This window comes from Oncorhynchus mykiss, chromosome 11 (assembly GCF_013265735.2).
Source record: "Oncorhynchus mykiss isolate Arlee chromosome 11, USDA_OmykA_1.1, whole genome shotgun sequence".
NCBI classification, from domain to species: Eukaryota; Metazoa; Chordata; class Actinopteri; order Salmoniformes; family Salmonidae; genus Oncorhynchus; species Oncorhynchus mykiss.
Window position 1 is genome coordinate 9,003,005 of NC_048575.1, and position 111,397 is coordinate 9,114,401.

Genomic DNA, 111,397 nt, shown 5'->3' on the forward strand with positions numbered 1-111,397 from the left:
ATCTACCAAGACCTGGCCGTCCCTCTGAACTTTCAGGTCATACAAGGAGAAGAATGATCAGAGATGCAGCCAAGAGGCCCATGATCACTCTGGATGAACTGCAGAGATCTACAGCTGAGGTGGGAGACTCTGTCCATAGGACAACAATCAGTCGTATATTGCACAAATCTGGCCTTTATGGAAGAGTGGCTAGAAGAAAGCCATTTCTTAAAGATATCCATAAAAAGTGTAGTTTAAAGTTTGCCACAAGCCACCTGGGAGACACAAACATGTGGAAGAAGGTGCTCTGGTCAGATGAAACCAAAATTGAACTTTTTGGCAACAATGCAAAACGTTATGTTTGGCGTAAAAGCAACACCCTGAACACACCATCCCCACTGTCAAACATGGTGGTGGCAGCATCATGGTTTGGGCCTGCGGACTAAGCACACACCCTTGAAGGACCCCCGTGTTGAGTATCAGAGAGGCAGATGTGTTGTTTCCTACCCTTACCACCTGGGGTGTGGCCATCAAGAAGTCCAGGATCCAGTTGCAGAGGGACCAATAACACCAAAAGATGTCATGGAAATTGAATGTAAAGGTTTTTATTGCAGTGCAATTAATCAACAACCTTAAATTCAGCCTCAATTGATTCTGTTGTTTAACACTCAACATAAAAGCTGACGCGATAACTTCTAAATAGATATAAACTGAAAATAGATAATATTGTTATTCTGGCAACTGCACAACAGATGAAGATGAACAGTGACTAGTAGATGTTAACACCATTGTGCACCATTATGGTCTTAAACTGCCTTCAGTGAGCTAGTTGAACTCAGCAGTTCCTCTATACTGGAACCAATTAAACAGATGCTCTGTGAACTCAACACTCAAAATAAATGGTCTAAAATAAAGAGTAGCCTACATCATCGTATCAACAATCTAGTAACAGTTAAACACTTTTCATTCCAGAAAATTCTACAAATATGCAGATAATCAAAGAGCACACAATTATAAATGTAACAAAAGTACCAATAGAAACTAATACACAATGACAATAGTGTACATAAAAACACTTAAAACCCATTGGAAAAATAATTAACAAGCACTTATTTTATTCACTTGTGCATAAAGCCCATCTAGGTTGTTAAGAGGTGGTTCCTGAGCCCCTCTCCCAGTCACATTGACTTCAGCGTACTCACTCTCCTGTCCCTGGACCCTGTCCTGGGCTGCAGCTGGGGTCTCTTTGGTCTGTAGTTTGGAGAAGTCTATGTCACCGTATTGGATCTCTTCAGGCTGGTCTTCTGCAGGTTCCTCTGCTTCCTCTCCGGCTGTGGCCTGGTTAGTACACACTGTCCCAACCGGGGAGTTCTGTGGAGAGAACACAGAGAGAGGAACAGGTGTAAAGCTCTAAGCTCAGTAATGTGTAAAACTCTAAGGTCAGCAGGTTACACAACACATACTGAGGGGATGTCAATGAAAATGTAAACACATAAAGACAGTAAACACTGTCAAAGTCCATGTTATTCCATGTTCTTACAGGATGTGGCATTGCTTTCGATGTGGTCATCTCCCCCTAAACTTGCTCTGAAATTATGTTAACCTCATGGCTTTAAATAGTTTCAGCATTAATTCATTACTTCCTTAGATTCACTTTGTAGATGGTTTTTAAAGTTGAGCCTTATTCCCACCTGTCCCTGTGGACTGTCTGTCCTTTCAAGTCCATCGTGGAGCCTCGAGTTTCTCCTCCTGGAAGACATTTAGAAAGGTATTCTGAATGCACTGAGAGGGTTTCCATATGCAAAAACACAAACACAGCAGAAATAAAATTGCTTTGCGTTGATGCCAGGAATGGTTCTTACCATACAAAAAGACTGATCAGGCTGATAAGCAAAATGGTCCCCAGAGTTCCTGCTGCAACCCCAGAAACCAGAAACCAGAAACCAACCCCTGAGGTTTTTGACTCTTCTTGCCCTGAAAATACAGCACATATTATGGTCAATTCTCACAAAAAGATCTCTAAAGTACACTACATGACCAAAAGTATGTGGACACCTGCTCGTCGAACATCTCATTCCAAAATCATGGGCATTAATATGGAATATAGAATGTCATTGTATGCTGTAGCGTTAAGAATTCCCTTCACTGGAACTAAGAGGCCCAGCCCAAACCATGAAAAACAGCCCCAGACCATTATTCCTTATTCACCAAACTTTACAGTTGGCACTATGCTTTGGGGCAGGTAGTGTTCACCTGGAATCTGTCAAAACCCAGATTCGTCCGCCGGACTGCCAGATGTTGAATTGTATTTTCAACACGCCAGAAAACGGATTTCCACTTTTCCAGAGTCCAATGGCAGTGAGCTTTACACCACTGCAGCTGATTCTTGGCACTGCACATAGTGATCTTTGGCTTGTGTGCGGCTGTTCTGCCATGGAAACACGTTTCATGAAGCCCTCATCAAACAGTTCTGGTGCTGCCATTGCTTCCAAAGGCAGTTTAGAACTCGGTAGTGAATGCTGCCATCCTACTGCCAATGTTTGTCTACGGAGATTGCATAGCTGTGTGCTCGATTTTAAACACCTGTCAGCAACATGTGAGGCTTTAATAACTGAATCCACGCATTTGAAGGGGTGTCCACATACTTTTGAATATATATTGTATATCTAACCTACGATTGTGCCCTACGTGCCCATTTTACCTTTTATAGCCAGCTGCACTTCATTCGACTTCCCACAGCCGTGACTATTTCTTGCTTCACAGTAGTACAGTCCTCCATCACCAGTCACATTGAGGAAGTAACTCTGTCCAGATGCAACCTGAGTTGTTTTACCCCCACTGATCTGGAACCAGGTGAAGTTTGTCACAGGAGGGTTGGCTGTACTGCTGCAGGTCAGATTAACACAGCTGCCCACTAATACTGGATCAGCTGAACTGATGGAGGCCGAGGTGTCCTTAGGAGAGACTGAGGGAGAGGGGTTCATTTAGAATGTATCTGCATATGGTATATTGAATAGTCTCATCAAACCAACTCTATTACAATCATCAGTGAAACATGATAGAATGATCTATTCTTCAGGAACCGGTTACTAAATCTTACATGAAACGTTAAGCATCATGTTATGTTCAGCTCTCTTGTTGCTTGTCCCTACTGGGTAGACTGCAGTACAAGTGATGTTCTTCTCATGATGAAGGTATGACGGAGTGAAGGTCACTGTGGAGAGAACTGATTTGGTTTGGTCTGGATTCTCCTGCAGTTGGTTCTCAGTTGTGAACTGTGTTGGGAGAGTCCATGTCAGCTCAGGGGGGTGTTCGGGACAGGGAGCGACAGCTGAGCAGTTCAAACTGACAGGGGTCCCTTCCTTCACCTCACCTGAGACAGTAATGATGGGACTGGAAGGAAAATCTGTAACACATTGTAGATAAATATATTTTACTATAATAGTTAAACTGTCCACTTGTTCTTATCTTATCATTGATGCAAGGAATCTAAACTGGGAAAAATAGTTGCTAAACAATTAAATTGTCTCTTACCACTGACAACTATTTTAACAGACTTTTCAGTGTCTGTTAAACGGAATGGTTGACTGGTGGTTACATTGAAGAAGACTGTGGTGCAGTTCTTCTGGGACATGTTTCCAGTTATCTTCCCTTGATATCTGTTGACCGTCTTACTAGTGTTAAATATCACACTGTCCGGACGCTCACCAAAGTATGGGTTTCCTTTAATCCACACTCCAGAGGTTAGTATTGTGCTGTTAAATGTTTTCTGTGGGTCATCAATATCAAATGAACATGGGATTTGCACACAGGAGCCCGTCAGTACATCCAGTCCATCTGGCATTGTGGCGAACAAATCTCGTTTGCCAAAACAAGCCAAAACACCTGCAACATAAAGGACAACATCAGGGAGGTTCTGATGTATTTCAGTTCAGTCCAATGATATGTATTAACCCTAGATGACTGACAGGGGCCTCTGTTTGGAGGCAACTGCACAACCATCTTGTTACTCCTCCTTCAGTGTAAAACAGATGTTGGAAGCTATAGAAATGCATTTATTAATGTCTATATTCGTTTTAGACAAGTATATTCTATTACAGACACCTTAATGCCAACTTTTAAATTATATTTTGTGACCTGCAACACTTCCTTCAGTAGAGTGACCCTACCGTTTCTCCAGCCAATGATTGCATCTTGAAACTCACTAAATTGGTATTATCCAATAGCTGCTTCATCTTTGAGTCAGAGTTTTTCCTTTTTCCTATTTTCCTTTGCCCCCAACTATGAGAAAATGTGGAACAATTTGAGGAACCACTTACAAAACAGAGACACTCCCTACTTTCTAAAATCCTAATGGAAGAGATACATAGATGATGTCTTTGTGCTCTGGTAAGGAAGTCAGCAGGAACTAAATTAATTCCAAACTCTGCTAAGCGAGAGCTCTGAATATCTCAAATTCACCATGCAGACTTGAGAGAAAAATAAACTACCTGGACGTATGGATCATCAAAGAGAATGATGCATTACATACAGATTTGTACACAAAGCCAACAGACCTCAAAACCCTGCTACGTGCGGATATTATGCATCCCCTTCCCCTCAGGAATGGTCTACCATAAAGCCAGTTATGCAGGGTTAAACTAATCTGTGGCCAACAGTCAGACTTTGACAGCAATGCTAAGAAAATGACAAATAATTTCAAAATCAGAGGCTACATGTAAAGAAAATCCCTGATGCAACGATGAAAATATCTCAAAAACCACGAGAAGAATTGCTAAAAAGTAAACCAAAGAAGAAAAACAAATCTTTTGCACTAAGTACACCAAGTGTTCAGAGAAAATTAAAGCAATCCTGAAGAAGCACTGGCATATTCTGCAATTAGACACAACAATTGCACACCTCGTCAAGGACCAACCCACTGGTGGTCTATAAGTGTGGTCGCAATATTGAGGATAGCTTAGTGAGATCTGACCTGCCCCCTGAGCCCACTCAGACACACAATCCAAATTGGAAATACCAATGTGGCTCAGGCTCACAGTGCAATAGCACTACAAAAACATCCTTCTTCAGACACCCACATACAGGTGGAAACATCCCTGTTAGGGGTATCATCTCTTGCAAGGAAAAGGGAGTAATCTGTCTCATCACATGTTCATGTGGGGAAGCCTACGTAGGACAACCGAAAAGACAATTAAAACAATGCATAGCTGACCACTGTAACGTGTGTCGTCGTCTGATGAGGAGGAATCGGACCAAAGAGCAGCGTGGTAAGAGTTCATGACCTTTATTTACCTGAACACTGAAACAGTCCTGTCAGGTGCAGAAAACACTAAACAGAAAACAACTACCCACAAAACATAGGTGGGAAAAAGCTACCTAAGTATGGTTCCCAATCAGAGACAACGATAGTCAGCTGTCCCTGATTGAGAACCATACCCGGCCAAAACAAAGAAATACAAAACATAGAGAAAGGAACATAGAATGCCCACCCAAATCACACCCTGACAAAACCAAAATAGAGACATAAAAAGGTCTCTAAGGTCAGTGTGTGACAACCACCGCAGCTCAATCAGGTGTAATAACACTGACTATCCAGTAGCAGCTCACTTTGTTGAAGCTAACCATCCCATCTCCTCACTCAAAAACACACGCATATACACACACATTGAGCATGTTGGCCTACCAAGGAGAGGAGGTATTTAAAACATTGACCCCTACTGTCTTAATATTGACTTTGATCTCAGGACCTTCTTATGAACAATTAGTTTGATGAAGAAGTCTTTTAAATGAATGTATTCTTCCTACAGTTTATCAGCGTACAACCAATATGTTCCCCCTGTTGATGATGCTTATTGTGCATTATTGATGAACCAAAAGATTACATGTAACAACATTTTATGAAATTGGAAACAATTAAATACATTTGAAATTATATTAAACAATAATGTATGTTGAGGCTAATCTTATGCTAATTGTAATGATAACAATAGGCTAATATTTTCAATATGATGTAAACTATTGTCTTTTAACAGTTTCACTCAATTCACTCTAATTAACCTCATAATTATGACACACCCCTCACTATTGTTATTGGTTGCACTAATTACACTGTTTGTCTACATAACCTGGTTCAAGCATTCATGACTTTACCCTGAAGAAGGAACAGTGATACCGGAACATTGGTGTTTTACCCAATAAATTACTGGGAGTTTATATATATATATAGAGAGTGTGCAACTCTCTTTGTTTTTATAGCTTACAGTGTATTCACCGTTAGTCAGCACCTCTACACTAAGTCATTTTCTCTGGGTGTGCTCCAGATAATGCTTTTTATATCACCTGAACCTGAATAAACGTGAAGATATTAACGTATTTTCTTAAAAGAGTACTAACTTTACCTTCCCCTTCTACAACAAAATACTTAAATACATGTAATATAGTCATTGAAACATTTGATTTAAATACTGTAGAATTCCATTAATTATTATGGAGGACTGCTTCTTCTGTGGAGTACCATATATAGAGACCGGTGGTTTCATAGTCTCTCATTGGCCGTTACATAGCATCAGCGATCCAGGGTTTATACACATCATTGGTACAGTTTCTCCCAATAACATTAATATGAATTTATTTCTATGTACAGGTGATTTTTCAATTGGTTGGTGTGTTGTCAAGGAGTGAGGTGACGTGTGGTTGTGAGCAGATGACCACTATTTTGAGCCCGGTATGGTGACAGGGACAGTGGTGGAAGGTATACTGTTAACCAAACACTGACGTCGGTTTCACATGAACATACAATGACATGAAAAGGTACTCCCCCCTTTTGGTTCTCTATTTTTGCTCTTTTTTTAACACTGAATGTTATCAGATCTTCATCCAAAACCTAATATTAGATAAAGGGAACTTGAGTTTACAAATAACAAAAAAAATAGTTATAGTTATTTAATTGATTTCATTAACAAAGTTATGCAACACCCTGTGTGAAAAAGTAATTCCCACCTTATACTCAATAACTGGTTATGTCACCATTCCAAAACACACAATCAGGAATACATCAAAATGTATTTAATGTACCAAATTTAAAGTTTTGGAATGGCCTAGTCAAAGTCCAGACCTAATCCCAAATGAGACATTGTGACATTTCATGCTTGAAAACCCACAAATGTCGCTAAGTTAAATCAGTTCTGCAGTGGAGAGTGGGACACAATTCCTCCACAGCAACATGAGAGACTGATCAACAACTACAGGAAGCATTTGGTTGGAGTCATTTCAGCTGAAGGAGGCACAACCAGTTATTGAGTGTAAGGGGGCAATTACTTTTTTTAAACAGGGACATTGGGTGTTGCATAACGTTGTTTAAGAAATGAATGAAATAAGTATGTAAATGTTGTGTTATTTGTTCACTCAGTTTCCGTTTATCTAATATCAGCTTTTGATTGAATATCTGATAACATTCAGTATCAAAAATATGCAAAATACATTTTCACAGGACTGTTTGAATCCAGAATATTAAAATACACTAATCAGGAAGGAACTGTACACTTTTCTACACAATTAAAAAGCCAGTATATAACACATCCCATAAAATATCATTACTTGTGGTTATTCCTTTATCTCTGATTCATAACTAATTGTTGTTGAGTGGAAGACTCACCTGATATAAAGAGGCCAATGAGAAAAAACATGTTCTCAGGACAAGCCATGTGAGAACTCACGCACTACTGATCACCTGAAACAGGTCAAACATTCACTTCCTGGTAGAGTAGGTCACGTGACACATACTGTATCACATTGAAACTTTAGTCCATAGTCACATAGGTTCTTCAGTTGTGAAGCTAATACATGAACTAACAGCCGCACATTGAACATTTTGAATCTCATTACTAAAATATAAAGATAAGATGTGAAGTTGTTGACACTTGCCTTACAACAGTAAACAGAAATTCATGTGGCACATCTCACATCTCAGCAGTATTTGTATAATAGGATGTTGAATAGTCTATGTGCTGGGTGTCAACATCAGTTGTGAAAACATGGTATGCTAATTTAAGCATTTAGAACATTGTAATTTTCTATTGAACATTCTACTCCAGAACAATTAGTTTCAGTTACTTGAAACATTGCAGAGTTGACCTGATCCATGTTTCACCAGTTTCAAATGAAATGGACCCCAGCTGCCCACTGACTGATTCTACACACAAAGTGTGTGTTAGCCACTGACTCAACAGCATTATATGGCCTATACATTTCATTACTGCCAGAAATGAAACACTTATACACAAGATATTTTTCATTGTGGGATAATAATATTCATTGCAGGTAATGTATGTGTGGTGGGTAAATAACCCTTTTAGGGGAAGGGGACCCCTTTACAGCATTTCGTTACAGGCCCCCAAGTAGTCAAGTCCGCCCTTGATACTACAACGGAAACGTTCTGCAATATAACCTTCTCCCTCTCCTCTATCTCACAGGCTTGATTTTTTTTAAATGTAGGTAAATCAGAAACCAAAATCCATCCAACCTGCTTAGTTAAATTCAGGAAAGGATTCCCGGTTCTGACATTATCTTTCAAACTTGGAAAACAGACTTTGCCAGAAACAGAGTAACTGTAATTGTAGCTGATGGATTATCACACACTTCCACATTTCTCCTGCACCAACTTCCTCTTTCATTACATCACTTCTATCTGCCAAGAAGAGCATGGTGGGCTGGGAGCCACAGGAGGGAGCCATCAACCTTCAGGGCAAGGTGTACCTCCCCGACGGTCATGTCTAGATGGGATACAGCTTTTGTCAAATTGAGGTTCTTAAGTTGATTTTATGTTTTAGTTTAGCTAACCCTAACCCTTTTTCTTACCTTAATCTAATTATCCTAACCTGCTACGTTAATTCTCCCAACCTGCTGCAAAAGTTCTCCTACATTTGCTAGGAAAAGTTCATTTTGACAAAAAGCTGTATCCCTTCTACACAAAAACCTCTAGGACCTGCCCAAGGCCTTCTGGGAGAAGGAGACCCAGGAGCTGAGGACGTACTTTACCCAGCAGGTGGGTTTTTATTACAGTGCAATTAATGAACAACCTCAAATGCAGCCTCATTTGTGTCTCTTGAACAACACTCAAAATAAAAACAACATAATAACTCCCAACAATACACACATGAACATAGACATGTAATGGGGATATTTAAGATGAATAAAGTTCAGATTCAGTTTAGAGTGATTCATATAATGTTCAGCATATTCATATATTTGACCTTTCTGTTACATGATTTCCAGTGTGCTGTTTGTAACACTTGGGTTGATGGTCACTAGACTCAATGCTGTATGTTGTGCATTAAACTCATAACTGATTCTAGTGATTGATGCCAGACTGGAGGAAGGATATACTGATTATTGTTGTATTCTGTTAAACACTGATTCTGTAGTAGCTAACAAAGCCACTGCCTTTTGTTTTGACTTCCTACAAGCCTCTCAGGCTGGTGTCTACAGAACATGTGTTGGTCTGGTTAGGAAATAAAGGGACTGTCTCCAAGAGGCTGGTGTTTACAGAACATGTGCTGGTCTGGTTAGGAAATAAAGGGACTGTTTCCAAGAGGCTGGTGTTTACAGAACATGTGCTGGTCTGGTTAGGAAATAAAGGGACTGTCTCCAAGAGGCTGGTGTTTACAGGACATTTGTTGGTCTGATTGGGAAATAAAGGGACTGTCTCCAACAGGCTGGTGTTTACAGAACATTTGTTGGTCTGGTTAGGAAATAAAGGGACTGTCTCCAAGAGGCTGGTGTATACAGAACATTTGTTGGTTTGATTGGGAAATAAAGGGACTGTCTCCAAGAGGCCAGTAAGACATTGTCTCTGCTTCTATGATGGATGTTGTCTACCTGTTGCAATTTGTATTAAACCTGATTGATTCATGATTGACTTTATCAATGATTTCTCTTCTCTTTTGTTCACAGACGCACAAATATCATACGCCCAAGACATGCTAACCTCTCACCTCTGCAATGATGGGGAGGTTAGCAATTTGGGGGGGTGGGGGGGTATGATGTTTCTCACTCATAATTATTCACTATTCATCCAGGACTATACGTAATCATGGTAGAATCCACATGAATGTGTTTAGAAACATATTATATGCTTAATTACAATAAAAGTGACTGCAAAATGACACGATACATCTGTATAACCTTTTGAGGATCTGAGGACCCAGTCCAAATCTTTTCAGTCTCCTGAGGGGGTATAGGTGTTGTTGTGCCCTCTTCACGACTGTCTTGGTGTGTTTGGACAATGATAGTTTTTGGTGATGTGGACACCAAGGAGCTTGAAGCTCTCAACCTGCTCCACTACAGCCTCATCAATGAGAATGGGGGCGTGCTCGACCCTCCATTTCCTGTAGTCCACGATCATCTCTTCCTTTGTCTTAATCACTTTGAGTGAAAGGTTGTTATACTGGCACCACCCTGCCAGGTCTCTGACCTCCTCCCTATAGGCTGTCTCATTTTTGTTGGTGATCAGGCCCACCACTGTTGTCTCGTCTGCAAAGCTAATGATGGTGTTGGAGTCGTGCTTGGCCACACGGTTATGGGTGAACAGGAAGTACAGGAGCGGACTAAGCACACACCCTTGAAGGACCCCCATGTTGAATATCAGAGAGGCAGATGTGTTGTTTCCTACCCTTAACACCTGGGGTGTAGCCCATCAAGAAGTCCAGGATCCAGTTGCAGAGGGACCAATAACACCAAAAGATGTCATGGAAATTAAATGTAAAGGTTTTTATTGCAGTGCAATTAATAAACAACCTTAAATTCAGCCTCAATTGATTATGTTGTTTAACACTCAACATAAAAACTGAAACTATAAATTCTAAATAGATATAAACTGAAAATAGATAATATTGTTATTCTGGCAACTGCACAAAAGATGAAGATAAACAGTGACTATTAGATGTTAATACCATTCTGCCATCATGTCGACTTACTGCACCCAACTTCCTGTCTTGTATCAGACCACTGTCTCTCCAACTAACTGTGTCTTCTCTCCTCAGTCATCATTGACTTTATATGGTCTTAAACTGCCTTCAGTGAGCTAGTTGAACTCAGCAGTTCCTCTATACTGGAACCCATTAAACAGATGCTCTGTGAACTCAACACTCAAAATAAATGGGCAAAAATAAAGAGTAGCCTGCATCATCATATCAACACTATAGTAACAGTTAAACACTTTTCATCCCAGCAAATTCTACAAATATGCAGATAATCAAAGAGCACACAATTATAAATGTAACAAAAGTACCATTAGAAACTAATACACAATGACAATACTCTATATAAAAACACTTGATACCCAATTGCAAAATACTTAGCATCCACCTGTTTTATTCACTTGTGCATAAAGCCCATCTAGGTTGTTAAGAGGTGGTAACTGGGCCCCTCTCCCAGTCACGTTGACTTCAGCGTACTCACTCTCCTGTCCCTGGACCCTGTCCTGGGCTGCAGCTGGGGTCTCTTTGGTCTGTAGTTTGGAGAAGTCTATGTCACCGTATTGGATCTCTTCAGGCTGGTCTTCTGCAGGTTCCTCTGGTTCCTCTCTGGCTGTGGCCTGGTTAGTACACACTGTCCCAACCGGGGAGTTCTGTGGAGAGAACACAGAGAGAGGAACAGGTGTAAAGCTCTAAGCTCAGTAATGTGTAAAACTCTAAGGTCAGCAGGTTACAAAACACATACTGAGTGGATGTCAATGAAAATGTCAATTCAACTGACAGGTGTAAAGACAGTGAACACTGTCAAAGTCCAACAGCCATTCGGTTATCATTCCATGTCATTACAGGATGTGGCATTGCTTTCGATATGATCATCTCCCCCTAAACTTGCTCTGAAACTATGTTAACCTCATGATTTTAAATAGTTTCAGCATTAACTCAGTACTTCCTTAGATACACTTTGTTGATGGTTTTGTAAGTTGAGCCTTATTCCCACCTGTCCCTGTGGACTGTCTGTCCTTTCAAGTCCATCGTGGAGCCTCGAGTTTCTCCTCCTGGAAGACATTTACAAAGGTATTCTGAATGCACTGAGAGGGATTTCATTTGCAAAAGCACAAACACAGCAGAAATAAAGTTGTTTTGCATTGATGCCAGGAATAGTTCTTACCATACAAAAAGGCTGATCAGGCTGATAAGCAAAATGGCCCCCAGAGTTCCTGCTGCAACCCCAAACACCATTGGCTCTTTTTGCCCTAAAAATACAGCACATATTATGGTCAATTCACACAAAAAGATCTCTCAAGTACACTACATGAACAAAGGTATGTGGACACCTGCTCGTCGAACATCTCATTCCAAAATCATGGGCATTAATATGGAATATAGAATGTCATTGTATGCTGTAGCATCAATAATTCCCTTCACTGGAACTAAGGGGACCAGCCCAAACCATGAAAAACAGCCCCAGACCATTATTCCTCATCCACCAAACTTTACAGTTGGCACTATGCTTTGGTGCAGGTAGTGTTCACCTGGAATCCGTCAAAACCCAGATTCGTCCGCCGGACTGCCAGATGGTGAATCGTACATTCAACACGCCAGAGAACGGATTTCCACTTCTCCAGAGTCCAATGGCAGTGAGCTTTACATCACTGCAGCTGATTCTTGGCACTGTGCTTAGTGATCTTAGGCTTGTGTGCGGCTGTTCTGCCATGGAAACCCATTTCATGAAGCCCTCATCAAACAGTTCTGGTGCTGCCATTGCTTCCAAAGGCAGTTTGGAACTCGGTAGTGAATGTTGCCATCCTACTGCCAATGTTTGTCTACGGAGATTGCATAGCTGTGTGCTCGATTTTAAACACCTGTCAGCAATATGTGAGGCTTTAATAACTGAATCCACGCATTTGAAGGGGTGTCCACATACTTTTGAATATATATTGTATATCTAACCTACGATTGTGCCCTACGTGCCCATTTTACCTTTTATAGCCAGCTGCACTTCATTCGACTTCCCACAGCCGTGACTATTTCTTGCTTCACAGTAGTATAGTCCTCCATCACCAGTCACATTGAGGGTGTAACTCTGTCCAGATGCTACCTGTGTTGTTTCACCCCCACTGATCTGGAACCAGGTGAAGTTTGTCACAGGAGGGTTGGCTGTACTGCTGCAGGTCAGATTAACACAGCTGCCCACTAATACTGGATGAGCTGGACTGATGGAGGCTGAGGTGTCCTTAGGAGAGACTGGGGGAGAGGGGTTCATTTAGAATGTATCTGGATATGGTATATTGAATAGTCTCATCAAAACCACTATTACAATCAATCATCAGTGAAACATGATAGAATGATCTATTCTACAGGAACCGGTTACTAAATCTTACATGAAACGTTAAGCATCATGTTATGTTCAGCTCTCTTGTTGCTTGTCCCTACTGGGTAGACTGCAGTACAAGTGATGTTCTTCTCATGATGAAGGTATGATGGAGTGAAGGTCACCGTGGAGAGAACTGATTTGGTTTGGTCTGAATTCTCCTGCAGTTGGTTCTTAGATGTAAACTGTGTTGGGAGAGTCCACGTCAGCTCAGGGGGGTGTTCGGGACAGGGAGCGACAGCAGAGCAGTTCAAACTGACAGGGTTCCCGTCCTTCACCTCACCTGAGACAGTAATGATGGGACTGGAAGGCAAATCTGTAATACATTGTAGATAAATATATTTTACACTGACAGTTAAACTGTCCACTTGTTCTACTTTTATCTTTGATGCAAGGAATCTAAACTGGGAAAAATAGTTGGTAAACAGTTCAATTGTCTCTTACCACTGACATCTATATGAACAGACTTTTCAGTGTCTGTTGCAAGGAATGGTCGATTCTCAATCCTGAGGTAGTATTTATCAGAGTAACTGGTGGTTACATTGAAGAAGACTGTGGTGCAGTTCTTCTGTGACATGTTTCCAGTTATCTTCCCTTGATATCTGTTGACCGTCTCACTACTGTTAAATATCACACTGTCCGGACGCTCACCAAAGTATGGGGATTCTTTAATCCACACTCCAGAGGGTAGTATTGTGCTGTTAAATGTATCCTTATGTTGGTCAGGAATATCAAATGAACATGGGATTTGCACACAGGAGCCCGTCAGTACATCCAGTCCATCTGGCATTGTGGCATTCAAATCTCGTCGGCCAAAACAGGCCAAAACACCTGCAACATGAAGGGCAACATCAGGGAGGTTCTGATATATTTTCAGTTCAGTCCAATGATATGTATTAACCCTAGATGACTGACAGGGGCCTCTGTTTGGAGGCAACTGCACAGCCATCTTGTTACTAATCCTCCAGTGTAAAACAGATGTTGGAAGCTATAGAAATGCATTTATTAATGTCTACATTCGTTTTAGACAAGTATATTCTATTACAGACACCTTAATGCAGACTTTTAAATTATATTATGTGACCTGCAACACTTCCTTCAACAGAGAGACACTGCCCTTGTTCCAGGCAATGATCGCATCTTGCATCTCACTGAACTGGTATTATCCAATAACTACTTCATCTTTGAGTCAGACTTTTTCCTTTCATTTCGGGATGTAGCCATGGCCTCTCCCCCTATGCCCATAACTATGTGAACCTGTATGTGGAACAATTTGTGGAAGCACTCATCTACAAAACAAAGACACACTCCCTACTTTCTATATTCCTCCTATGGAAGAGATACATAGATGATGTCTTTGTGCTCTGGGAAGGAAGTCATCAGGAACTAAATGAATTCCGAACTCTGCTAAACGAGAGCTCTGAATTACTCAAATTCACTGTTCACTGTTGAGAGAAAAATAAACTACCTGGACTTATGGATCATCAAAGAGAATGATGCATTACATACAGACTTGTATACAAAGCCAACAGACCTCAATACCCTGCTACGTGGGGATAGTATGCATCCCCTTCCCCTCAGGAATGGTCTACCATATAGCCAGAAATTCAGGGTTAAACTAATCTGTGGCCAACAGTCATATTTTGACAACAAAGAAAATGACAAATAAATTCAAAATCAGAGGCTACATGGAAAAAAGTATTGATTCTGCAGTGATGAAAATATCTCCAATACCAAGAGAGCACTTGCTAAATACTAAACCAAAGAATAAAAACAACGCAACTGTCTTTTGCACTAAGTACACCAAATGTTCAGAGAAAATGAAAGCAATCCCGAAAAAGCACTGAGATATTCTACAATCAGATGAAAAAATGGTACACCTCTTCAAGGAACCCTCACTGGTGGTCTATAAGTGTGGTCGCAATATTGAGGATAGTTTAGTGAGATCTGACCTGCCCCCTGAACCCACTCAGACACTCTTGACACCCATTCCAAATGGGAACTACAAATGTGACTCATGCTCACAGTGCAATAGCACTACAAAAACATCCTTCTTCAGACACACACATACAGGTGGAAACATCCCTGTTAGGGGTATCATCTCTTGCAAGACAAATATGGGTAAGCCAACGCATTACAAACAAAAAAACAATTAAAACAATATATTGCTGTAAGAACACTGAGTATCTCGTAGCAGCTCACTTTGTTGAAGCTAACCATCCCATCTCCTCCCTCAAATACACAGGTATTGAGCATGTTGCTCTACCAAAGAGAGGAGGTAACATGGAGATCCTACTGCTGCAGAGGGAGGCCTACTGGAGTTCCTATTTAAAACATTGACCCCTAGTGGTCAGAATATTGACTTTCATCTCAGGCCCTTCTTATGAACAATTATTTTTATTAAGAAGTCTTATAAATGATTATATTCTTTCTACAGTTTCTCATGGTAAAACCAATATGTTCCCCCTGTTGATGATGCTTATTATGCATTATGGATGAACCAAAAGATTACAATTTTATAACATGTAATGAAATTGGAAACAATTAAATATAAGTGAAATTAAATGAAAGAATAATGTATGTTGATGCTAATCTGGTTTTAGCCCGGTATGGTGACAGGGACAGTGGTGGAAGCTATTCTGTTAGCCGCATACTGACCTCGGTTTCACATGAACATACAGTGAAACTAAACAGTATTTACCCCCTTTCTGGTAACATTCTGTATCAAAAATCTGTAATAACTTTTTCACAGCTGTTTGAATCCAGACTATTAAAATACACTAATCAGGGATTAACTGTACAATTTTCTACACAATTAAAAAGCTGGAATATAGCACATCCCATAAAATATAATGTCTTGTGGTTATTCCTTTATGTCTGATTCATAACTAGTTGTTGTTGTGTGTAAGACTCACCTGATATAAAGAGGACAATGAGAAAAAACATGTTCTCAGGACAAGCCATGTGAGAACTCACACACTACTGATCACCTGAAACAGTACAAACATACACTTACTGGTGGAGTAACTTAACTCACAACACATTAAACCATCCCCATATCAAATACACGATGTCCTTCAGTTGTAAAGCTAATACATGAACAAACAGCAGTACATTAGAACATATTGAATCTCATTACTCGTAATTAATCTCCTTTAATTTATTTTGAACATTAAAATGAACAGAAAATATAGTGAAGAAGTTGATACTTGCCTTAGACGGTAACGTAAACTGTCTACAGCAGAAACTGTTACACACATAGTGAGGTCTGACTAACTAAAGTGATGAAATTCATGTGGCATATCTCACATCTCAACTGTGACGTACTTCCTAATATGTGTATGAGAAATGATTTTCAAACAATTCTTCAGTATTTATTGTCCCTTTCTCGGGGTAGGACAGGTCAGCAGTATTTTGAAACGGGCCCCCAAATCACTATGTCCACCCCCGACACATTGTTAAATAGAACAAATGAAACTATCTCCTATCCTCTATCTCCCAGGCCTGAATGGGAATGTGTGTGGGATTTAAACATATAGTTCAATCATGAACCAAAATCCACTATTCATTTATTCAAGAGTTAAATTTGTTAAATTCGAGTTTGATACAAAACATATGGTTGTCACATTATGTTTCAACATGAAAAACAGACTTGGTATGAAACAGAGTGACTGTAATTGTATCTGAGTGATTCTCACACACCACTCAACTTCTCAGACACCAACTTCCTCTTTGAAGTCTATTTGCAAAGAGGAGCCTGGTGGGCAGGATGCCACAGAGACAATCTTTTCACTCCACTTTGATACGGAATTGACTGTTTTATAGCAGTTTATGAGAACTTATGTAGCAGGTTAGGATAATTATATTAGCATGTTAAGAGCCTGAGGTTAAGGTCAGGTTAAATAGTCAGGTTTAGGGAAAATGCTCTCCTAACCAGGGTTGGATGAGGGCATTTGGGACCCTGAGCTTACTTTCCTTCATTTCAACACGCTCTGCCATGGTGCAGAGAAAATTATTTTTTATATGTTTGCTGTTTTATAGCACCTCATGCTTGTGTTCACATTTTTCCATGAGGCTGATATAAAAGGTTGCAGTTTTAACGCTACAATCAGTTCTACACATTTTGCTATCATATGCTATCTGGGGCAGTTCAGTAATCTGGCCTTGCTGCTGACCTGCTTCCAAAATCGCTTCTTTTTGAAGTGCCGTGAAAAGAATGTTGCGGGAGACACAGGAGGGAGCCAGCCACCTGCAGGTCCTGGACGGCAAGGAGGACATGGGTGTCCTCTTCGGTGGTCAAGTCTAGATGGGATTAAGTTTTTGTCAAAATGATGTGAAAAGTATAATTTTTAAGCATTTTAGCTAATCCTAACCCTTTTTCGTACTTTAATTTAATTATCATAACCTGCTATGTTAATTCTCCTAACTTGCTGCAAAAATTCTCCCAAACTTGCTAGAAAACTCAATTTTGACAAAAGCTGTATCCCTTCTAGACCAAACCCTCAACCTTCCCGAAGGCCTTCTGGGAGAAGGAGACCCAGGAACTGAGGGCGTACTTTACCCAGCAGGTGGGAGCCGACCTCCCCCAACAGGTGGTCTCCCAGGCTTCAATGGGAACGTGTGTGTGATGTTTTTTTTAAACGAGTTAAATCATAATCGTTGAATAGAACAAGTGTAGACCTTAAACGCAAGAAATGTGCGATAACACGGCTATATTCATGGAGTACCGGTACAGAGTCAATGTGGGAGTACCGGTACAGAGTCAATGTGGGGGTACCGGTACAGAGTCAATGTGGGAGTACCGGTACAGAGTCAATGTGGGGGTACCGGTACAGAGTCAATGTGGGAGTACCGGTACAGAGTCAATGTGGGGGTACCGGTACAGAGTCAATGTGGGAGTACCGGTACAGAGTCAATGTGGGAGTACCGGTACAGAGTCAATGTGGGAGTACCGGTACAGAGTCAATGTGGGAGTACCGGTACAGAGTCAATGTGGGAGTACCGGTACAGAGTCAATGTGGGGGTACCGGTACAGAGTCAATGTGGGAGTACCGGTACAGAGTCAATGTGGGAGTACCGGTACAGAGTCAATGTGGGGGTACCGGTACAGAGTCAATGTGGGAGTACCGGTACAGAGTCAATGTGGGGGTACCGGTACAGAGTCAATGTGGGGGTACCGGTACAGAGTCAATGTGGGGGTACCGGTACAGAGTCAATGTGGGGGTACCGGTACAGAGTCAATGTGGGGGTACCGGTACAGAGTCAATGTGGGAGTACCGGTACAGAGTCAATGTGGGGGTACCGGTACAGAGTCAATGTGGGGGTACCAGTACAGAGTCAATGTGGGGGTACCGGTACAGAGTCAATGTGGGGGTACCGGTACAGAGTCAATGTGGGAGTACCGGTACAGAGTCAATGTGGGAGTACCGGTACAGAGTCAATGTGGGGGTACCGGTACAGAGTCAATGTGGGGGTACCGGTACAGAGTCAATGTGGGGGTACCGGTACAGAGTCAATGTGGGAGTACCGGTACAGAGTCAATGTGGGAGTACCGGTACAGAGTCAATGTGGGGGTACCGGTACAGAGTCAATGTGGGGGTACCGGTACAGAGTCAATGTGGGGGTACCGGTACAGAGTCAATGTGGGGGTACCGGTACAGAGTCAATGTGGGGGTACCGGTACAGAGTCAATGTGGGAGTACCGGTACAGAGTCAATGTGGGGGTACCGGTACAGAGTCAATGTGGGGGTACCGGTACAGAGTCAATGTGGGAGTACCGGTACAGAGTCAATGTGGGGGTACCGGTACAGAGTCAATGTGGGGGTACCGGTACAGAGTCCATGTGGGAGTACCGGTACAGAGTCAATGTGGGAGTACCGGTACAGAGTCAATGTGGGAGTACCGGTACAGAGTCAATGTGGGGGTACCGGTACAGAGTCAATGTGGGGGTACCGGTACAGAGTCAACGTGGGAGTACCGGTACAGAGTCAATGTGGGGGTACCGGTACAGAGTCAACGTGGGGGTACCGGTACAGAGTCAACGTGGGGGTACCGGTACAGAGTCAATGTGGGGGTACCGGTACAGAGTCAATGTGGGGGTACCGGTACAGAGTCAATGTGGGGGTACCGGTACAGAGTCAATGTGGGAGTACCGGTACAGAGTCAATGTGGGAGTACCGGTACAGAGTCAATGTGGGGGTACCGGTACAGAGTCAATGTGGGGGTACCGGTACAGAGTCAATGTGGGGGTACCGGTACAGAGTCAATGTGGGGGTACCGGTACAGAGTCAATGTGGGGGTACCGGTACAGAGTCAATGTGGGAGTACCGGTACAGAGTCAATGTGGGGGTACCGGTACAGAGTCAATGTGGGGGTACCGGTACAGAGTCAATGTGGGGGTACCGGTACAGAGTCAATGTGGGAGTACCGGTACAGAGTCAATGTGGGGGTACCGGTACAGAGTCCATGTGGGAGTACCGGTGCAGAGTCAATGTGGGAGTACCGGTACAGAGTCAATGTGGGAGTACCGGTACAGAGTCAATGTGGGAGTACCGGTACAGAGTCAATGTGGGAGTACCGGTACAGAGTCAATGTGGGAGTACCGGTACAGAGTCAATGTGGGAGTACCGGTACAGAGTCAATGTGGGAGTACCGGTACAGAGTCAATGTGGGGGTACCGGTACAGAGTCAATGTGGGGGTACCGGTACAGAGTCAATGTGGGAGTACCGGTACAGAGTCAATGTGGGAGTACCGGTACAGAGTCAATGTGGGGGTACCGGTACAGAGTCAATGTGGGGGTACCGGTACAGAGTCAATGTGGGAGTACCGGTACAGAGTCAATGTGGGAGTACCGGTACAGAGTCAATGTGGGAGTACCGGTACAGAGTCAATGTGGGGGTACCGGTACAGAGTCAATGTGGGGGTACCGGTACAGAGTCAATGTGGGGGTACCGGTACAGAGTCAATGTGGGAGTACCGGTACAGAGTCAATGTGGGAGGACCGGTACAGAGTCAATGTGGGAGTACCGGTACAGAGTCAATGTGGGAGTACCGGTACAGAGTCAATGTGGGAGTACCGGTACAGAGTCAATGTGGGAGTACCGGTACAGAGTCAATGTGGGGGTACCGGTACAGAGTCAATGTGGGAGTACCGGTACAGAGTCAATGTGGGAGTACCGGTACAGAGTCAATGTGGGAGTACCGGTACAGAGTCAATGTGGGGGTACCGGTACAGAGTCAATGTGGGGGTACCGGTACAGAGTCAATGTGGGAGTACCGGTACAGAGTCAATGTGGGGGTACCGGTACAGAGTCAATGTGGGAGTACCGGTACAGAGTCAATGTGGGGGTACCGGTACAGAGTCAATGTGGGAGTACCGGTACAGAGTCAATGTGGGAGTACCGGTACAGAGTCAATGTGGGAGTACCGGTACAGAGTCAATGTTGGGGTACCGGTACAGAGTCAATGTGGGGGTACCGGTACAGAGTCAATGTGGGAGTACCGGTACAGAGTCAATGTGGGGGTACCGGTACAGAGTCAATGTGGGGGTACCGGTACAGAGTCAATGTGGGAGTACCGGTACAGAGTCAATGTGGGAGTACCGGTACAGAGTCAATGTGGGAGTACCGGTACAGAGTCAATGTGGGGGTACCGGTACAGAGTCAATGTGGTGGTACCGGTACAGAGTCAATGTGGGAGTACCGGTACAGAGTCAATGTGGGAGTACCGGTACAGAGTCAATGTGGGAGTACCGGTACAGAGTCAATGTGGGAGTACCGGTACAGAGTCAATGTGGGGGTACCGGTACAGAGTCAATGTGGGGGTACCGGTACAGAGTCAATGTGGGAGTACCGGTACAGAGTCAATGTGGGAGTACCGGTACAGAGTCAATGTGGGGGTACCGGTACAGAGTCAATGTGGGGGTACCGGTACAGAGTCAATGTGGGGGTACCGGTACAGAGTCAATGTGGGGGTACCGGTACAGAGTCAATGTGGGGGTACCGGTACAGAGTCAATGTGGGAGTACCGGTACAGAGTCAATGTGGGAGTACCGGTACAGAGTCAATGTGGGAGTACCGGTACAGAGTCAATGTGGGGGTACCGGTACAGAGTCAATGTGGGAGTACCGGTACAGAGTCAATGTGGGGGTACCGGTACAGAGTCAATGTGGGAGTACCGGTACAGAGTCAATGTGGGAGTACCGGTACAGAGTCAATGTGGGAGTACCGGTACAGAGTCAATGTGGGAGTACCGGTACAGAGTCAATGTGGGGGTACCGGTACAGAGTCAATGTGGGAGTACCGGTACAGAGTCAATGTGGGAGTACCGGTACAGAGTCAATGTGGGAGTACCGGTACAGAGTCAATGTGGGGGTACCGGTACAGAGTCAATGTGGGGGTACCGGTACAGAGTCAATGTGGGAGTACCGGTACAGAGTCAATGTGGGGGTACCGGTACAGAGTCAATGTGGGAGTACCGGTACAGAGTCAATGTGGGGGTACCGGTACAGAGTCAATGTGGGAGTACCGGTACAGAGTCAATGTGGGAGTACCGGTACAGAGTCAATGTGGGAGTACCGGTACAGAGTCAATGTTGGGGTACCGGTACAGAGTCAATGTGGGGGTACCGGTACAGAGTCAATGTGGGAGTACCGGTACAGAGTCAATGTGGGGGTACCGGTACAGAGTCAATGTGGGGGTACCGGTACAGAGTCAATGTGGGAGTACCGGTACAGAGTCAATGTGGGAGTACCGGTACAGAGTCAATGTGGGAGTACCGGTACAGAGTCAATGTGGGGGTACCGGTACAGAGTCAATGTGGTGGTACCGGTACAGAGTCAATGTGGGAGTACCGGTACAGAGTCAATGTGGGAGTACCGGTACAGAGTCAATGTGGGAGTACCGGTACAGAGTCAATGTGGGAGTACCGGTACAGAGTCAATGTGGGGGTACCGGTACAGAGTCAATGTGGGGGTACCGGTACAGAGTCAATGTGGGAGTACCGGTACAGAGTCAATGTGGGAGTACCGGTACAGAGTCAATGTGGGGGTACCGGTACAGAGTCAATGTGGGGGTACCGGTACAGAGTCAATGTGGGGGTACCGGTACAGAGTCAATGTGGGGGTACCGGTACAGAGTCAATGTGGGGGTACCGGTACAGAGTCAATGTGGGAGTACCGGTACAGAGTCAATGTGGGAGTACCGGTACAGAGTCAATGTGGGAGTACCGGTACAGAGTCAATGTGGGGGTACCGGTACAGAGTCAATGTGGGAGTACCGGTACAGAGTCAATGTGGGGGTACCGGTACAGAGTCAATGTGGGAGTACCGGTACAGAGTCAATGTGGGAGTACCGGTACAGAGTCAATGTGGGAGTACCGGTACAGAGTCAATGTGGGAGTACCGGTACAGAGTCAATGTGGGGGTACAGGTTAGTAGAGGTAATTTGTACATGGAGGTAGGGGTGAAGTGACCATGCATAGATAATAAACAGTGAGAAGCAGCAGTGTACAAAACAAATGAAGGTGGGGGGTAAATGTAAATAGTCCGTTGGCCATTTGATTCATTGTTCAACAGTCTTATGGCTTGGGGGTAGAAGCTGTTAACGAGCATTTTGGTCCGATACTTGGCGCTGCGGTACCGCTTGCTGTGCGGAAGTAGAGAGAACAGTCTATGACTTGGGTGACTGGAGTCTCTGAACCTTTTTTGGGCTTTCCTCTGACACCGCCTAGTATATAGGTCCTGGATTGCAGGAAGCTTGGCCCCAGTGATGTACTGGGCTGTACTACCCTCTGTAGCGTCTTACCGAGCAGTTCCCATACCAGTCGGTGATGCAACCGGTCAAGATGCCCTCGATGTTGCAGCTGGGTTGAAATGCTCTCGATGGTGCGGAGAGCATTTCAACCCATTTTGCCATTGAGCGGAGGGAATTTCAACCCATTTTGCCATGGTGGTGCGGAGAAACATATTTACAGTTTTATAATGCTATTCGACATGTTGTCATGAAGCTGACAGAAAATGTTGTTGATTTCAAGCTAATTTTCCTGCTATTCAACATATTTTGCTATCATATGCTATCAGGGGCCGTTTTGTAGTCCAGCCCTGCTCCTAACCTGCTACCAAAATTACTTCTTATTGAAGTGGCGTGAAAAGAATGTCCCGAGTGCCATAGGAGGGAGACCGCAATCTACAGGTACTGGGAGGCAAGTTGGACATGGGCTTCCTGTCACGACTTCTTCCGAAGTCGGTTCCTCTCCTTGTTCGGGCAGTGTTCGGCGATCGACGTCACCGGTCTTCTAGGCATCGCCGATCCGTTATTCATTTTCCATTTGTTTTGTCCTGTTTTCCCACACACCTGGTTTTCATTCCCTCATTACGTGTTGTGTATTTAACTCTCTGTTCCCCCTATGTCTTTGTGTGCTATTGTTTGTTGTAAGTGCTTGTGCACATGTTGCCTGGTGCGTGTCGGGTTTTGTACCCATGTTGATTATTTCTTGATGCCGTTGGTTTTGGAGTTAAACAGCTCCGGCTGTTACCTAGTTCTGCTCTCCTGCGTCTGACTTCCCTGCCTCCAGTTACACACCCCTTACACTCCCTCTATGACGGTCAAGTCTAGATGGGATAAAGCTTTGTCAAATTGACGTCAAATTCGTTTAGCTTTTGAGCTAATCCTAACACTTTTCCGTTCCTTGATCTAATTATCATAACCTGCTACGTTAATTATCCTAACCTGCAGCCTAATTCTCCTAAACTTGCGAAAAAACTAAATTTGGACAAATCACTCTTCGACCTTCCCAAGGTCTTCTGGGAGAAGGATACCCAGGAGCTGAGGGTGTACTTTACCCAGCAGGTGGGAGCCGACCTCCCCCAACAGGTGGAGGGAGAGTTGAAAGCTCTGGAGGACAAGGTCAGGAATTGAGAGGTGAAGGGACCAGATGGTTCAGAGAGAGAAGAGAGAAAGTATTGACTATTGGACATTATACTACGCTGATGCTGCTATATGGTGGGAATGGGGATATGGGGGGACTGACAAAAAAGGGACGACAAGCTCTTTTCAGTTATGTGGAAACTGCTTTGCCTCTTTGTGGATAAAATGTATGAAAATACAATGAAACGATGTGCCTGCATGCAGATCAGGCATGGATATATCAATGGATATATGAGTAGGTATTAGGTGATAAAACAGAACCAATCTTACTGCTTTTTCCATGACATAGACTGACCAGGTGAATGCAGGTGTATTCTATGATCCCTTATTGTTGTCACTTGTTAAATCCACTTCAATCATTGTAGATGAAGGGGGGGAGACAGTTTAAAGAAGGATTTTTAAGCCTCGAAACAATTGAGACATGGAGTGTGTATGTGTGCCATTTAGAGGGTGTTTGGGCAAGACAAAAATGTATGTGCCTTTGAACGAGGTGTGGTAGTAGGTGGCAGACACACTGGTTTCAAGAACTGCAACACTGCTGTTTTTTTTCACTCGAAACAGTTTCCGGTGTGTATCAAGAATGGTCCACCACCCAAAGGAAATCCATCCAACTTGACATAACTGTAGGAAGCATTGGAGTCAACATGGGCCAGCATCCCTGTGGAACGCTTCGACACCTTGTAGAGTCCATGCCCCGATGAACTGAGGCTGTTCTGAAGCCAAAAGCGGTTTCAACTCAAAATTAGGAAGGTGTTCCTAATGTTTGGTATACTCAGTGTCTTCAGATAGTACCCCTTGACTTATTCCACATTCTGTTGTTGTACAGCTTGAATTAAAAATGGATTAAATATTAAAAATGTAAGTTAGGAAGGTGTTCCTAATGTTTGGTATCCTCAGTGTCTTCAGATAGGACCCCTTGACTTATTCCACAATGTTGCTGATCCATCCTCAGTTTTCTCCAATCACACCCGTTAAACAATGTAACTGTTTTAAAGTCACCATTGACCTTATGGTGAAACCAGTGGAGGCTGCTGAGGGGAAGACAACTCATAATAATGTCTGGAACGGAGCAAATGGAATGGAATCAAACACATGGAAAACATGTTGGATGAATTTGGTACCATTCCACCTGTTCTGCTCCAGCCATTACCACGAGTACGTTCTCCCCAATTAAGGTGCCACCAACCTCTTGTGGGTGAAATCCCTGAGTGGGTTTGTAGTGACTGGGTGTATTGATAAACCATCCAAACGGATCGAGGCTGAGGTGTCCTTAGGAGAGACTGAGGGAGAGGGGTTCATTTAGAATGTATCTGGATATGGTATATTGAATAGTCTCATCAAAACCACTCTATTACAATCATCAGTGAAAACATGATAGAATGATCTATTCTACAGGAACCGGTGACTAAATCTTACATGAAACGTTAAGCATCATGTTATGTTCAGCTCTATTGTTGCTTGTCCCTACTGGGTAGACTGCAGTACAAGTGATGTTCTTCTCATGATGAAGGTATGATGGAGTGAAGGTCACCATAGATAGAACTGATTTGGTCTGGTCTGGATTCTCCTGCATTTGGTTCTCAGGTGTGAACTGTGTTGGGAGAGTCCATGTCAGCTCAGGGGGGTGTTCAGGACAGGGAGTGAAAGCAGAGCAGTTCAAGCTGACAGGGGTCCCTTCCTTCACCTCACCTGAGACAGTAATGATGGGACTGGAAGGAAAATCTGTAATACATTGTAGATAAATATATTTTACACCGACAGGCACACCACCTACTTGGTCGTATTCTAGTCATATCATTTTAGAAAAATATATCAAAGTTAAATAGTCTGTCTCTTCTTACCATTGACAACTACAGTAAATAAACAGACTTGTTGAGGGTCTGTTGCTTTGAATGATGATTTATCAGAGTAACTGGTGGTGACATTGAAGAAGACTGTGGTGCAGTTCTTCTGGGACATGTTTCCAGTTATCTACCCTTGATATCTGTTGACCTTCTTACTGCTGTTAAATATCACTCTGTCCGGACGCCCACCAAAGACTGGTAATTCTTTAATCCACACTCCAGAGGTAAGTATTGTGCTGTTCAATTTATAGTAAGGACTATCAAATGAACATGGGATTTGCATACAGGAGCTAGTCAGTACGTCCAGTCTATCTGCCATTGTGGCAATCAAATCTCGTTGGCCAAACAGGCCAAAACACTTGGAACATGAAGGACAACATCAGGGAGGTAATATGATCTTTTCAGTACAGTCTATCTCTCCTTCTGCAGCAAAATATATTAACTAATTTCAATATACAAATCAAATCAAATGTATTTGTCACATACACATGGTTAGCAGGTTTTAATGCAAGTGTAGCGAAATGCTTGTGCTTCTAGTTCCGATAATGCAGTAATAACCAACGAGTAATCTAACCTAACAATTCCACAACTACTACCTTATACACACAAGTGTAAAGGGATAAAGAACATGTACATAAAGATATATGAATGAGTGATGGTACAGAACAGCATAGGCAAGATGCAGTAGATGGTATAGAGTACAGTACATACATATGAGATGAGTAATGTAGGGTATGTAAACAAAGTGGCATAGTTTAAAGAGGCTAGTGATACATGTATTATATAAAGATGCAGTAGATGATACAGTATATGAGATGAGTACAGTATATACATATACATATGAGATGAGTAATGTAGGGTATGTAAACATTATATTAAGTAGCATTGTTTAAAGTAGCTAGTGATATATTTTTACACCAATTTCCATTATAAGTGGCTGGAGTTGAATCAGTGTGTTGGCAGCAGCCACTCAATGTTAGTGGTGGCTGTTTAACAGTCTGATGGCCTTGAGATAGAAGCTGTTTTTCAGTCTCTCGGTCTCTGCTTTGATGCACCTTTGATGAACAGCCAGTGGCTCGGGTGGTTGTTGTCCTTGATGATCTTTATGGCCTTCCTGTGACATCGGGTGGTGTAGGTGTCCTGGAGGGCAGGTAGTTTGCCCCCGGTGATGCGTTGTGCAGACCTCACTACCCTCTGGAGAGCCTTACGGTTGTGGGCGGAGCAGTTGCCATACAGCCCGACAGGATGATCTCGATTGTGCATCTGTAAAAGTTTGTGAGTGCTTTTGGTGACAAGACAAATTTCTTCAGCCTCCTGAGGAACTTAAAACTTACTACCCTCTCCACTACTGTCCTGTCGATGTGGATAGGGGGGTGCTCCCTCTGCTGTTTCCTGAAGTCCACAATCATCTCCTTTGTTTTGTTGACGTTGAGTGTGAGGTTATTTTCCTGACACCACACTCCGAGGGCCCTCACCTCTCCCATATAAGCCGTCTCGTCGTTGTTGGTAATCAAGCCTACCACTGTAGTGTCATCCGCAAACTTGATGATTGAGTTGGAGGCGTGCATGGCCACGCAGTCATGGGTGAACAGGGAGTACAGGAGAGGGCTCAGAACGCACCCTTGTGGGGCCCCAGTGTTGAGGATCAGCGGGGTGGAGATGTTGTTACCTACCCTCGCCACCTGGGGGGCGGCCCGTCAGGAAGTCCAGTACCCAGTTGCACAGGGCGGGGTCGAGACCCAGGATGGTCGAGACCCAGCTTGATGATGAGTTTGGAGGGTACTATGGTGTTAAATTCTGAGCTGTAGTCGATGAACAGCATTCTCACATAGGTATTCCTCTTGTCCAGATGGGTTAGGGCAGTGTGCATTGTGGTTGCGATTGCGTCGTCTGTGGACCTATTTGGGCGGTAAGCAAGTTGGAGTGGGTCTAGGGTGTCAGGTAGGGTGGAGGTTATATGGTCCTTGACAAGTCTCTCAAAGCACTTCATGATGACGGAAGTGAGTGCTACGGGGCGGTAGACGTTTAGCTCAGTTACCTTAGCTTTCTTGGGAACAGGGACAATGGTGGCCCTCTTGAAGCATGTGGGAACAGCAGACTGGGATAAGGATTGATTGAATATGTCCGTAAACACACCAGCCAGCGGGTCTGCGCATGCTCTGAGGACGCGGCTGGGGATGTCATCTGGGCCTGCAGCCTTGCGAGGGTTAACACGTTTAAATGTTTTACTCACGTCGGCTGCAGTGAAGGAGAGCCTGCAGGTTTTGGTTGCGGGCACTGTCAGTGGCACTGTATTGTCCTCAAAGCGGACAAAAAAGTTATTTATTCTGTCTGGGAGCAAAACATCCTGGTCCGCGACGGGGCTGGTTTTCTTTTTGTAATCCGTGATTGACTGTAGACCCTGCCACATACCTCTTGTGTCTGAGCCGTTGAATTGCGACTCTACTTTGTCTCTATACTGAAGCTTAGCTTGTTTGATTGCCTTGCGGAGGGAATAGCTACACTGTTTGTATTCGGTCATGTTTCCGGTCATCTTTCCCTAGTTAAAAGCAGTGGTTCGCGCTTTCAGTTTCACCGAATGCTGCCATCAATCCACGGTTTCTGGTTTGGGAATGTTTTAATCGTTGCTATGGGTACGACATCGTCAATACATTTTCTTATGAACTCGCTCAACGAATCAGCGTATTCGTCAATGTTCTTGTTGGACCAATGCGGAACATACCCCAATCCACATGATCGAAGCAGTCTTGAAGCGTGGAATCAGAATGGTCGGACCAGTGTTGAACAGGCCTGAGCTTTTTGTTTTAGTTTCTGTCTGTAGGCTGGGAACAACAAAATGGAGTCGTGGTCAGCTTTTCCGAAAGGAAGGCGGGGGAGGGCCTTATATGCATCGCAGAAGTTAGAATAACAATGATCCAGGGTTTTACCAGCCCTGGTTACGCAATCAATATGCTGATACAATTTAAGGAGTCTTGTTTTCAGATTAGCCTTGTTAAAATCCCCAGCTACAATGAATGCAGCCTCAGGATATGTGGTTTCCAGTTTGCATAGAGTCAAATAAAGTTTGTTCAGGGCCATCGATGCGTCTGCTTGGAGGGGAATATATACGGCTGTGATTATAATCTAAGAGAATTCCCTTGGTAGATAATGCGGTCGACATTTGATTGTGAGGAATTCTAAGTCAAGTGAACAGAATGACTTGAGTTCCTGTATGTTGTTATGATCACACCACGTCTCGTTAATCATAAGGCTACACCCCCGCCCTTCTTACCAGAAAGATGCTTGTTTCTGTCGGTGCGATGCGTGAAGAAACCAGCTGGCTGCACCGACTCTGATAGCGTCTCTCGATTGAGCCATGTTTCCGTGAAGCAAAGAACGTTACAGTCTCTGATGTCTCTCTGGAATGCTACCCTTGCTACCCTTGCTTGGATTTCATCAATCTTGTTGTCAAGAGACTGGGAGTATGCTAGGGAGTGGTGCGCGATGTGCCCGTCTCCGGAGCCTGACCAGAAGACCGCTTTGTTTGCCTCTTTTACGACGTCGTTGTTTTGGGTCGCCAGCTGGGATCCGATCCATTGTCCTGGGTGTAAGGCAGAACACAGGATCCGCTTCGGGAAAGTCATATTCCTGGTCGTAATGATGGTGAGTTGACGTTGCTCTTATATTCAGTAGTTCCTCCCGACTGTATGTAATGAAACCTAAGATTACCTGGGGTACCAATGTAAGAAATAACACGTAAAAAAACAAAATACTGCATAGTTTCCTAGGAACGCGAAGCAAGGCGGCCATCTCTGTCGGCGCCGGAAGGGGGAGTCCTGATGTCACAACTGCATGCCCTAAACTGGATCATGCACATATCTGGAGCACAGAATGTTTGAATCCAGACTATTAAACTCTACTTATCAGGAATTATCTGTACACTTTTCTATATACTTACTGGTAGAGTAGCTGAACTCACAACACATTGCATTGAACCATCCCCATATCAAATACACTATGTCTTTCAGTTGTGAAGCTAAAACATGAACAAACAGCAGTACTTTGAACATATTGAATCTCATTACTCATAATTAATTTCTTTAATTTATTTTGAATGTTCAACATAACAGAAGATACTGTGAAGATGTTGATTCTTGCCAGGCTTGAATAGGAATGTGTGTGGGACTTAAAAATACAGTTCAATCATGAACCATTTGACTCAAGACAAAAAAGGAAAAGTTACATTTGAGTTCGATGCAAAACATATGGTTGTCACATTATGTTTCAACATGAAAAACAGACTTGGTATGAGACAGAGTAACTGTAATTGTATCTGAGTGATTCTCACACACCACTCACCTTCTCCTACACCAACTTCCTCTTTGAGGTCTATTTGCAAAGAGGTGCCTGGTGGGCTGGATGCCACAGAGACACTCTTTTCACTTCACCTTGATTATATAAAGGTTAAAAAATAAATAAAAATAGGTTTGGTAAAAGGGATATGGTTAAGAAAATGCTCTCCTATCTCGGGTTGGAAGACAGCGTTTGGTACCCTGAGTTTACAGTGGCAAGAAAAAGTATGTGAACCCTTTGGAATTACCTGCTTAAATTGGTCATACAATTTAATCTGATCTTCATCTAAGCCACAACAATAGACAAACACAGTCTGCTTAAACTAACAACACACAAACAATGATACGTTTTCACGTCTTTATTGAACACACAAGTAAACATTCACAGTGCAGGGTGGGAAAAGTTAGTGAACCTTTGGATTGTATAACTGGTTTACCCTCCTTTGGAAGCAATAACCTCAACCAAACGTTTTCTGTACTACTGAACTGTTTCAGTTAAGCAATATTCTTGTGATGTCTGGTGTGAACTGCTCTCTTGAGGTCATGCCACTGCATCGCAATCGGGTTGAGGTCAGGACTCTGACTGGGTCACTCCAGAAGGCGTATTTTCTTCTGTTGAAGCCATTCTGTTGTTGATTTACTTCTGTGTTTTGGGTTGTTGTCCTGTTGCATCACTCAACTTCTGTTGACCTTCAATTGGAGGACAGATAGCCTTACATTCTGCTGCAAAAAGTCCTGATAAACTTGGGAAATAATTTTTCCGATGATGATAGCAAGCTGTCCAGGCCCTGTGGAAGCAAAGCAGACCCCAACCATGATGCTCCCTCCACCCTACTTTACAGTTGGGATGAGGTTTTGATGTTGGTGTGTTGTGCCTTTTTTTCTCCACACTTAGTGTTGTGTGTTCCTTCCAAACAACTCAACTTTAGTTTCATCTATCCACAGAATATTTTGCCAGTAGCGCTGTGAAAGCAATATTTGTTTTTGGACAGCAGTGACTTCTTCTGTGGTGTCCTCCCATGAACACCATTTTTGTTCAGTGTTTTACATATCGTAGACTTGTTAACAGAGATGTTTGCATGTTCCAGAGATTGCTGTAAATCGTTAGCTGACACTCTAGGATTCTTCTTAACCTCATTGAGCATTCTGCGCTGTGGTCTTGCAGTCACGTTTGCAGGAAGGCCAGTCCTAGGGAGAGTAGCAACATTACTGAACTTTCTCCATTTATAGACAATTCGTCTTACCGTGGACTAATGAACATCAGGGCTTTTAGAGATACTTTTGTAACCCCTTCCAGATTTATATAAGTCAATAATTCTTAATCTTAGGTCTTCTGAGATCTATTTTGTTTGAGGTACAGTTCACATTAGGCAATGCTTCTTGTGAATAGCAAACTCAAATTTTGTGAGTGTTTTGTATAGGGCAGGGCAACTCTAAGCAGCATCACTACTCTGGACGGTTCTGACCTAGAATATGTGGACAACTACAAATACCTAGGTGTCTGATTAGACTGTATACTCTCCTTCCAGACTCACATTAAACATATCCAACCCAAAATGTAATTTAGAATCGGCTTACTACTTCGCAACAAATAATCCTTCACTCATGCTGCCTAACATACCCTTGTAAAACTGACTATCCTACTGATCCTCGACTTCGTCGACGTCCTTTACACAATAGCTTCCAACACTCAACTCAACAAATTGGATGCAGTCTATCATAGTGTCATCTGAATGTCACCAAAGCCCCATATACCACCCACCACTGAGACCTGTATGCTCTCGTTGGCTGGCCCTCGCTTTATACTCGTCGCCAAACCCACTGGCTCCAGGTCATCTACAAGTCTCTGCAAAGTAAAGCCCCGCCTTATCTCAGCTCACTGGTCACCATAGCAGCACCCACCCATAGCACGCGCTCCAGCAGGTATATTTCACTGGTCACCACCAATGCCAATTCTTACTTTGGCTGCCTCTCCTTCCTGTTCTCTGCTGCCAATGACTGAAACGAACTGCAAAAATCACTGAAGCTGGAGAGTCATATCTCCCTCACTAACTTTAAGCACCAGCTGTCAGAGCAGCTCACAGATCACTGCACCTGTACATAGCCCATCTGTAAATAGCCCATCCAATTACCTCATCCCCACACTATTATTTATTTTGCTCCTTTGCACCCCAGTATCTCTACTTGCACACTCATCTTCTGCACATCTATCACCCCAGTGTTTAATTGCTATATTGTAATTATTTCGCCACTATTGCCTATTTATTGCATTACCTCTCTTATCCTACCTCATTTGCACACACTGTATATAGACTTTTTCTATTGTATTATTGACTGTATGTTTATTCCATGTGTACCTCTGTGTTGTTTGTGTCACACTGCTTTGCTTTATTTTGGCCAGGTGGCAGTTGTAAATGAGACCTGCTCTTAACTGGCCTACCTGGTTAACTAAAGGTGAAATAAAAATAAATCAAAAAGAGCTGTGAGTCTCTTGTTAAGTCTATAAGAGCTTTGCACATCTGAAATGAACAATATTTCCACATTATTATTTTAAAAAATTCATCAAGCTCTTTCAAATTGGTTGTTGATCATTGCTTGACAGCCATTTTCAAGTCTTGTCATAGATTTTCAAGCCCATCAAAACTGTAACTTGGACAATTAGGAACATACAATATTGTCATAGTAAGCAACTCTGGTGTATATTTGGCTGTTTGTTTTAGGTTGTTGTCCTGCTGAAAGGTGAATTTGTGTCCCAGTGTCTTTTGAAAAGAAGTCTAAATCAGGTTATTCTCTAGTTTTGCCTTTGCTTAGCTCTATTCCATTTATTTTTATCCTAAAACACTTGATGACAAGCATACCCATAACATATTGCAGCCATCACCATGCTTGAAAAGATGAAGTGTGGTACTCAACGATATGTTGGACATAGAGTGAATTTCTTGTCTAAATGTTTTGCAGTTTTACATTAGTGACTAATTGCAAACAGAATGCATGTTTTGGAATATTTTTTTATTCGGTACGTTTCCATCATTTCAGTCTCTCATTTAGGTTTGTATTACGGAGAAAGTAACATGTTGTTGATCCATCCTCAGTTTTCTCCAATCACAGCCGTTAAACTATGTAACTGTTTTAAAGTCACCATTGACCTTATGGTGAAACCAGTGGAGGCTGCTGAGGGGAAGACAACTCATAATAATGTCTGGAACGGAGCAAATGGAATGGAATCAAACACATGGAAAACTTGTTGGATGTATTTGGTACCATTCCACCTGTTCTGCTCCAGCCATTACCACGAGTACGTTCTCCCCAATTAAGGTGCCACCAACCTCCTGTGGGTGAAATCCCTGTGCAGTGTTTTTCCTCTCCGGCGACTGAGTTAGGAAGGACGCCTGTATCTTTGTAGTGATTGGGTGTATTGATAAACCATCCAAAGTGTAATTAATAAACTCACTACGCTCAAAGGGGTTTTCAAGGTCAGATATCTTTTCTTTTTACCCATCTACCAACAGGTGCCCTTCTTTGTGAGGGAATGGAAAAGCTGTTTATATCTGTTTGAAAGTTGCTGCTTGACTGGGGATCTTACAGAAAATTGTATGTGTGGGGTACAGAGATGAGGTAGTCATTTAAAAATCATGTTAAACACTAGCATTGCACACAGAGTGAATCCATGCAACTCATGTGACTAGTTAAGGAAATCTTTACTCCTGAACTCATTTAGTCTTGACATGGAAAAGGTGTTGAATACATATTGACTTTCAGCTTTTCATTTTTATGTCTAAAAACATAATTCCACATTGTGTGTAGAACAGTGACACAAAATCTCAATAGAATCCATTTTAATGAGATGTTAAATGTTGGACCAATAAGACCAAAAGATTTCACGGGAATTGAATGTAAAGGTTTTAATGACAGGGCAATTAATAAACAACCTTAAATTCAGTCTCAATTGTTTCTTCGATTTAACACTCAACATAAAAACTGAAATAATTACTTCTAAATAGATATAAACTGAAAATAGATATTATTATTCTGGGAACTGCACAAAATAATAAGAGAAACAGTGACTAGTAGATGTTAACACCATTCTGCCATCATGTAGACTTACTGCACCAACTTCCTGTCTTGTATCAGACCACTGTCTCTCCAACTAACTGTGTCTTCTCTCCTCAGTCATCATTGACTTTATATGGTCTTAATCTGCCTTCAGTGAGCTAGTTGAACTCAGCAGTTCCTCTATACTGGAACCCATTAAACAGATGCTCTGTGAACTCAACACTCAAAATAAATGGTCCAAAATAAAGAGTAGCCTACATCATCATATCAACACTATAGTAACAGTTAAACACTTTTCATCCCAGCAAATTCTATAAACAGGCAGATAATTAAAGAGCACACAATTATAAATGTAACAAAAGTATCAATTTAAAACTAATACACAATGACAATATTGTACATAAAAACACTTAATAGCCATTGGAAAAATAATTAACATGCACCTCTGATTGACTTGTGCTTAAAGACCATCTAGGTTGTTAAGTGGTGGTTACTGGTTCCCTCTACCGACCGTGGCCTGGTTAGAGCACACTGTCCCAACCGGGGAGTTCTGTGGAGAGAACACAGAGAAAGGAACAGTTGTCAGGACCGACACTTCAGAAGAATAATGACTTCATAGTTACAGTTGGTTACACAACACAGTATTCATTCAATTCTTCCTGAAACACACATTCTAGATGGGTTTTAAAAGGTAATTCTACCATTCCCACCAGTCCCTGTGAACGGTCTGTCATGTCAAACCCACTGGGGAGTCTAGATGTTCTCCTCCTCCTGGAAGACAAGAATAAAGGTATTTTGACATTCATTTAGGTTTTCAAAAACAAAAGCACAATCAGCATGATAAATATGTAAAAATTGAGGCTGGGAATATCTTTTTACCATGCAGAGAATACGATCAGGCTGAAAAGGAAAATCAACCCCAAGGTTTTTCCTACAATCTCAAAAACCTTTGGGTTAACAGGCTCTTCATGCCCTGTAAATAAAACACACATTATAGCCATCTGTTCCAAAAAGAGGAAACATTTTGCACATTGTCTAATATTACAAATTATACATATACTGTAGATGTACAGATGTAAGATCTTAATTTATCCAGTATTGTTGCAGTGAAATAATCCTGCAGTAAAAGGACTTGAACGTTTCCTCTGTAATGTTGATCCATTGGTGGTGAGTCTATTAGCTGGACAAAATAAGGCTGCATGAAAAGTGCAATACTATTAATATAACCATGTTTCAGTGCAGGATTTGGTGAATATATGCAAATCACAAAGCTTATCTGTGTTTCCCACAATGCAATATACTTCTAAGCAACAATACAGTGATCAAATTAAGATCCTAAAACCGTATCATACCTAGATACATACAGCAGGTGTCACGTTCTGACCATAGTTCTTGTGTGTTTTCCTTGTTTTAGTGTTGGTCAGGACGTGAGCTGGGTGGGCATTCTATGTTGTGTCTAGTTTGTCTATTTCTATGTTTGGCCTGATATGGTTCTCAATCAGAGGCAGGTGTTAGTCATTGTCTCTGATTGGGAACCATATTTAGGTAGCCTGTTTTGTGTTGGGATTTGTGGGTGATTGTTCCTGTCTCTGTGTTTGTTGTCACAAGATAAGGCTCAGTCACTTTGGTTTTTTCTTTTCACTTGTTTTGGAAGAAAAGAGAACGAGCGCCATTCTCCTTGCGGAGATGGTGCTAAATACATCAACACGGTCGGTCCCTGGGATTGGGCTGGCTAACACGATTAGGTTTGCTTGGAAGGAAAAGGAGATGGAGCCTTTAGGACGGGAATCTTTTGGAAGGATAATATTGATGGGGATTCTAAAGCTGACGGTGAAGGACGTGTTTTGTTTCCAAGGCAACTCGTTGGAGGGAGCATACGACGTGGCACTATATACAGAGGCAAAACACAATGATATCCTGAGAAGGGCAAGAGCAGTGGGAGGTGAGAGGCCGATGTGCCACTACGAAATAACAAGCCTGGCGAAGAATAATTTTAGGGTTGTAACTGTCAACATTTACAACCCTTACGTTAAGGACGAAGAGGTGAGGGCTTTTCTGGGGAGATATATGGATAACGTCTCCTCAGCAAGGCACCTCAAAGACTCCCTTGGGTTTTGGAATGGGAGGAGAGGTTTCCAGGCCCTCCTCAGAGAGGACCCAAAGGGACATGGTGGCTACCTCCATCCTCCTGCTATGTTCTCCCTAGGGGCTGACAGGGGGACGTTGTTTTATGCACGTCAGCCCCCATTTTGCAGACGCTGTATGGCCTACGGTCACATATTCGCCTCATGCAGTACAAGAAAATGCAGATTTTGTGCATCTGAGGATCATGAGGCGAGGGATTGTGACAAGCCTAAGACGTGCCATGGGTGTGGCTCGTCAGCACACCTGTGGCGGGGGTGCCCGGCCCGTCAGCGGTCATATGCGTCTGCGGCTGGGGGGGGAGCAGGGGCGGGGGATGGGGGAAGAAGAGGAGGGGAAGGAAGCACGCCTCATGATCAGAGTACAGGTCCAGAGGGGAAGGCCACAAGGAAGGAGGAGGAGGCACGGGAGTAGGAGAACCAGGAAAAGCGGCGGAAGACGGCAACCGAGTGGAGGAGCATGAGAGAGAAGAAAGCGATGGAGGAGTGGTGGAGAAGGAGACGGTGGAAGAGCAAGTGGACTGGGGGGAATGTGCCCTGGTGGAAGAGATGAGGGGTATGGTGGAGGAGCTGGCGGGGGGGGGGATTGGTATCTCTCCACTGCCGTCATCACCAAAGAAGAGAATGAAGAGGCGGGAGCGATTGGCCGACAGTGAGAGGGAGGGGATGGCCAAGAGAGTGATGGGGGTGGGAGAAACCTCTGGGTTGCTGCTGGTTTCCACAGGCTCTCAATGTCTGTTGGGTGGGGACACACCTAACAGGACTCAGGACTGGGTACAGGAGGAGGTGGGGAGTTTTTTGTTTGGGGACTCAGCCTCCCCGAATTTTTTCCAATCCAGCTGCAGCACTGGGGAGGGGGAGGATTGTGGGGGTAGACCCAGGGTGCAGGGCACCCCGGAGCCAAACACTAATCCTGCATCCTGGGTTGGTGAGATGGAGGAAGAGGGGGGGATGTTGGGTGTACAGAAGGTGTCATCACCGGTAGATATGGAGCAGGGGAGCATCGGGTGAGTCTCCTGTTTTTGTTTATTTCTGTCTGGGTTTAGAATTTGAGTGTATTACATGTTTTTATTTTATTCTTTCATGGGGTCTGATTTAACTTTTGTTAGTTTAAATGTAAGGGGTTTAAGGGATTGTGTTAAGAGGAGGGCGGTTTTTAGTTATTTGGAGGGTGTGGGGTTTGATTTTTGTTTTTTACAGGAGGTTCACCTGAGGGATGGAGGGGATGTTAATAGGTTTAAGAGGGAGTGGGACAAGGGGGAGTTGGTTTGGGGTGTTGGGGGGGTGCACTCATCGGGGGTAGGGATTTTGTGTGGGCACAGGGAGGTTAAAGTGGAGGATTATTTTGTGGTAATGCAGGGGAGGGTTATAGGGGTGGATGTCACGATAAGGGATTGTAATTTTAGATTAGTGGTGGTGTATGGACCACAGGTGGTGGCAGACAGGAGGGAGATGGTGGACTGTCTGACGCCCCTGTGTGTCACAAATAGGAAATTAGTGATAGGGGGGGATTTTAATACAGATTTAGGAAGAGGGGGGGATAGCAGTGCAGGCGCCATTGCCAGGCTAATGGCTTGCCATGGTCTGGTAGATGGTGGTCTGCACACTACTCCGAAAATGGACGGTCCTACATGGCGCAACTCCAGGGGGGTTGAGCGGAGGCTCGACTATATTTTTGTACCCAGGTCTTTGGGTAAGTTGTCTGGGCGGCTGTTGCCTGTTTTCTCGGATCACGACGGGGTGCTCCTGCAGGTGGGGTCGCCAGTCTGCCTCTTTGGTAGGGGGTACTGGAAGCTAGATCGGGATGTGCTGGAGGAGCAGGCTTTTGTTGACGGGTTTTATGGTTTCTTTTGGAGACTTGAGGGTCTCCGGTCCATGTGCGAGGGGGTGTTAGAGTGGTGGGAATTAGTTAAGGTGAGAATTAGGGCTTTTATAATAGGGTATTGCAAGAGGAAAAAAAGGGAGGAGAGGAGGGAGGTGGATCGTATCCAAAGGTTAATTGAACTCGAGTACGAGGCAGGCAACCTCGGCGGGTCGTTTGACTGGGAGAGATCCGCAACCCTAAAGGCGCAGCTCAGGGAGTTGCAGGAGCGGAAGGCTCGAGCTTTCCTGGAGCGTGCGCATAGTGGCTTTCTAGAACACAATGAGACTTGTTCTGCTATGTTCTTTAAGTCGGTTAGGGCCAGACAGAGTAGGAAGGTAATGCATGGCGTTAGGGAAGAAAATGGTAGTATAGTTAGAGAACCAGAGGATATGGTCAGGGTGACAACTGATCATTTCCAAGGTTTATTTAAGGAAAGGGAAATAGATGTAGAGCAGGGAAATGTGTTTTTAGAACACTTGTCCAGGCGGTTGCCGGAGGACATTAGAGAAGTGATGGAGGCCCAGATCTCACTAGAAGAGGTTGAGAGCGCTCTTAGGAGGATGGGAAAAGGGAAGGTGCCTGGGATAGATGGGCTGCCGGCTGAGTTTTATCTCAAGTTTTGGGGTATACTTGGACCAGTGGTCCTCGAAGTCTTGAAGGCCATCCTTGAGACGGGGGTCCCGGGGGGATCAATGGCTGTTGGTGTGCTGTCACTTTTATATAAGAAGGGGGAAGTAACAGACCTTGGCAACTGGCGGCCGTTGACCATGCTGTGTGTAGATTACAAGCTACTTGCAAAGGTTTTAGCAGACCGGTTGCGCACAGTCCTTCCCTACGTCGTCCATGAGGATCAGACGTGCGGGGTAGAGGGCCGCTCTATTAGATGGAACCTACAGTTAATCAGGGACTCCATCGCTTGGGTTGAAGATAGAGGACTGCCTTTAATGGTAGCAGCGCTAGATCAGGCGAAAGCCTTTGATCGCGTGAATAGATCATTTTTATTCAGAGTGTTAGGTCGATTAGGATTTGGGGAGAAGTTCATAGGATGGATTCGTACATTATATGTCGGAGCGGGGTGCCGAGTTAGTGTAAATAGTCACTTGGGTGACGTTTTTGACCTCTCGTCTGGGGTCAGGCAGGGGTGCCCACTCTCGGCTCTCCTCTTCGTTCTGTACATGGAGCCTCTGGGGGCTGCCATTAGGGCAGACACAGGGGTGGAAGGCTTGTTGATCCCTGGAAGTGGTGGGCTGCGTGTTAAGATGACGCAGTACGCCGACGACACTTCCTTGCTGCTGTGCAAGGACTCGTGCCTGACAAGGTCCCTTGCCATCTTTGGGGATTTCACCCGAGCGTCGGGAGCAGTTCTGAACCATGCAAAGTCTTCCGTCAAGTTTTTCGGAAGATGGCGCGGTAGAACGGATGTGCCCGGGGGGTTATCTCTCTGTGAGGGGGCCCTGAGGATTCTCGGGGTCCATTTTGAGACCTCCGGCTCAGCGACGCTAAACTGGAACATGCGTATCGCAGTGGTACAGAGGAAGCTAGCAATGTGGAAGGCTAGGTATTTGTCTTTTATGGGCAAAGTCCTGGTTCTAAAGGTGGATGTGTTGCCGTCTCTTTTGTATTTGGCGTACATCTACCCATTGCCGGCTAGTCTGAGGAGGCCTCTAGTGAGGCTTGTGTTTCAGTTCATGTGGAGTGGCAGGTGCGAGTGGGTCGCCAGGGCACGCATGCTTTGTCCCATCGGGGAGGGAGGTAGGGGGGTACCACATTTCCCCCTCAAGCTGGACGCAATTTTTGTTTCTTTCTTGTTAACGGAGCTTGCTCATCCAGTGATACACCCGTCCGGTTACCTCCTGCGGGTGTTCTTCTCGTATCAGGCGAGAAGCGTAATGGTGTGGTCTAACACGGGTCCTCGGGCGGAACAGCTGCCGTGGCACTTTGGTCATGCGGCCAAGTGGCTGCGTGAGCACCCTGAGGTTGAAGTTGCCCGAGTAGGTTTAGATCACAGGCACCTGTACGAGGAAGTCAGAAAGGCAGGGAGTCCGGCGCCTGTAGTGGGCATCTCGGAAGTGGTCTGGGAGGGAGTGCAGGCGCGGGGTCTGGACAACAGGCTCAAGGACCTGAATTGGTTGAGCCTCCATAAGTGCTTGCCGGTACGTTCCATCATGTACCGGTATAGTTTGGTGCAATCCCCCACCTGTCCAAGATCTTCTTGTGGCAGGGAGGAGACTGTGCGCCATGTCTTTTGGGACTGTGCCTTTGCCGGAGTAGTATGGGCTAGGGCACGGGTGTTGTTAGGTTTGGTAAGGGGGGATTTTGTATTGACGTGGGCCAGGTTAGAGAGAGGTGTAGGGAGAGCGAGAGGGACCGATAGGGACAGGTTTCTGCTCTGGCTTCTCATGAGTCTCTTTAAACGGGGGCTGTGGGAAGCCAGGCAGAACATGGTGAAGACAGGGAGAGATTGGGGGGTGGAAGGGATAGTGAGGAGGGTGGAAGGAGATTTGAGGGGGAGGATGAAGAGGGAGGAGAGGAAGTGGGGGCAGCATGCTGCCCGGGAGAGGTGGAAGGGGGGTTTAGGTCTGGGTGTCATTTAGATTTGTAAGGGGATAGATTAGGGACGGGGAGATAGGGAAAGGTAGTTTGTAGGATGACGGGGAGGGAAGATGCTCCCCTGAGGTTTTGTTTGGGGTTTTTGTTTTGTTTAAATTAAAATACCACTATTTGAGTTTGTATGGAAATTATGAGTTGTAAAGAATGAATGGTATTGATGCTAATAAATTATTTTTATAAAAAAAAATAAAAAATAGGATGTTTTTGGGTTTTGCAACGTTTTGTACTGTGTTCATGTTGAGTTTCTGTCATTAAATAACCATGGACACTAATCACACTGCACTTTGGTCCTCTCCTTCCCAGGAAGAAAGCTGTTACAGCAGGTGTGTAGAAGTACCTCTTCTACATCCATGCATTTGAAGGGGTGTCCACTTACTTTTGAATATATACATTGTATATCTAACCAACGATTGTGCCCTACATTCCCATTTTACCTTTAATAGCCAGCTGAACTTCATTCGACTTCCCACAGCCGTGACTGTTTCTTCCTTCACAGTAGTATAGTCCTCCATCACTAGCAGTCACATTGAGGAAGTAACTCTGTCCAGATGCTACCTGTGTTGTTTTACCCTCACTGATCTGGAACCAGGTGAAGGTTGTCACAGGAGGGTTGGCTGTACTGCTGCAGGTCAGATTAACACAGCTGCCCACTAATACTGGATCATATGGACTGATGGAGGCTGAGGTGTCCAAGGGAGAGACTGAGGGAGAGGGGTTAATTTAGAATGTATCTGCATATGGTATATTGAATAGTCTCATCAAAACCACTCTATTACAATCATCAGTGAAAACATGATAGAATGATCTATTCTTCAGGAACCGGTTACTAAATCTTACATGAAACGTTAAGCATCATGTTATGTTCAGCTGTCTTGTTGCTTGTCCCTACTGGGTAGACTGCAGTACAAGTGATGTTCTTCTCATGATGAAGGTATGACGGAGTGAAGGTCACCGTGGAGAGAACTGATTTGGTTTGGTCTGAATTCTCTTGCATTTGGTTCTCAGTTGTGAACTGTGTTGGGAGAGTCCATGTCAGCTCAGGGGGGTGTTCGGGACAGGGAGCGACAGCAGAGCAGTTCAAACTGACAGGGGTCCCTTCCTTCACCTCACCTGAGACAGTAATGATGGGACTGGAAGGCAAATCTGTAATACATTGTAGATAAATATATTTTACACTAATAGTTAAACTGTCCACTTGTTCTACTTTTATCTTTGATGCAAGGAATCTAAACTGGGAAAAAAATGTTGGTTTTAAAGATAAATTGTCTCTTACCACTGGCAACTATATTAACAGACTTATCAGGATCTGTTGCAAGGAATGGTTGACTCTCAATCCTTAAGCAGTATTTATCAGAGTAACTGGTGGTTACATTGAAGAAGACTGTGGTGCAGTTCTTCTGGGACATGTTTCCAGTTATCTTCCCTTGATATCTGTTGACCGTCTTACTACTGTTAAATATCACTCTGTCCGGACGCCCACCTAAGTATGGGTTTCCTTTAATCCACACTCCAGAGGTTAGTATGGTGCTGTTAAATGTATACTTATGGTCAGGAATATCAAATGAACATGGGATTTGCACACAGGAGCCCGTCAGTACATCCAGTCTATCTGGCATTGTGGCGATCAAATTTCGTTGACCAAAACAGGCCAAAACACCTGCAACATAAAGGACAACATCAGGGAGGTTCTGATGTATTTTCAGTTCAGTCCAATGATGTGTACTAATCCTAGATGACTGACAGGGGCCTCTGTTTGGAGGCAACTGCACAGCCATCTTGTTACTCCTCCTTCAGTGTAAGACAGATGTTGGAAGCTATATAAATGCATTTATTAATGTCTATATTCGTTTTAGACACATATTTTCTATTACAGACATCTTAATGCAGACTTTTAAATTATATTTTTTGACCTGCAACACTTCCTTCAGTAGAGTGACCCTAGCGTTTCTCCAGACAATGATTGCATCTTGAAACTCACTAAATTGGTATTATCCAATAGCTGCTTCATCTTTGAGTCAGTTTTATATTTTTCCTATTTTCCTGTATGTGGAACAATTTGAGGAACCACTTACAAAACAGAGACACACTCCCTACTTTCTAAAATCCTCTCATGGAAGAGATACATAGATGATGTCTTTGTGCTCTGGGAAGGAAGTCAGCAGGAACTAAATTAATTCCAAACTCTGTTAAACGAGAGCTCTGAATATCTCAAATTCACCATGCAGACTGTTGAGAGAAATATAAACTACCTGGACTTATGGATCATCAAAGAGAATGATGCATTAAATACAGACTTGTACACAAAGCACAACAGACCTCAATACCCTGCTACGTGGGGATAGTATGCATCCCCTTCCCCTCAGGAATGGTCTACCATATAGCCAGTTATGCAGGGTTAAACAAATGTGGCCAATAGTCAGATTTTGACAGCAATGCTAAGAAAATGACAAATAATTTCAAAATCAGAGGCTACATGGAAAAAATTATTGATGATGCAACGATGGAAACATCTCAAAAACTACGAGAAGAATTGCTAAAAACTAAACCAAAGAAGAAAAACATTTGCACTAAGTACACCAAGTGTTCAGAGAAAATGAAAGCAATCCTGAAGAAGCACTGGTATATTCTGCAATCAGACACAACAATTGCACACCTCAAGGACCAACCCACTGGTGGTCTATAAGAATGGTCACAATATTGAGGATAGTTTAGTGAGATCTGACCTGCCCCATGAGCCCACTCAGACACTCTTGACACACAATCCAAATTGGAAATACCAATGTGACTCATGCTCACAGTGCAATAGCATTACAAAAACATCCTTCTTCAGACACCCACATACAGGTGGAAACATCCCTGTTAGGGGTATCATCTCTTGCAAGATAAAGGGAGTAATCTCTCTCATCACATGTTCATGTGGAAAAGCCTACGTAGGACAACCGAAAAGACAATTAAAACAATGCATAGCTGACCACTGTAACGTGTGTCGTCGTCTGATGAGGAGGAATCGGACCAAAGTGCAGCGTGGTAAGTGTTCATGACCTTTATTTACCTGAACACTGACACAAAAAGACCAAAGTGCAAACTGAAACAGTCCTGTCAGGTGCAGAAAACACTAAACAGAAAACAACTACCCACAAAACATAGGTGGGAAAAAGCTACCCAAGTATGGTTCCCAATCAGAGACAACGATAGTCAGCTGTCCCTGATTGAGAACCATACCCGGCCAAAACAAAGAAATACAAAACATAGAGAAAGGAACATAGAATGCCCACCCAAATCACACCCTGACAAAACCAAAATAGAGACATAAAAAGCTCTCTAAGGTCAGGGTGTGACAACCACCGCAGCTCAATCAGGTGTAATAACACTGACTATCCAGTAGCAGCTCACTTTGTTGAAGCTAACCATCCCATCCCCTCACTCAAAAACACACGCATATACACACATTGAGCATGTTGGCCTACCAAGGAGAGGAGGTATTTAAAACATTGACCCCTACTGTCTTAATATTGACTTTGATCTCAGGCTCTTCTTATGAACAATTAGTTTGATGTCGGTTTCACATGAACATACAGGGACAGTGGTGGAAGTTATACTGTTAACTGCACACTGATGTCGGTTTCACATGAACATACAGGGACAGTGGTGGAAGCTATACTGTTAACTGCACACTGATGTCAGTTTCACATGAACATACAGGGACAGTGGTGGAAGCTATACTGTTAACTGCACACTGATGTCGGTTTCACATGAACATACAGGGACAGTGGTGGAAGCTATACTGTTAACTGCACACTGATGTCGGTTTCACATGAACATACAGGGACAGTGGTGGAAGCTATACTGTTAACTGCACACTGATGTCGGTTTCACATGAACATACAGGGACATGAAGAAGTATTTCCCCCTTTATGGTTCTCTACTTTTGCTTATTTTTTTACTGTTATCAGATCATCAACCAAAACCTAATATTAGATAAAGGGAACTTGAGTTTATAAACTTTTTTTATAGTTATTTATTTTCTTTCATTAACAAAGTTATGCAACACCCAATACCCCTGTGTGAAAAAGTAATTGCTCCCGTACTCTCAATAACTGGTTGTGCCACCATTCCAAAACACACAATCTACATGAAAATGATTAAAAACCACAAATTTAAAGTTTTGGAATGGCCTACTCAATGTCCAGACCTAATCCCAATTGAGATATTGTGACAGTTCATGCTTGAAAACCCACAAATGTCACTGAGTTAAATCAGTTCTGCACGGGAGAGTGGGACAACATTCCTCCACAGCAACGTGAGAGACTGATCAACAACTACAGGAAATGTATAGTTGGTTTTCATTTCAGCTGAAGGAGGCACAACCAGTTATTTAGTATAAGGGAGCAATTACTTTTCTCACAGGGGCATTGGGTGTTGCATAACTTTGTTTAAGAAATAAATGAAATAAGTATGTAAATGTTGTGTTATTTGTTCACTCAGTTTCCATTTATCTAATATCAGCTTTTGATTGAATATCTGATAATGTTCAGTATCAAAAATATGCAATAACTTTTTTACAGCAGTTTAAATCCAGACTTATCAGGAATTAACTGTACACTTTTCTACACAATTAAAAGGCTGGAATATAGCACATCCCATAAAATATAATGACTTGTGGTTATTCCTTTATGTCTGATTCATAACTAGTTGTTGTGTGGAAGACTCACCTGACATAAAGAGGCCAATGAGAAAAAACATGTTCTCAGAACAAGCCATGTGAGAACTCACACACTACTGATCATCTGAAACAGTACAAACATACACTTACTGGTGGAGTAACTTAACTCACACAACACATTAAACCATCCCCATATCAAATACACGATGTCCTTCAGTTGTAAAGCTAATACATGAACAAACAGCAGTACATTAGAACATATTGAATCTCATTACTCAGAATTAATCTCCTTTCATTTATTTTGAACATTAAAATGAACAGAAAATATAGTGAAGAAGTCGATACTTGCCTTAGACGGTAACGTAAACTGTCTACAGCAGAAACTGTCACACACATAGTGAGGTCTGACAAACTAAAGTGATGAAATTCATGTGGCAAATCTCTCATCTCAACTGTGACGTACTTCCTAATATGTGTATGAGAAACCATTTTAAAGAATACTACTGTATTTAATGTCCCTTTCTCGGGGTAGGACAGGTCAGCAGCATTTTGAAACGGGCCCCTGAATCACTAAGTCTGCCCCCAATAAATTGCTAAAATAAACTTTTGGCAGCAAAACCATATCCCTCTCCCGTATCTCCCGTATCTCCCGTATCTCCTGTATCTCCCTCTCCCGTATCTCCCGTATCTCCCGTATCTCCCTCTCCCATATCTCCTGTATCTCCTGTATCTCCCTATCCCGTATCTCCCTCTCCCGTATCTCCCGTATCTCCTGTATCTCCCTCTCCCGTATCTCCCGTATCTCCTGTATCTCCCGTATCTCCTGTATCTCCCGTATCTCCTGTATGTCACGTATCTCCTGTATCTCCCTCTCCCGTATCTCCTGTATCTCCCTCTCCCGTATCTCCTGTATCTCCTGTGTCTCCCGTATCTCCTGTATCTCCCTCTCCTGTATCTCCTGTATCTCCTGTATCTCCCTCTCCCGTATCTCCTGTATCTCCTGTGTCTCCTGTATCTCCTGTATCTCCTGTATCTCCCATATCTCCCAGGCTTGAATGGGAATATCTGTGGGATTTTAAAAAATCTAGTAAAATTATGAACCCAAATCCACGATTAATTAATTAAAATATAAAAAAGAAAAGTTAAATTAGAGTTTGATACAAAACATATGGTTGTCACATTATGTTTCAATATGAAAAACAGACTTGGTGTGAAACAGAGTGACTGTAATTGTATCTGAGTGATTCTCACACACCTCTCAACTTCTCCGACACCAACTTCCTCTTTGAGGTCTATTTGCAAAGAGGAGCCTGGTGGGCTGGATGCCACAGAGACACTCTTTTCACTCCACTTTGAAACGGAATTTACTTTATTGTAGCAGTTTATTAGAATTTATGTAACAGGTTAGGAGAATTAACACAGCATGTTAGTAGCCTGAGGTTAAGGCCAGGTAAAATAGTCAGGTTTAGTGAAAATGCTCTCCTATCCAGGGTTGGACGACCTCATTTGGGACCCTGAGCTTACTTTTCTTCATTTTAACACGTTCTGCCATGGTGCAGAGAGAATTATTATTTATATTGTTGCTGTTTTATAGCACCACATGCTTGTGTTCACATTTTGCCATGAGGCTGATATAAAAGGTTGCCGTTTTAACGCTACAATCAGATGACCTCATTTGGGACCCTGAGCTTACTTTTCTGCTATTAAACACATTTTGCCATGGTGCAGAGAGGAACATTTGCAATTTGATAATGCTGTTCTACACATTTTGCAATGAGGCTGAGACAAAATTAGCCATTTTAAAGCTAATTCCCTGATATTCAACACATTTTGCCATGAGGTCGATAGGAAAGGTTTCAGTTTTAAAGCTAATTTCCTGTAATTCTACACGTGCTATCATATGCTATCTGGGGCCGTTCGGTAATCTGTCCCTGCTCCTAATCTGCTACCAAAATAATTTCTTATTGAAGTGTTGCGAAAAGAGTGTGCCCCATGTGCAACAGGAGAGAGCCTGCAGGGCATGGGCGGCAGGGCAGACATGGGCCCTCTCTTCGACGGTCAAGTCTAGATGAGATAAAGCTTTTGTCAAGTTGAAGTTTTAGCATTTTAGCTAATCCTAACCCTTTTCCGTACTTTCATCTAATCATCATAACCTGATACGTTAATTATCCTAACCTGCTGCATAAATTCTGCTAAACTTGCTAGAAAACTACATTTTCACAAAAGCTGTATCCCTTCGAGACAAATCCAGCTTCGACCTGCCCAAGGCCTTCTGGGAGAAGGAAACCCAGGAGCTGAGGGCGTACGTGCTTCTACACCTGCATTGCTTGCTGTTTTGGGTTTTAGGCTGGGTTTCTGTACAGCACTTTGAGATATCAGCTGATGTACGAAGGGCTATATAAATAAATTTGATTTGATTTGATTTGATTTACCCAGCAGGTGGGGGGAGAGCTGAAGGCTCTGGAGGACAAGGTCAGGAATTGAGAGGTGGAGGGACCAGATGGTTCAGAGAGAGAAGAGAGAAAGTATTGACTATTGGACATTATACTACGCTGATGCTGCTATATGGTGGGAATGGGGATATGGGGGGACTGCCAAAAAAGGGACTAACAAGCTCTTTTCAGTTATGTGGAAACTGCTTTGCCTATATGTGGATAAAATGTTTGAAATTACAATGGAATGATGCAGTTTAGGCTGACACTCAGTATCAATGGATATGTGAGTTGGTATTAGGCCATATTTTTTTTATTTAACTCGGCAAGTCAGTTATGAACAAATTCTTATTTATAATGACGGCCTAGGAACAGTGGGTTACCTGCCTTGTTCGGAGGAGGAACTATACATTTTTACCTTGACAACATTTTGAATTTGATCTAGCAACCTTTACGATTACTGGCCCAACGCTCTAACCACTAGGCAACCTGCCACCCCAATAGAGCAGAACCAATGTCTAGCGGTATCTTAACAACATCTTGTATACAAGTATACATTGCCATCAGAAGGTATTCATACTCCATTATAACAAAGTGAAAATATGTTTTTAGAGATTTTCACAGATTTATGGAAAATTAAATACAAAAATATCTGATTCATATAAGTAGTCAAACCCCTGAATCAATACATGTTAGAATCACCTTTGGCAGTGATTATAGCTTTGAGTCTTTTTGGGAAAGCCTCTCAGAGCTGACTTGTTATATCCACTTCAATCTTTGTAGATGAAGGGGAGGAGACAGGTTCAACATGGATGTTTAAGCCTTGAGACAATAGAGACATGGATTGTGTATGTGTGACATTCAGAAGGTGAATAGGCAAGACGAAAGATTTAAGTTTCTTTGAATGGGGTATGGTAGTAGGTGTCAAGGGCACCGATTTCAAGAACTTCAACACTGCTGGGTTTTTCACTTTTAACAGTTTCCGGTGTGCATCAAGAATGGTCCTCCACCCAAAAGACATCCAGCCAACTTGACACTGTGGGAAGCATTGGAGTCAACATGGGTCAGATTCCCTGAGGAATGCTTTAGACACCTTGTAAAGTCAATTCCCTGATGAATTAAGGCTGTTCTGAAGGCATTACGATGGTGAAACGTAATAATAGGAAGCTGTTCCTAATGTTTGGTGTACTCAGTGCCTTCAGAAAGTATTCATACCTCTTGACTTATTCCACATTTTGTTGTGTTAAAGACAGAATAAAAATCATCCATTTACACAAAATAACCCATAATAGTAAAGTGAAAATATGTTTTTAGAAATGTTTGCAGATTTATTGAAAATAAAATAGAGAAATATATAATTTACATAAGTATTCACAACCCTGTGTCAATGTATGTTACAGCTGTGAGTCTTTCAGGGAAACTCTCTATGAGCTTTGCACACCTGGATTGTACAATATTTCCACCTTATTCTTTTTAAAAACTCATCAAGATCTAACAAGTTGGTTGTTGATCATTGCTAGACAGTCATTTTCAAGTCTTACCATAGATTTCCAAGACGATTAAAACTGTATCTAGGCATCTTAGGAACATTCAACGTTGTCATAGTAATCATCTAGGCTGTCAGTTTGGCATTGTGTTTAAGGTTTTTGTCCTGCTGAAAGGTGAATTTGTCTCCCAGTGCCTTTTGAAAGGTAGACTGAACCACTTTTTCCTCTTGCATTTGCCTGTGCTTGGCTCTAGTACATTTATATTTATCCTAAAACACTTGATGACAAGCATACCCATAACATGGTGCAGCCACGCTTGAAAGTATAAAGAGTGGTACTCAGTGATATGTTGTGTTGGATTTGCCCCAAAAATAACACTTGTGAATTTATTAGCCATTTTTTTGTTGCAATTTCACTTTAGTACCTTATTGCAAACCAAATGCATGCTTTGGAATATTTTTATTCTGTACGTGTTTCCTTCTTTCACTCTTTCATTTATGTTAGTATTGTGGAGTAAGTACAGTGTTGTTGATCCATCCTCAATTTTATCCTATCACAGCCATTAAACTATGTAACTGTTTTTCACCATTGGCATTATGGTGAAATCCCTGAGTGTTTTTTTTCCTCTCCAGAGTTATGAAAGCCGACTGTACCTTGATAATGACTGGGTGTCTTGATAGATTTTTTTATTTTTACCCATCTACCAACAGGTGCCCTTCTTTGCGAGAAATTTCAGCTTTTCATATCTTTTAATGTAGAAAAACAGAACTCCACATTTTGGGGTATTCTGTGTAGGCCAGTGACACAACAACTGAATGTAATCTATTTAAATGAGATATGTAAAATGTTGGACCAATGACACCAAAAGATTTCATGGAAATTGAATGTAATGGGCTTTATTACAGTGCAATTAATAAACAACCTTAAATTCACCCTCAATTGTTTCTTTGATTTAACACTCAACATAAACACTGACAGAATAACTTCTAAATAGATATGAACTGAAAATAGATATGATTGTTATTCTGGTAACTGCACAAAAGACGAAGATAAACAGTGACTAGTAGACGTTAACACCATTCTGCCATCATGTAGACTTACTTCACCAACTTCCTGTCTTGTATCAGACCACTGTCTTTCTAACTAACTGTGTCTTCTGTCCTCAGTCATCATTTCCTTTATATGGTCTTAATATGCCTTCAGTGAGCTAGTTGAACTCAGCAGTTCCTCTATACTGGAACCCATTAAAAAGATGCTCTGTGAACTCAACACTCAAAATAAATGGTCTAAAATAAAGAGTAGCCTGCATCATCGGGCGGCAGGGTAGCCTAGTGGTTAGAGCGTTGGACTAGTAACCGGAAGGTTGCGAGTTCAAACCCCCGAGCTGACAAGGTACAAATCTGTCGTTCTGCCCCTGAACAGGCAGTTAACCCACTGTTCCCAGGCCGTCATTGAAAATAAGAATTTGTTCTTAACTGACTTGCCTGGTTAAATAAAGGTAAAATAAATAAATAAAAAATATCAACACTATAGTAACAGTTAAACACTTTTCATCCCATCAAATTCTAAACTATGCAGATAATTAAAGAGCACACCATTATAAGTGTAACAAAAGTACCAATAGAAACAGATACACAATGACAATACTGTACATAAAAACACTTAATACCCATTGGAAAAATAATTAACAAGCACTTATTTTATTGACTTGTGCATAAAGCCCATCTAGGTTGTTAAGTGGTGGTAACTGGGCCCTACTACCGGTCACGTTGACTTCAGCGTACTCACTCTCCTGTCCCTGGACCCTGTCCTGGGCTGCAGCTGGGGTCTCTTTGGTCTGTAGTTTGGAGAAGTCTATGTCACCGTAGTGAATCTCTTCAGGCTGGTCTTCTGCAGGTTCCTCTGGTTCCTCTCCGGCTGTGGCCTGGTTAGTACACACTGTCCCAACCGGGGAGTTCTGTGGAGAGAACACAGAGAGAGGAACAGGTGTAAAGCTCTAAGCTCAGTAATGTGTAAAACTCTAAGGTCAGCAGGTTACACAACACATACTGAGGGGATGTCAATGAAAATGTCAATTCAACTGACAGGTGTAAAGACAGTAAACACTGTCAAAGTCCAACAGCCATTCTGTTATCATTCCATGTCATTACAGGATGTGGCATTGTTTTCGATGTGGTCATCTCCCCCTAAACTTGCTCTGAAATTATGTTAACCTCATGGCTTTAAATAGTTTCAGCATTAATTCAGTACTTCCTTAGATACACTTTGTTGGTGGTTTTAAAGTTGAGCCTTATTCCCACCTGTCCCTGTGGACTGTCTGTCCTTTCAAGTCCATCGTGGAGCCTCGAGTTTCTCCTCCTGGAAGACATTTAGAAAGGTATTCTGAATGCACTGAGAGGGTTTCCATATGCAAAAGCACAAACACAGCAGAAATAAAATTGTTTTGCGTTGATGCCAGGAATAGTTCTTACCATACAAAAAGACTGATCAGGCTGATAAGCAAAATGGCCCCCAGAGTTCCTGCTGCAACCCCAGAAACCAGGAACCAGAAACCAACCCCTGAGGTTTTTGACTCTTCTTGCCCTGAAAATACAGCACATATTATGGTCAATTCTCACAAAAAGATCTCTCAAGTACACTACATGACCAAAAGTATGTGGACACCTGCTCGTCAAACATCTCATTCCAAAATCATGGGCATTAATATGGAATATAGAATGTCAATGTATGCTGTAGCGTTAAGAATTCCCTTCACTGGAACTAAGGGGCCCAGCCCAAACCATGAAAAACAGCCCCAGACCATTATTCCTCATCCACCAAACTTTACAGTTGGCACTATGCATTGGGGCAGGTAGTGTTCTCCTGGAATCCGTCAAAACCCAGATTCGTACGCCGGACTGCCAGATGGTGAATCGTATATTCAACACGCCAGAGAACGGATTTCCACTTCTCCAGAGTCCAATGGCAGTGAGCTTAACACCACTGCAGCTGATTCTTGGCACTGCACATAGTGATCTTAGGCTTGCGTGCGGCTGTTCAGCCATGGAAACCCATTTCATGAAGCCCTCAACAAACAGTTCTTGTGCTGCCGTTGCTTCCAAAGGCAGTTTGGAACTCGGTAGTGAATGTTGCCATCCTACTGCCAATGTTTGTCTACAGAGATTGCATAGCTGTGTGCTCGATTTTAAACACATGTCAGCAAAACATCTGAGGATTTAATAGCTGAATCCACGTATTTGAAGGGGTGTCCACATACTTTTGAATATATATTGTATATCTAACCTACGATTGTGCCCTACGTGCCCATTTTACCTTTTATAGCCAGCTGCACTTCATTCGACTTCCCACAGCCGTGACTATTTCTTCCTTCACAGTAGTACAGTCCTCTATCACCAGCAGTCACATTGAGGAAGTAACTCTGTCCAGATGCAACCTGTGTTGTTTTACCCCCACTGATCTGGAACCAGGTGAAATTAGTCACAGGAGGGTTGGCTGTACTGCTGCAGGTCAGATTAACACAGCTGCCCACTGATACTGAATCAGCTGGACTGATGGAGGCCAATGTGTCCTTAGGAGAGACTGGGGGAGAGGGGTTCATTTAGAATGTATCTGGATATGGTATATTGAATAGTCTCATCAAAACCACTCTCTTACAATCATCAGTGAAACATGATAGAATGATCTATTCTACAGGAACCGGTTACTAAATCTTACATGAAACGTTAAGCATCATGTTATGTTCAGCTCTCTTGTTGCTTGTCCCTACTGGGTAGACTGAGGTACAAGTGATGTTCTTCTCATGATGAAGGTATGACGGAGTGAAGGTCACCGTGGAGAGAACTGAATTGGTTCGGTCTGGATTCTCCTGCAGTTGGTTCTCAGGTGTGAACTGTGTTGGGAGAGTCCATGTCAGCTCAGGGGGGTGTTCAGGACAGGGAGCGACAGCAGAGCAGTTCAAGCTTACAGGGGTCCCTTCCTTCACCTCACCTGAGACAGTAATGATGGGACTGGAAGGCAAATCTGTAATACATTGTAGATAAATATATTTTACACTAACAGTTAAACTGTCCACTTGTTCAACTCTTATCTTTGATGCAAGGAATCTAAACTGGAAAAAAATGGTTGGTTTTAAAGATAAATTGTCTCTTACCACTGACAACTATATTAACAGACTCATCAGGATCTGTTGCAAGGTATGGTTGACTCTCAATCCTGAAGAAGTATATATCAGAGTAACTGGTGGTTACATTGAAGAAGACTGTGGTGCAGTTCTTCTGGGACATGTTTCCAGTTATCTCCCCTTGATATCTGTTGACCGTCTTACTACTGTTAAATATCACATTGTCCAGACGCCCACCAAAGTTTGAGTTTTCTTTAATCCACACTCCAGAGGTTAGTATTGTGCTGTTATATTCATTCTTTTTTTGTTCAGGAACATCAAATGAACATGGGATTTGCACACAGGAGCCCGTCAGTACATCCAGTCTATCTGGCATTGTGGTGATCAAATCTCTTCGACCAAAGCAGGCCAGAACACCTGCAACATAAAGGACAACATCAGGGAGGTAATATGATCTTTTCAGTACAGTCACTCTCTCTGCAGCAAAAAATATGAACTAATTTCAATGTACAGGTGATTCCTGATGTCACGACTCCATGCCCTAAACTGGATCATGAACATATCTGGAGCACAATGTTTGAATCCAGACTATTAAACTCTGCTTTTCTATACATTGAGACAGATGGGAATACAGCTCATAGTATGAAACATCATCCCTTGTACTTTCATAACTAGTTGTCGTTGTGTGTAAGACTCACCTGATATAAAGAGGACAATGAGAAAAAACATGTTCTCAGGACAAGCCATGTGAGAACTCACACACTACTGATCACCTGAAACAGTACAAACATACACACATTTAGTAACTCAACACACTGCCCCTCCTTACCTTCAGGCTCAAACCCAACACCCGAGCACTCCATTCTCCCACCCCTACAGGAGGGCAGCTCCCGCTCAGGCTGTCCAAGCTCTTTTCTGTCCTGGCACCCCAATGCTGGAACCAGCTTCCCCCTGAAGCTACCTGCCCATCTTGCGAAAACATCAGAAACCCTGCCCTTCAGGGCATTTTAAATAATCCCACAGCACCCCCCCCCCCCCCCCCCCCCTCCCCCCTTTCACAGCCTGACCTCAAAAGGCCATTTGTGAACTAACATCCGCACTTGACACCCCCCTCCCCCACACACACACACTAGCACTGACTTTGCTGATACCTGCTTGAGTGTACTTACTATGAATGTAATGCGGTTGTCTCACCTGACTATCATAAGATGAATGCACCAACTGTATGTCGTTCTGGATAAGAGTGTCTCTGCTAAATTACTCAAATGTATTACATTGAACCTTAATGCGTACAGTGCATTCGGAAATGATTCAGACCTCTTGACTTTTCTCCCCTCGTTGTTATGTTGTTTAAAATGGATGAAATTGTTGTCGCCCTTCAATCTACACACAATACCCCATAATAACAAAAACAATTTTTTAGAAATGATTTGTCATTATGAAGTATTGTGTGTGGATTGATAAGGAAAAATGATTTTATGCATTTTACAATAAGACTAAAGTAACAAAATGTGGAAAAAGGAAAGGGGTCTGAATACTTTCTGAATGCAGTGTATGGCTTTCAGTTGTGAAGCTATAACATGAACCAACAACAGCAGCATTTCAAATCATTACCAGTCATAACAGTTCAGTGAGTCTTAACATTAAATTGAAAAGATAGTGAAGAAGTCGACACTTGCCTTACGATCTTGAAAAGCGATCACAGAAAAGAAGATGATATCACACCCATAGTGAGTTCTGACAAACTGAAGTGTTACAATTCAAGTTGGACAATGGTATGTGATGTACTTCCTATTCCTTATAAGTGAACAAAATTATTTGCATTTTCAAAAGCAAGAAGTATAATTTTCTACTAATTATATACAGTCAAAAGTTTAGACACACCTACTCAAGGGTTCTCTCTTTTACTATTGTCTACATTGTAGAATAGTGAAAACATCAAAATGATGAAATAACACATATGGAATCATGTAGTAACCAAAAGTGTTAAACAAATCAAAATATATGTTATATTTGAGATTCTTCAAATTAGCCACCCTTTGCCTTGATGACAGCCTTGCATACTCTTGGTATTCTCTCAACCAGCTTCATGAGGTAGTCACCTGGAATGAATTTCAATTAACAGGTGTGCCTTGTTAAAAGTTAATTTGTGGAATTTCTTTCCTTCTTAATGCGTTTCAGCCAATCTGTTGTGTTGTGACAAGGTAGGGATGGTATACAGAAGATGGTCTTTCACCAAATAGGGCTAAGCCCATCATTTTATTTTCTTCCAATTTTAAATTGAACCTTTATTTAACTTGGCAAGTCAGTTAAGAACAAACTATTATTTACAATGACTGCCTACCCCGGCCAAAGCTGGGCCAATTGTGCGCCGCCATATGAGACTCCCAATCACGGCCGGACGTAAAACAGCCTGGAATCAAACCAGGGACTGTAGTGACGCCTCTTGCACTGAGATGCATTTATTATTATTTCTTGCTTCACAGAAGTACAGTCCTCCATCAACAGTCACATTGAGGGTGTAACTCTGTCCAGATGCTACCTGTATTGGTTTATTACCACAGATCCGGAACCAGATGAAGGTTGTCACAGGAGGGTTGGCTGTACTGCTGCAGGTCAGATTAACACAGCTGCCCACTAATACTGGATCAGCTGGACTGATGGAGGCCGAGGTGTCCTTAGGAGAGACTGAGGGAGAGGGGTTAATTTAGAATGTATCTGGATATGGTATATTGAATAGTCTCATCAAAACCACTCTATTACAATCATCAGTGAAAACATGATAGAATGATCTATTCTTCAGGAACCGGTTACTAAATCTTACATGAAACGTTAAGCATCATGTTATGTTCAGCTGTCTTGTTGCTTGTCCCTACTGGGTAGACTGCAGTACAAGTGATGTTCTTCTCATGATGAAGGTATGATGGAGTGAAGATCACCGTGGAGAGAACTGATTTGGTTTGGTCTGAATTCTCCTGCAGTTGGTTCTCAGGTGTGAACTGTGTTGGGAGAGTCCATGTCAGCTCAGGGGGGTGTTCGGGACAGGGAGTGACAGCAGAGCAGTTCAAACTGACAGGGGTCCCTTCCTTCACCTCACTGAGACAGTAATGATGGGACTGGAAGGCAAATCTGTAATACATTGTAGATAAATATATTTTACACTAACAGTTAAACTGTCCACACTGACAAATCTCGTTGACCAAAGCGGGCCAAAACACCTGTAATATAAAGGACAACATCAGGGATGTTCTGATGTTTTTTCAATTCAGTCCAATGATATGTATTAACCCTAGATGACTGACAGGGGCCGCTGTTTGGAAGCCACTGCACAGCCATCTTGTTACTCCTCCTCCAGTGTAAAACAGGTGTTGGAAGCTATAGAAATGCATTTATTAATGTCTATATTAGTTTTAGACTAGTATATTCTATTACAGACACCTTAATGCAGACTTTTAAATTATATTTTGTGACCTGCAACACTTCCTTCAGTAGAGAGACCCTACCGTTTCTCCAGCCAATGATTGCATCTTGTAACTCATTAAAATGGTATTATCCAATAGCTGCTTCATCTTTGAGTCAGAGTTTTTCCTTTTTCCTATTTTCCTTTGCCCCCAACTATGAGAAAATGTATGTGGAACAATTTGAGGAACCACTCACAAAACAGAGACACCCCCTACTTTCTAAAATCCCCCTATGGAAGAGATACATAGACGATGGCTTTTTGCTCTGGGAAGGAAGTCAGCAGGAACAAAATTAATTCCAAACTCTGCTAAACGAGGGCTCTGAATATCTTAAATTCACCATGCAGACTGATTAGAGAAAAATAACTACCTGGACTTATGGATCATCAACGAGAATGATGCATAACATACAGACTTGTACACAAAGTCAACAGACCTCAATACCCTGCTACGTGGGGATAGTATGCATCCCCTTCCCCTCAGGAATGGTCTACCATACAGCCAGTTATGCAGGGTTAAACAAATCTGTGGCCAACAGTCAGATTTTGACAGCAATGCTAAGAAAATGAAAAATAAATTTAAATTCTGAGGCTACATGGAAAAAATGATTGATGCTGCAACAATGAAAATATCTCAAAAACCACGAGAAGAATTGCTAAAAACTAAACCAAAGAATAAAAACAAATCTTTTGCACTAAGTACACCAAGTGTTCAGAGAAAATGAAAGCAATCCTGAAGAAGCACTGGCATATTCTGCAGTCAGACTATAGAATGATAAACCTCTTCAAGGACCAACCCACTGGTGGTCTATAAGCATGGTCACATTATTGTGGATAGCTTAGTGAGATCTGACCTGCCCCCTGAGCCCACTCAGACAGTCTTGACACACAATCCAAATTGGAAATACCAATGTGGCTCATGCTCACAGTGCAATAGCACTACAAAAACATCATTCTTCAGACACCCACATACAGGTGGAAACATCCCTGTTAGGGGTATCATCTCTTGCAAGATAAAGGGAGTAATCTGTCTCATCACATGTTCATGTGGAAAAACATACGTAGGACAACCGAAAAGACAATTAAAACAATGCATAGCTGACCACTGTAACGTGTGTCGTCGTCTGATGAGGAGGAATCGGACCAAAGAGCAGCGTGGTAAGAGTTCATGACCTTTATTTATCTGAACACTGAAACAAAAAGACCAAAGTGCAAACTGAAACAGTCCTGTCAGGTGCAGAAAACACTAAACAGAAAACAACTACCCACAAAACATAGGTGGGAAAAAGCTACCTAAGTATGGTTCCCAATCAGAGACAACGATAGTCAGCTGTCCCTAATTGAGAACCATACCCGGCCAAAACAAAGAAATACAAAACATAGAGAAAGGAACATAGAATGCCCACCCAAATCACACCCCGACAAAACCAAAATAGAGACATAAAAAGCTCTCTAAGGTCAGTGCGTGACAACCACCGCAGCTCAATCAGGTGTAATAACCCTGACTATCCAGTAGCAGCTCACTTTGTTGAAGCTAACCATCCCATCTCCTCACTCAAAAACACACGCATATACACACACATTGAGCATGTTGGCCTACCAAGGAGAGGAGGTATTTAAAACATTGACCCCTACTGTCTTAATATTGACTTTGATCTCAGGCCCTTCTTATGAACTATTAGTTTGATGAAGTCTTTTAAATGAATGTATTCTTTCTACAGTTTATCTTATTCTAATTTTAATGATAACAATAGGCTATTATATTCAATATGATCAACTATTGTCTTTTAACAGTTTCACTCAATTCACTCTAATTAACCTCATAATTATGACACACCCCTCACTATTGTTATTGGTTGCACTAATTGCACTGTTTGTCTACATAACCTGGTTCAAGTATTCATGACTTTACCCTGAAGAAGGAACAGTGATACCGGAACGTTGGTGTTTTATCCAATAAATGACTGGGAGTTTATATATATATATATAGAGTGTTCAACTCTCTTTGTTTTTATAGCTTACAGTGTATTCACCGTTAGTCAGCACCTCTACACTAAGTCATTTTCTCTGGGTGTGCTCCAGATAATGCTTTTTATATCACCTGAACATAACAAATTAAATAATAAACATGTGAAGATATTAAAGTATTTTATTTATAGAGTACTAACTTTACTGTCCCTTCTACAACAAAATACTGAAATACATGTAATATAGTCCATGAAACATTTGATTTAAATACTGTATAATTCCATTAATTATCATAGAGGACTGCTTCTTCTGGGGAGTACCATATATAGAGACCGGTGGTTTCATAGTCTCTCATTGGCCGTTATATAGCATTAGAGATCCAGGGTTTATACACATCATTGGTACAGTCTCTCCCAATAACATTAATATGAATTTATTTCAATGTACAGGTGATTTTTCAATTGGTTGGTGTGTTGTCAAGGAGTGAGGTGACGTGTGTTTGTGAGCAGATGACCACTAGTTTGAGCCCGGTATGGGGACAGGGACAGTGGTGGAAGGTATACTGTTAACCAAACACTGACGTCGGTTTCACATGAACATACAATGACATGAAAAGGTTTTCCCCCTTTCTGGTTCTCTATTTTGCTTCTTTTTTACTGTTATCAGATCTTCATCCAAAACCTAATATTAGATAAAGGGAACTTGAGTTTACAAATAACAAAAAAAACAGTTATAGTTATTTAATATATTTCATTAACAAAGTTATGCAACACCCACGCCCCTGTGTGGAAAAGTAATTCCCACCTTATACTCAATAACTGGTTATGTCACCATTCCAAAACACACAATCAGGAATACATTAAAATGTATTTAATGTACCAAATGTAAAGTTTTGGAATGGCCTAGTCAAAGTACAGAACTAATCCCAAATGAGACATTGTGACAGTTCATGCTTGAAAACCCACAAATGTCGCTTAGTTATAGCAGTTCTACATGGGAGATTGGGACAAAATTCCTCCACAGCAACATGAGAGACTGATCAACAACTACAGGAAATGTATAGTTGGTTTTCATTTCAGCTGAAGGAGGCACAACCAGTTATTGAGTATAAGGGAGCAATTACTTTTCACACAGGGGCATTGGGTGTTGCATAACTTTGTTTAAGAAATGAATGAAATAAGTATGTAAATGTTGTGTTATTTGTTCACTCAGTTTCCATTTATCTAATATCAGCTTTTGATTGAATAACTGAAAACATTCAGTATCAAAAATATGCAAAATACATTTTCACAGGACTGTTTGAATCCAGACTGTTAAAATACACTAATCAGGAAGGAACTGTATACTTTTCTACACAATTAAAAAGCCAGTATATCACATCTCCCATAAAATATCATGAATTGTGGTTATTCCTTTATGTCTGATTCATAACTAATTGTTGTTGAGTGGAAGACTCACCTGACAGAAAGAGGCCAATGAGAAAAAACATGTTCTCACAACAAGCCATGTGAGAACTCACACAACACTGATCACCTGAAACAGGTCAAACATTCACTTCCTGGTAGAGTAGGTCACATGACACATATTGTATCACATTGAAACTTTAGTCCATAGTCACATAGGTTCTTCAGTTGTGAAGCTAATACATGAACTAACAGCCGCACATTAAACATTTTGAATCTCATTACTAAAATATAAAGATAAGATGTGAAGTTGTTGACACTTGCCTTACAACAGTAAGAAGAAATTCATGTGGCACATCTCACATCTCAGCAGTGACGTACTTCCTAATAAGTGCATTTATATGACAGGATGTTGAATAGTCTATGTGCTGGGTGTCAACATCAGTTGTGAAAACATGGTATGCTAATTTAAGCATTTAGAACATTGTAATTTTCTAATGAACATTCTACTCCAGAACAATTAGTCTCAGTTACTTGAAACATTGCAGAGTTGGCCTGATCCATGTTTCACCAGCTTCAAATGAAATGGACCCCAGCTGCCCACTGACTGATTCTAAACACAAAGTGTGTGTTAGCCACTGACTCAACAGCATTATATGGCCTATACATTTCATTACTGCCAGAAATGAAACACTTATACACAATATATTTTTCATTGTGGGATAATAATATTCATTGCAGTTAATGTATGTGTGGTGGGTAAATAACCCTTTTAGGGGAAGGGGACCCCTTTACAGCATTTTGTTACAGGTCCCTAAGTAGTCAAGTTCGCCCTTGATACAACAATGGAAACGTGCTGCAATACAACCATCTGCCTCTCCTCTATCTCACAGGCTTGAATGGGAATTTGTGTGAGATTATTTTTTTTATGTAGCTAAATCATAAACCAAAATCCATCAAACTTGATAAGTTAAATTTGAGTTCAGTAAAAGATACCCGGTTCTGACATTATCTTTCAGCATGAAAAACAGACTTTGCCAGAAACAGAGTAACTGTAATTGTAGCTGATGGATTATCACACACTTCTACATTTCTCCTGCACCCACTTCCTCTTTCATTACATCACTTCTATCTGCCAGGAAGAGCATGGTGGGCTAGGAGACACAGGAGGGAGCCATCAACCTTCAGGGCAAGGTGTACCTCCCCGACGGTCATGTCTAGATGGGATACAGCTTTTGTCAAATTGAGGTTCTTAAGTTGATTTTATGTTTTAGTTTAGCTAACCCTAACCCTTTTTCTTACCTTAATCTAATTATCCTAACCTGCTACGTTAATTCTCCCAACCTGCTGCACAAGTTCTCCTACATTTGCTAGGAAAAGTTCATTTTGACAAAAAGCTGTATCCCTTCTACACAAAACCCTCTTGGACTTGCCCAAGGCCTTCTGGGAGAAGGAGTCTCAGGAGCTGAGGACGTACTTTACCCAGCAGGTGGGTTTTTATTACAGTGCAATTAATGAACAACCTCAAATGCAGCCTCATTTGTGTCTCTTGAACAACCCTAAAAATAAAACAACATAATAACTCCCAACAATACACACATGAACATAGACATGTAATGGGGATATTTAAGATGAATAAAGTTCAGATTCAGTTTAGAGTGATTCATATCATGTTCAACATATTCATATATTTGACCTTTCTGTTACATGATTTCCAGTGTGCTGTTTGTAACACTTGGGTTGATGGTCACTACACTCAATGCTGTATGTTGTGGATTAAACTCATAACTGATTATAGTGATTGATGCCAGACTGGAGGAAGGATATACTGATTATTGTTGTATTCTGTTAAACACTGATTCTGTAGTAGTTAAAAAAGCCACTGCCTTTTGTTTTGACTTTAAAAAAGCCACTGCCTTTTGTTTTGACTGTCTACAGAACATGTGTTGGTCTGATTAGGAAATAAAGGGACTGTCTCCAAGAGGCTGGTGTTTACAGAACATGTGTTGGTCTGATTAGGAAATAAAGGGACTGTCTCCAAGAGGCTGGTGTTTACAGAACATGTGTTGGTCTGATTAGGAAATAAAGGGACTGTCTCCAAGAGGCTGGTGTTTACAGAACATGTGTTGGTCTGATTAGGAAATAAAGGGACTGTCTCCAAGGCTGGTGTTTACAGAACATGTGCTGGTCTGGTTAGGAAATAAAGGGACTGTCTCCAAGAGGCTGGTGTTTACAGAACATTTGTTGGTCTGATTAGGAAATAAAGGGACTGTCTCCAAGAGGCCAGTAAGACATTGTCTCTGCTTCTATGATGGATGTTGACTACCTGTTGCAATTTGTATTAAACCTGATTGATTCATGATTGACTTTATCAATGATATCTCTTCTCTTTTGTTCACAGACGCACAAATATCATACCCCCAAGACATGCTAACCTCTCACCTCTGCAATGACGGGGAGGTTAGCAATTTGGGGGGTTGGGGGGTATAATGTTTCTCACTCATAATTATTCACTATTCATCCAGGACTATACGTAATCATGGTAGCATCCACATGAATGTGTTTAGAAACATATTATATTCTTAATTACAATAAAAGTGACTGCAAAATGACACAATACATCTGTATAACCTTTTGAGGATCTGAGGACCCAGTCCAAATCTTTTCAGTCTCCTAAGGGGGTATAGGTGTTTTTGTGCCCTCTTCACGACTGTCTTGGTGTGTTTGGACAATGATAGTTTGCTGGTGATGTGGACACCAAGGAGGTTGAAGCTCTCAACCTGCTCCACTACAGCCACATCAATGAGAATGGGGGCGTGCTCAGCCCTCCATTTCCTGTAGTCCACGATCATCTCTTCCATTGCCTTGATCACTTTGAGAAAGGTTGTTATCCTGGCACCACCCTGCCAGGTCTCTGACCTCCTCCCTATAGGCTGTCTCATTTTTGTTGGTGATCAGGCCTACCACTGTTGTCTCGTCTGCAAAGCTAATGATGGTGTTGGAGTCGTGCTTGGCCACACGGTTATGGGTGAACAGGAAGTACAGGAGCGGACTAAGCACACACCCTTGAAGGACCCCCGTGTTGAGTATCAGAGAGGCAGATGTGTTGTTTCCTACACTTAACACCTGGGGTGCGGCCCATCAAGAAGTCCAGGATCCAGTTGCAGAGGGACCAATAAGACCAAAAGATGTCATGGAAATTAAATGTAAAGGTTTTTATTGCAGGGCAATTAATCAACAACCTTAAATTCAGCCTCAATTGATTCTGTTGTTTAACACTCAACATAAAAACTGAAACTATAAATTCTAAATAGATATAAACTGAAAATAGATAAAATTGTTATTCTGGCAACTGCACAAAAGATGAAGATAAACAGTGACTAGTAGATGTTAACACCATTCTGCCATCTTGTCGACTTACTGCACCAACTTCCTGTCTTGTATCAGACCACTGTCTCTCCAACTAACTGTGTCTTCTCTCCTCAGTCATCATTTACTTTATATGGTCTTAAACAGCCTTCAGTGAGCTAGTTGAACTCAGCAGTTCCTCTATACTGGAACCCATTACACAGATGCTCTGTGAACTCAACACTCAAAATAAATGGGCAAAAATAAAGAGTAGCCTGCATCATCATATCAACACTATAGTAACAGTTAAACACTTTTCATCCCAGCAAATTCTACAAATATGCAGATAATCAAAGAGTACACAATTATAAATGTAACAAAAGTACCAATAGAAAACAGATACACAATGACAATACTGTACATAAAAACACTTACTACCCATTGGAAAAATAATTAACATGCATTTATTTTATTCACTTGTGCATAAAGCCCATCTAGGTTGTTAAGTGGTGGTAACTGGGCCCTACTCCCGGTCATATTGACTTCAGCGTACTCACTCTCCTGTCCCTGGACCCTGTCCTGGGCTGCAGCTGGGGTCTCTTTGGTCTGTAGTTTGGAGAAGTCTATGTCACCGTATTGGATCTCTTCAGGCTGGTCTTCTGCAGGTTCCTCTGGTTCCTCTCCGGCTGTGGCCTGGTTAGTACACACTGTCCCAACCGGGGAGTTCTGTGGAGAGAACACAGAGAGAGGAACAGGTGTAAAGCTCTAAGCTCAGTAATGTGTAAAACTCTAAGGTCAGCAGGTTACACAACACATACTGAGGGGATGTCAATGAAAATGTCAATTCAACTGACAGGTGTAAAGACAGTAAACACTGTCAAAGTCCAACAGCCATTCTGTTATCATTCCATGTCATTACAGGATGTGGCATTGTTTTCGATGTGGTCATCTCCCCCTAAACTTGCTCTGAAATTATGTTAACCTCATGGCTTTAAATAGTTTCAGCATTAATTCAGTACTTCCTTAGATACACTTTGTTGGTGGTTTTAAAGTTAAGCCTTATTCCCACCTGTCCCTGTGGACTGTCTGTCCTTTCAAGTCCATCGTGGAGCCTCGAGTTTCTCCTCCTGGAAGACATTTAGAAAGGTATTCTGAATGCACTGAGAGGGTTTCCATATGCAAAAGCACAAACACAGCAGAAATAAAAAAAAATGCGTTGATGCCAGGAATAGTTCTTACCATACAAAAAGACTGATCAGGCTGATAAGCAAAATGGCCCCCAGAGTTCCTGCTGCAACCCCAACACCATTGGGTTTTTTGGCTCTTTTTGCCCTAAAAATACAGCACATATTATGGTCAATTCTCACAAAAAGATCTCTCAAGTACACTACATGACCAAAAGTATGTGGACACCTGCTCGTCGAACATCTCATTCCAAAATCATGGGCATTAATATGGAATATAGAATGTCATTGTATGCTGTAGCGTTAAGAATTCCCTTCACTGGAACTAAGGGGCCCAGCCCAAACCATGAAAAACAGCCCCAGACCATTATTCCTCATCCACCAAACTTTACAGTTGGCACTATGCATTGGGGCAGGTAATGTTCTCCTGGAATCTGTCAAAACCCAGATTCGTCCGCCGGACTGCCAGATGTTGAATCGTATTTTCAACACGCCAGAGAACGGATTTCCACTTCTCCAGAGTCCAATGGCAGTGAGCTTCACACCACTGCAGCTGATTCTTGGAACTGTGCATAGTGATCTTAGGCTTGTGTGCGGCTGTTCGGCCATGGAAACCCATTTCATGAACCCCTCAAAAAACAGTTATTGTGCTGCCGTTGCTTCCAAAGGCAGTTTGGAACTCGGTAGTGAATGTTGCAGTCCTACTGCCAATGTTTGTCTACAGAGATTGCATGGCTGTGTGCTCGATTTTAAACACGTTAGCAAAACATGTGAGGATTTAATAGCTGAATCCACACATTTGAAGGGGTGTCCACATACTTTTGAATATATATTGTATATCTAACCTACGATTGTGCCCTACGTGCCCATTTTACCTTTTATAGCCAGCTGCACTTCATTCGACTTCCCACAGCCGTGACTATTTCTTGCTTCACAGTAGTACAGTTCTCCATTACCAGATGTCACATTGAGGGTGTAACTCTGTCCAGATGCTACCTGTGTTCGTTTACCCCCACTGATCTTGAACCAGGTGAAGTTTGTCACAGGAGGGTTGGCTGTACTGCTGCAGGTCAGATTAACACAGCTGCCCACTGATGCTGAATCAGCTGGACTGATGGAGGCCAAGGTGTCCTTAGGAGAGACTGGGGGAGAGGGGTTCATTTAGAATGTATCTGGATATGGTATATTGAATAGTCTCATCAAATCCACTCTATTACAATCATCAGTGAAAACATGATAGAATGATCTATTCTTCAGGAACCGGTGACTAAATCTTACATGAAACGTTAAGCATCATGGTATGTTCCGCTCTCTTGTTGCTTGCCTCTACTGGGTAGACTGCAGTACAAGTGATGTTCTTCTCATGATGAAGATATGACGGAGTGAAGGTCACCGTGGAGAGAACTGATTTGGTTTGGTCTGAATTCTCCTGCAGTTGGTTCTCAGGTGTGAACTGTGTTGGGAGAGTCCATGTCAGCTCAGGGGGGTGTTCGGGACAGGGAGCGACAGCAGAGCAGTTTAAACTGACAGGGGTCCCTTCCTTCACCTCACCTGAGACAGTAATGATGGGACTGGAAGGCAAATCTGTAATACATTGCAGATAAATATATTTTACACTAACAGTTAAACTGTCCACTTGTTCTACTCTTATCTTTGATGAAAGGAATCTAAACTGGAAAAAAAATGTTGGTTTTAAAGATAAATTGTCTCTTACCACTGACAACTATATTAACAGACTTATCAGGATCTGTTGCAAGGAATGGTCCATTCTCAATCCTGAGGTAGTATTTATCAGAGTAACTGGTGGTTACATTGAAGAAGACTGTGGTGCAGTTCTTCTGTGACATGTTTCCAGTTATCTCCCCTTGATATCTGTTGACCGTCTCACTACTGTTAAATATCACTCTGTCCGGACGCCCACCAAAGTATGGGTTTCCTTTAATCCACACTCCAGAGGGTAGTATTGTGCTGTTAAATGTTTTCTGTGGGTCATCAATATCAAATGAACATGGGATTTGCACACAGGAGCCAGTCAGTACATCCAGTCTATCTGGCATTGTGGCGATCAAATTTCGTTCACCAAAACAGGCCAAAACACCTGCAACATAAAGGACAACATCAGGGAGGTTCTGATGTATTTTCAGTTCAGTCCAATGATGTGTACTAATCCTAGATGACTGACAGGGGCCTCTGTTTGGAGGCAACTGCACAGCCATCTTGTTACTCCTCCTTCAGTGTAAAACAGATGTTGGAAGCTATAGAAATGCATGTATTAATGTCTATATTCGTTTTAGACAAGTATTTTCTATTACAGACACCTTAATGCAGACTTTTAAATTATATTTTTTGACCTGCAACACTTCCTTCAGTAGAGTGACCCTGCCGTTTCTCCAGACAATGATTGCATCTTGAAACTCACTAAATTGGTATTATCCAATAGCTGCTTCATCTTTGAGTCAGAGTTTTATCTTTTTCCTATTTTCCTTTGCCCCCAACTATGTGAACCTGTGTGTGGAACAATTTGAGGAACCACTTACAAAACAGAGACACACTCCCTACTTTCTAAAATCCTCTCATGGAAGAGATACATAGATGATGTCTTTGTGCTCTGGGAAGGAAGTCAGCAGGAACTAAATTAATTCCAAACTCTGCTAAACGAGAGCTCTGAATATCTCAAATTCACCATGCAGACTGTTGAGAGAAATATAAACTACCTGGACTTATGGATCATCAAAGAGAATGATGCATTAAATACAGACTTGTACACAAAGCACAACAGACCTCAATACCCTGATACGTGGGGATAGTATGCATCCCCTTCCCCTCAGGAATGGTCTACCATAAAGCCAGTTATGCAGGGTTAAATTAATCTGTGGCCAACATTCAGATTTTGACAGCAATGCTAAGAAAATGACAAATAATTTCAAAATCAGAGGCTACATGGAAAAAATTATTGATGCTGCAACGATGAAAATATCTCAAAAACTACGAGAAGAATTGCTAAAAAGTAAACCAAAGAAGAAAATCATTTGCACTAAGTACACCAAGTGTTCAGAGAAAATGAAAGCAATCCTGAAGAAGCACTGGTATATTCTGCAATCAGACACAACAATTGCACACCTCAAGGACCAACCCACTGGTGGTCTATAAGCGTGGTCTCAATATTGAGGATAGTTTAGTGAATCTGACCTTCCCCATGAGCCCACTCAGACACTCTTGACACCCATTCCAAATAGGAACTACAAATGTGGCTCATGCTCACAGTGCAATAGCATTACAAAAACATCCTTCTTCAGACACCCACATACAGGTGGAAACATCCCTGTTAGGGGTATCATCTCTTGCAAGATAAAGGGAGTAATCTGTCTCATCACATGTTCATGTGGAAAAGCCTACGTAGGACAACCGAAAAGACAATTAAAACAATGCATAGCTGACCACTGTAACGTGTGTCGTCGTCTGATGAGGAGGAATCGGACCAAAGTGCAGCGTGGTAAGAGTTCATGACCTTTATTTAACTGAACACTGACACAAAAAGACCAAAGTGCAAACTGAAACAGTCCTGTCAGGTGCAGAAAACACTAAACAGAAAACAACTACCCACAAAACATAGGTGGGAAAAAGCTACCTAAGTATGGTTCCCAATCAGAGACAACGATAGTCAGCTGTCCCTGATTAAGAACCATACCCGGCCAAAACAAAGAAATACAAAACATAGAGAAAGGAACATAGAATGCCCACCCAAATCACACCCTGACAAAACCAAAATAGAGACATAAAAAGCTCTCTAAGGTCAGGGTGTGACAACCACCACAGCTCAATCAGGTGTAATAACACTGACTATCCAGTAGCAGCTCACTTTGTTGAAGCTAACCATCCCATCTCCTCACTCAAAAACACACACATATACACACACATTGAGCATGTTGGCCTACCAAGGAGAGGAGGTATTTAAAACATTGACCCCTACTGTCTTAATATTGACTTTGATCTCAGGCCCTTCTTATGAACCATTAGTTTGATGTCGGTTTAACATGAACATACAGGGACAGTGGTGGAAGTTCTACTGTTAACTGCACACTGATGTCGGTTTAACATGAACATACAGGGACAGTGGTGGAAGTTATACTGTTAACTGCACACTGATGTCGGTTTAACATGAACATACAGGGACAGTGGTGGAAGCTATACTGTTAACTGCCCACTGATGTCGGTTTCACATGAACATACAGGGACAGTGGTGGAAGTTATACTGTTAACAGCCCACTGATGTCGGTTTCACATGAACATACAGGGACAGTGGTGGAAGCTATACTGTTAACTGCACACTGATGTCGGTTTAACATGAACATACAGGGACAGTGGTGGAAGTTATACTGTTAACTGCACACTGATGTCGGTTTAACATGAACATACAGGGACAGTGGTGGAAGTTATACTGTTAACTGCACACTGATGTCGGTTTAACATGAACATACAGGGACAGTGGTGGAAGATATACTGTTAACTGCACACTGATGTCGGTTTAACATGAACATACAGGGACATGAATAAGTATTTCCCCCTTTATGGTTCTCTATTTTTGCTTCAACCAATCTTCAACCAAAACCTAATATTAGATAAAGGGAACTTGAGTTTATAAACTTCTTTTATAGTTATTTATTTTCTTTCATTAACAAAGTTATGCAACACCCAATACCCCTGTGTGAAAAAGTAATTGCCCCCTTACTCTCAATAACTGGTTGTGCCACCATTCCAAAACACACAATCAAGTATACATGAAAAGGGATTAAAAGCAACTAATTTAAAGTTTTGGAAGGGCCTACTCAATGTCCAGACCTAATCCCAAATGAGACATTGTGACAGTTCATGCTTGAAAACCCACAAATGTCACTGAGTTAAATCAGTTCTGCACGGGAGAGTGGGACAACATTCCTCCACAGCAACATGAGAGACTGATCAACAACTACAGGAAATGTATAGTTGGTTTTCATTTCAGCTGAAGGAGGCACAACCAGTTATTTAGTATAAGGGAGCAATTACTTTTCACACAGGGGCATTGGGTGTTGCATAACTTTGTTTAAGAAATAAATGAAATAAGTATGTAAATGTTGTGTTATTTGTTCACTCAGTTTCCATTTATCTAATATCATCTTTTGATTGAATATCTGATAATGTTCAGTATCAAAAATATGCAAAAACTTTTTCACAGCAGTTTAAATCCAGACTATTAAATACACTAATCAGGAATTAACTGTACACTTTTCTACACAATTAAAAAGCTGGAATATAGCACATCCCATAAAATATAATGACTTGTGGTTATTCCTTTATGTCTGATTCATAACTAGTTGTTGTTGTGTGGAAGACTCACCTGACATAAAGAGGCCAATGAGAAAAAACATGTTCTCAGAACAAGCCATGTGAGAACTCACACACCACTGATCACCTGAAACAGTACAAACATACACTTACTGGTGGAGTAACTTAACTCACACAACACATTAAACCATCCCCATATCAAATACACAATGTCCTTCAGTTGTAAAGCTAATACATGAACAAACAGCAGTACATTAGAACATATTGAATCTCATTACTCAGAATTAATCTCCTTTAATTTATTTTGAACATTAAAATGAACAGAAAATATAGTGAAGAAGTCGATACTTGCCTTAGACGGTAACGTAAACTGTCTACAGCAGAAACTGTTACACACATAGTGAGGTCTGACAAACTAAAGTGATGAAATTCATGTGGCATATCTCACATCTCAACAGTGAAATACTTCCTAATATGTGTATGAGAAATCATTTTAAAGGAATACTACTGTATTTAATGTCCCTTTCTCGGGGTAGGACAGGTCAGCAGCATTTTGAAACGGGCCCCTGAATCACTAAGTCTGCCCCCAATAAATTGCTAAAATAAACTTTTGGCAGCAAAACCATATCCCTCTCCTGTATCTCCCGTATCTCCCGTATCTCCCGTATCTCCTGTATCTCCCTCTCCCGTATCTCCCGTATCTCCTGTATCTCCCTCTCCCGTATCTCCCGTATCTCCCGTATCTCCCGTATCTCCCGTATCTCCCTCTCCCATATCTCCCAGGCTTGAATGGGAATATCTGTGGGATTTTAAAAAATCTAGTAAAATTATGAACCCAAATCCACGATTAATTAATTAAAATATAAAAAAGAAAAGTTAAATTAGAGTTTGATACAAAACATATGGTTGTCACATTATGTTTCAACATGAAAAACAGACTTGGTATGACACAGAGTAACTGTAATTGTATCTGAGTGATTCTCACACACCACTCAACTTCTCCGACACCAACTTCCTCTTTGAAGTCTATTTGCAAAGAGGAGCCTGGTGGGCTGGATGCCACAGAGACACTCTTTTCACTCCACTTTGAAACGGAATGGACTTTTTTGTAGCAGTTTATTAGAATTTATGTAGCAGGTTAGGATTAACACAGCATGCTAGTAGCCTGAGGTTAAGGCCAGGTAAAATAGTCAGGTTTAGTGAAAATGCTCTCCTATCCAGGGTTGGATGACCGCATTTGGGACCCTGAGCTTACTTTTCTGCTTTTAAACACATTTTGCAATGAGGCTGAGACAAAATTTGCAGTTTTAAAGCTAATTCCTTGATATTCAACACATTTTGCCATGAGGTCGATAGGAAAGGTTTCAGTTTTAAAGCTAATTTCCTGTAATTCTACACGTGCTATCATATGCTATCTGGGGCCGTTCGGTAATCTGTCCCTGCTCCTAATCTGCTACCAAAATAATTTCTTATTGAAGTGTTGTGAAAAGAGTGTGTCCCATGTGCAACAGGAGAGAGCCAGCGACCTGCAGGGCATGGGCGGCAGGGTAGACATGGGCCCTCTCTTCGACGGTCAAGTCTAGATGAGATAAAGCTTTTGTCAAGTTGAAGTTTTAGCATTTTAGCTAATCCTAACCCTTTTCCGTACTTTCATCTAATCATCATAACCTGATACGTTAATTATCCTAACCTGCTGCATAAATTCTGCTAAACTTGCTAGAAAACTACATTTTCACAAAAGCTGTATCCCTTCGAGACAAATCCAGCTTCGACCTGCCCAAGGCCTTCTGGGAGAAGGAGACCCAGGAGCTGAGGGCGTACTTTACCCAGCAGGTGGGGGAGAGCTGAAGGCTCTGGAGGACAAGGTCAGGAATTGAGAGGTGGAGGGACCAGATGGTTCAGAGAGAGAAGAGAGAAAGTATTGACTATTGGACATTATACTACGCTGATGCTGCTATATGGTGGGAATGGGGATATGGGGGGACTGCCAAAAAAGGGACTAACAAGCTCTTTTCAGTTATGTGGAAACTGCTTTGCCTATATGTGGATAAAATGTATGAAATTACAATGGAATGATGCAGTTTAGGCTGACACTCAGTATCAATGGATATGTGAGTTGGTATTAGGCCATATTTTTTTTATTTAACTCGGCAAGTCAGTTATGAACAAATTCTTATTTATAATGACGGCCTAGGAACAGTGGGTTACCTGCCTTGTTCGGAGGAGGAACTATACATTTTTACCTTGACAACTTTTAGAATTTGATCTAGCAACCTTTACGATTACTGGCCCAACGCTCTAACCACTAGGCGACCTGCCACCCCAATAGAGCAGAACCAATGTCTAGCGGTATCTTAACAACATCTTGTATACAAGTATACATTGCCATCAGAAGGTATTCATACTCCATTATAACAAAGTGAAAATATGTTTTTAGAGATTTTCACAGATTTATGGAAAATTAAATACAAAAATATCTGATTCATATAAGTAGTCAAACCCCTCAATCAATACATGTTAGAATCACCTTTGGCAGTGATTATAGCTTTGAGTCTTTTTGGGAAAGCCTCTCAGAGCTCACTTGTTATATCCACTTCAATCTTTGTAGATGAAGGGGAGGAGACAGGTTCAACATGGATGTTTAAGCCTTGAGACAATAGAGACATGGATTGTGTATGTGTGACATTCAGAAGGTGAATAGGCAAGACGAAAGATTTAAGTGTCTTTGAATGGGGTATGGTAGTAGGTGTCAGGGGCACCGATTTCAAGAACTTCAACACTGCTGGGTTTTTCACTTTTAACAGTTTCCGGTGTGCATCAAGAATGGTCCTCCACCCAAAAGACATCCAGCCAACTTGACACTGTGGGAAGCATTGGAGTCAACATGGGTCAGATTCCCTGAGGAATGCTTTAGACACCTTGTAAAGTCAATGCCCTGATGAATTAAGGCTGTTCTGAAGGCATTACGATGGTGAAACGTAATAATAGGAAGCTGTTCCTAATGTTTGGTGTACTCAGTGCCTTCAGAAAGTATTCATACATCTTGACTTATTCCACATTTTGTTGTGTTAAAAATAAAAATCATCCATTTACACAAAATAACCCATAATAGTAAAGTGAAAATATGTTTTTAGAAATGTTTGCAGATTTATTGAAAATAAAATAGAGAAATATCTCATTTACATAAGTATTCACACCCCTGTGTCAATGTATGTTACAGCTGTGAGTCTTTCAGGGAAACTCTCTATGAGCTTTGCACACCTGGATTGTACAATATTTTCACCTTATTCTTTTTAAAAACTCATCAAGATCTAACAAGTTGGTTGTTGATCATTGCTAGACAGTCATTTTCAAGTCTTACCATAGATTTCCAAGACGATTAAAACTGTATCTAGGCATCTTAGGAACATTCAACGTTGTCATAGTAATCATCTATGCTGTCAGTTTGGCATTGTGTTTAAGGTTTTTGTCCTGCTGAAAGGTGAATTTGTCTCCCAGTGCCTTTTGAAAGGTAGACTGAACCACTTTTTCCTCTTGCATTTGCCTGTGCTTGGCTCTAGTACATTTATATTTATCCTAAAACATTTGATGACAAGCATACCCATAACATGGTGCAGCCACGCTTGAAAGTATAAAGAGTGGTACTCAGTGATATGTTGTGTTGGATTTGCCCCAAAAATAACACTTGTGAATTTCTTAGCCATTTTTTAGTTGCAATTTCACTTTAGTACCTTATTGCAAACCAAATGCATGCTTTGGAATATTTTTATTCTGTACGTGTTTCCTTCTTTCACTCTTTCATTTATGTTAGTATTGTGGAGTAAGTACAGTGTTGTTGATCCATCCTCAATTTTATCCTATCACAGCCATTAAACTATGTAACTGTTTTTCACCATTGGCATTATGGTGAAATCCCTGAGTGTTTTTTTTTCCTCTCCAGAGTTATGAAAGCCGACTGTACCTTGATAATGACTGGGTGTCTAGATAGATTTTTTTATTTTTACCCATCTACCAACAGGTGCCCTTCTTTGCGAGAAATTTCAGCTTTTCATATATTTTAATGTTGAGAAACAGAACTCCACATTTTGGGGTATTCTGTGTAGGCCAGTGACACAACAACTAAATGTAATCTATTTAAATGAGATATGTAAAATGTTGGACCAATGACACCAAAAGATTTCATGGAAATTGAATGTAATGGATTTTATTACAGTGCAATTAATAAACAACCTTAAATTCACCCTCAATTGTTTCTTTGATTTAACACTCAACATAAACACTGACAGAATAACTTCTAAATAGATATGAACTGAAAATAGATATGATTGTTATTCTGGTAACTGCACAAAAGACGAAGATAAACAGTGACTAGTAGACGTTAACACCATTCTGCCAACTTCCTGTCTTGTATCAGACCACTGTCTTTCTAACTAACTGTGTCTTCTGTCCTCAGTCATAATTTACTTTATATGGTCTTAATCTGCCTTCAGTGAGCTAGTTGAACTCAGCAGTTCCTCTATACTGTAACCCATTAAAAAGATGCTCTGTGAACTCAACACTCAAAATAAATGGTCTAAAATAAAGAGTAGCCTACATCATCATATCAACACAATAGTAACAGTTAAACACTTTTCATCCCAGCAAATTCTAAACTATGCAGATAATTAAAGAGCACACCATTATAAGTGTAACAAAAGTACCAATAGAAACAGATACACAATGACAATACTGTACAAAAAACACTTGATACCCAATTGCAAAATACTTAGCATCCACCTGTTTTATTCACTTGTGCATAAAGCCCATCTAGGTTGTTAAGAGGTGGTTCCTGAGCCCCTCTCCCGGTCACATTGACTTCAGCGTACTCACTCTCCTGTCCCTGGACCCTGTCCTGGGCTGCAGCTGGGGTCTCTTTGGTCTGTAGTTTGGAGAAGTCTATGTCACCGTAGTGAATCTCTTCAGGCTGGTCTTCTGCAGGTTCCTCTGGTTCCTCTCCGGCTGTGGCCTGGTTAGTACACACTGTCCCAACCGGGGAGTTCTGTGGAGAGAACACAGAGAGAGGAACAGGTGTAAAGCTCTAAGCTCAGTAATGTGTAAAACTCTAAGGTCAGCAGGTTACACAACACATGCTGAGTGGATGTCAATGAAAATGTCAATTCAACTGACAGGTGTAAAGACAGTAAACACTGTCAAAGTCCAACAGCCATTCTGTTATCATTCCATGTCATTACAGGATGTGGCATTGTTTTCGATGTGGTCATCTCCCCCTAAACTTGCTCTGAAATTATGTTGACCTCATGGCTTTAAATAGTTTCAGCATTAATTCAGTACTTCCTTAGATACACTTTGTTGGTGGTTTTAAAGTTGAGCCTTTTTCCCACCTGTCCCTGTGGACTGTCTGTCCTTTCAAGTCCATCGTGGAGCCTCGAGTTTCTCCTCCTGGAAGACATTTAGAAAGGTATTCTGAATGCACTGAGAGGGTTTCCATATGCAAAAGCACAAACACAGCAGAAATAAAATTGTTTTGCGTTGATGCCAGGAATAGTTCTTACCATACAAAAAGGCTGATCAGGCTGATAAGCAAAATGGCCCCCAGAGTTCCTGCTGCAACCCCAAACACCATTGGCTTTTTTGGCACTTTTTGCCCTAAAAATACAGCACATATTATGGTCAATTCTCACAAAAAGATCTCTCAAGTACACTACATGACCAAAAGTATGTGGACACCTGCTCGTCGAACATCTCATTCCAAAATCATGGCCATTAATATGGAATATAGAATGACATTGTATGCTGTAGCGTTAAGAATTCCCTTCACTGGAACTAAGGGGTCTAGTCCAAACCACAAAAAACAGCCACAGAACATTATTCCTCATCCACCAAACTTTACACTTGGCACAATGCATTGGGGCAGGTAATGTTCTCCTGGAATCCGACAAAACCCAGATTCGTCCGCCGGACTGCCAGATGGTGAATCGTATATTCAACATGCCAGAGAACGGATTTCCACTTCTCCAGAGTCCAATGGCAGTGAGCTTAACACCACTGCAGCTGATTCTTGGCACTGCACATAGTGATCTTAGGCTTGTGTGCGGCTGTTCGGCCATGGAAACCCATTTCATGAACCCTTCAACAAACAGTCCTTGTGCTGCCGTTGCTTCCAAAGGCAGTTTGGAACTCGGTAGTGAATGTTGCCATCCTACTGCCAATGTTTGTCTACAGAGATTGCATAGCTGTGTGCTCGATTTTAAACACATGTCAGCAAAACATCTGAGGATTTAATAGCTGAATCCACGCATTTGAAGGGGTGTCCACATACTTTTGAATATATATTGTATATCTAACCTACGATTGTGCCCTACGTGCCCATTTTACCTTTTATAGCCAGCTGCACTTCATTCGACTTCCCACAGCCGTGACTATTTCTTCCTTCACAGTAGTACAGTCCTCTATCACCAGCAGTCACATTGAGGAAGTAACTCTGTCCAGATGCAACCTGTGTTGTTTTACCCCCACTGATCTGGAACCAGGTGAAATTAGTCACAGGAGGGTTGGCTGTACTGCTGCAGGTCAGATTAACACAGCTGCCCACTGATACTGAATCAGCTGGACTGATGGAAACCAAGGTGTCCTTAGGAGAGACTGGGGGAGAGGGGTTCATTTAGAATGTATCTGGATATGGTATATTGAATAGTCTCATCAAAACCACTCTATTACAATCATCAGTGAAACATGATAGAATGATCTATTCTACAGGAACCGGTTACTAAATCTTACATGAAACGTTAAGCATCATGTTATGTTCAGCTCTCTTGTTGCTTGTCCCTACTGGGTAGACTGAGGTACAAGTGATGTTCTTCTCATGATGAAGGTATGACGGAGTGAAGGTCACCGTGGAGAGAACTGAATTGGTTTGGTCTGGATTCTCCTGCAGTTGGTTCTCAGGTGTGAACTGTGTTGGGAGAGTCCATGTCAGCTCAGGGGGGTGTTCAGGACAGGGAGCGACAGCAGAGCAGTTCAAGCTTACAGGGGTCCCTTCCTTCACCTCACCTGAGACAGTAATGATGGGACTGGAAGGCAAATCTGTAATACATTGTAGATAAATATATTTTACACTGACAGTTAAACTGTCCACTTGTTCAACTCTTATCTTTGATGCAAGGAATCTAAACTGGAAAAAAATGGTTGGTTTTAAAGATAAATTGTCTCGTACCACTGACAACTATATTAACAGACTTTTTAGGATCTGTTGCAAGGTATGGTTGACTCTCAATCCTGAAGAAGTATATATTAGTGTAACTGGTGTTTACATTGAAGAAGACTGTGGTGCAGTTCTTCTGGGACATGTTTCCAGTTATCTCCCCTTGATATCTGTTGACCGTCTTACTACTGTTAAATATCACATTGTCCGGACGCCCACCAAAGTTTGAGTTTTCTTTAATCCACACTCCAGAGGTTAGTATTGTGCTGTTATATTTATTCTTTTTTTGTTCAGGAACATCAAATGAACATGGGATTTGCACACAGGAGCCAGTCAGTACATCCAGTCTATCTGGCATTGTGGCGATCAAATCTCGTTGACCAAAACTGACCAAAACACCTGCAACATGAAGGACAACATCAGGGATGTAATATGATCTTTTCAGTACAGTCACTCTCTCTGCAGCAAAAAATATGAACTCATTTCAATGTACAGGTGATTCCTGATGTCACGACTCCATGCCCTAAACTGGATCATGAACATATCTGGAGCACAATGTTTGAATCCAGACTATTAAACTCTGCTTTTCTATACATTGAGACAGATGGGAATACAGCTCATAGTATGAAACATCATCCCTTGTACTTTCATAACTAGTTGTCGTTGTGTGTAAGACTCACCTGATATAAAGAGGACAATGAGAAAAAGCATGTTCTCAGGACAAGCCATGTGAGAACTCACACACTACTGATCACCTGAAACAGTACAAACATACACACATTTAGTAACTCAACACACTGCCCTTCCTTACCTTCAGGCTCAAACCCAACACCCGAGCACTCCATTCTCCCACCCCTACAAGAGGACAGCTCCCGCTCAGGCTGTCCAAGCTCTTTTCTGTCCTGGCACCCCAATGCTGGAACCAGCTTCCCCCTGAAGCTACCTGCCCATCTTGCGAAAACATCAGAAACCCTACCCCTTCAGGGCATTTTAAATAATCCCACAGCCCCCCCCCCCCTCCCCCCTTTCACAGCCTGACCTCAAAAAGGCCTTTTGTGAACTAACACCCGCACTTGACCTACCCCCCCCCCTCCCCACACACACACACACTAGCTCTGACTTTGCTGATACCTGCTTGAGTGTACTTACTATGAATGTAATGCGGTTGTCTCACCTGACTATCATAAGATGAATGCACCAACTGTATGTCGTTCTGGATAAGAGTGTCTCTGCTAAATTACTCAAATGTATTACATTGAACCTTAATGCGTACAGTGCAATCGGAAATGATTCAGACCTCTTGACTTTTCTCCCCTCGTTGTTATGTTGTTTAAAATGGATGAAATTGTCGTCTCCCCTCAATCTACACACAATACCCCATAATAACAAAAACAAAAAACATTTTTTAGAAATGATTTGTCATTTTGGGGTATTGTGTGTGGATTGATAAGGAAAAATAATTTTATGCATTTTACAATGAGACTAAAGTAACAAAATGTGGAAAAAGGAAAGGGGTCTGAATACTTTCTGAATGCAGTGCATGGCTTTCAGTTGTGAAGCTATAACATGAACCAACAGCAGCAGCATTTCAAATCATTACCAGTCATAACAGTTCAGTGACTCTTAACATTAAAATGAAAAGGTAGTGAAGAAGTCGACACTTGCCTTACAATCTTGAAAAGCGATCACAGAAAAGGAGATGGTATCACACCCATAGTGAGTTCTGACAAACTGAAGTGATGCAATTCAAGTTGGACAATGGCATGTGATGTACTTCCTATTCCTTATAAGTGAACAAAATTATTTGCATTTTCAAAAGCAAGAAGTATAATTTTCTACTAATTATATACAGTCAAAAGTTTAGACACACCTACTCAAGGGTTCTCTCTTTTACTATTGTCTACATTGTAGAATAGTGAAAACATCAAAATGATGAAATAACACATATGGAATCATGTAGTAACCAAAAGTGTTAAACAAATCAAAATGTATGTTATATTTGAGATTCTTCAAATTAGCCACCCTTTGCCTTGATGACAGCCTTGCATTCTCTTGGTATTCTCTCAACCAGCTTCATGAGGTAGTCACCTGGAATGAATTTCAAATAACAGGTGTGCCTTGTTAAAAGTTAATTTGTGGAATTTCTTTCCTTCTTAATGCGTTTCAGCCAATCTGTTGTGTTGTGACAAGGTAGGGATGGTATACAGAAGATGGTCTTTCACCAAATAGGGCTAAGCCTATCATTTTATTTTCTTCCAATTTTAAATTAAACCTTTATTTAACTTGGCAAGTAAGTTAAGAACAAACTATTATTTACAATGACTGCCTACCCCGGCCAAAGCTGGGCCAATTGTGCGCCGCCATATGAGACTCCCGATCACGGCCGGACTTGAAACAGCCTGGAATCAAACCAGGGACTGTAGTGACGCCTCTTGCACTGAGATGCATTTATTATTATTTCTTGCTTCACAGAAGTACAGTCCTCCATCAACAGTCACATTGAGGGTGTAACTCTGTCCAGATGCTACCTGTATTGGTTTATTACCACAGATCCGGAACCAGATGAAGGTTGTCACAGGAGGGTTGGCTGTACTGCTGCAGGTCAGATTAACACAGCTGCCCACTAATACTGGATCAGCTGGACTGATGGAGGCCGAGGTGTCCTTAGGAGAGACTGAGGGAGAGGGGTTCATTTAGAATGTATCTGGATATGGTATATTGAATAGTCTCATCAAAACCACTCTATTACAATCATCAGTGAAAACATGATAGAATGATCTTGTCATGTATTGTCATGTTGTGTCTTGTTTCTGTCCTTTCTCTTCACCCTGTCTCCCTCTGCTGGTCGTTTTAGGTTACCTTTTCCCCCCCTCTTTCCCCCAGCTGTTCCTTGTCTCCTCCTAACTACCTCGTCACCCCTTTTCCCACCTGTTCCCTTTTTCCCTCTGATTAGTCCTCTATATCTCTCTCTGTTTTTGTTTCTGTCTTTGTCGGATTCTTGTTTGTGTTATTCATGCCTGAACCAGACTATCGTCATGTTTGCTGCAACCTTGTCCTGTCCTGTCGGAATCTGCCGGTCCATCTGAGCCTACGTATGTTTTGTTATTCAAGAAGCTCTGTTTACGTTAATTCGCTTTTGGGTCCTCATTCACGCACCGTAACAGAAGAATCCGACCAAGAATGGACCCAGCGACTTCGGATCCTCTCCACTCAGCCGTCGAGATCCAGGGAGCGATGCTAGGCAGACACGAGCAGGAATTGTCTGCTGCTCGACATGCCGTTGAGACCCTGGCCACCCAAGTCTCCAACCTCACAGAACAGGTTCACCATCTCCGCCTCGATCCACCGGCCACTTCCAGGGCTTTCGAATCTCCGGAGCCCAGAATCAATAACCCGCCGTGTTACTCTGGGGAGCCCACTGAATGCCGCTCGTTCCTCACCCAGTGTGATATTGTGTTTTCTCTCCAGCCCAACACTTACTCCAGGAGCACCGCTCGTGTCGCCTACGTCATATCTCTCCTTACTGGACGGGCTCGTGAGTGGGGCAAGTGCAATCTGGGAGGCAAGGGCTGAGTGTACTAACCAGTATCAGGACTTTAAGGAGGAGATGATACGGGTTTTTGATCGATCTGTTTTTGGGGAGGAGGCTTCCAGGGCCCTGTCTTCCCTATGTCAAGGTAATCGATCCATAACAGACTACTCTATCGAGTTTCGCACTCTTGCTGCCTCCAGTGGCTGGAACGAGCCGGCTTTGCTCGCTCGTTTTCTGGAGGGTCTCCGCGCAGAGGTAAAGGATGAGATTCTCTCCCGGGAGGTTCCTTCCAGCGTGGATTCCTTGATTGAACTCGCTATTCGCATTGAGCGACGGGTTGATCTTCGTCACCGAGCTCGTGGAAAGGAGCTCGCGTTCTCCGTTGCCCCCCTCTCCGCATCACTACCATCTTCCTCTGCCGGCTCGGGTGCTGAGCCTATGCAGCTGGGAGGTATCCGCATCTCGACTAAGGAGAGGGAACGGAGAATCACCAACCGCCTCTGTCTCTATTGCGGTTCTGCTGGTCATTTTGTCACTTCATGTCCAGTAAAAGCCAGAGCTCATCAGTAAGCGGAGGGCTACTGGTGAGCGCTACTACTCCTGTCTCTCCTTCAAGATCCTGCACTACCTTGTCGGTCCATCTACGCTGGACCGGTTCGTCAGCTTCCTGCAGTGCCTTAATAGACTCTGGGGCGGAGGGCTGTTTTATGGACGAGACCTGGGCTCGGGAACATGACATTCCTCTCAGACAGTTAAGGGAGTCCACGGCCTTGTTCGCCCTGGATGGTAGTCCTCTCCCCAGGATTCAGCGTGAGACGCTACCTTTAACCCTCACTGTTTCTGGTAATCATAGCGAAACCATTTCTTTTTTAATTTTTCGTTCACCTTTTACACCTGTTGTTTTGGGCCATCCCTGGCTAGTTTGTCATAATCCTTCCATTAATTGGTCTAGTAATTCTATCCTCTCCTGGAACGTCTCTTGTCATGTGAAATGTTTAATGTCTGCTATCCCTCCTGTTTCCTCTGTCTCTTCTTCACAGGAGGAGCCTGGTGATTTGACAGGGGTGCCGGAGGAATATCACGATCTGCGCACGGTGTTCAGTCGGTCCAGGGCCACCTCTCTTCCTCCACACCGGTCGTATGATTGTAGTATTGATCTCCTTCCGGGAACCACTCCCCCCCGGGGTAGACTATACTCTCTGTCGGCTCCCGAACGTAAGGCTCTCGAAGATTATTTGTCTGTAGCTCTTGCCGCCGGTACCATAGTCCCCTCCTCCTCTCCCGCCGGAGCGGGGTTTTTTTTTGTTAAGAAGAAGGACGGGTCCCTGCGCCCCTGCATAGATTATCGAGGGCTGAATGACATAACAGTGAAGAATCGTTATCCGCTTCCTCTTATGTCTTCAGCCTTCGAGATCCTGCAGGGAGCCAGGTTTTTCACTAAGTTGGACCTTCGTAACGCTTACCATCTCGTGCGCATCAGGGAGGGGGACGAGTGGAAGACGGCGTTTAACACTCCGTTAGGGCACTTTGAATACCGGGTTCTTCCTTTCGGCCTCGCTAACGCTCCAGCTGTCTTTCAGGCATTAGTCAATGATGTCCTGAGAGACATGCTGAACATCTTTGTTTTCGTTTACCTTGACGATATCCTGATTTTTTCACCGTCACTCCAGATTCATGTTCAGCACGTTCGACGTGTCCTCCAGCGCCTTTTAGAGAATTGTCTTTTTGTGAAGGCTGAGAAGTGCTCTTTTCATGCCTCCTCCGTCACATTTCTCGGTTCCGTTATTTCCGCTGAAGGCATTAAGATGGATCCCGCTAAGGTCCAAGCTGTCATTGATTGGCCCGTCCCTAAGTCACGCGTCGAGCTGCAGCGCTTTCTCGGCTTCGCGAACTTCTATCGTCGTTTCATCCGTAATTTCGGTCAGGTGGCAGCTCCTCTCACAGCCCTTACTTCTGTCAAGACGTGCTTTAAGTGGTCCGTTTCCGCCCAGGGAGCTTTTGATCTCCTCAAGAATCGTTTTACATCCGCACCTATCCTTGTTACACCTGACGTCACTAGACAGTTCGTTGTCGAGGTTGACGCGTCAGAGGTGGGCGTGGGAGCCATTCTTTCTCAGCGCTCCCTCTCTGACGACAAGGTCCACCCTTGCGCGTATTTTTCTCATCGCCTGTCGCCGTCGGAACGTAACTATGATGTGGGAAACCGCGAACTGCTCGCCATCCGCTTAGCCCTAGGCGAATGGCGACAGTGGTTGGAGGGGGCGACCGTTCCTTTTGTCGTTTGGACTGACCATAGGAACCTTGAGTACATCCGTTCTGCCAAACGACTTAATGCGCGTCAGGCGCGCTGGGCGCTGTTTTTCGCTCGTTTCGAGTTCGTGATTTCTTATCGTCCGGGCTCTAAGAACACCAAGCCTGATGCTTTATCTCGTCTCTTCAGTTCTTCAGTAGCCTCCACTGACCCCGAGGGGATTCTCCCTGAGGGGCGTGTTGTCGGGTTGACTGTCTGGGGAATTGAGAGGCAGGTAAAGCAAGCACTCACTCAAACTCCGTCGCCGCGCGCTTGTCCTAGGAACCTTCTTTTCGTTCCCGTTCCTACTCGTCTGGCCGTTCTTCAGTGGGCTCACTCTGCCAAGTTAGCCGGCCACCCTGGCGTTCGGGGTACGCTTGCTTCCATTCGCCAGCGTTTTTGGTGGCCCACCCGGGAGCATGACACGCGTCGCTTCGTGGCTGCTTGTTCGGTCTGCGCGCAGACTAAGTCCGGTAACTCCCCTCCTGCCGGCCGTCTCAGGCCGCTTCCCATTCCCTCTCGACCGTGGTCTCACATCGCCTTAGATTTTGTCACCGGACTGCCTTCGTCAGCGGGGAAGACTGTTATTGTTACGGTTGTCGACAGGTTCTCTAAGGCGGCTCATTTTATTCCCCTTGCTAAGCTTCCTTCTGCTAAAGAGACGGCACAAATCATCATCGAGAATGTTTTCAGAATTAATGGCCTTCCGTCAGACGTCGTTTCGGACAGAGGTCCGCAATTCACGTCTCAATTTTGGAGGGAGTTTTGCCGTTTGATTGGGGCTTCCGTCAGTCTCTCTTCCGGCTTTCACCCCCAGTCTATCGGTCAAGCAGAACGGGCCAATCAGACTATTGGTCGCATCTTACGCAGTCTTTCTTTTCGCAACCCTGCGTCTTGGTCAGAACAGCTCCCCTGGGCAGAATACGCCCACAACTCGCTTCCTTCGTCTGCGACCGGGCTATCTCTTTTTCAGAGTAGCCTCGGGTACCAGCCTCCGCTGTTCTCATCTCAGTTCGCCGAGTCCAGCGTCCCCTCCGCTCAGGCTTTTGTCCAACGTTGCGAGCGCACCTGGAAGAGGGTCAGGTCTGCACTTTGCCGTTATAGGGCGCAGACTGTGAGAGCTGCTAATAAGCGTAGAACTAAGAGTCCTAGATATTGTCGCGGTCAGAGAGTTTGGCTCTCCACTCAGAACCTTCCCCTTAAGACCGCTTCTCGCAAGTTGACCCCGCGGTTCATTGGTCCGTTCCGTATTTCTCAGATCATTAATCCTGTCGCAGTGCGACTTCTTCTTCCGCGATATCTTCGTCGCGTCCACCCGGTCTTCCATGTCTCCTGTGTCAAGCCCGTTCTTCGCGCCCCCGCTCGTCTTCCCCCCCCCCCCCCCATCCTTGTCGAGGGCGCACCCATCTACAGGGTCCGTAGGATTTTGGACATGCGTCCTCGGGGCCGTGGTCATCAGTACCTAGTAGATTGGGAGGGGTACGGTCCTGAGGAGAGGAGTTGGGTTCCCTCTCGGGACGTGCTGGACCGTGCGCTGATCGATGATTTCCTCCGTTGCCGCCAGGTTTCCTCCTCGAGTGCGCCAGGAGGCGCTCGGTGAGTGGGGGGGTACTGTCATGTATTGTCATGTTGTGTCTTGTTTCTGTCCTTTCTCTTCACCCTGTCTCCCTCTGCTGGTCGTTTTAGGTTACCTTTTCTCCCCCTCTTTCCCCCAGCTGTTCCTTGTCTCCTCCTAACTACCTCGTCACCCCTTTTCCCACCTGTTCCCTTTTTCCCTCTGATTAGTCCTCTATATCTCTCTCTGTTTTTGTTTCTGTCTTTGTCGGATTCTTGTTTGTGTTATTCATGCCTGAACCAGACTATCGTCATGTTTGCTGCAACCTTGTCCTGTCCTGTCGGAATCTGCCGGTCCATCTGAGCCTACGTATGTTTTGTTATTAAAGAAGCTCTGTTTACGTTAATTCGCTTTTGGGTCCTCATTCACGCACCGTAACAGATCTATTCTACAGGAACCGGTTAATAAATCTTACATGAAACGTTAAGCATCATGTTATGTTCAGCTCTCTTGTTGCTTGTCCCTACTGGGTAGACTGCAGTACAAGTGATGTTCTTCTCATGATGAAGATATGACGGAGTGAAGGTCACCATGGAGAGAACTGATTTAGTTTGGTCTGAATTCTCCTGCAGTTGGTTCTCAGCTGTTTTGCGAGAGTCCATGTCAGCTCAGGGGGGTGTTTGGGACAGGGAGCGACAGCTGAGCAGTTCAAACTGACAGGGGTCCCTTCCTTCACTTCACCTGAGACAGTAATGATGGGACTGGAAGGCAAATCTGTAATGCATTGCAGATAAAGATATTTTACACTATTTATTAGTGTAACTGGTTGACAAATCTCGTTGACCAAAACAGGCCAAAACACCTGCAACATTAAGGACAACATCAGGGAGGTTCTGATGTTTTTTCAATTCAGTCCAATGATATGTATTAACCCTAGATGACTTACAGGGGCCTCTGTTTGGAGGCAACTGCACAGCCATCTTGTTACTCCTCCTCCAGTGTAAAACAGATGTAGGAAGATATAGAAACGCATTTATTAATGTCTATATTTGTTTTAGACTAGTATATTCTATTACAGACACCTTGATTCTAACTTTTAAATTTTATTTTGTGACCTGCAACACTTGCTTCATTAGAGAGACACTGCCGTTTCTCCAGCCAATGATTGCATCTTGAAACTCACTAAATTGGTATTATCCAATAGCTGCTTCATCTTTGAGTCAGAGTTTTTCCTTTTTCCTATTTTCCTTTGCCCCCAACTATGAGAAACTATGTGGAACAATTTGAGGAACCACTCACAAAACAGACACCCCCTACTTTCTAAAATCCTCCTATGGAAGAAATACATAGATGATGTCTTTGTGCTCTGGGAAGGAAGTCAGCAGGAACTAAATTAATTCCAAACTCTGCTAAACGAGAGCTCTGAATATCTTAAATTCACCATGCAGACTGATTAGAGAAAAATAACTACCTGGACTTATGGATCATCAACGAGAATGATGCATAACATACAGACTTGTACACAAAGTCAACAGACCTCAATACCCTGCTACGTGGGGATAGTATGCATCCCCTTCCCCTCAGGAATGGTCTACCATACAGCCAGTTATGCAGGGTTAAACAAATCTGTGTCCAATAGTCAGACTTTGACAGCAATGCAAAGAAAACGAAAAATACATTTAAATTCAGAGGCTACATGGAAAAAACTATTGATGCTGCAACGATGAAAATATCTCAAAAACCACGAGAGGAAATGCTAAAAACTAAACCAAAGAAGAAAAACAAATCTTTTGCACTAAGGACACCAAGTGTTCAGAGAAAATGAAAGCAATCCTGAAGAAGCACTGGCATATTCTGCAGTCAGACTATAGAATGGCAAACCTCTTCAAGGACCCCCCACTGGTGGTCTATAAGTGTGGTCGCAATATTGAGGATAGTTTAGTGAATCTGACCTGCCCCCTGAGCCCACTCAGACACTCTTGACACACAATCCAAATTGGAAATACCAATGTGGCTCATGCTCACAGTGCAATAGCACTACAAAAACATCATTCTTCAGACACCCACATACAGGTGGAAACATCCCTGTTAGGGGGATCATCTCTTGCAAGATAAAGGGAGTAATCTATCTCATCACATGTTCATGTGGAAAAGCCTACGTAGGACAACCGAAAAGACAATTAAAACAATGCATAGCTGACCACTGTAACGTGTGTCGTCGTCTGATGAGGAGGAATCGGACCAAAGAGCAGCGTGGTAAGAGTTCATGACCTTTATTTAACTGAACACTGAAACAAAAAGACCAAACTGAAACAGTCCTGTCAGGTGCAGAAAACACTAAACAGAAAACAACTACCCACAAAACATAGGTGGGAAAAAGCTACCTAAGTATGGTTCCCAATCAGAGACAACGATAGTCAGCTGTCCCTGATTGAGAACCATACCCGGCCAAAACAAAGAAATACAAAACATAGAGAAAGGAACATAGAATGCCCACCCAAATCACACCCTGACAAAACCAAAATAGAGACATAAAAAGCTCTCTAAGGTCAGTGCGTGACAACCACAGCAGCTCAATCAGGTGTAATAACACTGACTATCCAGTAGCAGCTCACTTTGTTGAAGCTAACCATCCCATCTCCTCACTCAAAAACACACGCATATACACACATTGAGTATGTTGGCCTACCAAGGAGAGGAGGTATATAAAACATTGACCCCTACTGTCTTAATATTGACTTTGATCTCAGGCCCTTCTTATGAACAATTAGTTTGATGTCGGTTTCACATGAACATACAATGACATGAAAAGGTTTTCCCCCCTTCTGGTTCTCTATTTTGCTTCTTTTTTTACTGAATGTTATCAGATCTTCATCCAAAACCTAATATTAGATAAAGGGAACTTGAGTTTACAAATAACAAAAAAAAACAGTTATAGTTATTTAATTGATTTCATTAACAAAGTTATGCAACTCCCACGCCCCTGTGTGGAAAAGTAATTCCCACCTTATACTCAATAACTGGTTATGTCACCATTCCAAAACACACAATCAGGAATACATCAAAATGTATTTAATGTACCAAATTTAAAGTTTTGGAATGGCCTAGTCAAAGTCCAGACCTAATCCCAAATGAGATACTGTGACAGGACTTGAAACGATGCTTGAAAACCCACAAATGTCACTGAGTTAAATCAGTTCTGCAGGGGAAAGTGGGCCAAAATTCCTCCACAGCAACGTGAGAGACTGATCAACAACTACAGGAAGCATTTGGTTGGAGTCATTTCAGCTGAAGGAGGCACAACCAGTTATTGAGTGTAAGGGGGCAATTACTTTTTTTAAACAGGGGCATTGGGTGTTGCATAACGTTGTTTAAGAAATAAATGAAATAAGTATGTAAATGTTGTGTTATTTGTTCACTCAGTTTCCATTTATCTCATATCAGCTTTTGATTGAATATCTGATAACATTCAGTATCAAAAATATGCTAAACACATTTTCACAGGACAGTTTGAATCCAGACTATTAAAATGCACTAATCAGGAAGGAACTGTACACTTTTCTACACAATTAAAAAGCCAGTATATCACCCATCCCATAAAATATCATGACTTGTGGTTATTCCTTTATGTCTGATTCATAACTAATTGTTGTTGTGTGGAAGACTCACCTGACATAAAGAGGCCAATGAGAAAAAAACATGTTCTCAGGACAAGCCATGTGAGAACGCATACACTACTGATCACCTGAAACAGGTCAAACATTCACTTCCTGGTAGAGTAGGTCACGTGACACATACTGTATCACATTGAAACTTTAGTCCATAGTCACATAGGTTCTTCAGTTGTGAAGCTAATACATGAACTAACAGCCGCACATTGAACATTTTGAATCTCATTACTAAAATATAAAGATAAGATGTGAAGTTGTTGACACTTGCCTTACAACAGTAAGAATAAATTCATGTGGCACATCTCACATCTCATCAGTGACATACTTCCTAATAAGTGCATTTATATGACAGGATGTTGAATAGTCTATGTGATGGGTGTCAACATCAGTTGTGAAAACATGGTATGCTAATTTAAGCATTTAGAACATTGTAATTTTCTATTGAACCTTCTACTCCATAACAATTAGTCTCAGTTACTTGAAACATTGCAGAGTTGGCCTGATCCATGTTTCACCAGTTTCAAATGAAATGGACCCCAGCTGCCCACTGACTGATTCTACACACAAAGTGTGTGTTAGCCACTGACTCAACAGCATTATATAGCCTATACATTTCATTACTGCCAGAAATGAAGCACTTATATACAATATATTTTTCATTGTGGGATAATAATATTCATTGCAGTTAATGTATGTGTGGTGGGTAAATAACCCTTTTAGGGGAAGGGGACCCCTTTACAGCATTTTGTTACAGGCCCCCAAGTAGTCAAGTCCGCCATTGATACAACAATGGAAACGTGCTGCAATATAACCTTCTCCCTCTCCTCTATCTCACAGGCTTGATTTTTTTTAAATATAGGTAAATCATAAACCAAAATCCATCCAACTTGCTTAGTTAAATTTGAGTTCAGTAAAAGATACCCGGATCTCACATTATCTTTCAGCATGAAAAACAGACTTTGCCAGAAACAGAGTAACTGTAATTGTAGCTGATGGATTATCACACCCTTCCACAATTCTCCTGCACCCACTTCCTCTTTCATTACATCACTTCTATCTGCCAGGAAGAGCATGGTGGGCTGGGAGCCACAGGAGGGAGCCATCAACCATCAGGGCGGTCATGTCTAGATGGGATACAGCTTTTGTCAAATTGAGGTTCTTAAGTTGATTTTATGTTTTAGTTTAGCTAACCCCAACCCTTTTTCTTACCTTAATCTAATTATCCTAACCTGCTAAGTTAATTCTCCCAACCTGCTGCACAAGATCTCCTACATTTGCAAGGATATATCCCTTCGATTATAAACCCTCTTGGACCTGCCCAAGGCCTTCTGGGAGAAGGAGACCCAGGAGCTGAGGACGTACTTTACCCAGCAGGTGGGTTTTTATTACAGTGCAATTAATGAACAACCTCAAATGCAGCCTCATTTGTGTCTCTTGAACAACCCTAAAAATAAAAACAGACATAATAACTCCTAACAATACACACATGAAAATAGACATGTAATGGGGATATTTAAGATGCATAAAGTTCAGATTCAGTTTAGAGTGATTCATATCATGTTCAACATATTCATATATTTGACCTTTCTGTTACATGATTTCCAGTGTGCTGTTTGTAACACTTGGGTTGATGGTCACTAGACTCAATGCTGTATGTTGTGGATTAAACTCATAACTGATTATAGTGATTGATGCCAGACTGGAGGAAGGATATACTGATTATTGTTGTATTCTGTTAAACACTGATTCTGTAGTAGTTAACAAAGCCACTGCCTTTTGTTTTGACTTCCTACAAGCCTCTCAGGCTGGTGTCTACAGAACATGTGTTGGTCTGATTAGGAAATAAAGGGACTGTCTCTAAGAGGCTGGTGTTTACAGAACATGTGTTGGTCTGATTAGGAAATAAAGGGACTGTCTCCAAGAGGCTGGTGTTTACAGAACATGTGTTGGTCTGGTTAGGAAATAAAGGGACTGTCTCCAAGAGGCTGGTGTTTACAGAACATGTGTTGGTCTGGTTAGGAAATAAAGGGACTGTCTCCGAGAGGATGGTGTTTACAGAAAACATGTTAGTCTGATTAGGAAATAAAGGGCTTGTCTCCAAGAGGCTGGTGTTTACAGAACATTTGTTGGTCTGATTAGGAAATAAAGGGACTGTCTCCAAGAGGCTGGTGTTTACAGAACATTTGTTGGTCTGATTAGGAAATAAAGGGACTGTCTCCAAGAGGCCATTAAGACATTGTCTCTGCTTCTAAGATGGATGTTGTCTACCTTTTGCAATTTGTAATAAACCTGATTGATTCATGATTGACTTCACATTGACTTCACAGAGGCACAAATATCATACCCCCAAGACATGCTAACCTCTCACCTCTGCAATGACGGGGAGGTTAGCAATTTGGGGGGTTGGGGGGTATAATGTTTCTCACTCATAATTATTCACTATTCATCCAGGACTATACGTAATCATGGTAGAATCCACATGAATGTGTTTAGAAACATATTATATTCTTAATTACAATAAAAGTGACTGCAAAATGACACGATACATCTGTATAACCTTTTGAGGATCTGAGGACCCAGTCCAAATCTTTTCAGTCTCCTGAGGGGGTATAGGTGTTGTTGTGCCCTCTTCACGACTGTCTTGGTGTGTTTGGACAATGATAGTTTGTTGGTGATGTGGACGCCAAGGAGGTTGAAGCTCTCAACCTGCTCCACTACAGCCTCACATATGAGAAGGGGGCGTGCTCGGCCCTCCATTTCCTGTAGCCCACGATCATCTCTTCCTTTGTCTTGATCACTTTGAGTGAAAGGTTGTTATACTGGCACCACCCTGCCAGGTCTCTGACCTCCTCCGTATAGGCTGTCTCATTTTTGTTGGTGATCAGGCCTACCACTGTTGTCTCGTCTGCAAAGCTAATGATGGTGTTGGAGTCGTGCTTGGCCACACGGTTATGGGTGAACAGGAAGTACAGGAGCGGACTAAGCACACACCCTTGAAGGACCCTCATGTTGAGTATCAGAGAGGCAGATGTGTTGTTTCCTACCCTTACCACCTGGGGTGTAGCCCATCAGGAAGTCCAGGATCCAGTTGCAGAGGGACCAATAACACCAAAAGATGTCATGGAAATTGAATGTAAAGGTTTTTATTGCAGTGCAATTAATAAACAACCTTAAATTCAGCCTCAATTGATTATGTTGTTTAACACTCAACATAAAAACTGAAACTATAAATTCTAAATAGATATACACTGAAAATAGATAAAATTGTTATTCTGGCAACTGCACAAAAGATGAAGATAAACAGTGACTAGTAGATGTTAACACCATTCTGCCATCATGTAGACTTACTGCACCAACTTCCTGTCTTGTATCAGACCACTGTCTCTCCAACTAATTGTGTCTTCTCTCCTCTGTCATCATTGACTTTATATGGTCTTAAACTGCCTTCAGTGATCTAGTTGAACTCAGCAGTTCCTCTATACTGGAACCCATTAAACAGATGCTCTGTGAACTCAACACTCAAAATAAATGGTCCAAAATAAAGAGTAGCCTGCATCATCATATCAACACTATAGTAACAGTTAAACACTTTTCCCCCAGCAAATGTTACAAATATGCAGATAATCAAAGAGCACACAATTATTAATGCAACAGAAGTACCAACATGAAACAAGAAACACAATGACAATACTGTACATAAAAACACTTAATACCCATTGACTTGTGCATAAAGCCCATCTAGGTAGTTAAGTGGTGGTTCCTGAGCCCCTCTCCCAGTCACGTTGACTTCAGCGTACTCACTCTCCTGTCCCTGGACCCTGTCCTGGGCTGCAGCTGGGGTCTCTTTGGTCTGTAGTTTGGAGAAGTCTATGTCACCGTAGTGGATCTCTTCAGGCTGGTCTTCTGCAGGTTCCTCTGGTTCCTCTCCGGCTGTGGCCTGGTTAGTACACACTGTCCCAACCGGGGAGTTCTGTGGAGAGAACACAGAGAGAGGAACAGGTGTAAAGCTCTAAGCTCAGTAATGTGTAAAACTCTAAGGTCAGCAGGTTACACAACACATACTGAGGGGATGTCAATGAAAATGTCAATTCAACTGACAGGTGTAAAGACAGTAAACACTGTCAAAGTCCAACAGCTATTCTGTTATCATTCCATGTTCTTACAGGATGTGGCATTGCTTTCGATGTGGTCATCTCCCCTAAACTTCCTCTAAAGTGATGTTAACCTCATGGTTTTGAATAGTTTCAGCATTCACTCAGTACTTCCTTAGATACACTTTGTAGATGGTTTTTAAAGTTGAGCCTTATTCCCACCTGTCCCTGTGGACTGTCTGTCCTTTCAAGTCCATCGTGGAGCCTCGAGTTTCTCCTCCTGGAAGACATTTAGAAAGGTATTCTGAATGCACGGAGAGGGATTTCATATGCAACAGCACAAACACAACATACATTTTTGTTTTTACATTGATGCCAGGAAAAGTTTTTACCATACAAAAAGACTGATCAGGCTGATAAGCAAAAATGCCCCCAGAGTTCCTGCTGCAACCCCAAAAACCGTTGGGTTAACATGCTCTCCTGACCCTGAAAACACAGAACATATTATGGTCATTTCTCACATAAATATCTCTGAAGAACACTACTTGACCAAAAGTATGTGGACACCTGCTCGTCGAACATCTCATTCTAAAATCATGTGTATTAATATGGAATACAGAATGTCATTGTATGTTGTAGCATTCCCTTCACTGGAACAAAAGGTGCCTAGGCCGAACCATGAAAAACAGCTCCAGACCATTCCTCATCCACCAAACTTTACAGTTGGCAATATGCATTGGGGCAGGTAGCGTTCTATTGGCAACCGCCAAACCCAGAATCATCCGTTGGACTGCCAGATGGTGAAGCGTGATTCATCACTCCAGAGAACGGGTTTCCACATCTCCAGAGTACGATTCTTGCTATTGTGCATGGTGATTTTAGGCTTGTGTGCGGATGCACAGCCATAGAAACCCATTTCATGATGCTCCCAATGACTTATGACAACTTATTGTGCTGCCGTTGCTTCCAGAGGCTGTTTAGAACTCTGTAGTGAATGTTGCCAATCTACTGCCATACTGCCTGTTTTTGTCTATGGAGATTGCACGGCTTTGTCCTCGATTTTATACACCTGTCAGCAATGGGTGAGGCTTAAATAGCTGAATCCATTAATTTGAAGGGGTGTCCACAGACATTTGTGTATATATTATATATCTAACCTAGGATTGTGTACTACATGCCCGTTTTACCTTTAATAGCCAGCTGCACTTCCTTTGACTTCCCACAGCCGTGACTATTTCTTGCTTCACAGAAGTACAGTCCTCCATCTACAGTCACATTGAGGGTGTAACTCTGTCCAGATGCTACCTGTGTTGGTTTATCTCCACTGATCTGGAACCAGGTGAAGTTTGTCACAGGAGGGTTGGCTGTACTGCTGCAGGTCAGATTAACACAGCTGCCCACAGATACTGGATCAGCCGGACTGATGGAGGCCGAGGTGTCCTTAGGAGAGACTGAGGGAGAGGGGTTCATTTAGAATGTATCTGCATATGGTATATTGAATAGTCTCATCAAACCAACTCTATTACAATCATCAGTGAAAACATGATAGAATGATCTATTCTTCAGGAACCGGTGACTAAATCTTACATGAAACGTTAAGCATCATGTTATGTTCAGCTGTCTTGTTGCTTGTCCCTACTGGGTAGACTGCAGTACAAGTGATGTTCTTCTCATGATGAAGATATGATGGAGTGAAGGTCACCGTGGAGAGAACTGAATTGGTTTGGTCTGAATTCTCCTGCAGTTGGTTGTCAGATGTAAACTGTGTTGGGAGAGTCCATGTCAGCTCGGGGGGGTGTTCTGGACAGGGAGCGACAGCAAAGCAGTTCAAGTTGACAGGGTTCCCGTCCTTCACCTCACCTGAGACAGTAATGATGGGACTGGAAGGAAAATCTGTAATACATTGTAGATAAATATATTTTACACTAATAGTTAAACTGTCCACTTGTTCTACTCTTATGATGCAAGGATTCTAAACTGGAAAAAATAATTGGTAAACAGGTCAATTGTATCTTACCCCTGACAACTATTTCAACAGACTTATCAGGATCTGTTGCACGGTATGGTTGACCGTCAATCCTGAAGTAGTATTTATCAGAGTTACTGGTGGTGACATTGAAGAAGACTGTGGTGCAGTTATTCTGGGACATGTTTCCAGTTATCTTCCCTTGATATCTGTTGACTTTCCCATTACTGTGAAAAATCACGTTTCCAGGATACTGATGAACATCTGGATGTGTTTTTATCCACACTCCAAAGGTTGGTATTGTGGCTTTAAATGTATTATTATGTTGTTCAGGAACATTAAATGAACATGGGATTTGCACACAGGAGCCAGTCAGTCCATGCAGTCTATCTGGCATTGTGACGATCAAATCTCGTTGACCAAAACAGGCCAAAACACCTGCAACATAAAGTACAACATCAGGGAGGTTCTGATGTATTATCAGTTCAGTCCAATGATATGTATTAACCCTAGATGACTGACAGGGGCCTCTGTTTGGAGGCAACTGCACAGCCATCTTGTTACTTCTCCTTCAGTGTAAAACAGATGTTGGAAGATATAGAAATGCATTTATTAATGTCTACATTTGTTTTAGACAAGTATATTCTATTACAGACACCTTAATGCCAACTTTTAAATTATATTTTGTTACCTGCAACACTTCCTTCAGCAGAGAGATCCTACCCTTGTTCCAGCTAATGATTGCATCTTGTATCTCACTGAACTGGTATTATCCAATAACTAATTAATCTTTGAGTCAGACTTTATCATTTAAATTCGGGGTGTAGCCATGGGCTCCCCCTTTTCCCCCAACTATGTGAAGCTGTATGTGGTACAATTTGAGGAAGCACTCATTTACAAAACATAGAGACACAAATTAATTCCAAACTCTGCTAAACGAGAGCTCTGAATATCTCAAATTCACTGTTCACTGTTGAGAGAAAAATTAACTACCTGGACGTATGGATCATCAAAGAGAATGATGCATTACATACAGACTTGTAAACAAGGCCAACAAACCTCAATAACCTGCTACGTGGGGATATTATGTATCCCCTTCCCCTCAGGAATGGTCTACCATATAGCCAGTTAAGCAGGGTTAAATGAATCTGTTGCCAACAGTCAGATTTTGACAGCAAAGCCAAGAAAATGACAAATCATTTCAAAATCAGAGGCTAGAAGGAAGAAATTCTTGATCCTGCGATGCTGAAAATATCTCAAAAAACATGAGAGGAATTGCTAAAAAGTAAACCAAAGAAGAAAAACAACGCAATAGTCTTTTGCAATAAGTAAACCAAGTGTTCAGAGAAAATGAAAGCAATCCTGAAAAGCACTGGCATATTTTGCAATCAGACAAGAAAATTGTACACATCTTCAAGGAACCCTCACTGGTGGTCTATAAGCGTGGTCGCAATATTGTGGATAGCTTAGTGAGATCTGACCTGCCCCCTGAGCCCACTCAGACACTCTTGACATCCATTCCAAATGGGATCTACAAATGTGACTCACGCTCACAGTGCAATAGCACTACAAAAACATCCTTCTTCAGACACACACATACAGGTGGAAAAATCCCTGTTAGGGGTATCATCTCTTGCAAGATAAAGGGAGTAATCTATCTCATCACATGTTCATGTGGAAGCCAACTCATTACAAACAAAAAAACATTTAAAACAATGCATAGCTGTAAGAACACTGATTATCTAGTAGCAGCTCACTTTGTTGAAGCTAACCATCCCATCTCCTCCCTCAAATACACAGGTATTGAGCATGTTGCTCTACCAAGGAGAGGAGGTAACATGGAGATCCTACTACTACAGAGGGAGGCCTACTGGAGTTCCTATATAAAACATTGACCCCTAGTGGTCAGAATATTGACTTTGATCTCAGGACCTTCTTATGAACAATTATTTTTATTAAGAAGTCTTATAAATGAATCTATTCTTTCTACATCTTATCATGGTAAAACCAATAAGCATCATCCCCCTGTTGATGATGCTTATTATGCATTATGGATGAACCAAAAGATTACAATTTTATAACATTTAATGAAATTGGAAACAATGAAATATATGTGAAATTAAAAGAATAATGTATGTTGATGCTAATCTGGTTTTAGCCCGGTATGGTGACAGGGACAGTGGTGGAAGCTATTCTGTTAGCCGCATACTGACCTCGGTTTCACATGAACATACAGTGAAACTAAACAGAATTGACCCCCTTTCTGGTTCTCTATTTTTGCTCTTTTTTTAACACTGAATGTTATCTGATCTTCAACCAAAAACCTAATATTAGATAAAGGGAACTTGAGTTACCAAATAACACATTTTGTTATAGTTATTAATGTATTTCATTAACAAAATTATGCATCACCCAATTCCTCTGTGTGAAAAAGAAATTTCAATGACTGGTTGTGCCACCATTTCAAAACACACAATCAAGTATACATGAGATACACAGCAGTTTAAATCCAGACTATTAAAATATACTAATCAGGAATTAACTTTACACTTTTCTACACAATTAAAAAGCTGGAATATAGCGCATCCCATAAAATATAATGTCTTGTGGTTATTCCTTTATGTCTGATTCATAACTAGTTGTTGTTGTGTGGAAGACTCACCTGATATAAAGAGGCCAATGAGAAAAAACATGTTCTCAGGACAAGCCATGTGAGAACTCACACACCACTGATCACCTGAAACAGTACAAACATACACTTACTGGTGGAGTAACTTAACTCACACAACACATTAAACCATCCCCATATCAAATACACGATGTCCTTCAGTTGTAAAGCTAATACATGAACAAACAGCAGTACATTAGAACATATTGAATCTCATTACTCATAATTAATCTCCTTTCATTTATTTTGAACATTCAAATTAACAGAAAATATAGTGAAGAAGTTGATACTTGCCTTAGACGGTAACGTAAACTGTCTACAGCAGAAACTGTCACACACATAGTGAGGTCTGACTAACTAAAGTGATGAAATTCATGTGGCATATCTCACATCTCAACTGTGACGTACTTCCTAATAGATGTGAAATTATTTTCAAACAATTCTTCAGTATTTATTGTCCCTTTCTCGGGGTAGGACAGGTCAGCAGTATTTTGAAACTGGCCCCCAAATCACTATGTCCGCCCCCGACACATTGTTAAACAGAACAAATTAAACTTTAGGCATTATAACCATCTCCTCTCCTCTATCTCCCAGGCCTGAATGGGAATGTGTGTGGGATTTAAACATATAGTTAAATCATGAACCAAAATCCACTATTCATTTATTCAAGAGTTAAATTTGTTAAATTCGAGTTTGATACAAAACATATGGTAGTCACATTATGTTTCAACATGAAAAACAGACTTGGTATGAGACAGAGTGACTGTAATTGTATCTGAGTGATTCTCACACACCTCTCAACTTCTCCGACACCAACTTCCTCTTTGAAGTCTATTTGCAAAGAGGAGCCTGGTGGGCTGGATGCCACAGAGACAATCTTTTCACTCCACTTTGATACGGATTTGACTTTTTCATAGCATGTTTATGAGATCTCATGTAGCAGATTAGGAGAATTTTCTTAGCATGTTAAGAGCCTGAGGTTAAGGTCAGGTTAAATAGTCAGGTTTAGGGAAAATGCTCTCCTAACCAGGGTTGGATGAGGGCATTTGGGACCCTGAGCTTACTTTCCTTCATTTCAACACGTTCTGCCATGGTGCAGAGAAAATTATTATTTATATGTTTGCTGTTTTATAGCACCTCATGCTTGTGTTCACATTTTTCCATGACGCCGATATAAAAGGTTCCAATTTTAACGCTACAATCAGTTTCTACACATTTTGCTATCATATGCTATCTGGGGCAGTTCAGTAATACCTGCTGCTGACCTGCTTCCAAAATCGCTTCTTATTGAAGTGCCGTGAAAAGAATGTCGCGGGAGACACAGGAGGGAGCCAGCCACCTGCAGGTCCTGGACAGCAAGGAGGACATGGGTGACCTCTTCGGTGGTCAAGTCTAGATGGGATTATGCTTTTGTCAAAAATGTGAAAAGTATAATTATTACAGCATTTTAGCTAATCCTAACCCTTTTTCGTACTTTAATTTAATTTTCATAACCTGCTATGTTAATTATCCTAACTTGCTGCAAAAATTCTCCCAAACTTGCTAGAAAACTAAATTTTGACAAAAGCTGTATCCCTTCTAGACAAAACCCACAACCTTCCCAAAGGCCTTCTGGGAGAAGGAGACCCAGGAACTGAGGGCGTACTTTACCCAGCAGGTGGGAGCCGACCTCCCCCAACAGGTGGTCTCCCAGGCTTCAATGGGAACGTGTGTGTGATGTTTTTTTAAACAAGTTAAATCATAATCGTTGAATAGAACAAGTGTAGACCTTACCGTGAAATGATTACTTACAAGCCCTTAACCAACAGTGCAACTCAAGAAGGAGTTAAGAGAGTGTTTACTAAATTAACTAAGGTAAAATATTATTAAAAGAAACGCAAGAAATGTGCAATAACGCGGCTACATTCATGGAGTACCGGTACAGAGTCAATGTGGGAGTACCGGTACAGAGTCAATGTGGGAGTACCGGTACAGAGTCAATGTGGGAGTACCGGTACAGAGTCAATGTGGGAGTACCGGTACAGAGTCAATGTGGGAGTACCGGTACAGAGTCAATGTGGGGGTACAGGTTAGTCGAGGTAATTTGTACATGGAGGTAGGGGTGAAGTGACCATGCATAGATAATAAACAGCGAGAAGCAGCAGTGTACAAAACAAATGAAGGTGGGGGGTAAATGTAAATAGTCCGTTGGCCATTTGATTCAATGTTCAGCAGTCTTATGGCTTGGGGGTAGAAGCTGTTAACGAGCATTTTGGTCCGATACTTGGTGCTGCGGTACCGCTTGCTGTGCGGAAGTAGAGAGAACAGTCTATGACTTTGGGCTTTCCTCTGACACCGCCTAGTATATAGGTCCTGGATTGCAGGAAGCTTGGCCCCAGTGATGTACTGGGCCGTACGTACTACCCTCTGTAGCGCCTTACAGTCAGATGCCGAGCAGTGACCATAGCAGTCGGTGATGCAACCGGTCAAGATGCCCTCGATGGTGCAGCTGGGTTGAAATGCTCTCGATGGTGCGGAGAGCATTTCAACCCATTTTGCCATGGTGGGGAGAGCATTTCAACCCATTTTGCAATTGTGTGGAGATCATTTCAACCCATTTTGCCATGGTGCGGAGGGAATTTCAACCCATTTTGCCATGGTGGTGCGGAAAAACATATTTACAGTTTTATAATGCTATACGACATGTTGTCATGAAGCTGACAGAAAATGTAGTTGATTTCAAGCTAATTTTCCTGCTATTCAACATATTTTGCTATCATATGCTATCAGGGGCCGTTTTGTAGTCCAGCCCTGCTCCTAACCTGCTACCAAAATTACTTCTTATTGCAGTGGCGTGAAAAGAATGTCCCGAGTGCCACAGGAGGGAGACCGCGATCTACAGGTACTGGGAGGCAAGTTGGACATGGGCTTCCTGTCACAACTTCTTCCGAAGTCGGTTCCTCTCCTTGTTCGGGCGGTGTTCGGCGATCGACGTCACCGGTCTTCTAGGCATCGCCGATCCGTTATTCATTTTCCATTTGTTTTGTCCTGTTTTCTGTATTTAACCCTCTGTTCCCCCTATGTCTTTGTGTGCTATTGTTTGTTGTAAGTGCTTGTGCACATGTTGCCTGGTGCGTGTCGGGTTTTGTACCCATGTTGATTATTTCTTGATGCCGTTGGTTTTGGAGTTAAACAGCTCCGGCTGTTACCTAGTTCTGCTCTCCTGCGTCTGACTTCCCTGCCACCAGTTACACACCCCTTACACTCCCTCTATGACGGTCAAGTCTAGATGGGATAAAGCTTTGTCAAATTGACGTCAAATTCTTTTAGCATTTGAGCTAATCCTAACACTTTTCCGTTACGTTACATAACCTGCTACGTTAATTCTCCTAACCTGCAGCCTAATTCTCCTAAACTTGCGAAAAAACTAAATTTGGACAAATCACTCTTCGACCTTCCCAAGGTCTTCTGGGAGAAGGATACCCAGGAGCTGAGGGTGTACTTTACCCAGCAGGTGGGAGCCGACCTCCCCCAACAGGTGGAGGGAGAGCTGAAAGCTCTGGAGGACAAGGTCAGGAATTGAGAGGTGAAGGGACCAGATGGTTCAGAGAGAGAAGAGAGAAAGTATTGACTATTGGACATTATACTACGCTGATGCTGCTATATGGTGGGAATGGGGATATGGGGGGACTGACAAAAAAGGGACGAACAAGCTCTTTTCAGTTATGTGGAAACTGCTTTGCCTATATGTGGATAATATGTATGAAAATACAATGAAACAATGTGCCTGCAAGCAGATCAGGCTACCACTCACTATCAATGGATATATGAGTAGGTATTAGGTGATAAAACAGAACCAAGCTTACTGCTTTTTCCATGACATAGACTGACCAGGTGAATGCAGGTGTATTCTATGATCCCTTATTGTTGTCACTTGTTAAATCCACTTCAATCATTGTAGATGAAGGGGGGGAGACAGTTTAAAGAAGGATTTTTAAGCCTCGAAACAATTGAGACATGGATTGTGTATGTGTGCCATTTAGAGGGTGTTTGGGCAAGACAAAAATGTATGTGCCTTTGAACGAGGTGTGGTAGTAGGTGGCAGACACACTGGTTTCAATAACTGCAACACTGCTGTTTTTTTTCACTCTAAACAGTTTCCAGTGTGTATCAAGAATGGTCCACCACCCAAAGGAAATCCATCCAACTTGACATAACTGTAGGAAGCATTGGAGTCAACATGGGCCAGCATCCCTGTGGAACGCTTCGACACCTTGTAGAGTCCATGCCCCGATGAACTGAGGCTGTTCTGAAGCCAAAAGCGGTTTCAACTCAAAATTAGGAAGGTGTTCCTAATGTTTGGTATACTCAGTGTCTTCAGAAAGTACCCCTTGACTTATTCCACATTCTGTTGTTGTACAGCTTGAATTAAAAATTGATTAAATATTAAAAATGTAAGTTAGGAAGGTGTTCCTAATGTTTGGTATCCTCAGTGTCTTCAGAAAGGACCCCTTGACTTATTCCACAATGTTGCTGATCCATCCTCAGTTTTCTCCAATCACACCCGTTAAACTATGTAACTGTTTTAAAGTCACCATTGACCTTATGGTGAAATCAGTGGAGGCTGCTGAGAGGAAGACAACTCATAATAATGTCTGGAAAGGCGCAAATGGAATGGAATCAAACACATGGAAAACTTGTTGGATGTATTTGGTACCATTCCACCTGTTCTGCTCCAGCCATTACCACGAGTACGTTCTCCCTAATTAAGGTGCCACCAACCTCTTGTGGGTGAAATCCCTGAGTGGGTTTGTAGTGACTGGGTGTATTGATAAACCATCCAAACGGATGGAGGCTGAGGTGTCCTTAGGAGAGACTGAGGGAGAGGGGTTCATTTAGAATGTATCTGGATATGGTATATTGAATAGTCTCATCAAAACCACTCTATTACAATTATCAGTCAAAACATGATAGAATCATCTATTCTTCAGGAACCGGTTACTAAATCTTACATGAATCGTTAAGCATCATGTTTTGTTAGGTTTTCTTGTTGCTTGTCCCTACTGGGTAGACTGCAGTAGAAGTGATGTTCTTCTCATGATGAAGGTATGATGGAGCGAAGGTCATCATAGATAGAACAGATTTGGTCTGGTCTGGATTCTCCTGCATTTGGTTCTCAGGTGTGAAATGTGTTGGGAGAGTCCATGTCAGCTCAGGGGGGTGTTCAGGACAGGGAGTGAAAGCAGAGCAGTTCAAGCTGACAGGGGTCCCTTCCTTCATCTCACCTGAGACAGTAATGATCGGACTGCAGATAAATATATTTTACACTGACAGGCACCTACTTGGTCTTATTCTATTCACATAATTTTAGAAAAATGTATACAAGTTAAATAGTCTGTCTCTTCTTACCATTGACAACTACAGTAAATAAACAGACTTGTTGAGGGTCTGTTGCTTTGAATGATTGACTCTCAATTCTGAAGGGCGATTTATCAGAGTAACTGGTGGTTAAAGTGAAGAAGACTGTGGTGCAGTTCTTCTGGGACATGTTATCAGTTATCTACCCTTGATATCTGTTGACCTTCTTACTGCTGTTAAATATCACATTGTCCGGACGCCCACCAAAGACTGGTAATTCTTTAATCCACACTCCAGAGGTAAGTATTGTGCTGTTCAATTTATAGTAAGGACTATCAAATGAACATGGGATTTGCATACAGGAGCTAGTCAGTACGTCCAGTCTATCTGCCATTGTGGCAATCAAATCTCGTTGGCCAAACAGGCCAAAACACTTGGAACATGAAGGACAACATCAGGGAGGTAATATGATCTTTTCAGTACAGTCTCTCTCCTTCTGCAGCAAAATATATGAACTAATTTCAATATACAAATCAAATCAAATCAAATGTATTTGTCACATACACATGGTTAGCAGGTTTTAATGTGAGTGTAGCGAAATGCTTGTGCTTCTAGTTCCGATAATGCAGTAATAACCAACGAGTAATCTAACCTAACAATTCTACAACTACTACCTTATACACACAAGTGTAAAGGGATAAAGAACATGTACATAAAGATATATGAATGAGTGATGGTACAGAACGGCATAGGCAAGATGCAGTAGATGGTATTGAGTACAGTACATACATATGAGATGAGTAATGTAGGGTATGTAAACAAAGTGGCATAGTTTAAAGTGGCTAGTGATACACGTATTATATAAAGATGCAGTAGATGATATAGAGTACAGTATATACATATACATATGAGATGAGTAATGTAGGGTATGTAAACATTATATTAAGTAGCATTGTTTAAAGTAGCTAGTGATATATTTTTACATCAATTTCCATTATTAAAGTGGCTGGAGTTGAATCAGTGTGTTGGCAGCAGCCACTCAATGTTAGTGGTGGCTGTTTAACAGTCTAATGGCCTTGAGATAGAAGCTGTTTTTCAGTCTCTCAGTCCCTGCTTTGATGCACCTGTACTGACCTCGCCTTCTGGATGATAGCGGGGTGAACAGCCAGTGGCTCGGGTGGTTGTTGTCCTTGATGATCTTTATGGCCTTCCTGTGACATCGGGTGGTGTAGGTGTCCTGGAGGGCAGGTAGTTTGCCCCCAGTGATGCGTTGTGCAGACCTCACTACCCTCTGGAGAGCCTTATGGTTGCCATACCAGGCGGTGATACAGCCCGACAGGATGCTCTCGATTGTGTATCTGTAGAAGTTTGTGAGTGCTTTTGGTGACAAGCCAAATTTCTTCAGCCTCCTGAGTTTGTAGAGGCGCTGCTGCGCCTTCTTCACGACGCTGACTGTGTGGGTGGACCAACTCCCTTTGTCCGTGATGTGTACGCCGAGGAACTTAAAACTTACAACCCTCTCCACTACTGTCCCGTCGATGTGGATAGGGGGGTGCTCCCTCTGCTGTTTCCTGAAGTCCACAATCATCTCCTTTGTTTTGTTAACGTTGAGTGTGAGGTTATTTTCCTGACACCACACTCGGAGGGCCCTCACCTCCTCCATGTAAGCCGTCTCGTCGTTGCTGGTAATCAAGCCTACCACTGTAGTGTCGTCCGCAAACTTGATGATTGTGTTGGAGGCGTGCATGGCCACGCAGTCGTGGGTGAACAGGGAGTACAGGAGAGGGCTCAGAACGCACCCTTGTGGGGCCCCAGTGTTGAGGATCAGCGGGGTGGAGATGTTGTTACCTACCCTCGCCACCTGGGGGGCGGCCCATCAGGAAGTCCAGTACCCAGTTGCACAGGGCGGGGTCGAGACCCAGGGTCTCGAGCTTGATGATGAGTTTGGAGGGTACTATGGTGTTAAATGCTGAGCTGTAGTCGATGAACAGCATTCTCACATAGGTATTCCTCTTGTCCAGATGGGTTAGGGCAGTGTGCATTGTGGTTGCGATTGCGATTGCGTCGTCTATGGACCTATTTGGGCGGTAAGCAAGTTGGAGTGGGTCTAGGGTGTCAGGTAGGGTGGAGGTGAAATGGTCCTTGACAAGTCTCTCAAAGCACTTCATGATGACGGAAGTGAGTGCTACGGGGCGGTAGTCGTTTAGCTCAGTTACCTTAGCTTTCTTGGGAACAGGGACAATGGTGGCCCTCTTGAAGCATGTGGGAACATCAGACTGGGATAAGGATTGATTGAATATGTCCGTAAACACACCAGCCAGCTGGTCTGCGCATGCTCTGAGGACGCGGCTGGGGATGTCATCTGGGCCTGCAGCCTTGCAAGGGTTAACACGTTTAAATGTTTTACTCACATCGGCTGCAGTGAATGAGAGCCTGCAGATTTTGGTTGCGGGCAGTGTCAGTGGCACTGTATTGTCCTCAAAGCGGACAAAAAAGTTATTTATTCTGTCTGGGAGCAAGACATCCTGGTCCGCGACGGGGCTGGTTTTCTTTTTGTAATCCGTGATTGACTGTAGACCCTGCCACATGCCTCTTGTGTCTGAGCCGTTGAATTGCGACTCTACTTTGTCTCTATACTGAAGCTTAGCTTGTTTGATTGCTTTGAGGAGGGAATAGCTACAGTGTTTGTATTTGGTCATGTTTCCGGTCACTTTGCCCTGGTTAAAAGCAGTGGTTCGCGCTTTCAGTTTCACGCGAATGCTGTCATCAATCCACGGTTTCTGGTTTGGGAATGTTTTAATCGTTGCTATGGGTACGACATCATCAATGCACTTTCTAATGAACTAGCTCACCGAATCAGCGTATTCGTCAATGTTGTTGTTGGACTTAATGCGGAACATATCCCAAGCCACATGATCGAAGCAGTCTTGAAGCGTGGAATCAGATTGGTCGGACCAGCGTTGAACAGGCCTGAGCTTTTTGTTTTAGTTTCTGTCTGTAGGCTGGGAGCAACAAAATGGAGTAGTGGTCAGCTTTTCCGAAAGGAGGGCGGAGGAGGGCCTTATAGGCGTCGCGGAAGTTAGAATAACAATGATCCAGTGTTTTACCAGCCCTGGTTGCGCAATCGATATGCTGATACAATTTAAGGAGTCTTGTTTTCAGATTAGCCTTGTTAAAATCCACAGCTACAATGAATGCAGCCTCAGGATATGTGGTTTCCAGTTTGCAAAGAGTCAAATAAAGTTTGTTCAGGGCCATCGACGTGTCTGCTTGGAGGGGAATATATACGGCTGTGATTATAATCGAAGAGAATTCCCTTGGTAGATAATGCGGTCGACATTTGATTGTGAGGAATTCTAAGTCAGGTGAACAGAAGGACTTGAGTTCCTGTATGTTGTTATGATCACACCACGTCTCGTTAATTATAAGGCATACACCCCCGCCCTTCTTCTTACCAGAAAGGTGCTTGTTTCTGTCGGCGCGATAGGTGAAGAAACCAGCTGGCTAGACCGACTCTGATAGCGTCTCTCGATTGGAAAAGTAAAGAACATTACAGTCTCTGATGTCTCTCTGGAATGCTACCCTTGCTACCCTTGCTTGGATTTCATCAACCTTGTTGTCAAGAGACTGGGAGTATGCTAGGGAGTGGTGCGCGATGTGCCCGTCTCCGGAGCCTGACCAGAAGACCGCTTCGTTTGCCTCTTTTACGACGTCGTTGTTTTGGGTCGCCAGCTGGGATCCGATCCATTGTCCTGGGTGGAAGGCAAAACACAGGATCCGCTTCGGGAAAGTCATATTCCTGGTCGTAATGATGGTGAGTTGACGTTGCTCTTATATTCAGTAGTTCCTCCCGACTGTATGTAATAAATAACATGTAAAAAAATTAAAATACTGCATAGTTTCCTAGGAACGCGAAGCGAGGCGGCCATCTCTGTCGGCGCCGGAAGGTGGAGTCCTGATGTCACGACTCCATGCCCTAAACTGGATCATGCACATATCTGGAGCACAATGTTTGAATCCAGACTATTAAACTCAATTTATAAGGAGTTATCTGTACACTTTTCTATACATTGAGACAGACGGGAATATAGCTCACACTATTAAATATCATCACTTGTGCTTATTCCTCTGTCTGATTCATAACTAGTTGTTGCTGTTGCTGTGTGGAAGACTCACCTGACATAAAGAGGCCCATGAGAAAAAACATGTTCTCAGAACAAGCCATGTGAGAACTCACACACTACTGATTCCTTGAAACAATACAAACATACACTTACTGGTAGAGTAGCTGAACTCACACAACACATTAAACCATCCCCATATCAAATACACAATGTCTTTCCGTTGTGAAGCTAATACATGAACAAACAGCAGTACTTTGAACATATTGAATCTCATTACTCATAATTCATTTTCTTTAATTTATTTTGAATGTTCAAAATAACAGAAGATACTGTGAAGACGTCGATTCTTGACAGGCTTGAATAGGAATGTGTGTGGGATTTAAAAATACAGTTCAATCATGAACCAAACTCCACTATTCATTTGACTCAAGACAAAAAAGGAAAAGTTACATTTGAGTTCGATGCAAAACATATGGTTGTCACATTATATTTCAACATGAAAAACAGACTTGGTATGAAACAGAGTAACTGTAATTGTATCTGAGTGATTCTCACACACCACTCAACTTCTCCTACACCAACTTCCTCTTTGAAGTCTATTTGCAAAGAGGAGCCTGGTGAGCTGGATGCCACAGAGACACTATTTTCACTCCACTTTGATTATATAAAGGTTAAAAAAGAAATAAAAATAGGTTTGGTAAAAGGGATATGGTTAAGAAAATGCTCTCCTATCTAGGGTTGGAAGACAGCATTTGGTACCCTGAGTTTACAGTGGCAATAAAAGGTATGTGAACCCTTTGGAATTACCTGCTTAAATTGGTCATACAATTTAATCTGATCTTCATCTAAGCCACAACAATAGACAAACACAGTCTGCTTAAACTAACAACACACAAACAATTATACGTTTTCACGTCTTTATTGAACACACAAGTAAATATTCACAGTGCAGGGTGGGAAAAGTTAGTGAACCTTTGGATTTTATAACTGGTTTACCCTCCTTTGGAAGCAATAACCTCAACCAAACGTTTTCTGTACTACTGAACTGTTTCAGTTCAGCAATATTATTGTGATGTCTGGTGTGAACTGCTCTCTTGAGGTCATGCCACTGCATCGCAATCGGGTTGAGGTCAGGACTCTGACTGGGCCACTCCAGAAGGTGTATTTTCTTCTGTTGAAGCCATTCTGTTGTTGATTTACTTCTGTGTTTTGGGTTGTTGTCCTGTTGCATCATCCAACTTTACAGTTGGGATGAGGTTTTGATGTTGGTGTGCTGTGCCTTTATTTCTCCACACAGTATTGTGTATTCCTTCCAAACAACTCAACTTTATTTTAATCCGTCCACAAAATATTTTGCCAGTAGCGCTGTGAAACATCCAGGTGCTCTTTTGTGAACTGAAGACGTGCAGCAATGGGGGTTTTTGGACAGCAGTGACTTCTTCTGTGGTGTCCTCCCATGAACACCATTTTTGTTCAGTCTTTTAAGTATCGTAGACTCGTCAACAGAGATGTTTGCATGTTCCAGAGATTGCTGTAAGTCTTTGGCATACACTCTAGGATTTTTCTTAACCTCATTGAGCATTCTACGCTGTGCTCTTACAGTCATCTTTGCAGGAAGGCCAGTCCTAGGGAGAGTAGCAACAGTGCTGAACTTTCTCCATTTATAGACAATTTGTCTTACCGTGGACTAATGAACATCCAGGATTTTAGAGATACTTTTGTAACCATTCCCAGATTTATGCAAGTCAACAATTCTTAATCTTAGGTCTTCTAAGATCTCTTTTGTTCAAAGTATGGTTCAAATCAGGCAATGCTTCTTGTGATTAGCAAACTCAAATGTTGTGAGTGTTCTGTATAGGGCAGGGCAACTCTCACCAACACCACCAATCTCATAGATTGGACTCCAGGTTAGCTGACTCCTGACTCCAATTAGCTTTTGGAGAAGTCATTAGCCTTAGCTTTTCCAACCTACACTATGCATTTTTAAATGATGTATTCAATAAAGACAAGGAAAATATAATAATTTGTGTGTTACTAATTTAAGCACACTGTGTGTGTCTATTGTTGTGACTCAGATGAAGATCACATTTTATGACCAATTTCTGCAGAAATCCATGTAATTCCAAAGGGTTCACATACTTTTTCTTGCCATTGTACTTTCTGCAACACATTTTGCCTCGGTGCAGAGAGAAACATTTTTATAACACTATTCTACACATTTTGTAAGTTTTAAAGCTAACTTCCTGAAATTCTACACTTTTTGCCATAAAGCAGATATTGATTTTGGTGTTTTATAGCTCATCATGCTTGTGTTCACATTTTGCCATGAGGCTGAGACAAAGTGTTGCAGTGTTAAAACTCATTTCCTACTATTCAACATATTTTGCTATCATATGCTTTATGGGACCGTTCAGTAGTTCGGCCCTGCACCTAACCTGCTACCAAAATAACTTCTTATTGAAGTGACGTGAAAAGAGAGTCCACGGGTACCACAGGAGAGAGCCAGCGACCTGCAGTGCTTGAGAGGCAAGGTGGAAATTGGCGCCATCTTCGACGGTCAAGTCTAGGTGGGATAAAGCTTTTGTCAAATTTACGTCAAAAGTTGAATAATTTTAGCATTTTATCTAATCTCAACCCCTTTTCTGTACTTGAATCTAATTATCATAACCTGCTATGTTAATTATCCTAATCTGCTGCATAAATGATCCTAAACTTGCTAGAAAACGTTTTTTATTATTTATTTATTTTTAAAGCTGTAACCTTCTAGACAAAACCCTCTTTGACCTGCACAAGGTCTTCTGGGAGAAGGAGACCCAGGAGCTAAGGGTGTACTATACCTGTTAGGTGAGAGCCACTTCCCTCAACAGGTAGAGGGAGAGCTGAAGGCTCTGGAGGACAGGGTCAGGAATTGAGAGGTGGAGGGACCAGATGATTCAGAGAGAGAAGAGAGAAAGTATTGACTATTGGACATTATACTAGGCTGATGCTGCTATATGGTGGGAATGGGGATATGGTGGGGCTGACAAAAAAGGGACTAACAAGCTCATTGCAGTTATGTGGAAACTGCTTTGCCTATTTCTGGATAAAATGTATGAAATTACAATTAAATGACGTGTCTGCATGTAGATCAGGCTTCCACTCACTATCAATGGATATATGAGTAGGTATTAGGTGACAGATCAGAATCAGTTCAGCTGTATCTTACTGCTCTTTCCATGACATAGACTGACCAGGTGAATATCATATTGAAGCTTTAGTTTGAACATTAAAATATAAAGATAAGATAGTGAAGTAGTTGACACTTGCCTTACACTGATGTAAACGGTCCACAGGAGAGACTGTCACACACACATAGTGTGTTCTGACAAACCAAAGTGCTGAAATTCATGTGGCACATCTCACATCTCATCAGTGACGTACTTCCTAATAAGTGCATTTATATGACAGGATGTTGAATAGTCTATGTGATGGGTGTCAACATCAGTTGTGAAAACATTGTATGCTATATTAAGTGTTGAGAACATTGTAATTTTCTAATGAACATTCTACTCCAGAACAATTAGTCTCAGTTACTTGAAACATTGCAGAGTTGACCTGATCCATGTTTCACCAGTTTCAAATGAAATGGACCCCAGCTGCCCACTGACTGATTCTAAACACAAAGTGTGTGTTAGCCACTGACTCAACAGCTTAATATGGCCTATACATTTCATTACTGCCAAAAATGAAACACTTATATACAATATATTTTTCATTGTGGGATAATAATATTCATTGCAGTTAATGTATGTGTGGTGGGTAAATAACCCTTTTAGGGGAAGGGGACCCCTTTACAGCATTTTGTTACAGGCCCCCAAGTAGTCAAGTTCGCCCTTGATACAACAATGGAAACGTGCTGCAATATAACCTTCTCCCTCTCCTCTATCTCACAGGCTTGATTTTTTTTTAAATATGGGTAAATCATAAACCAAAATCCATCCAACTTGCTTAGTTAAATTTGAGTTCAGTAAAAGATACCCGGATCTCACATTATCTTTCAGCATGAAAAACAGACGTTTGTCTGAAACAGAGTAACTGTAATTGTAGCTGATGGATTATCACACACTTCCACATTTCTCCTGCACCCACTTCCTCTTTCATTACATCACTTCTATCTGCCAAGAAGAGCATGGTGGGCTGGGAGCCACAGGAGGGAGCCATCAACCTTCAGGGCAAGGTGTACCTCCCCGACGGTCATGTCTAGATGGGATACAGCTTTTGTCAAATTGAGGTTCTTAAGTTGATTTTATGTATTATTTTAGCTAACCCTAATCCTTTTTCTTACCTTAATCTAATTATCCTAACCTGCTACGTTAATTCTCCCAACCTGCTGCACAAGTTCTCCTACATTTGCGAGGAAAAGTCAATTTTGACGGAAGGATGTATCCCTTCTATTCAAAACCCTCTTGGACCTGCCCAAGGCCTTCTGGGAGAAGGAGACCCA

The 111,397-nt window shown here is 42.4% G+C and overlaps 5 protein-coding genes and 2 long non-coding RNA genes across 10 annotated transcripts; all 7 read right to left on the reverse strand.

Annotated features, from left to right (window-relative positions):
- Nucleotides 1–577: 577 nt before the first annotated feature.
- Nucleotides 578–45,877, reverse strand: LOC118937301 (B-cell receptor CD22-like). 3 transcript variants are annotated; one of them, XM_036934778.1, is made up of 7 exons: nt 45,805–45,877; nt 42,366–42,749; nt 41,930–42,235; nt 2,681–2,944; nt 1,842–1,953; nt 1,671–1,728; nt 578–1,350 (listed from the first exon to the last, which is right to left on the reverse strand). In XM_036934778.1, the coding sequence occupies exons 1-7, from the start codon at nt 45,851–45,853 to the stop codon at nt 1,078–1,080; spliced, it is 1,446 nt and encodes a 481-aa protein (XP_036790673.1). In that variant the 5' UTR covers nt 45,854–45,877; the 3' UTR covers nt 578–1,077. The 3 variants fall into 3 exon arrangements, with proteins under 3 accessions (XP_036790673.1, XP_036790672.1, XP_036790674.1); XM_036934777.1 differs by lacking the exon at nt 45,805–45,877 and adding an exon at nt 44,065–44,303; XM_036934779.1 differs by lacking the exons at nt 41,930–42,235; nt 42,366–42,749; nt 45,805–45,877 and adding exons at nt 3,080–3,385; nt 3,514–3,893 and having other exon boundaries at nt 588–1,350.
- Nucleotides 10,732–46,173, reverse strand: LOC110535227 (B-cell receptor CD22-like). The gene is made up of 8 exons (XM_036934783.1): nt 46,105–46,173; nt 16,239–16,313; nt 13,768–14,154; nt 13,334–13,639; nt 12,933–13,196; nt 12,121–12,205; nt 11,950–12,007; nt 10,732–11,605 (listed from the first exon to the last, which is right to left on the reverse strand). The coding sequence occupies exons 2-8, from the start codon at nt 16,285–16,287 to the stop codon at nt 11,333–11,335; spliced, it is 1,422 nt and encodes a 473-aa protein (XP_036790678.1). The 5' UTR covers nt 16,288–16,313; nt 46,105–46,173; the 3' UTR covers nt 10,732–11,332.
- Nucleotides 46,174–50,543: 4,370 nt separating this feature from the next.
- LOC110535232 (B-cell receptor CD22) lies at nt 50,544–71,101 on the reverse strand. Of its 2 annotated transcripts, XM_036934780.1 has the most exons (8): nt 55,474–55,590; nt 54,493–54,567; nt 53,825–54,211; nt 53,389–53,694; nt 52,987–53,253; nt 52,146–52,257; nt 51,975–52,032; nt 50,544–51,631 (listed from the first exon to the last, which is right to left on the reverse strand). In XM_036934780.1, exons 2-8 carry the CDS (start codon nt 54,539–54,541, stop codon nt 51,359–51,361), a joined length of 1,452 nt encoding a protein of 483 aa, XP_036790675.1. In that variant the 5' UTR covers nt 54,542–54,567; nt 55,474–55,590; the 3' UTR covers nt 50,544–51,358. The 2 variants fall into 2 exon arrangements, with proteins under 2 accessions (XP_036790675.1, XP_036790676.1); XM_036934781.1 differs by lacking the exons at nt 52,987–53,253; nt 53,389–53,694; nt 53,825–54,211; nt 54,493–54,567; nt 55,474–55,590 and adding exons at nt 66,033–66,299; nt 66,436–66,741; nt 66,872–67,255; nt 70,532–71,101.
- Nucleotides 56,353–58,494, reverse strand: LOC118937304. The gene is made up of 3 exons (XR_005034546.1): nt 58,358–58,494; nt 56,619–56,923; nt 56,353–56,482 (listed from the first exon to the last, which is right to left on the reverse strand). It is a non-coding gene; the product is annotated as an uncharacterized LOC118937304 (long non-coding RNA).
- Nucleotides 71,102–74,876: 3,775 nt separating the features above from the next.
- On the reverse strand, nt 74,877–87,442 carry LOC118937302 (sialic acid-binding Ig-like lectin 7). The gene is made up of 7 exons (XM_036934782.1): nt 87,259–87,442; nt 77,693–78,079; nt 77,257–77,562; nt 76,855–77,121; nt 76,032–76,125; nt 75,861–75,918; nt 74,877–75,517 (listed from the first exon to the last, which is right to left on the reverse strand). Exons 1-7 carry the CDS (start codon nt 87,323–87,325, stop codon nt 75,245–75,247), a joined length of 1,452 nt encoding a protein of 483 aa, XP_036790677.1. The 5' UTR covers nt 87,326–87,442; the 3' UTR covers nt 74,877–75,244.
- LOC118937303 lies at nt 80,225–85,686 on the reverse strand. Its single transcript, XR_005034545.1, has 2 exons — nt 85,533–85,686; nt 80,225–80,354 (listed from the first exon to the last, which is right to left on the reverse strand). It is a non-coding gene; the product is annotated as an uncharacterized LOC118937303 (long non-coding RNA).
- Nucleotides 87,443–92,434: 4,992 nt separating the features above from the next.
- Nucleotides 92,435–97,840, reverse strand: LOC118937464 (sialic acid-binding Ig-like lectin 12). Its single transcript, XM_036936635.1, has 8 exons — nt 97,748–97,840; nt 97,448–97,522; nt 94,837–95,223; nt 94,407–94,712; nt 94,007–94,270; nt 93,212–93,305; nt 93,042–93,099; nt 92,435–92,698 (listed from the first exon to the last, which is right to left on the reverse strand). Exons 2-8 carry the CDS (start codon nt 97,494–97,496, stop codon nt 92,435–92,437), a joined length of 1,422 nt encoding a protein of 473 aa, XP_036792530.1. The 5' UTR covers nt 97,497–97,522; nt 97,748–97,840.
- Between the last annotated feature and the right edge of the window lie 13,557 nt (nt 97,841–111,397).

Coding starts and splice junctions, on each gene's coding strand:
- LOC110535227 (XM_036934783.1), bottom strand. CDS start 16,287: ATGGCTTGTCCTGAGAACATGTTTTTTCTCATTGTCCTCTTTATATCA. Junction 13,640..13,767: donor TGTTCATATAGATGTCAGTG/GTAAGAGACAAT, acceptor AATGTATTACAG/ATTTGCCTTCCAGTCCCATC. Junction 13,197..13,333: donor CATGATGCTTAACGTTTCAT/GTAAGATTTAGT, acceptor CCTCTCCCCCAG/TCTCTCCTAAGGACACCTCA.
- LOC118937301 (XM_036934777.1), bottom strand. CDS start 44,131: ATGAACACTTACCACGCTGCACTTTGGTCCGATTCCTCCTCATCAGAC. Junction 1,954..2,680: donor AGTGCAGCTGGCTATAAAAG/GTAAAATGGGCA, acceptor CTGTATTTTCAG/GGCAAGAAGAGTCAAAAACC. Junction 1,351..1,670: donor CAGACAGTCCACAGGGACAG/GTGGGAATAAGG, acceptor TTCTCTCCACAG/AACTCCCCGGTTGGGACAGT.
- LOC110535232 (XM_036934780.1), bottom strand. CDS start 54,541: ATGGCTTGTCCTGAGAACATGTTTTTTCTCATTGTCCTCTTTATATCA. Junction 54,212..54,492: donor CATTGTCCTCTTTATATCAG/GTGAGTCTTACA, acceptor TTTATGTTGCAG/GTGTTCTGGCCTGCTTTGGT. Junction 51,632..51,974: donor CAGACAGTCCACAGGGACAG/GTGGGAATAAGG, acceptor TTCTCTCCACAG/AACTCCCCGGTTGGGACAGT.
- LOC118937302 (XM_036934782.1), bottom strand. CDS start 87,325: ATGAACTCTTACCACGCTGCTCTTTGGTCCGATTCCTCCTCATCAGAC. Junction 77,122..77,256: donor CATGATGCTTAACGTTTCAT/GTAAGATTTAGT, acceptor CCTCTCCCCCAG/TCTCTCCTAAGGACACCTTG. Junction 75,518..75,860: donor CAGACAGTCCACAGGGACAG/GTGGGAAAAAGG, acceptor TTCTCTCCACAG/AACTCCCCGGTTGGGACAGT.
- LOC118937464 (XM_036936635.1), bottom strand. CDS start 97,496: ATGGCTTGTCCTGAGAACATGTTTTTTCTCATTGGCCTCTTTATATCA. Junction 95,224..97,447: donor CATTGGCCTCTTTATATCAG/GTGAGTCTTCCA, acceptor TTTATGTTGCAG/GTGTTTTGGCCTGTTTTGGT. Junction 94,713..94,836: donor TGTTGAAATAGTTGTCAGGG/GTAAGATACAAT, acceptor AATGTATTACAG/ATTTTCCTTCCAGTCCCATC.